Source organism: Dendropsophus ebraccatus, chromosome 6 (assembly GCF_027789765.1).
Source record: "Dendropsophus ebraccatus isolate aDenEbr1 chromosome 6, aDenEbr1.pat, whole genome shotgun sequence".
NCBI lineage: Eukaryota > Metazoa > Chordata > Amphibia > Anura > Hylidae > Dendropsophus > Dendropsophus ebraccatus.
The window spans coordinates 149,975,084-150,097,506 of record NC_091459.1 but is presented as its reverse complement, the minus strand read 5'-3'; the positions used below and the strand labels follow the sequence as shown (position 1 = coordinate 150,097,506).

Genomic DNA, 122,423 nt, shown 5'->3' with positions numbered 1-122,423 from the left:
AGGGGCAGTCTGATAGCAGGAGTGGCAGCCTGTGAGAGAGGGGCAGTCTGTGAGGGGAAGGCAGTCTGTGAGAGAGAGGGACAGTCTGACAGTAGGAGGGGCAGTCAGCAACAGAGGGGCAGCCTATGAGAGAGAAGCAGTCTGTGAGATGGGGAGCAATCTGTAAGAGGGGGAGCAGTCTGTGAGATGGGGGAGAGAAGCAGTCTGCTCCCTTACATCTATATACCAGGAGGAAATACACGGTATACAGGAGACCTGAGCGCTCTGCAGCACCAACCTCGACACCTTCTCACTTACATCAATATAACAAGAGGAAATACAATGTATACAGGAGGAGACCTGAGCGCTCTGCAACACTGACCCCGACACCTTCTCACTTACATCTATATACCAGGGGGAAATACAATGTATACAGGAGACCTGAGCGCTCTGCAGCACTGACCCCGACACCTTCTCACTTACATCTATATACCAGGAGGAAATACAATGTATACAGGAGGAGACCTGAGCGCTCTGCAACACCGACCCCGACACCTTCACACTTACATCTATATACCAGGAGGAAATACAATGTATACAGGAGGACACCAGAGCGCTCTGCAACACCGACCCCGACACCTTCACACTTACATCTATATACCAGGAGGAAATACAATGTATACAGGAGGAGACCTGAGCGCTCTGCAACACTGACCCCGACACCTTCTCACTTACATCTATATACCAGGAGGAAATACAATGTATACAGGAGGAGACCTGAGCGCTCTGCCAAACCGACCCCGAAACCTTCTCACTTACATCTATATACCAGGAGGAAATACAATGTATACAGGAGGAGACCTGAGCGCTCTGCAACACCGACCCCGACACCTTCTCACTTACATCTATATACCAGGGGGAAATACAATGTATACAGGAGACCTGAGCGCTCTGCAACACCGACCCCGACCCCTTCTCACTTACATCTATATACCAGGGGGAAATACAATGTATACAGGAGACCTGAGCGCTCTGCAGCACTGACCCCGACACCTTCTCACTTACATCTATATACCAGGGGGAAATACAATGTATACAGGAGACCTGAGCGCTCTGCAACACCGACCCTGACACCTTCTCACTTACATCTATATACCAGGAGGAAATACAATGTATACAGGAGGAGACCTGAGCGCTCTGCAGCACCGACCCCGACACCTTCTCACTTACATCTATATACCAGGAGGAAATACAATGTATACAGGAGGAGACCTGAGCGCTCTGCAACACCGACCCCGACACCTTCTCACTTACATCTATATACCAGGAGGAAATACAATGTATACAGGAGGAGACCTGAGCGCTCTGCAACACCGACCCCGACACCTTCTCACTTACATCTATATACCAGGGGGAAATACAATGTATACAGGAGGACACCAGAGCGCTCTGCAGCACCGACCCCGACCCCTTCTCACTTACATCTATATACCAGGAGGAAATACAATGTATACAGGAGGAGACCTGAGCACTCTGCAACACTGACCCCGACACCTTCTCACTTACATCTATATACCAGGAGGAAATACAATGTATACAGGAGACCAGAGCGCTCTGCAGCACCGACCCTGACACCTTCTCACTTACATCTATATACCAGGAGGAAATACAATGTATACAGGAGGAGACCTGAGCGCTCTGCAACACCGACCCCGACACCTTCTCACTTACATCTATATACCAGGGGGAAATACAATGTATACAGGAGACCTGAGCGCTCTGCAGCACTGACCCCCGACACCTTCTCACTTACATCTATATACCAGGAGGAAATACAATGTATACAGGAGACCTGAGCGCTCTGCAGCACTGACCCCGACACCTTCTCACTTACATCTATATACCAGGAGGAAATACAATGTATACAGGAGGAGACCTGAGCGCTCTGCAACACCGACCCCGACACCTTCACACTTACATCTATATACCAGGAGGAAATACAATGTATACAGGAGACCTGAGCGCTCTGCAACACCGACCCCGACACCTTCTCACTTACATCTATATACCAGGAGGAAATACAATGTATACAGGAGGAGACCTGAGCGCTCTGCAACACCGACCCCGACCCCTTCTCACTTACATCTATATACCAGGAGGAAATACAATGTATACAGGAGGAGACCAGAGCGCTCTGCAACACCGACCCCGACACCTTCACACTTACATCTATATACCAGGAGGAAATACAATGTATACAGGAGGAGACCTGAGCACTCTGCAACACTGACCCCCGACACCTTCTCACTTACATCTATATACCAGGGGGAAATACAATGTATACAGGAGACCTGAGCGCTCTGCAGCACCGACCCCGACACCTTCTCACTTACATCTATATACCAGGAGGAAATACAATGTATACAGGAGGAGACCTGAGCACTCTGCAGCACCGACCCCGACCCCTTCACACTTACATCTATATACCAGGAGGAAATACAATGTATACAGAAGGAGACCTGAGCGCTCTGCAGCACTGACCCCGACACCTTCTTACTTACATCTATATACCAGGAGGAAATACAATGTATACAGGAGGAGACCTGAGCGCTCTGCAACACCGACCCCGACACCTTCTCACTTACATCTATATACCAGGAGGAAATACAATGTATACAGGAGGAGACCTGAGCGCTCTGCAACACCGACCCCGACACCTTCTCACTTACATCTATATACCAGGAGGAAATACAATGTATACAGGAGACCTGATCGCTCTGCAACACCGACCCCGACACCTTCTCACTTACATCTATATACCAGGAGGAAATACAATGTATACAGGAGGAGACCTGAGCGCTCTGCAACACCGACCCTGACACCTTCTCACTTACATCTATATACCAGGAGGAAATACAATGTATACAGGAGGAGACCTGAGCGCTCTGCAGCACCGACCCCGACCCCTTCTCACTTACATCTATATACCAGGGGGAAATACAATGTATACAGGAGGAGACCTGAGCGCTCTGCAGCACCGACCCCGACACCTTCTCACTTACATCTATATACCAGGAGGAAATACAATGTATACAGGAGGAGACCTGAGCGCTCTGCAACATCGACCCCGACACCTTCACACTTACATCTATATACCAGGAGGAAATACAATGTATACAGGAGGAGACCTGAGCGCTCTGCAACACCGACCCCGACACCTTCTCACTTACATCTATATACCAGGAGGAAATACAATGTATACAGGAGGAGACCTGAGCGCTCTGCAACACCGACCCCGACCCCTTCTCACTTACATCTATATACCAGGGGGAAATACAATGTATACAGGAGGAGACCTGAGCGCTCTGCAGCACCGACCCCGACACCTTCTCACTTACATCTATATACCAGGAGGAAATACAATGTATACAGGAGACCTGAGCGCTCTGCAACACCGACCCCGACACCTTCTCACTTACATCTATATACCAGGGGGAAATACAATGTATACAGGAGACCTGAGCGCTCTGCAGCACCGACCCCGACACCTTCTCACTTACATCTATATACCAGGAGGAAATACAATGTATACAGGAGGAGACCTGAGCGCTCTGCAACACTGACCCCGACACCTTCTCACTTACATCTATATACCAGGAGGAAATACAATGTATACAGGAGGAGACCTGAGCTCTCTGCAACACCGACCCCGACACCTTCTCACTTACATCTATATACCAGGAGGAAATACAATGTATACAGGAGACCTGATCGCTCTGCAACACCGACCCCGACACCTTCTCACTTACATCTATATACCAGGGGGAAATACAATGTATACAGGAGGAGACCAGAGCGCTCTGCAGCACCGACCCCGACCCCTTCTCACTTACATCTATATACCAGGAGGAAATACAATGTATACAGGAGGAGACCTGAGCGCTCTGCAACACTGACCCCGACACCTTCTCACTTACATCTATATACCAGGAGGAAATACAATGTATACAGGAGGAGACCTGAGCGCTCTGCAACACCGACCCCGACACCTTCTCACTTACATCTATATACCAGAAAGAAATACAATGTATACAGGAGACCTGAGCGCTCTGCAACACCGACCCCGACCCCTTCTCACTTACATCTATATACCAGGGGGAAATACAATGTATACAGTTGGAGACCTGAGCGCTCTGCAGCACCGACCCCGACACCTTCTCACTTACATCTATATACCAGGAGGAAATACAATGTATACAGGAGGAGACCTGAGCGCTCTGCAACACCGACCCCGACACCTTCTCACTTACATCTATATACCAGGAGGAAATACAATGTATACAGGAGGAGACCTGAGCACTCTGCAGCACCGACCCCGACACCTTCTCACTTACATCTATATACCAGGAGGAAATACAATGTATACAGAAGGAGACCTGAGCGCTCTGCAGCACCGACCCCGACACCTTCTCACTTACATCTATATACCAGGAGGAAATACAATGTATACAGGAGACCTGAGCGCTCTGCAGCACCGACCCCGACACCTTCTCACTTACATCTATATACCAGGAGGAAATACAATGTATACAGAAGGAGACCTGAGCGCTCTGCAGCACCGACCCCGACACCTTCTCACTTACATCTATATACCAGGAGGAAATACAATGTATACAGGAGACCTGAGCGCTCTGCAGCACCGACCCCGACACCTTCTCACTTACATCTATATACCAGGAGGAAATACAATGTATACAGGAGACCTGAGCGCTCTGCAACACCGACCCCGACCCCTTCTCACTTATATCTATATACCAGGAGGAAATACAATGTATACAGAAGGAGACCTGAGCGCTCTGCAACACTGACCCCGACACCTTCTCACTTACATCTATATACCAGGGGGAAATACAATGTATACAGGAGGAGACCTGAGCGCTCTGCAGCACCGACCCCGACACCTTCTCACTTACATCTATATACCAGGAGGAAATACAATGTATACAGAAGGAGACCTGAGCGCTCTGCAGCACTGACCCCGACACCTTCTCACTTACATCTATATACCAGGAGGAAATACAATGTATACAGGAGACCTGAGCGCTCTGCAGCACCGACCCCGACACCTTCTCACTTACATCTATATACCAGGAGGAAATACAATGTATACAGGAGGAGACCTGAGCGCTCTGCAACACCGACCCCGACACCTTCTCACTTACATCTATATACCAGGAGGAAATACAATGTATACAGGAGGAGACCTGAGCGCTCTGCAGCACCGACCCCGACCCCTTCTCACTTACATCTATATACCAGGGGGAAATACAATGTATACAGGAGGAGACCTGAGCGCTCTGCAGCACCGACCCCGACACCTTCTCACTTACATCTATATACCAGGAGGAAATACAATGTATACAGGAGGAGACCTGAGCGCTCTGCAGCACCGACCCCGACACCTTCTCACTTACATCTATATACCAGGAGGAAATACAATGTATACAGAAGGAGACCTGAGCGCTCTGCAGCACTGACCCCGACACCTTCTCACTTACATCTATATACCAGGAGGAAATACACTGTATACAGGAGGAGACCTGAGCGCTCTGCAACACCGACACCTTCTCACTTACATCTATATACCAGGAGGAAATACAATGTATACAGGAGGAGACCTGAGCGCTCTGCAACACCGACCCCGACACCTTCTCACTTACATCTATATACCAGGAGGAAATACAATGTATACAGGAGGAGACCTGAGCGCTCTGCAACACCGACCCCGACACCTTCTCACTTACATCTATATACCAGGAGGAAATACAATGTATACAGAAGGAGACCTGAGCGCTCTGCAGCACCGACCCCGACACCTTCACACTTACATCTATATACCAGGAGGAAATACAATGTATACAGGAGACCTGAGCGCTCTGCAACACTGACCCCGACACCTTCTCACTTACATCTATATACCAGGAGGAAATACAATGTATACAGGAGACCTGAGCGCTCTGCAACACTGACCCCGACACCTTCTCACTTACATCTATATACCAGGAGGAAATACAATGTATACAGGAGACCTGAGCGCTCTGCAACACTGACCCCGACACCTTCTCACTTACATCTATATACCAGGAGGAAATACAATGTATACAGGAGACCTGAGCGCTCTGCAACACTGACCCCGACACCTTCTCACTTACATCTATATACCAGGAGGAAATACAATGTATACAGGAGGAGACCTGAGCGCTCTGCAGCACCGACCCCGACCCCTTCTCACTTACATCTATATACCAGGAGGAAATACACTGTATACAGGAGGAGACCTGAGCGCTCTGCAACACCGACCCCGACACCTTCACACTTACATCTATATACCAGGAGGAAATACAATGTATACAGGAGGAGACCTGAGCGCTCTGCACTCACCTCAGGCAGATGTAATACTGAGTATATTTTTCCGATCCCAGCTGGTTCATTAGGCTGCTGACGGACAGGACTCCTCCGATAATGACGTCACCGTCCATGAAATATTGATATTCCTCCACATACTTCACCAGGTGCAGATCACAGGCCGGTGGTGGATTCTGGGATCTGCAATGTGTCACATAGAGGATCAGGACAAGGAAGAGGGCGATGCGGGTGTGTGCGGAGAGTAGAGGTCTGTGCAGGACTCCCCCAGATAAGGCTGTGCACCCCAGTATAACACAGAGCAGGAGGCTGCAGAGCTCAGGGCCATGGAGCATGGTATAGGACAGAGGATAGTGTATTACATACCGGCATCTCCCCCCCCTTATATACACTACACTGTCATACATCTCTATCAGGTCTGGATATAGCGGCGGCTCAGCTGTTCAGGAAATAAGCGGCTTCTTTTGGTCTAAAAATACAGGACACTTCTAAGTGAGGACAATGAGCTCCTGAGGATCGGTTATAGCAACATCTTTGTAACTTTTACATTTGCACAACTTCTTACACACGTCTCCATCCTTACTTTTCTTTGACTTTGAGAGGATAGTAAGGAACGTTGTCGCCCCCCATCCCCCCTGCAAACACCAAGGGTCTATACATAGTCACACAGGCTGTTAGGAGGGGTGCCCTGATGGTGCGGATGTGCGCCACTAACAAAGCGTCCGTGTAACAAGGCAGTCTAAGCAATAACTTCTTACTGCAGTCAAGCACAATTGTTGGTCCAATAAAGCTCCAACAGGTTGGCTGGGAAAAGCTGAAGTAAAGAGACCCCTGGGGATTTCCACTTCTGTAGAATAGGGGGCCATACAAAGAGACCTAACTACTAAATGGGGGCACAAAGAGGTTTAACTACTATATGAGGCACAGAAGGTCCCAACTACTATATGGAGACAAAGGGACCTAACTACTAAATGGGGGCACAAAGAAGTGTAACTACTATATGGAGGCACAGAAGGTCCCAACTACTATATGGAGACAGAGGAACCTAACTACCATATGGGAGCACCAAGAAGCCTAACAACTATATAGAGCCACACAGGGTGCCTATAAAATATGGAGACAAAGTAGGGCTAACTACTTTGTAGAGGGACAGATTGCAGCCACCAGGAGCCTCTGTGTAACCATCATTTCACCTTTTTAAGTTATCGCCATTTCTTAAAGGGTTCAAACGTTTTAGGCAGAGTGGTAGCCTGATTAAAATGTTGTGATTCCCAAGAGAGTTGTCTAAGATGTAGATGAATCAGCATGTGACTTCTCACTAACTCCTCATTGGTGGCCCCCAGGATCAGTTCTACTGGAGGCCTTAGGTACCCAAGTCTAACACTGATGCTAGTCCTAATAGGAAGTGACTGGGTATCCACAAAGAATAATAGGCCTATAGCCTAAAAGCCACAGGGGTACGGGTGCAGCAACTGGGTGTCGGCAGAACTCTCTTTCTAATAGTGATCTCCCTCAGGATGAGCTGTATACACCTAGCCAGGGTTTGTACACTCCAGGAAACCTGGCACTCCTTTCACCTACTCACCCTAAGCTAATCTCCCCCAGTCTACTGGGCTGAACTTCCTGCCTGTAAGGGAAGAAGGGTGGAGCCAGGCAGACTCCTCCCACATTCTATATAAGTGAAAAGGGCAATATAGTGCACACTGCTACATTTACAGGTAGACGGCAATAGATTGTAACAGAAGACAAATATACAGATAACATAATAACCTATCAAAGATAAGCAATAAAGACATAGTACTTCACAGGTAACAAAGGACTCCTGGGCACTTAGAGTGGAACACGGCATATATTGCTGATAATCTCCCACCATACACCTCTGTGTGAAAAGCCCTATTTGTCCCCAAACAGTGATAATGCCCCCTCTGGTGATACATCCCTAAATAGGATTCTCCTCTGCACCCCCAGACAGTAATAGTATTCTCCTCTGTGCCCTCAGACAGTAATAGTATTCTCCTCTGTGCCCCCAGACAGTAATAGTATTCTCCTCTGTGCCCCCAGACAGTAATAGTATTCTCCTCTGTGCCCCCAGACAGTAATAGTATTCTCCTCTGTGCTCCCAGACAGTAATAGTATTCTCCTCTGTGCCCCCAGACAGTAATAGTATTCTCCTCTGTGCCCCCAGACAGTAATAGTATTCTCCTCTGTGCCCCCAGACAGTAATAGTATTCTCCTCTGTGCCCCCAGACAGTAATAGTATTCTCCTCTGTGCCCCCAGACAGTAATAGTATTCTCCTCTGTGCCCCCAGACAGTAATAGTATTCTCCTCTGTGCCCCCAGACAGTAATAGTATTCTCCTCTGTGCCCCCAGACAGTAATAGTATTCTCCTCTGTGCCCCCAGACAGTAATAGTATTCTCCTCTGTGCCCCCAGACAGTAATAGTATTCTCCTCTGTGCTCCAGACAGTAATAGTAATCTCCTCTGTGCCCCAGACAGTAATAGTATTCTCCTCTGTGCCCCCAGACAGTAATAGTATTCTCCTCTGTGCCCCCAGACAGTAATAGTATTCTCCTCTGTGCCCCCAGACAGTAATAGTAATCTCCTCTGTGCCCCAGACAGTAATAGTATTCTCCTCTGTGCTCCCAGACAGTAATAGTATTCTCCTCTGTGCTCCCAGACAGTAATAGTATTCTCCTCTGTGCCCCCAGACAGTAATAGAATTCTCTGTGCCCCCAGACAGTAATAGTATTCTCCTCTGTGCTCCCAGACAGTAATAGTATTCTCCTCTGTGCTCCCAGACAGTATTACCATTCTCCTCTGTGCCCCCAGACAGTAATAGTATTCTCCTCTGTGCCCCAGACAGTAATAGTATTCTCCTCTGTGCCCCAGACAGTATTTGTATTCTCCTCTGTGCCTTCAGACAGTAATAGTATTCTCCTCTGTGTCCCCAGACAGTAATAGTATTCTCCTCTGTGCTCCCAGACAGTATTACCATTCTCCTCTGTGCCCCCAGACAGTAATAGTATTCTCCTCTGTGCCCCCCGACAGTAATAGTATTCTCCTCTGTGCCCCCAGACAGTAATAGTATTCTCCTCTGTGCCCCCAGACAGTGATATTATTCTCCTCTGTGCTCCCAGATAGTAATAGATCCCTTATCTGTGCCCCCAGACAGTGATAGTATTCTCCTCTTTTCCCACAGACAGTAATAGTATTCTCCTCTTTGCCCCCAGACATGAATAGAGCCCTCCTTTATGTATACGAAAATTTGCTTTATTAAATAAATACTAAGTATTACATGGAGCTGTATTAATGGCGGGGATCGCTAAAACAGCTCAATGTAATACTTAAGATTTAATTAAAACAGGAAATGTTTCTTCTAATTAAGCTGTTTTTTTATCACAATAGCAATATTAGAATAAACATTTTGTTTTATATGTGTGCCCAGCTGATTGGCTGAGCGGACATATAAGTAGCCGGAGCCGATACACTAAGCTTAGTGTGCCAGGCTCCGGCGAAGGGAGAAGACCTGGAGGGTGAGTAGAAAGCTCTCCCCCCCACCCTCCCCTCCACTGCATCCATGACCAGCAAGGAAGGGGGTCGCTTAACCTCTTGCTTGCTGGTATGGGTACAGTGTGATATCAGTCTGGCCCCCAAGGGGTTAAGTGGGGACCCTTACTCTGACCCTGGGGGCCAGATTGCTGAGTATGGCAACTGAAGGGTTAAGGGGGATGCAATGCATCCTCCCTTAACCCCTTGGGTGCCACACTGTATCCTGTTTGTGTGTTTTCTGTGTGTTCCTTCCTTTTTATTTTTCAGATATTGGTATCCTGTGAATTACAGCAGATTCGGTGGACTACGTTGATGATGTTAATATTTTTTTAAATAAATGGTCAACAAGGGGTGTGGGGTGTTTTTATGTGAATAAAAAAAATTCACTTGTCTTGTCTTTATTTCTTTACTATATAGACTTACTAGTGGAAGCCGTCTTATCATCAGTCCAGGTGAAGTCATGCTACGGCGTCGCTCTCTGGTGAGAACTCGGTGGGAGCTCTACTTGTGTGGGGGGCTGTAGTTGTGTGGGGGCTGGGGGGGCTTGGGGCTATTGTTGTGCTGGAGGGGGGGCTTGGGACTCTAAGTGTGCTGGGGGGCTTAAGGCTGTAGTTGTGTGGGGGGCTTGGGGCTGAAGTTGTGTGGGGGGCTGTGGGGGCTGCGGGGGCTTGGGGCTGGAGTTATGTGGGGGCTGGGGGGGCTTGGGGCTATTGTTGTGCTGGAGGGGGGCTTAGGGCTCTAAGTGTGCTGGGGGGCTTAAGGCTGTAGTTGTGTGGGGGGCTTGGGGCTGAAGTTGTGTGGGGGGCTTGGGAGTGGAGTTGTGTGGGGGCTGCGGGGGCTTGGGGCTGGAGTTATGTGGGGGGCTGGGGGGCTTGGGGATGGAGTTGTGTGCGGGGCTGGGGGGGCCTGGGGCTGGAGTTGTGTAGGGGGCTGGGGGGGGTACTTGTTTGCATGACTGGGTGGGTACATTTTTGTATGGCTGGGGGGTAGTTGTTTGTATGGCTGGGAAAGTAGTTGTGTGTATGGCTGGGGGGGTCGGGTTCTTGTGTGTATGGCAGGGGGGTCGGGTTCTTGTGTGTATGGCTGGGGGGTAGGGTGATGGGTGGTGGATGTCGTCTGCAGGGGTGGGAGGCTGAAGGAGCTTTATGCTACCTTAAGGGGGGCGCCGAAAAAAAGGTTTCGCACAGGGTGCTATTTACCCTAAGGCTGGCCTTGGCTTGAACTGGCTGAACACAGAATGGCAAAACACAAAACCAATTCACCCCTTAAGCATCAGCCAGAGATGGAGACAGAGCCTAAATGATGCCAAAACAAAAGCAGTGGTAACATTGCATCTGGCCACATGTCGCGCAATGAGAGAAGAAACTCATACACCGATGGCACATCCAGAGTGTGGCACAGAAGTGCAGCGTTTTTTTGTCAGAGAGCTTAAAGCTCTTGCTTTGGAGGTTCCCCCTTAAAGTCTCCCTGTCGTTATAACTTTCAAAATCTAAATCAACAGTAGATGTGAAATGAAGCAAGTTTGCAATATACATTCATTATTTTGTTTGTCGTTATCCTGCTGTAAAACAAAGAAAAAATGCAGGTCCAGTCTCCTATATAACAGCTATACTTACTATATCGTGGTCCAGTCTCCTATATAACAGCTATACTGACTATATCCAGGTTCATTCTCCTGAAGGCAGCTATATAACAGCTATACTTACTGTATCCAGGTCCAGTGTCCTGAAGGCTGCTATATAACAGCTATACTTACTGTATCCAGGTCCAGTCTCCTGCTATATAACAGCTATACTTACTGTATCCAGGTCCACTGTTCTGAAGGCAGCTATATAACAGCTATACTTACTGTATCCAGGTCCAGTCTCGTGAAGGCTGCTGTATAACAGCTATACTTACTGTATCCAGGTCCAGTCTCCTGAAGGCTGCTATATAACAGCTATACTTACTGTATCCAGGTCCAGTCTCCTGCTATATAACAGCTATACTTACTGTATCCAGGTCCAGTCTCCTGAAGGCAGCTATATAACAGCTATACTGACTATATCCAGGTTCATTCTCCTGAAGGCAGCTATATAACAGCTATACTTACTGTATCCAGGTCCAGTCTCCTGAAGGCAGCTATATAACAGCTATACTTACTGTATCCAGGTCCAGTCTCCTGAAGGCAGCTATATATATAAGATATACTTACTGTATCCAGGTCCAGTCTCCTGAAGGCTGCTATATTACAGCTATACTTACTGTATCCAGGTCTAGTATCCTGAAGGCTGCTATATAACAGCTATACTTACTGTATCCAGGTCCAGTCTCCTGAAGGCAGCTATATAACAGCTATACTTACTGTATCCAGGCCGAGTCTCCTGAAGGCTGCTATATAACAGCTATACTTACTGTATCCAGGTCCAGTCTCCTGAGAGCTTCTATATACCAGCTATACTTACTGTATCCAGGTCCAGTCTCCTGCAGGCTGCTATATAACAGCTATACTTACTGTATCCAGGTCCAGTCTCCTGAAGGCAGCTATATAACAGCTATACTTACTGTATCCAGGTCCAGTCTCCTGAAGGCAGCTACTATATATAAAACAGCTATACTTACTGTATCCAGGTCCAGTCTCCTGAAGGCTGCTAAATAAAATCTATACTTATTGTATCCAGGTCCAGTCTCCTGAAGGCAGCTATGTAACAGCTATACTTACTGTATCCAGGTCCAGTCTCCTGAAGGCTGCTATATAACAGATATACTTACTGTATCCAGGTCCAGTCTCCTGAAGGCACCTATATAACAGCTATACTTACTGTATCCAGGTCCAGTGTCCTGAAGGCAGCTATATAACAGTTGTACATACTGTACAGTCCAGGTCCAGTCTCCTGAAGGCAGCTATATAAAATCTATACTTACTGTATCCAGGTCCAGTCTCCTGATGGCAGCTATGTAACAGCTATACTTACTGTATCCAGGTCCAGTCTCCTGAAGGCAGCTATATAACAGCTATACTTACTGTATCCAGGTCCAGTCTCCTGAAGGCAGCGATATAACAGCTATACTTACTGTATCCAGGTCCAGTCTCCTGAAGGCTGCTATATAACAGCTATACTTACTGTATCCAGGTCCAGTCTCCTGAAGGCTGCTATATAACAGCTATACTTACTTTATCCAGATCCAGTCTCCCGATGGCTTCTATATAACAGCTATACTTACTGTATCCAGGTCCAGTCTCCTGCTATATAACAGCTATACTTACTGTATCCAGGTCCAGTCTCCTGAAGGCAGCTATATAACAGCTATACTTACTGTATCCAGGGCCAGTCTCCTGACGGCAGCTATATAATAGCTATACTTACTGTATACAGGTCCAGTCTCCTAAAGGCTGCTATATAACAGCTGTACTTACTGTATCCAGGTCCAGTCTCCTGAAGGCGGCTATATAACAGCTATACTTACTGTATCCAGGTCCAATCTCCTGAAGGCGGCTATATAACAGCTGTACTTACTGTATCCAGGTCCAGTCTCCTGAAGGCAGCTATATAACAGCTATACTTACTGTATTCAGGTCCAGTCTCCTGAAGGCGGCTATATAACAGCTATACTTACTTTGTCCAGGTCCAGTCTCCTGCTATATAACAGTTATACTTACTGTATCTAGGTCCAGTCTCGTGAAGGCTGCTATATAACAGCTATACTTACTGTATCCAGGTCCAGTCTCCTGCTATATAACAGTTATACTTACTGTATCCAGGTCCAGTGTCCTGAAGGCAGCTATATAACAGCTATACTTACTGTATCCAGGTCCAGTCTCCTGAAGGCTGCTATATACCAGCTATACTTACTGTATCCAGGTCCAGTCTCCTGCTATATAACAGTTATACTTACTGTATCCAGGTCCAGTCTCGTGAAGGCTGCTATATAACAGCTATACTTACTGTATCCAGGTCCAGTCTCCTGCTATATAAGTTATACTTACTGTATCCAGGTCCAGTGTCCTGAAAGCTGCTATATAACAGCTATACTTACTGTATCCAGGTCCAGTCTCCTGAAGGCTGCTATATAACAGCTATACTTACTGTATCCAGGTCCAGTCTCCTGAAGGCTGCTATATAACAGCTATACTTACTTTATCCAGATCCAGTCTCCCGATGGCTTCTATATAACAGCTATACTTACTGTATCCAGGTCCAGTCTCCTGCTATATAACAGCTATACTTACTGTATCCAGGTCCAGTCTCCTGAAGGCAGCTATATAACAGCTATACTTACTGTATCCAGGGCCAGTCTCCTGACGGCAGCTATATAATAGCTATACTTACTGTATACAGGTCCAGTCTCCTGAAGGCTGCTATATAACAGCTGTACTTACTGTATCCAGGTCCAGTCTCCTGAAGGCGGCTATATAACAGCTATACTTACTGTATCCAGGTCCAATCTCCTGAAGGCGGCTATATAACAGCTGTACTTACTGTATCCAGGTCCAGTCTCCTGAAGGCGGCTATATAACAGCTATACTTACTGTATTCAGGTCCAGTCTCCTGAAGGCGGCTATATAACAGCTATACTTACTTTGTCCAGGTCCAGTCTCCTGCTATATAACAGTTATACTTACTGTATCTAGGTCCAGTCTCGTGAAGGCTGCTATATAATAGCTATACTTACTGTATCCAGGTCCAGTCTCCTGCTATATAACAGTTATACTTACTGTATCCAGGTCCAGTCTCGTGAAGGCTGCTATATAACAGCTATACTTACTGTATCCAGGTCCAGTCTCCTGCTATATAACAGTTATACTTACTGTATCCAGGTCCAGTGTCCTGAAGGCAGCTATATAACAGCTATACTTACTGTATCCAGGTCCAGTCTCCTGAAGGCTGCTATATACCAGCTATACTTACTGTATCCAGGTCCAGTCTCCTGCTATATAACAGTTATACTTACTGTATCCAGGTCCAGTCTCGTGAAGGCTGCTATATAACAGCTATACTTACTGTATCCAGGTCCAGTCTCCTGCTATATAAGTTATACTTACTGTATCCAGGTCCAGTGTCCTGAAAGCTGCTATATAACAGCTATACTTACTGTATCCAGGTCCAGTCTCCTGCTATATAACAGTTATACTTACTGTATCCAGGTCCAGAGTCCTGAAGGCAGCTATATATAAGATAAACTTACTGTATTCAAGTCCAGTCTTTTGAAGGCTGCTATATACCAGCTATACTTACTGTATCCAGGTCCAGTCTCGTGAAGGCTGCTATATAACAGCTATACTTACTGTATCCAGGTCCACTGTTCTGAAGGCAGCTATATAACAGCTATACTTACTGTATCCAGGTCCAGTCTCGTGAAGGCTGCTGTATAACAGCTATACTTACTGTATCCAGGTCCCGTCTCCTGAAGGCTGCTATATAACAGCTATACTTACTGTATCCAGGTCCAGTCTCCTGAAGGCTGCTATATAACAGCTATACTTACTGTATCCAGGTCCAGTCTCCTGCTATATAACAGCTATACTTACTGTATCCAGGTCCAGTCTCCTGAAGGCTGCTATATAACAGCTATACTTACTGTATCCAGGTCCAGTCTCCTGAAGGCTGCTATATAACAGCTATACTTACTGTATCCAGGTCCAGTCTCGTGAAGGCAGCTATATAACAGCTATACTTACTGTATCCAGGTCCAATCTCCTGAAGGCAGCTATATAACAGCTATACTTACTGTATCCAGGTCCAGTCTCCTGAAGGCTGCTATATAACAGCTATACTTACTGTATCCAGGTCCAGTCTCGTGAAGGCAGCTATATATCAGCTATACTTACTGTATCCAGGTCCAGTCTCCTGAAGGCTGCTATATAACAGCTATACTTACTGTATCCAGGTCCAGTCTCCTGAAGGCTGCTATATAACAGCTATACTTACTGTATCCAGGTCCAGTCTCCTGAAGGCAGCTATATAACAGCTATACTTACTGTATCCAGGTCCAGTCTCCTGAAGGCTGCTATATAACAGCTATACTTACTGTATCCAGGCCCAGTCTCCTGAAGGCAGCTATATAACAGCTATACTTACTGTATCCAGGTCCAGTCTCGTGAAGGCAGCTATATATCAGCTATACTTACTGTATCCAGGTCCAGTCTCGTGAAGGCAGATTTTCTGGTTGCTGGTTGAAAAAAACAGACTAAACGCAGGAATTCCGGCCAGTACAGAGAGTCACGGCTTAATGTGTCCGTCAATCACATGACTGCCTTCTCTCTGTGAGTGCTCAGATGACCTGGGATACATAGGACTTCCTGTTTTTTGAGAAGTGTGCTGTGTTCTCCATGATAACTTAAAACAAAATAATAAATATATATTACAAACTTGCTTTATATCTCATCTACTGTTGATTTAGATTTTGATAGTTGTAACGACAGGGACACTTTAAGGAACTGTTGGGAACCGTGAGTGGCCATTAAGAAAGCCTTTATTACAACTGAGGGAAACATTCTTGGAGAGCTTTGACATTTGGGCCTGGACAATGTAACATGAGGGCCTAGTAAAAGAGGGCGAGGAAGCTGCCCCCTGATGGCGATATTTAGTACAACATCAATGTCACCTAATTACAACTCAAGGACCACAACAGGATGCAGGGGATCCTAGTAAAGATTCTAAAGAAAGGGGTCAATTGGCCGGACATTATGCTTGCCTATAAAGTTCTTAAAGGGGAACTCTAGGTAGCCTTGTTAATAAAAAATGTAAAGAGTGAAAGGCTCTTCCCTATGTTCTCCTGATGCTCTTCATGTGTTTTGCAGCACTCATTGGATACGTTTTTTTTTCCCTTGCTGCTCTTCTTCCCATTCACTGATATCAGACTACATTTCCCAGCAGTCTAAGGGGCGCACTCCGACAGTATAGCTCCCTTCCACCTTCCACCCACATGACATTAGCAGCTGCTCTCTGTGTCCCTTTAATTTAGTTTGTAAGGTGATTCCTAACAAGGTTCAGGAGAAGCAGGGGCGGACACAGACTGCAGAGGGCCCCTGGGCAAAAAATGTGTTGGGCCCCCATAACCCATTCGTTTCTCCACCTTTCTACCTTAAGGCTATGTTCACACTATGTAACTGTGCGGCTGTATTTTTTATGCGGCTGTAAATGTGCAGATAAAACTCCGGCCGTGGGAAAAAATAGACATGCGGCTGAAAACATACGGTCATTTACTTGGAAATCTGGTTCAACTAAAAATAACAAATAAAATCTTTAGAAAGTGATGGAAACACCTCTGGATGCATCTGGGAAAGCAGGGAAACAGTTTACATGAATTGCTATTACCGGGGTTTGCGATCCTCTGCACTAATGCCGATGTCTCTCATGGTTAATATATTAAAATAATAAAACACATTTTCGTTGTAATAAAGTCCCTTTCGTTGTTCAATAATTTAATTCTAACGAATCCATCATTTTGCAATTAAATATACTGTTAAAATAAATATATATATAAATAAATGTATATTTATATATATATTTATTTTTTGACAGTATATTTAATTGCACAATGATAGATTCGTTTAAATTAAATTATTGAACAACGAAACTGATTTTATTACAACGAAAATGTGTTTTATTAATTAAATATTAATTAGTACAGGAAGCTCCATAAGCCGTTAATTCATATTGCCGGTAATAGAGCATTCTGTACTAATCATCACTTTACTGTAATTAAAACATCAAATGTTTCTCCTAATTATGTTATGACAATAGCGTTATTAGAAGAAACATTTAGAATTATATGTGCGCTCAGCTGATTGGCTGATCGGCTGAGCGCACATATAATTAGCGGGTCCGCAGCACAGTGACTTCATTGTGCTGCGGACCAGCGAAGAGGACACATCGGGGTGAGTATAGAGCTCTCCCCACCCCCTGCCCAGCACTGCACCCATCCCAGCAAGGAAGGGGGGTCACTTAACCCCTTCCTTGCTGGGATGGGTGCAGTCTGACATCAGTCTGGCCCCCAAGGGGTTAAGGGGGATGCAATGCATCCTCCCTTAACCCCTTGGGGGCCAGACTGTAAGCAGCGATCTGTAAAGATGCTGCATACTGTAAGGTGCACAACACCGCTCACAATGATGGGTGTTGTGCTCCTGTTTGTGTGTTTTTTGTGTGTTTCTCCCTTTTTGTTTTTCAGATATCGGTATCCTGGGGATTACGTCGGATTCCGTGGACTACGTCGATGACCAGCGGTTGTTTGTTGTTTTTTTTAAATAAAATGGTCAATGAGGGGTGTGGGGGTGTTTTTATTTGAATAAAAAAATTTTTTAACTTGTGTCTTGTCTTTATTTCTCTACTTTATAGACTTAGTAGTGGAAGCCGTCTAATAGACGGAATCCATTACTAAGTTGGGGCCTAGTGTTAGCCGGTATAAAATGGCTAACACTAACCCCCTATTATTACCCCAGTACCCAATGCCACCAGGGGTACTGGGAAGAGCCGGGTGCCAGTGGTCCCGGAGAGTCAAAATTGGCGCTCCTGGACCGGGCGGCAGCAGGCTGGTAAGATTTAGGCTGGGGAGGGCCTAAACCAATGGCTCTTCCCACCCTGGTGTTACCAGGCTGCTGTCGTTTGGTTTTTAACCCGGCTGGTTATAAAAATAGGGGGGACCCTACTCGTTTTTTTTTTAAATAAATAAATAATAAAAAAAAAAACGCATAGGGTCCCCCCTATTTTTATAACCAGCCGGGTTAAAAACCATACGACAGCAGCCTGGTAACACCAGGGTGGGAAGAGCCATTGGTTTAGGCCCTCCCCAGCCTAAATCTTACCAGCCTGCTGCCGCCCGGTCCAGGAGCGCCAATTTTGACGCTCCGGGACCACTGGCACCCGGCTCTTCCCAGTACCCCTGGTAGCATTGGGTACTGGGGTAATAATGGGGGGTTAGTGTTTGCCATTTTATACCGGCTAACACTAGGCCCCAACTTAGTAATGGATTCCGTCTATTAGACGGCTTCCACTACTAAGTCTATAAAGTAAAGAAATAAAGACAAGACACAAGTTAAAAAAAAATGTTATTCAAATAAAAACACCCCCACACCCCTCATTGACCATTTTATTAAAAAAAAACAACAAACAACCGCTGGTCATCAACGTAGTCCACGGAATCCGACGTAATCCCCAGGATACCGATATCTGAAAAACAAAAAGGGAGAAACACACGCAGCACAATGAAGTCACTGTGCTGCGGACCGGCTCATTATATGTGCGCTGAGCCGATCAGCCAATCAGCTGAGCGCACATATAATTCTAAATGTTTCTTCTAATAACGCTATTGTGATAACATAATTAGAAGAAACATTTGATGTTTTAATTACAGTAAAGTGATGATTAGTACAGAAAGCTCTATTGCCGGCAATATGAATTAACGGCTTATGGAGCTTCCTGTACTAATTAATATTTAATTAATAAAACACATTTTCGTTGTAATAAAATCAGTTTCGTTGGTCAATAATTTAATTCTAACAAATCCATCATTGTGCAATTAAATATACTGTCAAAAAATAAATATATATATAAATATACATTTATTTATATATCTATTTATTTTAACAGTATATTTAATTGCAAAATGATGGATTCGTTAGAATTAAATTATTGAACAACGAAAGGGACTTTATTACAAAAAAAATGTGTTTTATTAATTTAATATATTAACTATTAGAGGCATCGGCATTCGGCATCATTGCCGGCTATTTTTGAAGTACTCCGTACGGACCGCCTGTCAATCCTCGGCCGCGTTTCCAGCCGCAAACAATGGTCTTGTTCATTTTTTACGGGTCCGTTTACGATCGGGCCGTAGATTCATACATAGTGTGCACTGTGCAGCCGTATATCGTATATTTTCCAGCGTACGCATGAACCGGAGAAATCCGGCCGATGATTTACCACCCGCAATATAGCCGCACAGATACAGAGTGTGAACCTAGCCTAAAAGCGCACACATCTGTAGGCCCCGGTATCCATGTGTCCTGGTGTCTCGGGAGGGCCCTACAGCGCAGCACAGATGCCAGGGCCCACTATAGGACTGTACTGTAGTCTATGGAACTGGGGTACCTGTGGCCACCAATAGGACTGATCATGGGGGGCACCCAAATAAAGAACCCATCAGAAGCGACATGCTGACCTGGTCCCATCCTGTACTGATGTATCTGTGACCACAACTCCTGGAATAACAATAACTACAACTCCCAGAATGCCGTACACTTATGAAGCGCTCAGAGAATGCTGGGAGTTGTAGTTCCCGAGGGGACAATCCCTTGTTTTGTCTGCTCATTTTTACTTCAAATTTCAGCAAATCCTGAAGACTGAAGACTGCAGTAAATGCTGGGAGTTGTAGTGTTTGCAGTTGTTGTATTTGGGGGGTCCTGGGTGCATTATACACTGAATGCTGTGTGGTGGATGAGAGTATATAGCTCAGAGTGTGGAGGTGACCCCAGAACAGTACTAATAGGGGATAGAACACATGGGCCCTTAATCTGCACAGGTGGGGTACATGTACTGTATGTGGCTGCACAGGTGGGATACATGTACTGTATGTGGCTGCACAGGTGGGATACATGCGCTGTATGTGGCTGCACAGGTGGGATATATGTGCTGTATGTGGCTGCACAGGTGGGGTACATGTACTGTATGTGGCTGCACAGGTGGGAGACATGTACTGTATGTGGCTGCACAGGTGGGATACATGTACTGTATGTGGCTGCACAGGTGAGAGACATGTACTGTATGTGGCTGCACAGGTGGGATACATGTACTGTATGTGGCTGCACAGGTGGGGGACATGTACTGTATGTGGCTGCACAGGTGAGAGACATGAACTGTATGTGGCTGCACAGGTGAGAGACATGTACTGTATGTGGCTGCACAGGTGTGAGACATGTACTGTATGTGGCTGCACAGGTGGGGGACATGTACTGTATGTAGCTGCACAGGTGTGAGACATGTACTGTATGTGGCTGCACAGGCGGGAGACATGTACTGTATGTGGCTGCACAGGTGGGATACATGTACTGTATGTGGCTGCACAGGTGGGATACATGTACTGTATGTGGCTGCACAGGTGGGATACATGTACTGTATGTGGCTGCACAGGTGAGGGACATGTACTGTATGTGGCTGCACAGGTGGGATACATGTACTGTATGTGGCTGCACAGGTGAGAGACATGAACTGTATGTGGCTGCACAGGTGGGGTACATGTACTGTATGTGGCTGCACAGGTGGGGTACATGTACTGTATGTGGCTGCACAGGTGGGGGACATGTACTGTATGTGGCTGCACAGGTGGGATACATGTACTGTATGTGGCTGCACAGGTGAGAGACATGTACTGTATGTGGCTGCACAGGTGGGGTACATATACTGTATGTGGCTGCACAGGTGTATTCCTATATCTGAGTCAGTCAGTATTTTATTGCCTCTGTTCTGGAAACTGTGGTCCACTGCAAACTGTGTATCCTGTCACCCCTCTACTGTTTCACTCACTTCTCATGTATATTCAGTCCAATATGCCTAATGGTGTGATGATGCAATGGCTTGATGTCACGTGACTGCCCCTGCTGCCATGGTAACCCCAATAGCCGTCGAGCTTTGGCTGGGGATACCATGTGACTTCCTGTCCTACCTCAGTCTTCTCTCCACCTTCAGGGGAGAAGGGTGTGTGTTGTTGCTGCTGCTCCTGTGTCACAAGGCCGCAACCCTGCGGTACCTGCTGCTGCACTGACTAGAAGTGTTCCGGTCCAGTCGGGACCTGGCTGTGTTCCATTCTCAAGTTCTCAAGATTCTCATCCTAACCACAAGATCTGGGTGCTGTCTCCCGTGATTACTCTCATCATCAGTAACAGCAAGTATTCATCTCAGTTCCATTCCGCCCAGCATCTTATCCTCAGTATCACTACTACTCCCATCATTCAGCACGCTACCATCACAGCCTATTGCAGCATCACCCATTACTCTGCCTTATCCAAGTCTGCCTTATTCCCGGTTGAATCCGGAGAGACTGTTGCTACTAGTTACCACCGTTACAATAAATATACAACTACCGTTGTTTCTGAACCTTGGCATTGGTGTGATCATTGGTGCCCTGACTAAGGACAACGAGGACTTGCTCGGCCTCCGCATGGTCAGGTCCCCGCTGGTTAGCTGCTGTCCCTCGTGCCTACACCGTGACCTAACATCAGGCAAGCGGCTACCCGGGTCCTACCCAGTACTACCACCTACTACTACCCTCAGCGGAGTGGCCCAGCACACCACCTTATCACACTGCATATTATTCTAGAACAAATCAACAAATTCCAAGAATCTCTGTATTTGGTGTTTCTTGAAAAAGATTTTGTACTTTTCAACTATAATATGAATGTCCTGTGATGTAAGGATGTCCCCGAGAGGGTTGTTCATCTCAGCGGAGTATGAGAGGTTGATGTGGGAAGTTCTGGATAACAAAGCCCTAGTGCAGTGTCCCAGAACATACAGACTACTACTCCTATTATGGCCATTTCTCTTGCTGTGTCCATGCCTGTTCTGGTAAGTGTTTGCACTGCAACTGCTGCTGGTTTTCCCCTAGTATTCTCTGGTAATGTGCATTCTCATGTGTATTCTCATGTATTCCTGTGTATTATTGCATTGTACAGTGGTATGCAAGGCTGTTGATCACGTGACCTGTAACCATGGCTCCTCCAATGGCCGACTAGTTCTGGCCAGGAGCAACCATGTGACCTCCCACTTCCTCCTAACAAGTTAGTCTTCCCCCTGCTTCCAAGCAAGGAGGATGTGTGTCGTCCCTCTCCTGCCTCAGAGGAGTTGGGCTTCTTCTCTGCAGCCTCTTCACCATAAGAAGAGTGACTGATTCTGCTGCTATATTCAAGTCTTCGGCTGTATCTGCCTGCTCAAGTGACCGGATTCTTCTCTCTCATCTGGGTGTCATTCCGTTATCTCTCCTCATCGCTACAAGGATTCACAGCAAGTATTATTCTCAAGCTAATCCACCCAGCAACGCTATTTCTCTCATACTCCTACTCCCATCATCCGGCACGTATTCTCACAGCCTATGCAGCACCACTCCTGCCTTATTTGTCAGAGCCTGCTATATACCCGGTTGCATCCGGAGAGACTGTTGCTACTAGTTACCTCATCTATAATAAAACCGCTGTTACTGAACCCTGGCATTGGTGTCCACTAACTGGTGCCCTGACTAGGTGCAGCGAAGAATCTCATGCCCATCATCACCCGCAGATTCCACAGACCGGTCCTACAGCTGTGCTGCCCTCAGGCCTATACCGTGACAAGTATAACCCCTGCAGCTGCCCCGGTCATTGCCCGCTCATAACACCAGCACTGCGGAAGTGGCCCCAGGGGCCAGGGCATCGCATTTTTGGCGTCACGAACAGGATACAGACTGTGTTGTGCCAACTGTCAGTGTCCGCAGAACTGTACTGCTACCCCCCAGAGACTTTGCCGATTACTATGGGGGTGATTGAGGTGTTTCGGGCCCTAAACAGTACACAAGATGGCCGCCGTCTTCTTCAATTTCTGGCTGCGCCATACCCCGGTGAGGAGGGGGTTAACAGCCATGCTGCCAAAGCGTGGCAATCGCCCGGCGCCATAGACTTTCCATTGGCTGCTCCTGATTGGCTGCCTGGGCCGGATGAAGTCACTGTTGCTGGGCAGATTCTGGAACCTGATCCTCCAGCCTGGCACTCCTCCCCTTCCTGCTACAAGTTCCGTCCAGAGCGTGACAAGATGGCGGCCCCCGAGAAACGTTTGCCTGCAGCCGCAGCACCAGTGATGCCGGAGCTGCTGGAGAGCAATCCTGCCTGCCTGCTAGCACCGCTCCCATCCTACAGCGACACCAGCTGGGCCGCTGCCCCGTCGGACGACGGAAGTCTTCGCCGGGCCTTCATCCCGGCCTCTGCTGATCAGAATGAGGGGCCCATACCTGAGACCAGCATTTCTCCGGGACCCGGTCACTCCAGCACCGCTGACCTCGCTTCTTGTACCGGAGGGTTCACATCACCGGAGGGTGACCTGATCGTAAGTGGACCGACTCCTCTGTCCTCAGTCCCTGGCCCTAAAGGGGAGAACTCTGCTAAGGCCTTCATATCCCCGGGTCTGTGGCAACCTCCAGGGCGTGATTCGCCGCCCCTGCCGCAATGGATGCTCGGACCGGGGCCTAAGATTATGCAGCTGATCGAGGACATTCAGCAGGCCCTCGCTGCCCTGTCGCCTGCCACTACAGCTGCCACCGCTATGCCTAGCGCTACTCCTGCAGCTTCCACTACAGTGGGCCCGTCTACTACCGCGGTCCCCTCTACTGCCCCCACTGCTGTGGCTAAGGCTGCCTCTTCTACCACGACCGTCACCTATCATGTGGCCCCCATCATCTCTCCTATCACCACGGTGACGCCCAGCATTGTAGTCACTACGGCATCCAGTGATGCTTCTGCTCCAGGCCCTTCACGCTATCGCTATCCGTGGAAGAAGAAAAAGAAGAAGCCTACTCAGGGTCCTCCAGGACATTTCTGCTAAGTATCCTTACAGAGACCTGAGTCCTTAAACTGTTTTGTTGTCTAACTGTTTTGTTCCAGTTCCTGCAACGTTCAAGGTTGGTGCCTGGTCCTCCTGACCAAGTTCCCTGTACTAACCAGCCATGAGCTGATGGACACTTACACTAACAAAAGGTTCTCTAGTGCCTGTCCCAGAGCCTTTTACATGGACGATGTTCTAATTGCCTAAAAGAGACTCTACCTAACAGAGACACTTAACCCATTCCTTCCTAATGCACTTTCCTGTGATTGTGTGTTCCACACAGGGTATTATTGCACTTATTTCATTATTGCACTTTTTCTACTATTGTATTCCAGTGTTATCAAAGTCTTTGTATTTCCTCCTCTGAGTAAGCACAAGGTTACATAGATTGGCTCAGAGTAGAGCGCCTCTTTTGTAGAACAGTATATATTTTCCAGTGTCTAAGTCAGATAGCTCCTCCTCTGAGTAAGAGAAGTCAGTTTACATATACCTCAGAGAAAGTCCAGTTTATGTAGGAGTGTATTTTCTCATCCAGTCTCATTATTGTGTATTATTATCGTATCTATAGCTGGAAAGATTTAGTTGAGCCAGTTCGTATGCAGATTTTTCTCAGATTTTCATTCAGAGTCATGTGAGCCAGTTCTCCTCAAGACCTCGCAGTATTTGTTGTCTTTTGTGTTTCCCTTCCTTTTGTTTCCAGTATTTGTTTACCTCTGTCTTGTCCCAACACAGTAGTAATCACACATAGTCTTACCTAACCTTCACACTGGTCCATACATATTGCACCTTGGATACCCTTTCGTGTGTTTGGCCTATTGAGTAATTGTGTTGTATAATTGACCCGTATGTGTGGGCGCCCAGATGTATGCTTGCTTTTATTATTTTGTTCTATTCTCTTTCAGGTATCCAAGACATTTCACAAACACGCCAAGATAGTACACAGGTCTTCACAGTTCTCCTCCAGTAGGGTAACACATTTAACAGAAAAACTACTGTCTAACTGGCTGGAATATTGAGGGTCCCCCGCCAGCAGTTAAGTTGTCCTGGCTTACACGTCAGATGGTTCACGCACTAGCTACCTGGTCGCCAGAGTACGTTAGGCACCCCTAGGTGAAGTCCTGCCACTAGGGTTTCTCATCTTCTCTCTCTTCTCACCTGTGCCTTGGGCGTGGGAAACACACACCTCATCACACTCACTCTCATCATTCATACCTGTTGTTTGATTGTCCAGTCTATTCATGTTTGCTGCCTTCTAGATTCGCCGAGGTCGGCTCAAACTTGCTAGGGAGGTATGCAGTGTCCCAGAACATGCAGACTACTACTCCTATTATGCCCATTTCTCTTGCTGTGTCAATGCCTGTTCTGGTAAGTGTTTGCACTGCAACTGCTGCTGGTTTTCCCCTAGTATTCTCTGGTAATGTACATTCTCATGTGAATTCTCATGTATTCCTGTGTATTATTACAGTGTACAGTGGTATGCAAGGCTGTTGATCACGTGACCTATAACCATGGTTCCTCCAATGGCCGACTAGCTCTGGCCAGGAGCAACCATGTGACCTCCCACTTCCTCCTAACAAGTGAGTCTTCCCCCTGCTTCCAAGCAAGGAGGATGTGTGTCGTCTCTCTCCTGCCTCAGAGGAGTTGTGGATCGAGTGCTCTGCTGTATTCAAGTCTTCGGCTGTATCTGCCTGCTCAAGTGTCCGGAGTCTTCTCTCTCATCTGGGTGTCATTCCGTTATCTCTCCTCATCGCTGCAAGGATTCACAGCAAGTATTATTCTCAAGCTAATCCACCCAGGAACGCTATTCCTCTCATACTCCTACTCCCATCATCCGGCACGTATTCTCACAGCCTATGCAGCACCACTCCTGCTTTATTTGTCAAAGCCTGCTATATACCAGGTTGCATCCGGACAGAACTGTTGCTACTAGTTACCTCATCTATAATAAAACCGCTGTTACTGAACCCTGGCATTGGTGTCCACTAACTGGTGCCCTGACTAAGTGCAGCGAAGGATCGCATGCCCATCATCACCCGCAGATTCCACAGACCGTCCCTACAGCTGTGCTGCCCTCAGGCCTATACCGTGACAAGTATAACCCCTGCAGCTGCCCCGGTCATTGCCCGCTCATAACACCAGCACTGCGGAAGTGGCCCCCAGGGGCCAGGGCATCGCACTAGCAGAGCCCTTCCAGGTAGTCGCCGCTGTGAGACCTATCATATCAGCGCTACGTCTCTTCATTGGGATTTCATGAGGTTTCAGTAAGAACAATTCATCCCAAGCCCATGGGGGTCTGGTGTGGCCTTTTATTCGTATAGCTGAGGATGTGACATGTGGAATAAGCTCAGTGACCTAGCCAGGACATTAACGTGGACCACTCGTCCAGCTTCCTTGTAGAAGGTCAAATCATTGAGAACATTGAAACTTTTTAGTATCTAGGAAGCGACGTTGCTCCAGATGGTGAAGCCAAGATCGATTTACAAAATCAGAAAGGCAAGGGGGGTATTCTGGAAGTCTCCAAACTGTCTGGCATTAGAACCAGGTAATCAAAGACTGGAAAATACGAGTCTTGAACTCTAAGGCCGGGTTCACACTGAGCAAAATTAGCGGAATTCCGCGGCGGAATGCCGTTAGCCTCCCTCTGATAATGGGAGTCTATGGGAGATGCCCGCTCCTGCTCTGTCCGCGCTGAAGAATAAACATGTTCGTTCTGTAGCGCAGAGAGACGCTGTGAGTACAGCCGCACGCGCCTCCCATAGACTCCCATCATGAGAGGAAGGCTAACGGCATTCCACCACGGACAATTCCGCTAGATTTGCTCAGTGTGAACCCGGCCTAATGTAAAGTCAGGCTGTAACAGATAGTGAGTGTGGAGCCGCTGGCTTTGAGCCACACCAGGCCTGTAGCTCTTCCCTCTTATCCGCTCCAGGATGCAGAAGCTGGACCTCTGTGACTAGAGGGCACCAGGTCGCTCCACAAGCGCGGTCCTGGTGTGAACAGCAGCTGGTTCCCAAGGCACTGGGTAACAGGCTTAGTATATGTGGTCATCAAGTCGTGTTGTCAGCAGGAAAGTCAGAGTAATCCAAAGAACAGGTACGAGTCGGGATACACAGGAATACAGCCAAAACAGCCAAGAACACTCAGGCAAGAAGGGGCAGGTGGAGCTGCTTTAAATAAATGCAGGTGGCTCCGGATTGTCAGTAGCAGGTGGAGAGAAGCTGCCTTTATAAATTGCAGGCAGTTGGCCACATGCGCACCCTTGTGGCTAGAGGTGTCACTGCAGCAGAAAGAGGATGAAGAGGGCAGAAGACACGAGCAGCCCCAGGACAAGCAGAGAGCCGAGGAGCGGACAGGATGGCACCACCAGGGAGTCCAGCAGCGTTACTCCTCTCTCCATGCCCCTTTTTTTTTTGGAAGTGAGGCGGGCAAGACATTTTCCCCTAAATACCTAGATACAGTCTAGGATGTCCTTTACCTTGTATTCAGAGTCCATGTCCATAGAGACTGAGCCGGCTTATAGTATTTATTGAGAACCAGCAGCTTGAGGAGAGATAAAATGTAGAAAGGAGACGATCCAGAGGATTCCCCATAATGGTTATTACAGCAGAACTCTGCCCGGGAAGATATGGGCCCGCCATCATGATGTGCAGAGACAAAATAAGCCAGTAAGTATCCAGTGTCACACGCTCTACCTCAGAGTTGGACTGTAGGTGGCAACCAGAGGAATAGTCCAAGTCATTTCTTAGTAGTGAACATAGGGCCCTCCTGAATCTGGAAGTAAACTGTGATCAGAGACTATATGGGATGGCCGGCCGTGCAGGCAGTGAAGTGGGCCATATTGGAAAAGCAGTCCGAAATTACCCAGATAACTGTACAGCCGGAGGAGGGGAGGCCGGTCCCTTTGAATTCCATGGTGAAGGGCTGCCAGGGCGACTCTGGGATAGGAAATGGCTGCAGAAAGCCAGCAAGCTTGATTCTTTAGACCTTGTTCTGGGCACAACTGGAAAACATTGACACATAGTCCCATACATCCTGGGCAATGTTAGGCCACCAATAGTGCCAGATAACCAGGTCAGGCATCTTACGGACATTACGGAAAATTTTCCTAGGCCCATCTTTGGTTTGTGGATGGAACCAATGTCTTCCTGGTGGAATATCCTTGATCAGAACTGGAGCCATGGCAATCAGATGACCAGGATTCATAACATATTGTGGCTCCTACTCCCTATCAGCAGAGACAAAAGATTGTGAGAGCGAATCCGCTCTGACATTTTTATCTGCGGATATCAGTGTGGTGTCCCACCACAGGTGTTACTATTGGTTACACCCTTCATAAAAGCCTGTACTTATTGTGAGTCAGTGGTGATGAAAGTAGTGATAAAGTTTCACCACTAGATGTCATTGTTACAGATTGTCAGGACTGGAGGCAGTGGATCCGCGTAGCCCTCACTAGCGATGATATAGAGCCGTACCAGGGAGCGGAGTCTAAGGGGCTGCTGGTCTTCACCAGAGCCTGCCGCAAGGCAGGATGGGCTTGCTGCGGCAGGCGACCCCCAGGTTTGCTACCCCTGGCGCACCTGCTAGTGTGAGTGTCGAGAGAGGCAAGGTACAGAGACGTATGACAAAGACGTGGTCAGGGACAGGCCGAAAGGTCAGGGCAAGAGGCAGACAAGGGGTAATCGAGGAACGTGAGCAGGCGATCTGGTACACTGGAAACACAGTAAGGAATGCTTTCTCTGATAGGCAAAGGCACTATAGATCCGGCAAGGAGGAACAGGAAGGGGTCAGCTTTATTGGGGCAGGAAAATGCCCAGGACCAATAATAGGGACGCGGTCCCTTTAAGACACAGCAGAGCTGGCGCACGTGCGCCCTAGGAGGTGGGGAGGCGCGCCGGCTCAGAGATGCTGGGACGCGGCGACGTGAGGACCAGGCGCCGGGAGCCAGGGGGGACACAGCAGGTCGGGGGGACATGGACGAGCTGCTGGGGCCAGGTGAGTGACAGGCAGGCATGTGAAGGAGAGCACGGGCCAGGCGATGAGAGCGAGCGGACGTGACAGCCACACGGGGAGCTCGGGCGGCCGTGACACAGATGTATGTACACAGATGCTGTACAGCTGAAGTATGGAAGGGGTTATTGTTTATTAGTGTGTCACATGGATCTGTGAACCTATGGGAATGTCTTCTTCTTCTATCCTATCATCTCTGTCTTAACTTCTTCTAATTACATTGACTTATGGGGCCACATAATATGGTGGTTTTGGGGGTTTCCTTACAGCAGCCGCCCCTTGGCTGGGTCCTTCCCGCAGGGATATCTGGCTAGTCCTGTGTTTTGAGACTCTTCATTGAGGCTCCACAGACTCTTCTTTTGCATATTCATGTTTCCCAGGGGGCAATGCACCTAGGATGTCACTGCATTGAGCGCTTTCACTAGCAGCCGGCAGTGTTGTCGTTTGGCTGGTCTCTCTTAGATCAGTGATCTGTTTCTCTTATGGCTCTACTAGGCATTGCTCCCACCTAGCCAGAATCCTGCTCCACACTGATGAGGGGCAACACCCTGAAACAGCTGTATGTGGATGGTTACCTGGCCTTGGTTTTTCCCTTGTCATTACATTGACTTATGGGGCCACTTAGTGTGGTGGTTTTGGTGGTTTCCCTACAGGTTGGGTCCTTCCCGTAGGGATATCTGGCTAGTCCTGTGTTTCGAGACTCTTTGATGAGGCTCCATGGGCTCTTTTTTTGCATATTCATGTTTCCCAGGGGGCAATGCACCTAGGACTTCACTGCTTTGAGCGCCTTTACTAGCATCCAGCAGTTTTGTCGTTTGGCTGGTCTCCCTGAGATCAGCGATCTGTTTCTCTTATAACTTCTTGTAATGCACTCTTCACCCACTCACAGTGCACCTTAGATATGCTGGGGAAGGAAGTCACATGGGTAGAGGAAGTGTATGAGTCTTTTGTGTTGGGCGTTGTACGGGAAGGACGCAAGCTAGAAAGCTCCCTACAGCTGTCCTCTTGGGCCCTAGCCCTCTGCCAGGTCCCCCTACCTTAAAAGTGCAGTCTTAGTCAGATCCCTGTATAAGTAGGAAGCAAGACAAGGCGCAGCTAACAGTTCCCCCTCAGATTACTTTACACAACACTATGCAGTGTTAAACTCCCACAGGAGATGACAAATCAGAGATACCCTCAATCCACGCCGTGGACTAGGAGTCAAAGTGCAGGACAGTGTCCACGAAAGCCAAAGAAGCTAGTAACTTATCCGGATACAGCAAAGTTGCTAAGAACCTAGGAACTCTATCTCGCAGTGCGGTTGTCAGCAGGAAATCCTCAGCATTCCGCTCATCCCAGGTTAGAAGGTCTGGGGCCTTGTGTCACCCTTTAGGACGGGTCCCCCGACACTGGTGGGCATTAGGTGGCGCAAAGACCCAAAGGTCAAAACACAGGCACAAGTATTCTCTTCTTCTTGTTCTAAGATTTTTTCTACCTCATCCACCAACATCCCGGCAGAGCACAGTACTACTTGGGTTGGGACGCTCACGACATCCTCCTATCTGCTCCTCTGATCCTTTGTATCGCTCAACACGCAACTCAGTCAGCACAACTGTACTCGTCACTGTATCCCTATCACAGATCTGGTTGCTGTATTATCAAGTGTACTATGGAGTGTATTATCAAGTGCTTTCTCAAGAGAAACATACCCTATCAAAGGAAAAGTTGTATTATTTTACTTACTAAGTAAAACGAGATTATTTATGATAAAGAGACTCTGTGATTCTTCTCCCCACACCAACACATCTATAGCACATCCTTGGGACATTTCCCCTTTCTGTGGGTGGCAGTACCAATAGTCCGGGTGGCTCAACACTCCACTCCGTACCACCGTGATTATAACAACCCAAGGGACCCCGTAGCAACTCAGCAGGTCACTGTCCACTAAAAGCAGGTGTGCCACCATACCTGTGTGCTGGCACTGGCGTCACGACATAACATCACTGGGCCCGGCTGTATCTCGGCCAACCACCATAGAACTGGCGTCACACCTCACCACCTAGCAAGTGAGCGGTGATCCTCCCACATAACACCTCGGGGGCACACCACATAAGCATGGCCAGCTTGCTTCTGCAGATCTATCTGGATAAAGTTCAGAAAAGGCACAAGGTCTTCTCAAAGACACATTTCTCAAGCTTTGCGTACCGTCTATTCTCTCTCAAACGCTGCAAGACCTGACGAACGTGTAAAAACCAGCTTACTCATCCTTGATCTGGTTGGACAGACCCTCCCAAAATAATGCCAGTAGAGCCTCATCTTTTCAGGCCAGTTCTGCTGCCATGGAACTGGGTGGCATACTGTCCATTGGTCAGAAAACTCTGACGTAGGAGAAACAGAGGCAAAGCTGTAGAGGAGACGTGGCCTAGTGCGTTGCCCATGCAGCTCAAGGTGGATCGGCAATGGTTTAAGAAGCCTCGACAGGACTTGGGGTCCCCATCAAATCAGGGGGGCCATGGAAACTAGATATCTTCCGCACTTAGGTCTGGTCATGAGGAGCCTGGAACTGTTGAAGCTGCTGGAACATGTGGTTCCTTAGGTAGCAGAGTGAAAATGGCGCAGTGCCAGGGATCAGACAGGTATCATAGTGTCCAGGCAGGCGGATTCAGAGGCAGGTCAGGCAATCTGAGTAAGCAATGAGAGAGGCAGGCGGTGCAGACAAGGGTCAGAAAGAAAGAGTCAGGATACACGAGAATACAGCAGAAACAGCAGACAGATCGATGGGAATGCTAGAATCCAGCAATGCTCTGGAAAGAAGCAGCAGGTAAAGCAGGTTTAACTAGGTCCAGGTGGCTCTGGACTGGCACACGGCAGTAGCAGGTGGAGATAAGCAGTTGGCCGCATGTGCATCCTAGTGGCCAGAGAAGGAGTAAGAAGATGTCGGAAGACATGAGCAGCCCTAGGACAATCATGGGGGACAGCACAGAAGCGGGAAGGGTAGCCCAAGTGTTGCTGACCCGGTCCTAAAGCCAGAATCCAGTCATTCAAGTTGGCCTCATATGTCCTCATATGCAAGGACAGGACTCTAAGTTAGTAAGTAAGTATACTCAAGGCACATTCATTCCCGGTACAACAAACATTTAACATATTGTTGATTTTTTATTTTTTACTGTCAGATCCGAGAAGAGAATAGTGAATAATTTTTCAGGACTATAACTGATGTCTCACGTGACTGTAACACTTATAGTAAGAGAAAAAGAAGCTGGAATCTCAGAAGGTGAACAGCTGAGGCTCTAACTAAATCCAGATCACATAGAGATGTATGACAGTGTACTGTATATAAGGAGCCAGAGAGGCAGATATCTAATACATTGTCCTCTATCCTATCCTGTTATATTGGGGTGACCTATATCCTACACCAGGCTCCGTGTCCCTGAGCTCTAGGGCCTCCTGTCCTGTTATATTGGGGTGTCCTATACCCTACACCAGGCTCTGTGTCCCTGAGCTCTACGGCCTCCTGTCCTGTTATATTGGGGTGTCCTATATCCTACACCAGGCTCCGTGTCCCTGAGCTCTATGGCCTCCTGTCCTGTTATATTGGGGTGTCCTATATACTACATCAGGCTCCGTGTCCCTGAGCTCTACGGCCTCCTGTCCTGTTATATTGGGGTGTCCTATATCCTACATCAGGCTCCGTGTCCCTGAGCTCTAGGGCCTCCTGTCCTGTTATATTGGGGTGTCCTATATCCTACATCAGGCTCCGTGTCCCTGAGCTCTACAGTCTGGTGTGCTGAGTTATATTGGGGTGTCCTATATCCTACACCAGGCTCCGTGTCCCTGAGCTCTAGGGCCTCCTGTCCTGTTATATTGGGGTGTCCTATATCCTACACCAGGCTCTGTGTCCCTGAGCTCTACGGCCTCCTGTCCTGTTATATTGGGGTGTCCTATATCCTACACCAGGCTCCGTGTCCCTGAGCTCTATGGCCTCCTGTCCTGTTATATTGGGGTGTCCTATATACTACATCAGGCTCCGTGTCCCTGAGCTCTACGGCCTCCTGTCCTGTTATATTGGGGTGTCCTATATCCTACATCAGGCTCCGTGTCCCTGAGCTCTAGGGCCTCCTGTCCTGTTATATTGGGGTGTCCTATATCCTACATCAGGCTCCGTGTCCCTGAGCTCTACAGTCTGGTGTGCTGAGTTATATTGGGGTGTCCTATATCCTACACCAGGCTCCGTGTCCCTGAGCTCTACGGCCTCCTGTCCTGTTATATTGGGGTGTCCTATATCCTACATCAGGCTCCGTGTCCCTGAGCTCTAGGGCCTCCTGTCCTGTTATATTGGGGTGTCCTCTATCCTACATCAGGCTCTGTGTCCCTGAGCTCTACGGCCTCCTGTCCTGTTATATTGGGGTGTCCTATATCCTACATCAGGCTCCGTGTCCCTGAGCTCTACGGCCTCCTGTCCTGTTATATTGGGGTGTCCTATATCCTACACGATTCTCCATGTCCCTGAGCTCTACGGCCTCCTGTCCTGTTATATTGGGGTGTCCTATATCCTACACCAGGCTCCGTGTCCCTGAGCTCTACGGCCTCCTGTCCTGTTATATTGGGGTGTCCTATATCCTACATCAGGCTCCGTGTCCCTGAGCTCTAGGGTCTCCTGTCCTGTTATATTGGGGTGACCTATATCCTACATCAGGCTCCGTGTCCCTGAGCTCTAGGGCCTCCTGTCCTGTTATATTGGGGTGACCTATATCCTACATCAGGCTCCGTGTCCCTGAGCTCTAGGGTCTCCTGTCCTGTTATATTGGGGTGTCCTATATCCTACATCAGGCTCCATGTCCCTGAGCTCTAGGGCCTCCTGTCCTGTTATATTGGGGTGTCCTATATCCTACATCAGGCTCCGTGTCCCTGAGCTCTACAGCCTCCTATCCTGTTATATTGGGGTGTCCTATATCCTACATCAGGCTCTGTGTCCCTGAGCTCTAGGGCCTCCTGTCCTGTTATATTGGGGTGTCCTATATCCTACATCAGGCTCCGTGTCCCTGAGCTCTAGGGCCTCCTGTCCTGTTATATTGGGGTGTCCTATATCCTACATCAGGCTCCGTGTCCCTGAGCTCTAGGGCCTCCTGTCCTGTTATATTGGGGTGTCCTATATCCTACATCAGGCTCTGTGTCCCTGAGCTCTAGGGCCTCCTGTCCTGTTATATTGGGGTGTCCTATATCCTACATCAGGCTCCGTGTCCCTGAGCTCTAGGGCCTCCTGTCCTGTTATATTGGGGTGTCCTATATCCTACATTAGGCTCCGTGTCCCTGAGCTCTACAGCCTCCTGTCCTGTTATATTGGGGTGTCCTATATCCTACATCAGGCTCCGTGTCCCTGAGCTCTAGGGCCTCCTGTCCTGTTATATTGGGGTGTCCTATATCCTACATCAGGCTCCGTGTCCCTGAGCTCTACGGCCTCCTGTCCTGTTATATTGGGGTGTCCTATATCCTACATCAGGCTCCGTGTCCCTGAGCTCTACGGCCTCCTGTCCTGTTATATTGGGGTGTCCTATATCCTACACCAGGCTCCGTGTCCCTGAGCTCTACGGCCTCCTGTCCTGTTAGATTGGGGTGTCCTATATCCTACATCAGGCTCCGTGTCCCTGAGCTCTACGGCCTCCTGTCCTGTTATATTGGGGTGTCCTATATCCTACATCAGGTTCCGTGTCCCTGAGCTCTACGGTCTCGTGTGCTGAGTTATATTGGGGTGTCCTATATCCTACACCAGGCTCTGTGTCCCTGAGCTCTAGGGCCTCCTGTCCTGTTATATTGGGGTGTCCTATATCCTACATCAGGCTCCGTGTCCCTGAGCTCTACAGTCTCGTGTGCTGAGTTATATTGGGGTGTCCTATATCCTACACCAGGCTCTGTGTCCCTGAGCTCTAGGGCCTCCTGTCCTGTTATATTGGGGTGTCCTATATCCTACATCAGGCTCCGTGTCCCTGAGCTCTACAGTCTCGTGTGCTGAGTTATATTGGGGTGTCCTATATCCTACACCAGGCTCCGTGTCCCTGAGCTCTAGGGCCTCCTGTCCTGTTATATTGGGGTGTCCTATATCCTACATCAGGCTCCGTGTCCCTGAGCTCTACAGTCTCGTGTGCTGAGTTATATTGGGTTGTCCTCTATCCTACACGATGCTCCATGTCCCTGAGCTCTACGGCCTCCTCCTTCTGCTCTGTATCATATTGGGGTGCTCAGCCTTATCTGGGGGAGTCCTGCACAGACCTGTACTCTCCGCACACACCAGGATGGTCCTTTTCCTTGTCCTGATTCTGTATGTGACACATTGTAGATCCCAGAACCCACCACCGGCCTGTGATTTGCACCTGGTGAATATTATAGAGGATTATGAATATTTTCGGGATGGGGACGTCATCGTTGGAGGAGTCTTCACCGTCAATAATTTTATAAATCAGCTTTTATTCTATAAGTTTATTCCTACTGACATATGCTTGAGGTAAGGGAATGTTTCAGAGCTCCCTGGTCCACATCTTCTGGGTTCAGAACGTAGATGCTGTCATCAGATGTGAGACTGCATTTTGCTAGAGCTGTTGTAGTTGTCCAGTAGACCTCCTGTGGTGTGGTGGTACACCTCCGATATGGAGGAGGTACGGCCGGTCACTTGCTAGGTGGTGAAGTGTGACGCCAGTTCTATGGTGGTTGGCCGAGATGTTGTGACACCAGTGCCGGTTGGGCACACTGGTATGGTGGCACACCTGCTTTTATTTTAAAGGGCCGGATACACCTTGTTCACCTGTAAACAGTGTCCTGCTGGGTTGTTGTGGGGCCCCTTAGGTACTTATCATGGTGGTCCGGAGTGGAATAGTGACCTACCCGGACTATCGGCACTGCCACTCACAGAAAGGGGAGATGACCCAAGGAGTGTGTGTGTACTGTGTTGGTGCTTGACGAGGAATTACAGAGTCTCTTTATCATAAATAAAATCTGTTTTACTCCGAAGACACTTGTATACAACAGGTCATACAGCTTGGCATTGATGTAAGACTTTATACTTAATAAGACACTTTATAGTTCAGGATGCAGATCTGTAGTGAGAGTATAGAGAGTGGTACAGTCGTGCTGACTGGGTTGCGTGTTAAGAATAGAGAATCAGAAGAGTAGAGAGGAGGATGTTGTGAGAGTCCCAACCCAAGTAGTACTGTGCTCTGCCGGGAAGTCGGCAGTAGAAATAGAAAAATACTTGAGAAGAGAGAGAATACTTGTGCCTGTGTTTTGACTCTTTTGGTCTTTGCACCACCTATTGCCCTACCAGTGTCGGAGGACCCGTCCTAGTGGGTGACACAAGCCCCAGACCTTGTTACCTGGTATGAGCACAATGATAGATTGCATAGGCTTCCAGCAACTTTGCTCTACCCAGATCAGTTTACTTTTTTTTATATATATACTGTCCTGTACTGTGACTCTCCACAGCGTGGGTTGAGATGATCTCTGACTTGTCTTCTCTAGTAAAGGGTTTAACACTGCATAGTGTTGTGTGGAGTTACTTGAGAAGAAAATGTAGGTTGCATCCTGTCTCTGCAGGGTCTAGCGGTAAAAGACACTGCTCTTCCTCTACCTATGTGACTTCCTATCTACAGTCCCTGTAAGGTGTATGGGTGAAGAGTGCATATGTAAGATGTAAACAGAGAAATAATAGGTTACAAGAAGAAAGTACTCTCATTGGTCTACAGATCCATGTGACATACAAACAAACAATAGCGCCTTCAGTACTACAACTGTGCAACACTGAATACACATACTTACAATAGCGACATCTTGTGGCAAAACTTTACACTACCACATCACCACTTACACACAAAAAGTACAGGCTTTTACGAAGGGTGTAACTAATAGCAACACCCATGGTGGGACACCACACTCCAGTAGCGCTCTGACTGATCCCAGTTATCAGAGGAGACGTGCTGCACTCTGGAACATCCTGGATATTGGGGACTATATCGTGGACATGTGTTGGCCATGGGTTGGGGAGTATGTGAAGCCTGTCTTTTTTTCAAGCAGCCCAACATTTGCTGTCACTATACAGTCCATTTTTATACGTCTATGATTCTTGGATTCTTCTCTGCATGATACCATCCCAATTATCCCTTATAACTACTATCCTTATCCTCACAGACCGGTGCCTCTCTATTACAAGGATCTTCTAACTTTCCGTTTCGCCATCGAGGGAATTAACCAAGATCAGGAGATATTACCCAATGTCTCTCTGGGATATCACGTATTCGACTCCTGCTCTGACAGTAAGAAAGCCATGAAGAGCGTCCTACGGATATTATCCGGACCTAGAATGACCGTCCCCAACTATTCCTGCAGAGGACGGATGAATGTAGCCGGTTTTATCGGAGATCAGGGATCCGCTACTACACTGTCCATGGCTCAGATCTTGGGATTATACCGACACTCCCAGGCAGGTGGTGGTGTCTTACAGACCAGATGCACACTGGTCAGGATTTAGTACAATCCAAACAAATACACAGCACATAATGTTGGTGTTTTTGGTGTTGATTTTTTAAAGGGATATTCTGGTATCAAAAGGTATTTAAATACTCATCACCCCAAGGTATATAACTTACTAATATGATGTTATTGTACTGGCTTTAGCATGTTTTGTAGTTGTATAGTTCTTCCATTGTTGTGTAGTTCTTCCACTGTCAGTGTGGTGTTGACTTTCGCTCCAGCTTTACAGCTTCTCAGTTTCTGTCTCTGGCCTCAGACAATGCAGCATCCTCTTCTGCATTGTCATCATCTCTGACCACCCCCTACAGCATATATCACCTCACCATCTCCCTGTCATGTACACATATAGATATATATCTTTATTGGGACATTTAGGGAGAATGAGGTGTGAATACATGTTACCTTGTACTGAATGATGCCACAGGCCAAGGAGCAGACAGGGAATGAACACAGCAGGTGCTGCAGATTTACTGACTGCAGAGCAATAGACTGCTGTGTACTGAAATGTCCTGGTTGGGGAACTGTCAGGAGTAATGTGGGAGGGAAACCGGCAGGGTGGGAGGGTCGTGATGGATAACTGAGGGTAAGCAATGCATTCTGGGAATTTTTTGAGCAGTTTTGAGCAACTGGGCAACCAGGAAGGAGAGAGCAATAAAAACCCTGATACAGTGATACCCTCAGTCGTGGTCCAGGGTTTCCTATATCCAGCCTCATATCCCCAAAACCCTATATAAATTCTTTTCACTCTTCTATTCTATTCCAAAATATAATTTCACAGTTTTTATGAGATAATACCATTTCATCTGTCTTGTATTATTATCACAATAATTACAGCCTTGGTGCTATAAGAGAGTTAGCGTACCACTCAGACCCCAGGACGAATGCTTCGGCAGTGCCGTAACACCCGCTAGCCTGCACATTAACACCTTGCTGCTGACTCCTCGGCCATATATATTCTTCTATTGTATTTTTCAGATCAGCTACGGGGCCACAAGTTACGTCCTCAGTGACAGAAATCTCTACCCAACATTTTACCGTACAATTCAAACTATCCGGATGAGTTATTTGGTTTTATCCAGACTGATTGCTTTCTTTGGATGGACGTGGGTGGGGATTGTCTCTTCGGATGATGAGAGTGGTGATGAGGAGATTCAGATTGTGGCACAATATCTGACCATGAATGGGATCTGTGTGGCCTACACCATCAAGGTGAAGTATGTGAAGTTACGTGATCTAGATGAGATTGAGAGAAGAAACATGGAGACCATCAGGAAGTCTTCAGCCCAGGTCATACTACTCTGCGGGAGGTATTCTCCAGCCCTTGCAGATCGCTTACATGCAATACGAGACGTGCTCCGGGATAAAACGCTGGTCTTCGGTCCTGCATTTGCTTTAATCACAACTCTCATTGAGCATCATCGAGAGGCGTTTCATGGGAGTTTGGCTCTTGAGCCTTCTGTGTTGCCTCTTCCAGATATAAGAAGCTTCTATGAAAGTTTTCAGACCAGAAGTCACCCAGAAGATATGTTACTGGCTCATATATGGCTGGTGAACTTCCACTGCTTATCAAGAGATCCCAGAATGAATCAATTTCATCAATCGGTATACAAGATTTCTCTCCGTAACTGCACGGGGACAGAACGGGTCACAGATTTTCATAACTTTAAAGGCCTAGGCTTTTCTGACCGAGTGTATAAAGCTGTATATATATTGGCCCAGGCTCTACATGATCTATACATGTCTATAGACAGACTGTCAGGTGATAAGATCGCTCTTCTCCATAGATACAGACATAAGGTAATGAATTGTAAGATGATGGTTTTGAAAACTAAAGACCAGTACTGTAAAGACTAGCAGGTGTGTTACCATTGTGCTAAGTAACAGGCAGGGCTGTGGAGTCGGTAAGCCGCAGCTCCGACTCCTGAATTTTATCAGGACCGACTCCCGACTCGGCCTCCTGCTCCATGATAAATGGCCGGTCAGATACCAGGGGAGATATCTATCACACCGGCTCAGCAGCTTCTCCCTAATGTCCTACATGATCCTGGGGCGACTTCTGAGGGAGTATATACTGTATATACAGCAGCTTCTCCTGTGTGCAGTGGATGCAGCCAGTCTCCAGCCTCCATGTCCTGAACTACTCACAACTAGACTAGATGGAGCAGGTGGGCTTTTCCTGCTGACATCTTCTATGTTTCTAACTAAATATTCTCCATACTCACAGAAACACTAACACTGCCAGATACCTGTAATACAGAGGGGTCAGCCATAGTGATATAGAGGGGTCACACATAGTGATATAGAGGGGTCACACATAGTGATATAGAGGGGTCACACATAGTGATATAGAGAGAGGTCACACATAGTGATATAGAGAGGGGTCACACATAGTGATATAGAGGGGGGGTCACACATAGTGATATAGAGAGAGGTCACACATAGTGATATAGAGAGGGGTCACACATAGCGATATAGAGAGGGGTCACACATAGTGATATAGAGAGGGGTCACACATAGCGATATAGAGAGGGGTCACACATAGTGATATAGAGAGGGGTCACACATAGTGATATATAGAGGGGTCACACATAGTGATATAGAGAGGTCACACATAGTGATATAGAGGGGTCACACATAGTGATATAGAGGGGGTCACACATAGTGATATAGAGGGGGTCACACATAGTGATATAGAGGGGGTCACACATAGTGATATAGAGGGGGTCACACATAGTGATATAGAGGGGTCACACATAGTGATATAGAGAGGTCACACATAGTGATATAGAGAGGGGTCACACATAGTGATATAGAGAGGTTACACATAGTGATAGAGAGGGGGTCACACATAGTGATATAGAGAGGGGTCACACATAGTGATATAGAGAGAGGTCACACATAGTGATATAGAGAGGGGTCACACATAGTGATATAGAGAGGGGTCACACATAGTGATATAGAGAGGGGTCACACATAGTGATATAGAGAGGGGTCACACATAGTGATATAGAGAGGTCACACATAGTGATATAGAGAGGGGTCACACATAGTGATATAGAGAGGTCACACATAGTGATATAGAGGGGTCACACATAGTGATATAGAGGGGTCACACATAGTGATATAGAGAGGGGTCACACATAGTGATATAGAGAGGGGGTCACACATAGTGATATAGAGGGGTCACACATAGTGATATAGAGAGGGGTCACACATAGTGATATAGAGAGAGGTCACACACAGTGATATAGAGAGGTCACACATAGTGATATAGAGAGGGGTCACACATAGTGATATAGAGAGGGGTCACACATAGTGATATAGAGAGGGGTCACACATAGTGATATAGAGAGGGGTCACACATAGTGATATAGAGAGAGGTCACACATAGTGATATAGAGAGGGGTCACACATAGTGATATAGAGGGGTCACACATAGTGATATAGAGAGGGGTCACACATAGTGATATAGAGAGGTCACACACAGTGATATACAGGGGGTCACAGTGGTATAGAGAGGGGTCACACAGTGATATAGAGAGAGGCCACACATAGTGATATAGAGAGGTCACACATAGTGATATACAGGGGGTCACACATAGTGATATAGAGAGGGGTCATACACAGTGATATACAGGGGGTCACAGTGGTATAGAGAGGGGTCACACAGTGATATAGAGAGAGGCCACACATAGTGATATAGAGAGGTCACACATAGTGATATACAGGGGGTCACACATAGTGATATAGAGAGGGGTCATACATAGTGATATACAGGGGGTCACACATAGTGATATAGAGAGGGGTGACACATAATGATATACAGGGGGTCACACATAGTGATATAGAGAGGGGTCACACACAGTGATATAGAGAGGGGTCACACATAGTGATATAGAGGGGTCACACATAGTGATATACAGGGGGTCACACATAGTGATATAGAGGGGTCACTTATAGTGATATAGAGAGGGGTCACACATAGTGATATAGAGGGGTCACACATAGTGATATAGAGAGGGGTCACACATAGTGATATAGAGGTCACACAGTGATATAGGACACTGTGGGGCACGCAATAGCACGCACACACACACACACACACACACAGCCTGCTGCAGCCATAGCACACACACACACAGCCTGCTGCAGTTATAGCACACACACAGCTTGCTGCAGCCATAGCACACACACACACAGCCTGCTGCAGCCATAGCACACACACAGCTTGCTGCAGCCATAGCACACACACAGCCTGCTGCAGTTATAGCACACACACACAGTTTGCTGCAGCCATAGCGCACACCACACACACAGTTTGCTGCAGCCATAGCGCACACCACACACACAGCTTGCTGCAGCCATAGCACACACACACACACACCGATTGCTGCACCCATAGCACACACACACACACACACAGCCTGCTGCAGCCATACTGTGCACACACACACACACACACAGCCTGCTGCAGCCATAGCACACACACAGCCTGCTGCAGTGATAGCACACACACACACAGCTGCAGCCATAGAACACTGAAGAAAAACACACAATCTTCTCCCAGAGAGAAAACACCACACTGAGGACAGAGGTTACAGCTACACTACTTATGTCTCCTCCTCCTCCTCTATATTACACAGGATATCTCCATATTACACTGCTGCTCATATACAGTCATCAGCATCCAGGAAGAGACCAGCACAGATCTCCCCCCACACAATGGACTCTTCCAGCTCAGGAACAAACTGCCAAATAGTGACCGACAACCTCTCCCCGACCACCCAGTGTCCTATTACTGATATATTCCCCGACCACCCTTATGTAATAGAGCCAGTGTCCTATTACTGATATATTCCCCGACCACCCTTATGTAATAGGGCCAGTGTCCTATTACTGATATATTCCCCGACCACCCTTATCTAATCGGGACAGTGTCCTATTACTGATATATTCCCCGACCACCCTTATGTAATAGGGCCAGTGTCCTATTACTGATATATTCCCCGACCACCCTTCTGTAATAGGGCCAGTGCCCTATTACTGATATATTCCCCGACCACCCTTATGTAATAGGGCCAGTGTCCTATTACTGATATATTCCCCGACCACCCTTATGTAATAGGGCCAGTGTCCTTTTAGAAAGTTGCTCATAATATATATTCATGAGCAAAACTTGTAAAATTCATATAAAAATTAAATTCTACATTTTTTAAAGATTTTTTTAAAGCTGGAGTCGGTACTTTTTTCCCTACTCCAACTCCGACTCCGACTCCAGCCAAAACTAGCTCCGACTCCATGACTCCGACTCCACAGCCCTGGTAACAGGTCTGGTATTACTCTGGTATTTAACCATTAAATCAGGATAAGATCAGGACCAGTCAATACTAATGATAAGTGAACTAAACTTCCCTAACAGAGGTTCGTTACGAAACGTTCAGTTCCCGACTGATCCAAATTTTTGAAAAGTTCGTACAAACCTAGTCCAAATTGTCATTCACAATGACACTTATTCTGCTGCCAGACATGGTTTTAGAACAGGCCACCTGATGTAAACTGACAGGTGACTCACTGGGTTAGTGCTACCCAGAAGAGCAGTGGACGTTGGTGAATCACTGATGCACAATGATTAATTGTACATCAGTGATCCACCAATGTCCACAGCTCTCCTGGGTAATGTTAACCCTCTTGATAAGGAGAACGTGTGTTTAAGCAATAATCAAGTCTTGTCACATGCCAGTTCCTATAATTCTCTCCTGAGGAAATCGGCTACAGAGGTTTAAGGGGGCTGTACATAGGTGGTGTTGATATTAATGGATGTTATAGTTTCCCCTGCAGCCAACTTCCTAATACTTTTGTCTGAGGTGATCACAGAGATGCCCTTGGTTTTGGTGAGGTGCAGTAGAAATCAGCCAATGGGGAAATGAGCTTAAATGGTTCGATAGTGACTATACTCGAACATCAGGTACAACGATTTACAGTCTATGATCTGTGGAGTACCTTCAAAATGGCCACCAGACAATGATGGGTCACTTCAGATGGGTCAATAAGTACAAATTTCATTTTCAAATACAACAGTTATATACCTCATATTCAATGCAATAGCAGCATAGGTGAATATTCCTAAATATAGTGCAATAGACCAATATCACAATAAATAGAAACCTGAGTTATAAAGCAGGATGGGCTTCTGCCCAATAGGAAACACTCAAAGTGATTGATAAGTCACTTTTCACTTCTAATGGTGACTTGACATAACTACAAACACCTGTAAATAAAAGAGTCTGGTGACTACTGCAGTGGTGCCAAGATAACATAAAGCTTCTGCCACTGTAAATCTGTATAGCGTCCCTTTTTGTACATAGAGGTCCTCTAGCACATAGCAAGTAGCATCTATTAGAGTCTCTTCACGCTTCTCAGCCCCCCCCCCCCCCCCCCCCCCCCCCCCCCCCCCCGGAGAAACACTTCTTCCATTAAACTCAATAGGACATTAAAAAGCATATTTTTACGCTGTTTTCGCAGCAAAAGAGTCCCAATATTCCTACTATAATAGTTGCCATCGTTTAGCTGTTTTATTGCTGTTTGGTCCAGATGAACGCAAACTTTGTGTCAAAGTTTGGCTAACCTGACAAACTTTTGAAAAATTCTAGTCACTACTTCTAAGCGTGGTCCTGGTATAGGTAATGGTTGGCCAAGCAGGCCAAGAAATACTGCTGGGCTAAGGTAAAGGGTCTGGGACAAGGTAAGTCAAGGTATAGTCTGATGTTTAGGGTTGGCACTGGGTGGACCATTAATCCACCAGGAGCCTCCCGCCAGTTTTATAAGCACAGACCCCAACACCTGTATAATCACTGATAGTAACAAAAACCACCACAGCTGCTCAGTGACTCTATGTACTTCTTCTCACATGTTTGAAAAGTTTTCTGAATACACCCAGACATGTCCTTCTTTTCATCCCCACAGCTTCACTGCTACCTGGAAAGCCAGAAAGATGGAGCTGGGAACCGTCTCTTCTATACAGATGGAGATTTCATCACCCAATACTCCATTGTGAATTGGCTCAGTTTACAGGACAGATCGTATGTTGGTTCTACAAAAATGACGGAAAACCATCTGACATTTAATATCAAAGCAGAGAAGATCATATGGAAGAACAGCGCCAACCAGGTGAGATGGGGGTGCTCTGCGCTTACTAGAAGGTTACTCCTTCCTGGAAGATCCTATTATACTATTCCTCAGATTGTACAGAGATCGCAGCATCATCCCGGAGTTTTCATTGTCTTTTTCTAGATTCCGACATCTCAATGTTCAGATCACTGTTTACCGGGAAATCGGAAAATCTCCAAATCCAATATCTATTCCTGCTGCTATGACTGTGTCCAGTGCTCCCAGGGAGAGATCTCCAACAAGACAGGTATTAAGATGTCATACTCTGGTCATGTGACCACAATATTATTACATTCCACCCCATCAAGAAATCTGGAAACAGATGTGTCCATCCTTACCTTTACTTTCCTTAAAGGACAACTCCAGCCAAAAGTATTTTTTAATATGGTATTACTTATGGAAAGTTAGACAAATTTCTAATGTACATTAATTATGGGAAATGCACATATACTGCTATTTCCCTTAATTTAGTAGATCGTGGAGTGTTAGAATTCTGTCAAAAACCATGACGTCACAAATCAGTTGTAATTCCTATGGAGTGTCCAGCAGGGGCGCACTATATATAGAAGTCAATGAGTACCATTAACTTCTATATATATATATATATATATATAGTGCGCCCCCTGCTGGACACTTTATAGATTCAATTGATGTGTATCTAAAAATGTATTTTACAGTACATTTTTGATTGAATACATTTATGGAATGGTACAATATGGTGCACTATATAGCGCTATCCACTCTAAATTTGGTGCTGCGTAACAGTATAGAGCTACTACCTGCAGGTAGCTCGTAATGGTAACAAAATAAAGCAAAGTATCTGATCGCGCTCCTCTTAATTGCTAAGTCCTCAGGGTGTTAGCTTAAAGTAGTGACTCTTTGTTCTCAGGCTAAATATACACAGTATTTAAACTCTTTCACTACAATGGAGTGTGGAAGATCAAAGTATATTGATATACATATATAGAGACGCAAGTAGTATATGTTAGTTAGATATATTTTGTATAAATAGTAGCGTTCCCCTCATCACAGCATTATACTATCCAAGGTCAGTTAGTATACTTGAGAAATGGAGCTATAATAAACGCACTCACCCTCTCACGGTTATTGTATAGCAGAGTCCCGATGTGCTCCAGTAATAAAAAGGATTCTAGTATGTTGTTCCAATATACAAAACAATACTTGGTTTGCTGTTCTGATCCTCTGTGATTGCTAGCAATCCTCTGTCTTCAGTTCTTTGCGTCCGGAGGAGCACGTCCCGGCCGGTGATGGCTCTATTGTCCGGTACTTTTGTAGAACAGGTGAGTCTCTCAGAAACTCAAAGTCTCAGAAGTTCAGTGCGACGTCATATCTTCTACTGATTCCTGAAAGGGTCAGAATACCTTCGACATGTTTCAAAGGGTAAGCCCCTCTTTCTCAAGAAGATCTTCTTGAGAAAGAGGGGCGTACCTATCGAAACATGGTACTCATTGACTTCTATATATAGTGCGCCCCCTGCTGGACACTCCATAGGAATTACAAGTGATTCGTAACGTCACGGTTTAGGACAGAATTCTAACACTCCACGATCTACTAAATTAAGGGAAATGGCAGTATATGTGCATTTCCCATAATTAATGTACATTAGAAATTTGTCTAACTTTCCATAAAAAATATTAAAAAAGGTTTAGTTTTCTATTGTTTCCTTTTGACAATAAAGTGACAGCACTCAGAAGTCTTACATAACAATTTAGAATAGAGTGAGCACTTAATTGAGTGCTAGTTACTTCAGTCACGCATTTTTCAGTGCTCGAGTGCTCGACTCAAATAATAAGAGCCCCATTGAATATTATAGGAGGTCTCCCCCTCTTGACAGAACAGAGGGAACCTGGCTCGAATAAAAATACTAGCAAGGGACAGTCTGGCCCCCAGGGGGTTAAGTTACCTCTGGGTGGCAGACTAAGCTCTATAAGGGGGGGAAGGGGGTTATACTGACTGCCCTGGGCTGCCGGCGTGGAGTCTCTTCTCTTTCATTTTCTTTAAGGCCAATGTACCATCAGGCCAGTGCCATAATAGACCGGTGCTGTGTGCGGGAATTGGCCACAGTTCAAAAAAAGGACTGCGGCACTGGCTTCCTCGCACCGGCGCCATTCTATTCATGTGCAACACTTGAAGCGAATGTACCTGATGATACATTCGCTTTAATGAGCCAATCACTGGGTGTCCACACATAACAGATTGTCATAGAGAGAAATGAGAGAGAGAGAGAAACGTATCCAAATCACTATAGGAGGATTTGCTGTGAATTGTCCTTTGATGCAATTCAGATTCAAATAGGTCGGAATTGTCTCTTTACCTGCCGGACCAAGTGAATACATAGCACATCCCTTACTACTTAAAAAATAATCTTTGGGCATTGCCAGAAGCGTCACCACCTCCTTTTGTGTAATAAAAAAGCAATGATGCACCGAGCATCACTGCTGACTGTAGGGGAATAGTAACTATAGTATTTGAGAGAAATCCTTTAACCAATATGTAATTTTCATGGCATCCCCACACTAGGGTACTATAGAAACTAAGTACCGAGCAGCGGGGCATAAGTCACATACCTCACTGCTCAGTACAATAGACTCCATAGTGTAGTCATACTGTGCCCAAAGCCAGGGGTTTTCTCAGTCAACAGCTCCGGATAGGTATCAATGGTCTGATGACTGTAGGTCCAGTTGCTGAGGATCTTATATTGTGTGATATCCAATAAATGGTCATCATCGTGTTTTCCAGACAGTGAAACCTGTGAGAAATGCTCAGACCTCCACTGGCCCAATGAGAAGAAGGATGGCTGTGTCCCAAAGCTGCTGGAGTTTCTCTCCTACACAGATGACACAATCGTTCTGGTTATTTCTCTGGTTTCTACATCATTTGCTTTCCTTACATTTATGATTCTTATGACTTTTATTCTGCACCAAGACACGGCCATCGTGAAGGCCAATAACAGGAACCTGAGCTTCCTTCTCCTGGTCTCCATCATGCTCAGCTTCCTCTGTGTCTTCTTGTTCCTCGGACATCCAGTGGACCTCACCTGCATGCTACGTCAGGTCTCATTCGGAATCCTCTTCTCTGTAGCAGTTTCTTGTGTCTTGGCCAAAACTGTCATGGTTTGCATTGCTTTCAGGGCCACTAAGCCCGGCAGCTCCTGGAAAAGCTGGATTGGAAGCAAGTGGTCCAATTCTCTGGTGTTGTTCTGCTCGTCCATCCAAGTAAAAATCTGCATGGGTTGGTTGGCCCTAGCACCCCCCTTCCCAGAGTCGGACACCAAAACCTATCAGGGGAAAATCATTGTGCAGTGTAACAAAGGCTCCACCATTGGGTTCTACTCTGTGCTGGGTTATTTGGGGGTCTTGGCTGCTGTTAGTTTTATTACAGCTTTTTCAGCTCGGACATTACCGGACAGCTTTAATGAGGCCAAGTACATCACCTTCAGCATGCTGGTGTTCTGCAGTGTCTGGACTGCCATGATCCCGGCTTATCTAAGCACCAAAGGGAAATACATGGTGGCCGTGGAGATATTCGCCATATTGGCTTCATGTGCTGGACTTTTAGGATGTATTTTCTTCCCAAAATGCTACATTATCCTATGGAGACCGGAACGCAACTCAAGGACGCATTTACTAGAGAGAAGGAACAGGTGATCGGGATATGTGCAATTGAGAAAGGTATATTCCTCTGACTTGGGTTAAGTCTAAAACCCAGAACTTGTCCTGGTTGTTAGAATTGTAAGAGAGAAGTGTGGGCTCCAATGCAAGTCTGGGGATGACACAGATGTGCCAAGGCCTGTAGTAGCCAAGAGCAAAGTTCTGGTATGAGTAATGTGCGTTTAAGGAGCTGGGTAGAGATGAGCAAACTTTTCAAAAGTTCAGTTCGGCAACTTCGGGTTTGTGCCGAACCAAACTTTAACAAACCTGCAGGCGTTTGTTTGTTTTGCTGCGGCTTATAAAAGCTGCTAATTTTACTTACCTATCCTCACTTTCCCAAAGTCCTTCTTCTCCGGTCTCTTTTTTGGTGACAGTCTGCTCAGCCAATCACTGGCGGCAGGTGCTGTCCGTCCCAGTCAGCCAGTCATTGGCTGAGCGGAGTTCAACAAAAAAAAGAGACCGGAGACTCTTGTCTGAGTGACAGCTACCTCAGCCAATCACTGCCTGACTTGGACTGGACCAGCTGAGCGGGCTGTCACTCTAGAGACAAGAGTCACAGCGCACTTAGCCAATCACTGGCTGCAGTGCTGTTCTGCCTTAGAAAGTGATTGACTGAACGGGCTGAAGACTCAAAAGACCGGAGGAGGACACCAGGGGAGCGCAGATAGGTGAGAAAACCCATGTTTTTTTTTTCTTTGATGTGCAACCGCCATCTTGCCGAACTTTTGCAAAAAGTTTTGTTTAGTGGAGAATTGAACTTTTTGCAATTCAAAACGAACCTGGGTTTGGCAGGCTCTGTTTGCTCATCTCTAATGCTGGCCTGAGAGTGAGGGACCACCCTTTGCTGACAACACCCTGTTCCACATAAAATCATTTCATAGATAAGGAATTAAAACTATTTTTGAAGTTCTTCGGGTGCTCATGAATCACTATCACTTCAGCACTTTTAGGTACTTGGATTTTTATCCATAGATTAGATGCATACTTTAAAAATATTATAACAATTTAATAGAACGGATACACAGTAGGCAGAATAACACTTTAAAGATTTCAAATTTTCTTAAAATTGATGTTTTGTCTAATGTAAATTCCAGAAATAATTTATAAGACGATAGATGGTTTTCTTGGAGAATAAAACAGTCCAGAATTAAACATGATGCAATGTTTAACCCCATCCCTGCCAAGCACGTATCTTATACCTTAAATTGGTGCGGTAACTCAGCCTGCAAGATGGTACGTGCAAGAGCTAAGATGTTAAAAATCAGTTTACTGGCGAGTTTTCTTTAAGGCGCTTAAAAAAACTGCAATAGAAGATAGACTTGGGTAAACAATACTTAAGGTTTGGAAAATCTCTTAGGAGTTACTTGAGGAAGACTTGGACTTGTAGTGGGGACTACCTGAAGGACACCTGCCCAATACGCCGCGAGGGCTTACAATCTATAAGGTAATGGGAGAGAAACAGGAGGCAAAGTGCAGCCAGTCAAGTGTGATGTAGAATTGGTATAGGTTGTAGACTACTTTGAAGAGATGAGTTTTCAGGTCACTTTTAAAGGACTTGATGGTGGATGAGAGCCGGATGTGTCGGGGCAGTGAGAGCTGGATGTGTCGGGGTAGCGAGTTATAGAGTATGGGGGAGACTCAGGCAAAGTCTTGGAGGCGGTTGTGCGAGGTAAAAACAAGGGGGGAGCACAGACAGAGGTCACTGGAGAATTAAAGGTTGTGTGAGGGACGGTAGCGGGATATCAGATCAGAGACGTACGGAGGGGACAGGTTGTGGATGGCCGTGTACGTCATGGTCAACAATTTAAAGTGAATATGTTGGGCAATGGGGAGCCAGTGGAGGGATTGGCAGAGGAGATAGGTAGAGGCAAAGCGAGAGGAAAAGTGGATTAGTCGGGAAGCAGAGTTAAGGATAGACTGGAGGGAAGCAAAGGAGTTAGCTGGAAGGCCAGAGAGGAGGATGTTACAGTAGTGCAAGCGAGAGATGATGAGAGCATGGACCAGCAGTTTTGTGGAGCCAGGTGTGAGAAAATAGCGGATTCTGGAAATGTTTTTGAGGTGAAGGCGGCAGGAGGTGGTCAGGGCCTGAATATGTGGTTTAAAAGACAGGGCAGAGTCAAAGGTGACCCCAAGGCAGCAGACTTGGAGGACTGATAAGGCTAGGTGATGTGATTTTACCTGCTTACACCGTACCTGTGGGACTACACCTATATATACAGGTCTCTGAATCAGAAGATGATCACAGCGTGACAGGAAGATGGTCTGGAAGGAAGAAAGGATGTGAACTCTCACTCACAATGATCATTTTCAGGAAATCTGATGAATATGTTACATTTGCAATAATAATATAATAATAATAATATTTATTTGTATAGCGCCAACAGATTCCGCAGCACTTGTTTAAATATATAAATACAATACAGGTTATACTTAAATTATACAATGAATAAATTAAGATAAAATTAAAAATACACAATTAAAGACCTGCTCTCGAGAGCGTACAGACTAGGATAACTGGCGATGACACGAGAGGCAACAAGGGCTTTACTTGTCAATGTTTCAGTCATTGTACATAGAATCTTAAAGTGCCAATAGGTGACTGGGCGAGCCGGTCACACGCCATTTTCTGGGCTAAGGTAGCAAGTACAAAGTAGATGGCACCAAAGAGGTTATAGGGAGGAAGCAGAAGGGATAGCAGACGAGAGGGAGACGAGATTAGGAAATGGTATAAGCGCACCTAAAGAGAGAAGTCTTCAGAGCACGCTTGAAACTGGGGGTGTGGGGGGGACTGAGGTCTTTGGGTAGGGAATTCCAGGGAACTGGTGCAGCACAAGAGAAGTCTTGGAGGTGGGAGTGAGAGGCTCTGATTATGGAGGATGTTAGTGTAAGGTCATTAGCAGAACACAGAGCACGGGAAGGATGATAGGTGGAGATGAGGGAGGAGATGTATGGAGGCAGAGTTGTGGAGATGAGGGAGGAGATGTATGGAGAGCAGAGTTGTGGAGATGAGGGAGGAGATGTATGGAGGGGCAGAGTTGTGGAGATGAGGGAGGAGATGTATGGGGGGCAGAGTTGTGGAGATGAGGGAGGAGATGTATGGAGGGGCAGAGTTGTGGAGATGAGGAGATGTATGGAGAGCAGAGTTGTGGAGATGAGGGAGGAGATGTATGGAGGGGCAGAGTTGTGGAGATGAGGGAGGAGATGTATGGGGGGGCAGAGTTGTGGAGATGAGGGAGGAGATGTATGGAGGCAGAGTTGTGGAGATGAGGGAGGAGATGTATGGAGGCAGAGTTGTGGAGATGAGGGAGGAGATGGATGGAGGGCAGAGTTGTGGAGATGAGGGAGGAGATGTATGGAGGCAGAGTTGTGGAGATGAGGGAGGAGATGGATGGAGGGCAGAGTTGTGGAGATGAGGGAGGAGATGTATGGGGGGCAGAGTTGTGGAGATGAGGGAGGAGATGTATGGAGGGGCAGAGTTGTGGAGATGAGGAGATGTATGGAGGGCAGAGTTGTGGAGATGAGGGAGGAGATGTAGGGAGGGCAGAGTTGTGGAGATGAGGGAGGAGATGTATGGGGGGCAGAGTTGTGGAGATGAGGGAGGAGATGTATGGAGGGCAGAGTTGTGGAGATGAGGGAGGAGATGTATGGAGGGCAGAGTTGTGGAGATGAGGGAGGAGATGTATGGAGGGCAGAGTTGTGGAGATGAGGGAGGAGATGTATGGAGGGCAGAGTTGTGGAGATGAGGGAGGAGATGTATGGAGGGCAGAGTTGTGGAGATGAGGGAGGAGATGTATGGAGGGCAGAGTTGTGGAGATGAGGGAGGAGATGTATGGAGGGCAGAGTTGTGGAGATGAGGAGGAGATGTATGGAGGGGCAGAGTTGTGGAGATGAGGGAGGAGATGTATGGAGGGCAGGAGTTGTGGAGATGAGGGAGGAGATGTATGGAGGGGCAGAGTTGTGGAGATGAGGAGATTTATGGAGGACAGAGTTGTGGAGATGAGGAGATGGATGGAGGGGCAGAGCTGTGGAGATGAGGGAGGAGATGTATGGAGGGCAGAGTTGTGGAGATGAGGGAGGAGATGTATGGAGGGCAGAGTTGTGGAGATGAGGGAGGAGATGTATGGAGGGCAGAGTTGTGGAGATGAGGAGATTTATGGAGGACAGAGTTGTGGAGATGAGGAGATGGATGGAGGGGCAGAGCTGTGGAGATGAGGGAGGAGATGTATGGAGGGCAGAGTTGTAAAGAGCTTTATGGGTGAGGGTGAGGAGTTTGAACTGTATTCTGTATTTAATATGTAACCAGAGCAGTGACTGGCACAGGGGGAGACGTCAGTATTATGGTTGGAGAGGAAGGTGAGTCTGGCTGCTGCGTTCAGGATATGCTGGAAAGGGGAGAGCTTAGAGAAAGAAAGACCAAATAGTAGGGAGTTACAATAGTCAAGACGGGAGTTGATCAGGGCGACAGGGCAATACTTGAATACACTGCGCATGAGTAGTACTGCCCCATATTTTGTCTATAAAAAGTGAAAACAAATCAATAAAGGGGGCGCTTCCCCAGTGTATGTTACTGATACGTACATCAGCTGTCTGTGTCTGTGATTTTAAGTTGTAAGCAGAACTGCAGCTGCTAACTCTCAATCAGGAACCATCCTATACCTGGGGAGTGTCTGGCTTCATAAAGTCAGACAAAACATAAGTTAAACTTATCAGGGACAGGATCGCACCACACACCCCGCACCGCACACCCCGCACCGCCGTCCCCGCACCGCCATCCCCGCACACCCCGCACCGCACCGCCGTCCCCGCACCGCACACCCCGCACCGCCGTCCCCGCACCGCCATCCCCGCACACCCCGCACCGCACACCCCGCACCGCCATCCCCGCACCGCACACCCCGCACCGCCATCCCCGCACCGCCATCCCCGCACCGCCGTCCCCGCACCGCCGTCCCCGCACCGCACACCCAGCACCGCCATCCCCGCACCGCCGTCCCCGCACCGCCGTCCCCGCACCGCCATCCCCGCACACCCCGCACCGCACCGCCGTCCCCGCACCGCACACCCCGCACCGCCGTCCCCGCACCGCCATCCCCGCACACCCCGCACCGCACACCCCGCACCGCCATCCCCGCACCGCACACCCCGCACCGCCATCCCCGCACCGCCATCCCCGCACCGCCATCCCCGCACCGCCGTCCCCGCACCGCCGTCCCCGCACCGCACACCCAGCACCGCCATCCCCGCACCGCCGTCCCCGCACCGCCGTCCCCGCACCGCCGTCCCCGCACCGCCGTCCCCGCACCGCACACCCAGCACCGCCATCCCCGCACCGCCGTCCCCGCACCGCCGTCCCCGCACCGCCGTCCCCGCACCGCCGTCCCCGCACCGCCGTCCCCGCACCGCCGTCCCCGCACCGCCGTCCCCGCACCGCACACCCCGCACCGCCATCCCCGCACCGCCATCCCCGCACCGCCGTCCCCGCACCGCCGTCCCCGCACCGCACACCCAGCACCGCCATCCCCGCACCGCCGTCCCCGCACCGCCGTCCCCGCACCGCCGTCCCCGCACCGCCGTCCCCGCACCGCACACCCAGCACCGCCATCCCCGCACCGCCATCCCCGCACACCCCGCACCGCACACCCCGCACCGCCATCCCCGCACCGCACACCCCGCCATCCCCGCACCGCCATCCCCGCACACCCCGCACCGCCGTCCGCGCACCGCACACCCAGCACCGCCGTCCCCGCACCGCACACCCCGCACCGCCATCCCCGCACACCCCGCACCGCACACCCCGCACCGCCATCCCCGCACCGCACACCCCGCACCGCCATCCCCGCACACCCCGCACCGCACACCCCGCACCGCCATCCCCGCACCGCACACCCCGCCATCCCCGCACCGCCATCCCCCCGCACCGCCATCCCCGCACCGCCATCCCCGCACCGCACACCCCGCACCGCCATCCCCGCACCGCCATCCCAGCACCGCCATCCCAGCACCGCCATCCCCAGTTTGGCAGCACGTTGTCTTGGCCTACTTCATCTCACTATATATCTCAAACATAACACAAAACTTGTGAGGAAACTAAAAAAAAAATCAAGAGCATGATCCCCATTTACCGCAGAGCGGCGTCCTCCTATCTCCATAGCAACTGCTGTCAATGCTACGAGTCATGTGACCGGCCACAGGCTCCTCCCCTTCTATCATCTCCCGGCCGACGTAATCCTAAAGAGCAAGGACGTGGCGGAGGCTGACGTAACGCTCCGCACTCGGCTGCCTTACAGGAGCTGGGCCAATCAGAGAAAGCTACGTCACCAGTCCTGGGCGGAAGGGGCGGGCTGCATGGTTACAGCTTGCCGGAAGTGACGCCGGGCTGTGAGCACAGACATCAGACAGACATGGCTTCCGGATCTACCGGCGATGGAAAATGGAAAGTGGTCGGGAAGAGCAAGAAGAACGGAGACCGGAGGAGGGCGCTGGGGGAGAGCAACCTGCCCCCCACCCTGGCAGCCATCACCTCGGGGGGTACGTGCTCACCACAGGGCTCCTCTAAGGACTACAAGTCCCAGCATGCTCGGCGAGCCTGAGTGACGGCTGCAGATGGCGAGGCTGCTGGGAGTTGTAGTTCTGTGACAGCTGGGAGTTGTGGTTCCTGCTCCTACCCACATGTCAGACAGGGAGTAAGTAGCAGGAGGCTGCTGGGAGATGTAGTGCTGCTGGAGGCTGGGAGGACACTGACTATTGTGTGAGATTCGTGTCCTCTGTGGGCTACATCTCCCAGCATGCACTAGGCGCTGGGATCTGTCTGTCTCTGTAGAACAGGGGTGGGGAACCTTTTCCATGTCGAGGGCCGGTCGGGCATTAATAAAATCATTCGAGGGCCGCAGACCGTGTGCGGCAGTTAGTAGCGGGGGTTTGCAGCACCCGGGGCAAGGTATTGTTCCCCTAGTGCCCCTGCTATTGTAGTTAACCCCCAGTGATGCCCCTTGTAGCCTAAATAACCCCCATCAGGCATGTCCCTGGTGGCCTATTTAACCCCCAAATAAAAAAAATAAACATCCCACTCACCTTACCTCCGCTCCCACGCTGTCCAGGTCCTCTTCTCTCCCAGGTCCTCTTCTGTCCCAGGTCCTCTGTGCCGGTCTTCTGCAGGCGGCGCGCGATGAAATGACGTCATCGCGCGCCGCCCGCAGGAGACTGAAGACACGCGCTGCTCTGGTGGAGAAGAAGCCGGCATAGACACAGGAGGATGCTGTGTGCGCCGACTTCTTCCTCCTCCAGAGCAGCGCGCATTACAGGGGAGCTGCGGGCCGCATCGGGAGGTCTCAGGGACCGGATGCGGGCCGAGGGTTCCCCACCCCTGCTGTAGAAGATGTCTGAAGTGATGACACCTGGCACATTGCCCCCTCACCCATTGCCCAACCCCCAACCCCCAACCCCCAACCCCTCGGCTGCCGCCTCCTCCTCCTTCTCACCCCCTCGGCCGCCGCCTCCTCCTCCTTCTCACCCCCTCGGCCTCCTCCTCCTCACCACCCCCTCGGCCTCCTCCTCCTCCTCACCCCCTCGGCCTCCTCCTCCTCCTCACCCCCTCGGCCTCCTCCTCCTCCTCACCCCCTCGGCCTCCTCCTCCTCCTCCTCCTCACCCCCCTCGGCCTCCTCCTCCTCCTCACCCCCCTCGGCCTCCTCCTCCTCCTCACCCCCTCGGCCTCCTCCTCCTCCTCACCCCCTCGGCCTCCTCCTCCTCCTCACCCCCTCGGCCTCCTCCTCCTCCTCACCACCCTCGGCCTCCTCCTCCTCCTCACCCCCTCGGCCTCCTCCTCCTCCTCACCCCCTCGGCCTCCTCCTCCTCCTCACCCCCTCGGCCTCCTCCTCCTCCTCACCCCCTCGGCCTCCTCCTCCTCCTCACCCCCTCGGCCTCCTCCTCCTCCTCACCCCCCTCGGCCTCCTCCTCCTCCTCACCCCCTCGGCCTCCTCCTCCTCCTCACCCCCTCGGCCTCCTCCTCCTCCTCACCCCCTCGGCCTCCTCCTCCTCCTCCTCCTCACCCCCCCCCGCCTCCGCCTCCTCCTCCTCCTCACCCCCTCGGCCTCCGCCTCCTCCTCCTCCTCACCCCCTCGGCCATCCTCCTCCTCCTCCCTCCTCACCCCCTCGGCCTCCTCCTCCTCCTCCTCCTCACCCCCTCGGCCTCCTCCTCCTCCTCCTCCTCACCCCCTCGGCCTCCTCCTCCTCCTCCTCCTCACCCCCTCGGCCTCCATCCTCCTCCTCCTGACTCCTCACCCCCTCGGCCTCCTCCTCCTCCTCCTCCTCACCCCCTCGGCCTCCTCCTCCTCCTCCTCCTCCTCACCCCCTCGGCCTCCTCCTCCTCCTCCTCCTCACCCCCTCGGCCTCCTCCTCCTCCTCCTCCTCACCCCCTCGGCCTCCTCCTCCTCCTCACCCCCTCGGCCTCCTCCTCCTCCTCCTCCTCACCCCCTCGGCCTCCTCCTCCTCCTCCTCCTCACCCCCTCGGCCTCCTCCTCCTCCTCCTCCTCACCCCCTCGGCCTCCTCCTCCTCCTCCTCCTCCTCACCCCCTCGGCCTCCTCCTCCTCCTCCTCCTCACCCCCTCGGCCTCCTCCTCCTCCTCCTCACCCCCCTCGGCCTCCTCCTCCTCCTCCTCCTCACCCCCTCGGCCTCCTCCTCCTCCTCCTCCTCACCCCCTCGGCCTCCTCCTCCTCCTCCTCCTCACCCCCTCGGCCTCCTCCTCCTCCTCCTCCTCACCCCCTCGGCCTCCTCCTCCTCCTCCTCCTCACCCCCTCGGCCTCCTCCTCCTCCTCCTCCTCACCCCCTCGGCCTCCTCCTCCTCCTCCTCCTCACCCCCTCGGCCTCCTCCTCCTCCTCCTCCTCACCCCCTCGGCCTCCTCCTCCTCCTCCTCCTCACCCCCTCGGCCTCCTCCTCCTCCTCCTCCTCACCCCCTCGGCCTCCTCCTCCTCCTCCTCCTCACCCCCTCGGCCTCCTCCTCCTCCTTACCCCCTCGGCCTCCTCCTCCTTACCCCCTCGGCCTCCTCCTCCTCCTCCTCCTCCTCGGCCTCCTCCTCCTTACCCCCTCGGCCTCCTCCTCCTCCTCCTCCTCCTCACCCCCTCGGCCTCCTCCTCCTCCTCCTCACCCCCTCGGCCTCCTCCTCCTCCTCCTCACCCCCTCGGCCTCCTCCTCCTCCTCCTCACCCCCTCGGCCTCCTCCTCCTCCTCCTCCCCCCTCGGCCTCCTCCTCCTCCTCCTCACCCCCTCGGCCTCCTCCTCCTCCTCCTCACCCCCTCGGCCTCCTCCTCCTCCTCCTCACCCCCTCGGCCTCCTCCTCCTCCTCCTCACCCCCTCGGCCTCCTCCTCCTCCTCCTCACCCCCTCGGCCTCCTCCTCCTCCTCCTCACCCCCTCGGCCTCCTCCTCCTCCTCCTCACCCCCTCGGCCTCCTCCTCCTCCTCCTCACCCCCTCGGCCTCCTCCTCCTCCTCCTCACCCCCTCGGCCGCCTCCTCCTCCTTCTCACCCCCTCGGCCTCCTCTCTCTTACAGTCCCCATAAAGCCGTCGGTCTATGAGCAGGGCTTTGAGAAGATGATGAAGAAGCAGAACAAGGAGCAGGTTCCTCCCCGCCCCCCCGAGCCCCAGAACCACAAGAAGTCACCGCAGCCCAACACCAGCAAGAGCTCCAAGAAGATGTCAGGAGGGGGCGCCACATCCTCACCGGGGAAACATGCCACCCTGGAGGAGGCGCTGCGGGCGGTGAGTTATACTTCCAGAGCTGCACTCACTATTCTGCTGTTACACCATGTCTCATCCTCCAGAGCTGCACTCACTATTCTGCTGTTACACCATGTCTCATCCTCCAGAGCTGCACTCACTATTCTGCTGTTACACCATGTCTCATCCTCCAGAGCTGCACTCACTATTCTGCTGTTGCATCATGTCTCATCCTCCCGAGCTGCACTCACTATTCTGCTGTTACATCCTGTCTCATCCTCCGAAGCTGCACTCACTATTCTGCTGTTACATCATGTCTCATCCTCCAGAGCTGCACTCACTATTCTGCTGTTACACCATGTCTCATCCTCCAGAGCTGCACTCACTATTCTGCTGTTGCATCATGTCTCATCCTCCAGAGCTGCACTCACTATTCTGCTGTTACACCATGTCTCATCCTCCCGAGCTGCACTCACTATTCTGCTGTTACATCCTGTCTCATCCTCCGGAGCTGCACTCACTATTCTGCTGTTACATCCTGTCTCATCCCCCGGAGCTGCACTCACTATTCTGCTGGTACACCATGTCTCCTCCTCCGGAGCTGCACTCACTATTCTGCTGTTACATCATGTCTCATCCTCCGGAGCTGCACTCACTATTCTGCTGTTACATCCTGTCTCATCCTCCGGAGCTGCACTCACTATTCTGCTGTTACATCATGTCTTATCCCCCGGAGCTGCACTCACTATTCTGCTGTTACATCCTGTCTTATCCCCCGGAGCTGCACTCACTATTCTGCTGTTACATCCTGTCCCATCCTCCAGAGCTGCACTCACATTGATCTCTTTCCAGCTGGACCTGGTGGAGCTGCAGAGGGAGATGCAGAACAGTCAGAACATGTTTCCTGAGAATCCTCAGATCTGGGTGAAGGATCTGGCCGGGTACCTGAACTCCAAGCTGCAGACCCCCAAGAACGAGGCGGTGCCGAGCCACCAGTCCCACGGTCAGTCCTGTGACTATCTCCACCTGTCAGAGGTCAATGGGGGGGGGGGGGGGGGACTGGTTGTCGGTGCGCTGCTTAGGCATTGTTGTTCTTACTCCATGGTTTATTGTGTAGTGTAACTCCGCCTTCTCCCCCTCAGATTACCCCTACTGCCTGGTGGGTAAGGAGCTGCGGGGCATCGTGCGGGGGCTGCTGGTCCGGGCCTCCTCCGTGCTCGACATGTTTGTGGATCACTGTATATTCTCCATGATGCAGGAGCTGGATAAACCTTCAGGTAACGTCACCCGACTGTCCACACCATCCCCCCCGCCCCGCCTCACCTGACTGGTCGCCTACTCTCTCCCTACCCCCCTCACCTGACTGTTCAACCCCTCCCCCCCACGCCTTACACGACTGGTCGCCTACCCTCTACACACTCCCCTACCCCTCTCACCCGACTGGTCGCCTGCCCTCTCCCCACCCTCCTCACCCGACTGGTCGCCTGCCCTCTCCCCACCCTCCTCACCCGACTGGTCGCCTGCCCTCTCCCCACCCTCCTCACCCGACTGGTCGCCTGCCCGAGCCCCCACGTCTTACCTGACTGGTCGCCTGCTGCTGGGCTTGGGGTGTCACCTCTTATAGCCTCCTCTTTCGTACACAGCGGAGTCCGTCCACGGCTACCGGATCTGTCTCCAGGCTGTTCTGCTGGACAAGCCCAAAACTGTCACTGTCAATTTAAAGAAGGTAACAGTGGGCGGGGCTAATTATTACTATACACTGTGGGTGTGGTCTTGTCTGTACACACCTGCAGCTGCCCTCTCTATATAGCCTCACACCTGCAGCTGCCCTCTCTATATAGCCTCACACCTGCAGCTGCCCTCTCTATATAGCCTCACACCTGCAGCTGCCCTCCGGCCTCTCTGTAGCCTCACACCTGCAGCTGCCCTCTCTATATAGCCTCACACCTGCAGCTGCCCTCTCTGTAGCCTCACACCTGCAGCTGCCCTCTCTGTAGCCTCACACCTGCAGCTGCCCTCCGGCCTCTCTGTAGCCTCACACCTGCAGCTGCCCTCCGGCCTCTCTGTAGCCTCACACCTGCAGCTGCCCTCTCTATATAGCCTCACACCTGCAGCTGCCCTCCGGCCTCTCTGTAGCCTCACACCTGCAGCTGCCCTCCGGCCTCTCTGTAGCCTCACACCTGCAGCTGCCCTCCGGCCTCTCTGTAGCCTCACACCTGCAGCTGCCCTCCGGCCTCTCTGTAGCCTCACACCTGCAGCTGCCCTCTCTATATAGCCTCACACCTGCAGCTGCCCTCCGGCCTCTCTGTAGCCTCACACCTGCAGCTGCCCTCTCTGTAGCCTCACACCTGCAGCTGCCCTCCGGCCTCTCTGTAGCCTCACACCTGCAGCTGCCCTCCGGCCTCTCTGTAGCCTCACACCTGCAGCTGCCCTCTCTATATAGCCTCACACCTGCTGCTGCCCTCCGGCCTCTCTGTAGCCTCACACCTGCAGCTGCCCTCCGGCCTCTCACACCTGCAGCTTGGATGATGCCATGGTACCAGGGACCCCTTACACTGACCCCCCCCCCCCCCCCTCTCTCCTCAGTACCTGGAGATGCTGCGAGCTCAGCAGAATCGGCCGCTGCGTTGTCTTGTCATGATGTGGGCTGTGGGACAGGCGGGATACACCGATCTAACAGAGGGACTGAAAGGTTGGTGTCTGGGAGGGCGGGGGGGTATGGTGTTTATGGGGGGAGGTATGGTGTTTGTGGGGGGGGGTATGGTGTTTATAGGGGGGGGTATGGTGTTTGTGGGGGGGGGGTATGGTGTTTATAGGGGGGGGGGGTGCTGTGTCCCCTCACCCCCCATACCCCGGGCTCACGCTCTCCTCTTCCTTACAGTCTGGCTCGGCCTGATGCTTCCAGTCTTGGGGATGAAGGCTCTGTCACCTTACGCCATCTCTTACCTGGACCGTCTCCTGCTGTGAGTACCCCTGGGGGGGGGGGGCATGCTGGGAGTTGTAGTATAGTCCTGTGAGGGTTGGTCCGGGTAATGGCGCAGTCCTGACCGCTCTCTCTCTTCGTCTTCTGCAGGATGCACTCTAATCTCACCAAAGGATTCGGCATGATCGGCCCCAAGGATTTCTTTCCGCTCCTGGACTTTGCTTTTATGCCAAACAACTCGCTGTCTGCCAGGTAAGACCGCCCCCCATTACTGAGACCTGGGGGTAGTGGGCGGGGCCAGAGTGGCCGGTCACATGGCTCTCTGTGTGTCTCGCTGTTGTATGACACAGGACACTCTCTCTTCCTCTGTGACACGTCTCTCTCTCTCTCTTCCTCTCTCTCTCGCTCTTATATCACACAGGACACTCTCTCTCTTCCTCTCTCTCTCGCTCTTATGACACAGGACACTCTCTCTCTTCCTCTCTCTCTCTCGCTCTTATATGACACAGGACACTCTCTCTCTCTCTCTCTCTCTCTCTTGCTCTTATGACACAGGACACTCTCTCTCTTCCTCTCTCTCTCTCGCTCTTATGACACAGGACACTCTCTCTTCCTCTCTCTCTCTCGCTCTTATATGACACAGGACACTCTCTTCCTCGCTCTCTCGCTCTTATATGACACAGGACACTCTCTCTCTTCCTCTCTCTCTCTCGCTCTTGCTCTTATGACACAGGACACTCTCTCTTCCTCTGTGACACGTCTCTCTCTCTCTCTCTCCATGTTGCAGTCAGCAGGAGCAGCTCAGACACCTGTATCCCCGGCTGAAGGTTCTGGCGTTTGGGGCGACCCCGGAGAGCACGCTGCACACCTACTTCCCCTCCTTCCTGTCCAGGGCCACCCCCAACTGCCCCGCCATCATGAAGAAAGAGGTAGGCAGCTGAGCGAGCGGACTTAGTGTGAGCGCAGCTCCGGCCCCCGCCGTACTCACCGCTGCTCCCTCTGCTTATTCCACAGCTTCTTCACAGTCTCTGCGAGTGTCTGAACCTCGACCCCCTGAGCTTCAGCGTCTGGAGGCAGCTCTACACCAAGCACCTGGCCCAGTCCAGGTCAGTGCCCACCTCTACATAGAGCCCACCTGGGTCATTGGCCCCTCCCCCACCGTCCCATAGTGCCCATCATATATCAGTGTTGGTGACGGTTTCTCCGGTCTTGTCTTGCAGTCTGCTCCTGCAGCATCTGGTCAGATCCTGGGACACGACCTCCAAAGCGGTGAGTCAGCTCTGACATCATGTCCTAATCCAGCACATGTCACATTGTACCGAACCCTCCGCTGTGTCAGCTCCTCCCGTCCTGATTGGGTTAATCTTTCAGATGAGGAAGTCTGTTCGGGAGACGGTGCAGTCCTTCCGTGTGACCAATGAGGAATTTGCCGCAAAGACGCCAAATTCTAAGGAGGTGGAGCTGTGCGAGTCTGCGTGTCAGGTACAAGAGGTGTTACACGCTATACTCCAGAGCTGCACTCACTGTTCTGTGTGTGTGTGATAGGGAGGATGTGGAGCTGTGAGTCCGTGTGTGAGGTGTTACACTTTATACTCCAGAGCTGCACTCACTGTTCTGCTGTATGTGTGATGGGGAGGATGTGGCCTTCGGGTCCTGATGCTTACCCCTTTTCCTCCAGGCCCTCTTGAAGAAGATGAAGGGACGAGGAATTCCCTGGTTCCGGATTTTCCTGGTCGCCCTTGTGTTCACGTCGGGGTTTGTGATCCACGACATCCGGACGCACGGCTCCTTCCACGGTCAGTGATGTGATATAACCTGTGACAGTGTGACGGCACTGCAGCTGTGGAGGCGCAGGATGCAGCGGCTGATGACGTCTCTTTGTGGTTTCAGCTTCATCCACGGCCAGCGCGCTGCAGCAGACGGGGCTCATCCCCCTCGCCCAGCAGGCCTGGAGCAAAGGGTCCAGTATTGCTCAGCATTGTCACAGGTGGGTCCCTCCCCGACCACTGTGACATCACCACCCCCCAAGTGATGTCACACCCCGACAGAGGGGATAAGGGATAGTGCTCCCCAACAACCTCTCCCCTAGAGACTGGGCTGTGCAACAGCTGTTCCCCCCCCAGCCACACACACACACACACACACACACACACACACACACACACACACACACACACACACCACCAGGATCACCAATATGGTTACATACTGCCCACTGGCCCTGTTAACGTCCATTTATGTGACATTACTCTGCAGTTGGTTGGAGCGCAATGTTCCGGTCTATTATGCTCAGGCGGTGGAGGTGCTGGGACCAGTCCTGGAGCAGGTGTGGGAAAAGACTCGGGACGGATTTATACTGGTGACACAGAAATGTTCCATACAGCTGGCGTACATGAGTGACAATCTGCCCTGGTTCATTGAATGGGTAAGGACTCTGTGTAGTCTGATCCTGTAGTCGTACTCTCCTCCATCTGTCCTGCATTGTCTGATCCTGTAGTCGTACTCTCCTCCATCTGTCCTGCATTGTCTGATCCTGTAGTCGTACTCTCCTCCGTCTGTCCCGTATGGTCTGATCCTGTAGTCGTACTCTCCTCTGTCTGTCCTGCATTGTCTGATCCTGTAGTCGTACCCTCCTCCGTCTGTCCTGTATGGTCTGATCCTGTGGTCGTAGTCTCCTCCATCTGTCCTGTATGGTCTGATCCTGTAGTCGTACTCTCCTCCGTCTGTCCCGTATGGTCTGATCCTGTAGTCGTACTCTCCTCCATCTGTCCTGCATTGTCTGATCCTGTAGTCGTACTCTCCTCCGTCTGTCCTGCATTGTCTGATCCTGTAGTCGTACTCTCCTCTGTCTGTCCTGCATTGTCTGATCCTGTAGTCGTACTCTCCTCTGTCTGTCCTGCATTGTCTGATCCTGTAGTCGTACTCTCCTCCGTCTGTCCCGTATGGTCTGATCCTGTAGTCGTACTCTCCTCCGTCTGTCCCGTATGGTCTGATCCTGTAGTCGTACTCTCCTCCGTCTGTCCCGTATGGTCTGATCCTGTGGTCGTACTCTCCTCCGTCTGTCCCGTATGGTCTGATCCTGTGGTCGTACTATCTTCCATCTGTCCTGTATGGTCTGATCCTGTGGTCGTAGTCTGATCCTGTAGTCGTACTCTCCTCCGTCTGTCCCGTATGGTCTGATCCTGTAGTCGTACTCTCCTCCGTCTGTCCCGTATGGTCTGATCCTGTAGTCGTACTCTCCTCCGTCTGTCCTGTATGGTCTGATCCTGTAGTCGTACTCTCCTCCGTCTGTCCTGTATGGTCTGATCCTGTAGTCGTACTCTCCTCCGTCTGTCCCGCGTTGTCTGATCCTGTGGTCGTAGTCTGATTATGTCCTCTTTTGTCCGGGCAGATCCAGTCCCAGATCCCGGACTCCGTCTTCCATTTTCTCGAGTACCTGAGAGACCTGCTCATCCTCCTGTATCAGGATTACCTCCTGCCCGCGGTGCAGCATTGTGAGGCTGCCCTCCAGCGCACGTGGCAGCGATATGTGGACTCCTGCAGGTGCGTACACGTTCCCCTTCATCACATTACTGCACCCACCTGTCGTATCGTGTCTCTGTATATGATGACGTTTTTGTTTGTTTGTACAGTGGCAAGGTGACGTGGGACTGCACGAGAGGTCATCTGACCAACATAACCCAGTCTTCCTGGACCTTCCTGCAGAACACTACTTTGGCCATCAGGGACTGGGCTTTTGCCCTGATCTCCAATCACTAGACGGGGAAGCAATACATACAATGACTTTATCATCAGCTTCTCTCCCACCCTCCCCTCCCCCGGTCTGAGTCAGCGGGTAACCACACACCCGTAATGGGGACCAGTACCAGGATGATGACTGGTACAGACGATCTGGGATCAGACACACTACCCTCCTCCCCCCGCCTTCTGTTATTGTGTCCCTGGCGCAGTATCTGCTGGGAATCTGTGGCTTTCCTCGGGTATTTGCTCCAGACTTCTTACGAGACTGCGACGACTGTGGATCTTCTCAGTTTTTTTTCTGGTGAATGTGACATTGGCGGTTTTTATCCTCCTCCTGTGGACACTTAATACTTCATCCTATTGTCCGAGGATCATGTGGTTGGGTCTCGTTCCGATCACTTCATCCTGGTGGCCCGTGATCACCTGATCTGGTCAGGTTAGGTCTCGTTCCGATCACTTCCTTCTGGTGGCCGGTAATCACCTGATCTGATCTGGATGGGTTAGGTCTCTTTCCGATCACTTCCCTCTGGTGGTCGGTGATGACCTGATCTGGCAAGGTCTTAATCTCTCATCCCGATGCCGACCAGCCTGAACCTGAGTCTTTGTAGACTTTCTTTTTGGTAATTCTTGTCATTAAATACGTACGTCTGGTCTTGTCGGACTCCACTACAGCCGTGTGTGATATCATGACTGTTTCTTCTGTATCGTCCTATGCATTTTAATAAACTCGTCAGTATTCCAGTAGACACTGAAGAAGGTGATGATGTTGATGATTTAAAGCTTTGTACAATTTCTATATGGTAAGATGTAAAATATTTACTTACCAAATTTTCAATTTCCTGGAGTCTGTAGGCAGCACAACACATGGGGCTAAAGCCCTCCAGTTCCAATCAGATAGAGACGGCCGTATTACATGCTCCGATCACTATAGTAAACGGACATGGATCTGCTAGATGAGCCTACTAAACAGTCTCTATTATTGTGCAGAAAGGGGGGAGGTGTGTGTATGTATGTATGTATATGTATGTATATATATATATATATATATATATATATATATATATATATATAATAATCTCTATATCATGTATTTATTTTCATATTCTTGTTAGTGATGTCTGTGCAGCCCTTGCTTTAACAGTGTAAAAGGTTTATACATTAGCTCTCCAGGCATGCTGGTGTTCTCTTTTGCTTCTCCTGGCAGCTGCTGCTGAAGCTTCTACACTGGTTTCTGAATGTGACAGGCCGCTCAACCAATCACTGGCTGTGGTGGTCCCATCCTAGCCAGTGATTGGCTGAGCAGCCTGTCACTTCAGAGACTGGCTCTGAAGTTGCACCAGCGGTTGCGGGGAGAAGCGAAGAGAACACTGGGGAGCGTGGTTAGGTGTGTACAAACGTTATTTATTTTTTTACATATTTATCAGCTGTCGGCCGTGCATCACTATTACACGTAGCCGCGCAGGGTCAGGAGCTAAAGACACAATCAGCCGATCGTTTTTTTTCTATTACATGGAGCGATAATCTGTGGGATCGGCCTTATCACCTGCAGATCATTGCTGTGTGTAATAGGGTGCTTAGGGAACGTTCACACATGTTGGAGTGTCGCTGTGTTACCGCAGTGCAGGACGGTAATTACTAATATTTGTATAGCGCCAAGAGATTCTGCAGCGCCTACTGCAATGAAATGATGCAGCAACACAATGAAAGGTTTGTGTGACCACAGCCTCAGTATCCACCTTATAACTCCGATCACCAGGCCAGGAACCAGTGTGTAAGCGGGTGGGAAGCTTGTACTGCCTACAGACTCCTGGAAACTAATGGTGGGTTTACACAGAGATTAATCTGACAGATTTTGGAAGCCAGTCGACCAGCACAACACGAGACTCTATAGCAGTCCTCTAAATGGGAGGGAACAATGAAGCCGACTAGAGCCCAGTATTGATATAACGTGAGCCCTCTGGCGCTAGCTTGTAATGACGGCCACATGGAGATGTCACTGACTTCTGATTTATCCAATGGAACGCAAACCAATGTAGCACAGGTACAGACTTTAAACAGGGAACAGGTCTAAGATTTCTCCTCTTTTTACATCTATTCCTGGCTTTGGCTTCAATAATCTGTCAGAATTCCCTGCTGATACAACAATACTTCCCTGTCGTCCCATTGGCATCACGGTGTATGGAGTCTCAGGGAAAACACCTTACCATTATAATGTATGACTATCGGTGATGATGGGGCCCATTGAAGTGTGATTAGATTTATTGCTCATTATTCTCTGATTGCACCCAGCGGGCTTTAACCTGTGCGTTGTGCTGCCATAGAACAATCAGGAACGATAGCTTTTATTATGACAATGGTGTCATAATATGTTGAAAGGTAATGGTGAGCACAATTCCATCTGAAACCTAACGCAACCCCCCTTTAAAGGGGTACTGTGTCTCATCTTACTTCCTGGGCAGCTCTGCCGACAGAAGTGTGACGGTGTGGCTGCCATTCTTTGCCATGATGCCAGCTGCGGTGGGGGTCTGTTCCTCTATGTGCCGCTCTCATCTTCAGGAGCTTGCGTGCTGTACTCTTGCAATGTACTCTCACGATAAGCAGGAGAACAAGAACATGGAGGAAGAGATGCCCGACGCAGCTGACGTCATGGCACAGAACGGCGGCAGAGCTGCTCAGGAAATAAGAAGGAGTGGAGTATCCCTTTAAGTCTTGTGGCCACTGTCTTTATACTATAGGGGGCAGTATAACACTGAAGCCAACTTTACACTTGATTCACAAAACGAATGCTGCAGCGTTTAATACAGAAATCTTTATTAATATCTCTATCTGTACATGAGTTCTGTACAGGCCGCCGGCTTTTATATTCTACACACAGTATACAAGAAGTCGAACAGTAAATGAATATACAGACCGGTCCCTAAACAATAAACCTCTGTCACGCCTCGTTCCTGTGATGCCCAGTTGTACAGCCTGATCCCTATAGGGGAAGCCATAATGTAGAACACGTAGATGTGAGAGGAACAGCTGTCAAAATCTTAGAAGATACAAACAATGTAGTAGGTTCCTGGGGCAACACTTGTCCTCTTAGGATGGGTACCGGGACTGTCTATGGAATCCATATTCTACGGCATCCATTCTCTATGGTATCCGCAATTTATGGTATCCATATTCTACGGTGTCTATTCTCTATCGTATCCGTACTTTATGGTATCCATATTCTATGGCATCCATTCTCTATGGCAGTGCTTCTCAATTCCAGTCCTCAGGCCTCACCAACAGGTCATGTTTTAAGGATTTCCCATACAAAGAACACCTGTGATAATACCTGATGCATATACCTGAGTATAATTATATCACCTGTGAAATACTAAGGAAATCCTCAAAACATGACCTGTTGGTGAGGCCTGAAGATTGGAATTGCGAAGCACTGCTCTATGGTATCCATATTCTATGGCATCCACTCTCTATTGTATATATATATATATATATATTCTCAACATCCATTCTCTATCGTATCCATAATTTATGGTATCCGTATTCTACGGTATCCACTCTATCGTATCCATACTTTATGGTATCCCTATTCTATGGCATCCACTCTCTATTGTATACATATTTTACAGCATTCATTCTCTATGGTATCCATATTCTATGGCATCCATTCTCTATCGTTTCCATATTCTACGACATCCACTCTCTATTGTATACATATTCTACGGCATCCATTCTCTATGGTATCCATATTCTACGACATCCATTCTCTATGGTATCCATATTCTACGGCATCCATTCTCTATGGTATCCATATTCTACGGCACCCATTCTCTATCGTTTCCATATTCTACGACATCCATTCTCTAGCGTATCCATATTCTACGGCATCCATTCTCTATGGTATCTATATTCTAAGGCATCCATTCTCTATGGTATCCATATTCTACGACATCCATTCTCTAGCGTATCCATATTCTAAGGCATCCATTCTCTATGGTATCTATATTCTAAGGCATCCATTCTCTATGGTATCCATATTCTACGGCATCCATTCTCTATGGTATCCATACTCTAAGGCATCCATTCTCTATGGTATCTATATTCTAAGGCATCCATTCTTCATCGTATCCATACTCTATGGCAGTGCTTCTCAATTCCAGTCCTAAGGCCTCACCAAAAAGGTCATGTTTTGAGGATTTTACAGGTGATACAATTATACTCAGTGCATCAGGTATTATCACAGGTGTTCTTTGTATGGGATATCCTCAAAACATGACCTGTTGGTGAGGCCTGAGGACTGGAATTGAGAAGCACTGCTGTGTGGCATCCATTCTCTACCCTATCATGTTTGTACACTATACTCTCTATCGTATCTCTACTGTACTGTATTGCTTCCACTCTCTATCGGATCCATACTGGAAACCTCCAGCTGTTGCACAACTACAATTCCCATCATGCCTCGACAACCAAAGTGAAGGTTCCCCATCCCTGCTATACACCCTATAGCGCATCCATTCTCTATTGCCTCCACTCTATCATATCCATACTCTACACATCCTTACTCCCTCTTGTATCTATACTCCTATTGGGTAATGCTGATGTAGGAATTGACACCTGAACTTTAGCACCATTATTTTTTTTCTCCATAGTGTATTTCTTACCTTACCTCTTGGAGCTGCAGTTTATACTCTAGAGCTGCTCTTCCTACTTTGCAATGGTTCTCGGGGCCATAGAGGGCTGAGTCTTGTCACCCAGCCACCCTTGGTGTATTAAAGTATGCAACGTCCATATACCGCCCATCGTTACATATCACACTCTCTTGGGTCTCTAACCTTGGTAAGGGGAGTTAAAGGGGTTATCTGGAAGTACAAAACATGGATGCTTTCTTCCAGAAACAAATCAACTATTATCTCCAGGTCAGGTGTGGTTTAAACTTAAGCTCCATTCACTTCAATGTTGCAAAACCTGCACCCAAACTGGAGACAAGAGTCCTGCAGTTTCCAGAAGAAAGCGGACATGTTTTTTTAAGGGTCCTATTACACAGAAAGATTATTGTGCAAAAAATTGTTATAGTTTGAATCTAAGCGATGATCTTTCCATGTGTATGCGGGCAATGATCAAAGGCTAACGAGAATTCCTTCATATTGTATGTCCTTCATAGTATCCCTTTAGCCGACCATAAAATCCTCGTTAATTGTTCGCACATCTTTCAGTGTATGTACACACCGTTCGTTCACTGGCATCAGAAGAAGAATGGAGTATACGAACAATCGCATGGAGTTCTGATTATGGTGAACTTTCTCAGGTCGTTTGTGATCAGTTATCATTAACCAGGAAAAAAACTAAAAATTGCTTTGTCTAATAGGACCCTAAGCCTGAAGAACTCTACTCTAAGTTACTGTCTGTGATGCCTAGCCCACCATGCACATTACACAAGTGTCAGCCCAACACCTGTTTTCAGCAGGACCACGTGGTCATCTAACGTGTAGGAGGCCTCATGACTTTGCAGATCTTGAGAAGCGACTGGGTATGTTAGATTTCAACCTCGTCCATTCAGTCTCCCCAATGAAAAGACATGCTTGGGCACACTGTGCATGTGTGTGTATGGGTGGATCAGAAGAGATAGGGCTGCTAAATGAGTGTTGGCTGCACCATATGGGAAATTTCCAGTTAACTTTTGTTGGTTTCTATAGTCATAGCTAAAACCAGTGGTGACCATAGAATAGACCGCTCCTTATCGGTTATTACAGTAACATGGTAGATACAATGAATGATAGCCTACCCAATGGACTCTACATAGACCTCAAGCCTCATGCACAGGGAGAAGCCTGATAATATGGCCACCCCCTGACGTCTATGAGTCAAAGTGGTATGTTCCCGCATGCGTTTCCGGACATCAGACCCGTTCCCTAACTTCCAACTAGATGCAACATTCGGATCCAGAAATAGATTTTTTCTCTTCATACCTAAACGTTATCTGCAACTTCTGTATGTGGAACCATCTAAAGGCAGAATTCTCAGCAGTGAAGGCACAAAAGCAGATGGGGCCTGGGGTAGAAGAGGCAGAAATCAGAGGCTGGGCTTACTGTTTTATGTTTGGGGTAAACCATACTTTACCATAATGAGCACCGGATTGTGCAAAAATGCGTTCCTGTCTCGCAAGACGTCTAACATTAGTGCTCATGGATCTGGAAATGTGAAAAAACGTAGCTTTTTTTAATGTTATCATCCCCCTCCCCCCAATTTTTCTTACTTTGGAAGCAGGATGGGGTAAACATTACCTGCGTGTTTGCCGATGCTGGTGTATCTGTGCTTGGTTCGGCAACAGACCGCTACGCCATCGGCTTGTAATTATACTACTGATTACATTCTGATCATTTGCTGAGCGCAATGTCTTTTGCTGCTCGGTCAGAGCCGAATCTTGCATAAGCTTGAAATATTGGCCAAATTTTTGGCATCGAGAAATCCTTTTAATCATCAATTATCCACACAGCCGAGGATTATTGTTAGAAATAACTCAACTACTGTTAAATCTAAAGTCACCACATCAGTCGTGTAATTGTATATCTGGAGGCAATGCTACGTTTGAGTCGGAGACAATGAAGAAGTTCACTGTCTAGAGGACTGGACATGTAATACTTATTATCGTGCCTGGTTGGTCTCCAAGTTCTAAGCCTGGAAGTGGCTATAGGTAGTGTTGTCCTTGTGTCTGTGTGTGGGCAAATGGTCCTTCCTGCTCAGTCCTTAAGGAATAAAGCTGACCATACCTATATCATCTGTCAGGGGACACTTGAGACGTCCCCGCATATATACCATTGTTGGTTCAGTCAACTTTCATTTTATTAGGCCAAGTTAGAGATGCCCATATATGTTGGAGGCAAAGCCATCAATTTCATCTGGATGGGCTGGTTAATGCCTGTACAGTATATGAGGGTGTCCTGACTATTCACCAACATCAGATATCATGGGAAAGGAGGATCGGATTCGACTTACACACAGGATGAAGGGGTGGCTTATTCCTCTCTCCACACTGAAAACATGTGCACAGTTAGCCAAGAGTATGGTAAAAGGGTGGCAAGGGGGTCGAGAAGAATAATAACACAGTAAGGGCACCTTTCATCACAACACACCCGTTGTAGGGATCGAGCAGTGATTTATGCACCATGACGGAAGTACAGGAGGTAGATCAGTGTCAATAGCTTATCTCCAGGATAGTCCTATATACACTCACCGGCCACTTTATTAGGTACACCATGCTAGTAACGGGTGGTCTTCTGCTGCTGTAGCCCATCTGCCTCAGAGTTGGCCGTACTGTGCGTTCAGAGATGCTCTTCTGCCTACCTTGGGTGTAACGGTTGGCTATTTGAGTCACTGTTGCCTTTCTATCAGCTGGAACCAGTCTGCCCATTCTCCTCTGACCTCTGGCATCAACAAGGCATTTCCGCCCACAGAACTGCCGCTCACTGGTTGGTTTTTCTTTTTCGGACCATTCTCTGTAAACCCTAGAGATGGTTGTGCGTGAAAATCCCAGTAGATCAGCAGTTTCTGAAATACTCAGACCAGCCCTTCTGGCACCAACAACCATGCCACATTCAAAGGCACCAAATCACCTTTCTTCCCCATACTGATGCTCGGTTTGAACTGCAGGAGATTGTCTTGACCATGTCTACATGCCTAAATGCACTGAGTTGCCGCCATGTGATTGGCTGATTAGAAATTAAGTGGTAACGTGCAGTTGGACAGGTGTACCTAATAAAGTGGCCGGTGAGTGTACAATAGCTTTGTCTTTGTAGTGCCGATTCTAGGCTGTAGGGGAAGCAGTGGGGGTCCAGGGACCTTAACCCTCCAATAGGGGTATTGCAGATTTAGCTACAATCCATATGGACTTAAACCAGCTGCATGCGGGGTCATAACTAATCAACCATCAGACGTTCTGTCTATGGAGGGTAAGTACAGATCTGTCTATAGTGGATGAAGAACACTACTCTTCAGCACACTTGTTCCAAGCCTATATGGCTCCATGCACTATTGTATGCCCTCCACGGGTCAGAAAGGTTTGTAGGGACATGGTTTCCTCTAGGAGGAATGGTTTTGTCAGAATCAGACAGGGACAGTAGTAGGCTTGATATATAAGGAGTGTATGACACTGAAGCTGGCCATGCTCACTCTATTGGACAACAGTGGTATCTTCCCTTTGTCTCCCACATAGACTTATAAAAGTTCTATGGAGGTGACTTATGTCCCCAAGAACAAAATGACCAGGCAGTTAAAATCCAACATGTCCGATCTATCTCTGCCCCGACATTTGCTGTTGGGAAGAATCAGGAGACCTCCAGATGGTTGGATGATCCCAACGAGATTGTCAGGTTGGCTGACACGTTGTCAACTTTTTCTTCTTTTTTTTATCACCAATGACACCTTAGGCCTCAACTGTGAAGTCTGACCTCCTAACCCATCTACGTACCCATATTTAGCTTATTTTAGACTTACTTCCAGGACAGACTGAATTAAGGAAACCTTCAGCCTGAGTGTCCTGATGCTACAGAGTGGTTGCTATACGGTAACAGCTCATGGCTGTCATTTCAGAGATACACATTGTCAATGTCAGTGACTCTCTGGTAATACTTCTGGTAGTTTAGGCTTTAGTTTCCAGGCACCCGCCATTACACGATACCTAAACTGCACCGCCCAGTGCTAGAGTGATAAAATGGTGATGGGAAAAGACGCATCATGGTACATGGTACAAAAGGCATAAAAATAAGGGATTTACAGGTTTCCATTCTACTACTCTAATCATCTTTGGTCTTCTACAGGAGGTCACCGTGTAAAAATAGGTGGTGGCTGGAGATTTTCTTCCAATGTATTTGCTGTTGTTTCTGTGACCCAATTTTCAGAATTGCCTTCCAAAAATCAAGGATTTTTTTTAATGGTAACCCCCAGCATGCGTATTAGTGTTTAGTTTTTTTTCTTAATTCAGTATCAAACTTTTATGGGACTAAGCTTATAAAAAATAAAGTCAGAAGACAAGCAGAACCGAGTAAACCCAAACGTTGTGGATCTGTTCTCTCCTCGGAGCTGCATCTTTTCGACTCTTTGATCCCACAAACCCCCAACCTACTTGACAACTTCTTCCTATGTTAGTGAGTTTATACAGTGTCAGAGGAAATGACTCCTCACTTTTCTGGCCATAAAGTCTTCCACGTGAGCTTTCTACGCTCTACCAGCCTCTGATGGGACTTCTGGTGGCCAAGGAGACTGGTCTTCTGACGAAAGCTCTTTCCACATTCAAAGCAAACAAAAGGTTTCTCCCCAGTGTGAGTTCTCTGGTGGACTGTAAGGTGTGAGTTGACACTGAAGGTTTTGTGGCACTCTGGACACTGATAAGGTCTCTCTCCAGTGTGTGTCCTCAGGTGGACCTTAAGGTGGTAGGATTTAGTAAACCTCTTACCACAAACCTGACACCCGTAGGGGCGCTCTCCTGTGTGCGTCCTCTGATGAACTTTCAGGTGTGCGCTCTTGTGAAAGCGTTTCTCACAAACAAGGCACTTGTATGGCCTCTCCCCTGTGTGGATTCTCTGGTGGATCTTCAGTTTGTACGAGTTAGAGAAGCCCTTCCCGCAGTCTCCGCAAATATACGGTGCTGGCAAGCTTCTGATAACAGGTTTTGTGAGTGGTGGGATGATGTAGTCTTCTCCTTCGTCCTCCACTGGCTCACAAGTCCAGGTGGTGTGGACCGTCTGGTGTAAGAGAAGAGTCTCACTTTCAGTGAAGCTCTGTTGACACTCTGAGCACTGGAATGGACGTGTCTGTGTAGGACTCGATGGGTCTGTGAAGTCATAGGCACACTCGGATATGGGCTGGCCAATCCTAAATATGGACTGGCACTTTCTGGGGCGTGGGAGTCGGATTGGCGATGGGTTGTCCCATTCTTCGGGAGACCCATTTTCTAGTGTTAGTTCATTAGGCTGAAATTCCATCAGACATTCCTCTTCCGGGCTTCTGATGAAACCATTATCTGCGGAGGCAAAACAAGATTGGTATCCGAGGACAAAAACATTGGGTGAAATACCATAAGACAATAAGATCCTGGACTGACCTTGATGCTGCTCGGTCACCGGGATATCACTGTGATCTGTTTCCTGCACATTCAGCCAGAAGGGCTCGGCACTTGCATCTATGGTGACGGATATTCCTGTTCCTATGACTTCATCATCTGGAGGAGACAGAAGAACTGTCTCAATGGTCCAGGAACCAAGCACTGATAAAGCTTGCCATGAGGCTTTGCGACAAATTGGCAATTGTAAAGAGATTATCTCACAATTATAACTTACCACCTATCTATACCTTGACCTCCGAGTGAATAAAGTGTGTATGCTTAACCACAGCTCACTTGAACCACTATGGGACTGCTAAAGATAGCCTTATGTCACAAAGGGTCAGAGGACAATACAAGGGGTGGTCACTGTTCCCCCAACCAGAACAGAGGATAAGGATGCTCAGATGAATGCTTTGTAGCTTTGACGTAGGTCATGGCTCATGTGCCCTCCACCAGTACCAACTTATGACACGGCAGGAGACAAATAAAGATGGATCTCCCCTACTAGTAACTAGAAGCTTTGATAAGAATCATCGCTCACCCGAAAGTTTCTCTCCATCTACAGGTTCGGGGTCAGGACATGCTTCAAACACCAACTCATCAGGCTTTATCCGCAGGAAGATGTCCGGCTTTACGATGGGAACCTCTGAATGAACACAGAACAGTGAACACTGTCCATGGAAAAGGAATGGTTACCAAGAGGCCAGAGACCCTGACCATGCACTGTATCCTCTGCACTCTGATGTCTACGGGGTCATATAGTGTCACATAAATCAGGTGAACTCACCTCTGTATAGTGTCTCACGGATCTAAAAATTGTATATGATATTCTGCAAGCAAGAGTCCCCAATGTTACCTGCACTCAAGGGTCTCAAGGGTCATGTACTGTCTCCTTCACTCAGCATCTTCATTGTTGTAGGGTCTCCTTCCACTATGAGAGTCCATGTTTGTACATTGTTACCTGCAATCAAGTGCCTCAAGCGTCGTGTACTGTCTCCTGCACTCAGCTTCTCCATCGTTGTAGGGTCTCCTACTAACATGACTGTCCATGTTTGGATCTTACCCTCAAGTGTGTTCAAAGATTTCTAATGACTCCTAACGCCATGTATGTTCATAGTTGTATACAGTTTCCACTTACAAGTCTATCCATGGCTGTATATTGTTTCCAGACCCCAAATCTTTCCAAAATGTCCACCCTCCTAGTGTCTGCAGTTCTCTGTTGTCTCGGCAGTTGTCATGTCTTGTCTCTTCTGTCATATGGAGTCTCACTGACACTACAACATATCCTACCCTGAATGCTGCTTTATGGACCTCCAGATGATTCTCCACCCTCTCCTGTCCTCTCTCGCCATACTAATCCTTATATCTTGGTGTCATCATTTGTATAGGAGTTTGGTTGTGGAGGGTAAAGGTCATATAGGCTCCAATCACAGCTTCCTTTATGGCAATTACCTCACCTGAGGCGGACTGAGGAGGACTTTCTGATGCTAAAGGAGGCCCCGGCTTCGCAGGAGCAGCGATATCTTCCTCCACTACTTCCCGGATCCACAGCGAGATGTCAGGGTTGAAAACGGGAGCGCCTAAGGAAGATGTGCAGTCAGTACCATGTAAGTCTGTATTATGGTCGGTCATGTTTACCATCTTTGTAATTTCCTGCACGTGTCGTGAACACTTTACCTGCTGTCAGTGTATTTTTTTGCTCCTTTGTCTTCTCCCTGGCCTGCGGCGCCCCCTTTATTTCATCTACTCGCAAAAGCTGTTCTGGGTTTAGGATGGTGTAGCCTATCGGAAAACATAGTATGTACAAAGTATATATATATATGTGTGTGTATGCAAATGCTACACGCATGGTGAGAGTGTGGTTAGGAGAAGTCTATGGAAGGACACGGGTCGTGAGGGTGGTGGTTAGAAGAAGTCTATGGAAGGACACGGGTCGTGAGGGTGGTGGTTAGAAGAAGTCTATGGAAGGACACCGATCGTGAGGATGGTGGTTAGGAGAAGTCTATGGAAGGACACGGGTCGTGAGGGTGGTGGTTAGAAGAAGTCTATGGAAGGACAAGGGTCGTGAGGGTGGTGGTTAGAAGATGTCTATGGAAGGACACTGGTCGTGAGGGTGGTGGTTAGAAGATGTCTATGGAAGGACACCGATCGTGAGGATGGTGGTTAGAAGAAGTCTATGGAAGGACACTGGTCGTGAGGGTGGTGGTTAGAAGAAGTCTATGGAAGGACAAGGGTCGTGAGGGTGGTGGTTAGAAGATATCTATGGAAGGACACTGGTCGTGAGGGTGGTGGTTAGAAGAAGTCTATGGAAGGACAAGGGTCGTGAGGGTGGTGGTTAGAAGATGTCTATGGAAGGACAAGGTTCATGAAGATTGTGGTTAGAAGATGTCTATGGAAGGACACGGGTCGTGAGGGTGGTGGTTAGAAGAAGTCTATGGAAGGACAAGGGTCGTGAGGATGGAGATTAGGAGGAGTCTAAAGAAGGACACAGGTTGTTAGGATGGTCGTTAGGAGGAGTCTGTGGAAGGTATATACACTCACCGGCCACTTTATTAGGTACACCTGTCCAACTGCACGTTACCACTTAATTTCTAATCCGCCAATCACATGGCGGCAACTCAGTGCATTTAGGCATGTAGACATGGTCAAGACAATCTCCTGCAGTTCAAACCGAGCATCAGTATGGGGAAGAAAGGTGATTTGAGGCCTTTGAACGTGGCATGGTTGTTGGTGCCAGAAGGGCTGGTCTGAGTATTTCAGAAACTGCTGATCTACTGGGATTTTCACGCACAACCATCTCTAGGGTTTACAGAGAATGGTCCGAAAAAGAAAAACCATCCAGTGAGCGGCAGTTCTGTGGGCGGAAATGCCTTGTTGATGCCAGAGGTCAGAGGAGAATGGGCAGACTGGTTCCAGCTGATAGAAAGGCAACAGTGACTCAAATAGCCAACCGTTACAGCCAAGGTAGGCAGAAGAGCATCTCGGAACGCACAGTACGGCCAACTCTGAGGCAGATGGGCTACAGCAGCAGAAGACCACCCGTTACCAGCATGGTGTACCTAATAAAGTGGCCGGTGAGTGTATATGCATATACAAGTAGTATAGATATATATATATATATGTGTGTGTGCAAACATGCACGCATGGTGAGAGATGTAGTGTTTTCTGCATCAGACAACTGTATATATGTGTGGTGCTGCCTCTTTTTACAATGTGCTGGGGAAGGGAAGGCTCTGACAAGGGCAGATAGCATCAGAAACGAGAAGGACACGGGTTGGGTCCATATGTGAGTAGCTCCTCACCCATGGACAGCAGAGCGGTGTGGATCTCCCGCATCACGTTCTTATACAGCTCCTTCTGCCAGTCCTCCAGGACCCCCCACTCCTCAGCCGAGAAACAGGCTGACACATCATGAAATGTTACCAGGGCCTGTGAGGCAAGGAGAGGAAGAAAAGACACCAAGAGGCTGACCCCACATGAGGCTGACAGTAATAGAGGCTGACCCCACATGAGGCTGACAGTAATAGAGGCTGACCCCACATAAGGCTGAAACTGATAGAGACTGACCCCACATGAGGCTGACACTGATAGAGACTGACTTCACATGAGGCTGACACTGATAGAGACTGACTTCACATGAGGCTGACACTGATAGAGACTGACCCCAGATGAGGCTGACACTGATAGAGACTGACTTCACATGAGGCTGACACTGATAGAGACTAGAGATGAGCGAACTGGGAGTCGATCCGAACCTGAACGTTCGGTATTTGATTAGCGGTGGCTGCTGAAGTTGGATAAAGCTCTAAGGATGTCTGGAAAACATGGATACAGCCAATGACTATATCCATGATTTCCACATAGCCTTAGGGCTTTATCCAACTTCAGCAGCCACCGCTAATCACATGCCGAAACTTCCGGTTCGGATGGACTCCAGCTGCTCCAGGTTCACTCATCTCTAATAGAGACTGACCCCTCATAAGGCTGACGCTAACAGAGGCTGACCCCACATGAGGCCGACACTGATAGAGGCTGACCCCACATGAGGCCGACACTGATAGAGGCTGACCCCACATGAGGCTGACACTGATAGAGGCTGACCCTACATGAGGCTGACAGTAATAGAGGCTGACCCCACATGAGGCTGAAACTAATAGAGGCTGACCTCACATGAGGCTGACACTGATAGAGGCTGACCCCACATGAGGCTGACACTGATAGAGGCTGACCCTACATGAGGCTGACAGTAATAGAGGCTGACCCCACATGAGGCTGACACTAATAGAGGCTTACCCACCATGAGGCTGAAACTAATAGAGGTTGACCCTACATGAGGCTGAAACTAATAGAGGCTGACCTCACATGAGGCTGACAGTAATAGAGGCTGACCCCACATGAGGCTGACACTAATAGAGGCTTACCCACCATGAGGCTGAAACTAATAGAGGCTGACCTCACATGAGGCTGAAACTGATAGAGGCTGACCTCACATGAGGCTGACAGTAATAGAGGCTGACCTCACATGAGGCTGACAGTAATAGAGGCTGACCCCACATGAGGCTGAAACTAATAGAGGCTGACCTCACATGAGGCTGACAGTAATAGAGGCTGACCCCACATGAGGCTGACACTGATAGAGGCTGACCCCAGATGAGGCTGACACTGATAGAGGCTGACCTCACATGAGGCTGACAGTAATAGAGGCTGACCTCACATGAGGCTGACAGTAATAGAGGCTGACCCCACATGAGGCTGACACTGATAGAGGCTGACCCCAGATGAGGCTGACACTGATAGAGGCTGACCTCACATGAGGCTGACAGTAACAGAGGCTGACCTCACATGAGGCTGACAGTAATAGAGGCTGACCCCACACGGATTACTCTCATCCTCCACAAAGCATCCTATGAATTAAATGACATATAATAGATCTGCCTGGTGGAGTCATTGAGAATGTGTTGTGTTTTCTTACCCGCACTGAGACCTGATGGGGGAGGATGGCGGCCTCCATGGCACAGAAACCGGGATCAGCTGAGTCCGTCATGTGCACTGCGGCTTTAAGGCTTCAAACCATAAAGTAAACCTCCGAGGAGCAGAATGGAGCCAGCGACCACAGATGGGGCGACCTGTAGATGAAAGGTGAATTTATTTACAGCGTGATGGAGGCCAAGCAGGTGATGATTGACAGCAGCCCCGATCCGGTGCTGTATACTGCCTGTATATCCTGTACATGTGATCAGGGATATGCAGCAAGTAGGACGTTACGACCCACCTGGGGTCTTTCTCAATGTCACTGTAGAAGGTAGAATGTGATCGGTCACCGAGAATCAGAGAGGAAATTATGGAAGGATATACAGTCCTACACAGCGTACGGAACATGTGGATATAGCGGGGGGTGAGAGAAGAAAGGGCAGAGCATAGCCCAGGGAGGCTCACGTCCTATCAGTATGAGGCAGTATGGGGGAGGGGGTGTGGACAAGCTGGCGGGAGATGAGGTTCTCAGCGTTCCTGGTGGGCTGGATACGTGTCATAACAACACAACGCACGGGACAACAACACAAGGCACGGGACACCAACACACGGCACGGGACACCAACATAAGGCACGGGACACCAACACACGGCACGGGACACCAACATAAGGCACGGGACACCAACACAAGGCAGGGGACACCAACACAATGCACGGGATAACAACACAACGCACGGGACAACAACATAATGCACGGGACAACAACACAACGCACGGGACACCAACACAACGCACGGGACACCAACACAACGCACGGGACACCAACACAAGGCACGGGACACCAACACAAGGCACGGGACACCAACACAAGGCACGGGACACCAACACAACGCACGGGACAACAACATAAGGCACGGGACACCAACACAACGCACGGGATACTAACACAACGCACGGGACACCAACATAACGCACGGGACACCAACACAAAGCACGGGACACCAACACAACGCACGGGACACCAACACAACGCACGGGACACCAACACAAGGCACGGAACACCAACACAAAGCACGGGACACCAACACAACGCACGGGACACCAACACAACGAACGGGACACCAACACAAGGCACGGGACACCAACACAAGGCACGGGACACCAACACAACGCACGGGACAACAACATAAGGCACGGGACACCAACACAACGCACGGGATACTAACACAACGCACGGGACACCAACATAACGCACGGGACACCAACACAAAGCACGGGACACCAACACAACGCACGGGACACCAACACAACGCACGGGACACCAACACAAGGCATGGGACACCAACACAAGGCACGGAACACCAACACAAGGCACGGGACACCAACAAAAGGCACGGGACACCAACACAAGGCACGGGACACCAACACAAGGCACGGGACACCAACACACGGCACGGGACATCAACACAAGGCACGGGACACCAACACAAGGCACGGGACACCAACACAAGGCACGGGACACCAACACAAGGCACGGGACATCAACACAACGCACGGGACACCAACACAACGCACGGGACACCAACACAAGGCACGGGACACCAACACAAGGCACGGGACACCAACACACGGCACGGGACACCAATACAAGGCACGGGACACCAATACAAGGCACGGGACACCAACACAAGGCACGGGACATCAACACAACGCACGGGACACCAACACAAGGCACGGGACACCAACACAAGGCACGGGACATCTACACAAGGCACGGGACACCAACACACGGCACGGGACACCAACACAACACACGGGACACCAACACAAGGAACGGGACACCAACACAACGCACGGGACACCAACACAATGCACGGGACATCAACACAACGCACGGGACACCAACACAAGGCACGGGTCACCAACACAACGCACGGGACAACAACATAAGGCACGGGACACCAATACAACGCACGGGATACTAACACAACGCACGGGATACTAACACAACGCACGGGACACCAACATAATGCACGGGACACCAACACAAGGCACGGGACACCAACACAACGCACAGGACACCAACACAAGGCACGGAACACCAACACAACGCACGGGATACTAACACACAGCACGGGACTCCAACACAAGGAACGGGACACCAACACAAGGCACAGGACATCAACACAATGCACGGGACATCAACACAAGGCATGGGACACCAACACAAAGCACGGGACACCAACACAAGGCACGAGACACCAACACAACGCACGGGACAAAAACATAAGACACGGGACACCAACACAACGCACGGGATACTAACACAATGCACAGGACACCAACACAAGGCACGGGACAACAACATAAGGCACGGGATACTAACACAAGGCACGGGACAACAACACAAGGCACGGGACAACAACATAAGGCACTGGACACCAACACAAGGCACAGGAAACCAACAAAAGGCACGGGACACTAACACAAAGCACAGGACAGCAACACAACGCACAGGACACCAACACAACGCTTGGGACACCGACTCAAGGCATTGGACACCAACACAACGCACAGGACACCAAAATGATGCACAGGACACTAACAAAAGGCACGGGACAACAACACAAGGCACGGGACACCAACACAACGCAAGGGACACCAACACAACGTACAGGACACCAACACAAGGCATGGGACATCAAAATAACACAAGACACCAACATAATGCAGGAGAAATCATCACAATGCAAGGGACACCAACACAATGCATGGGACATCAACATAACACAAGAGTCATCAACAAAACGCACAAGACACCAACATAATGCAGGAGAATTCAACACAAAGCACAGGACACCAACACAACACACGGAACACCAACACAACACACGGAACACCAACACAAGGCATGGAACACCAACACAAGGCACAGGACACTAACATAAAGCATGGGACACCAACACAAGGCACAGGACACCAACATAAAGCATGGGACACCAACACAACGCACAAGACAACAACACAACACAAGGGACACCAACACAACGCACAGGACACCAACACAAGGCACGGAACACCAACACAACGCACGGGATACTAACACACAGCACGGGACTCCAACACAAGGAACGGGACACCAACACAAGGCACAGGACATCAACACAATGCACGGGACACCAACACAAGGCACGGGACACCAACACAAGGCACGAGACACCAACACAACGCACGGGACAAAAACATAAGACACGGGACACCAACACAACGCACGGGATACTAACACAACGCACGGAACACCAACATAATGCACGGGACACCAACACAACGCACGGGATACTAACACAATGCACAGGACACCAACACAAGGCACGGGACAACAACATAAGGCACGGGATACTAACACAAGGCACGGGACAACAACATAAGGCACAGGCACCAACACAAGGCACGGGACAACAACATAAGGCACAGGAAACCAACAAAAGGCACGGGACACTAACACAAAGCACAGGACAGCAACACAACGCACAGGACACCAACACAACGCTTGGGACACCAACATAATGCACGAGACATCAACACAGCGCACGGAACACCAACACAACGCACAGAACACCGACTCAAGGCATTGGACACCAACACAACGCACAGGACACCAAAATGATGCACAGGACACTAACAAAAGGCACGGGACAACAACACAAGGCACGGGACACCAACACAACGTACAGGACACCAACACAAGGCATGGGACATCAAAATAACACAAGACACCAACATAATGCAGGAGAAATCATCACAATGCAAGGGACACCAACACAATGCATGGGACATCAACATAACACAAGAGTCATCAACAAAACGCACAAGACACCAACATAATGCAGGAGAATTCAACACAAAGCACAGGACACCAACACAACACACGGAACACCAACACAACACACGGAACACCAACACAAGGCATGGAACACCAACACAAGGCACAGGACACCAACATAAAGCATGGGACACCAACACAAGGCACAGGACACCAACATAAAGCATGGGACACCAACACAACGCACAAGACAACAACACAACACAAGGGACACCAACACAACGCAAGGGACACCAACACAACACACGGAACACCAACACAAGGCATGGAACACCAACACAAGGCACAGGACACCAACATAAAGCATGGGACACCAACACAATGCACAAGACAACAACAAAAGGGACACCAACACAACGCAAGGGACACCAACACATCACACGGAACACCAACACAAGGCATGGAACACCAACACAAGGCATGGAACACCAACACAAGGCACAGGACACCAACACAACGCACAAGACAACAACATAAAGCATAAGAACACCAACCCAAGGCATGGGACAATAACAAAAGGCATGGGACACCAACACAACGCACAAGACAACAACACAAGGTAATGGACAACAACACAACGCACGCTACATCAACATAACACAAGAGACATCAACAAAATGCACCAGACAACAACAAAATGCATGAGACACCAACACAATACACAAGACAACAACACAACGCAAGAGACATCAAGATAACACCAACACAACTCAAGGGACACTAACACAACGCAAGGGACACCAACACAACGCAAAGGGCACCAACATAAGGCATGGAACAACAACACAACGCACAAGACATCAAGACAACAAAACAACACACAAGACATCAACAGAACCCAAGAGACATAACACAACGCACGGGACATCAACACGGTTCAACAGTTCAGCAATGTCGTTCCGTGGACCACCGTGGCCCCGCCTTTATCCGCTGGTTTGAGCATGAGTTGAGTGTTAGATTGGAGTGGCACCCACTTCCAGTTAGTCCCCCACCTCCCCAGACCCCCAAACTACCTCATATTGGAAGAACGTGGCCCTCCCCAGGCTATGCTCTGCCCATTCTGCTATGACTCCCCCCCCCCTTCTCCTATATCCACATGTTCCGTACGCTGTGTAGGATTGTATATCCTCAGTAATTCATACGTTTTTCTTCTATGATTTCCTCTCTGATTCTCAGTGACCGATCACGTTCTACCATCTATACACTGTTCTGTCCTCTTATGTATACTTCTGTAGGTTCTGGTGAGTACATCTTATATGTCTTGTTTCTGCACATCCACATTGAGCAAGACCCCAGGCGGGTCGCAACGTTCTACTTGTCGCATATCACTGAGGCTCACACAGGCTGTATAAAGGGAGGAGAGCATACATGGAGGGCAGCTCACAGCCTGTATATAGGGAGGAGAGCATACATGGAGCGCAGCTCACAGCCTGTATATAGGGAGGAGAGCATACATGGAGCGCAGCTCACAGCCTGTATATAGGGAGAAGAGTGTACATGGAGGGCAGCTCACACAGGCTGTATAAAGGGGGGAGAGGACACATGGAGGGCAGCTCACACAGACTGTATATAGGGAGGAGAGGACACATTGGGGCAGCTCACACAGGCTGTATATAGGGAGGAGAGCATACATGGAGGGCAGCTCACACAGGCTGTATATAGGGAGGAGAGGACACATGGAGGGCAGCTCACACAGACTGTATATAGGGAGGAGATCATACATGGAGCGCAGCTCACAGCCTGTATATAGGGAGGAGAGCATACATGGAGCGCAGCTCACAGCCTGTATATAGGGAGGAGAGCATACATGGAGGGCAGCTCACAGCCTGTATATAGGGAGGAGAGCATACATGGAGGGCAGCTCACAGCCTGTATATAGGGAGGAGAGCATACATGGAGGGCAGCTCACAGGCTGTATATAGGGAGGAGAGCATACATGGAGGGCAGCTCACAGCCTGTATATAGGGAGGAGAGCATACATGGAGGGCAGCTCACAGCCTGTATATAGGGAGGAGAGCATACATGGAGGGCAGCTCACAGCCTGTATATAGGGAGAAGAGTGTACATGGAGGGCAGCTCACACAGGCTGTATAAAGGGGGGAGAGGACACATGGAGGGCAGCTCACACAGGCTGTATATAGGGAGGAGAGGACACATGGAGGGCAGCTCACACAGACTGTATATAGGGAGGAGAGGACACATGGAGGGCAGCTCACACAGACTGTATATAGGGAGGAGAGCATACATGGAGGGCAGCTCACAGCCTGTATATAGGGAGGAGAGCATACATGGAGCGCAGCTCACAGCCTGTATATAGGGAGAAGAGTGTACATGGAGGGCAGCTCACACAGGCTGTATAAAGGGGGGAGAGGACACATGGAGGGCAGCTCACACAGACTGTATATAGGGAGGAGAGGACACATTGGGGCAGCTCACACAGGCTGTATATAGGGAGGAGAGCATACATGGAGGGCAGCTCACACAGGCTGTATATAGGGAGGAGAGCATACATGGTGGGCAGCTTACACAGGCTGTATATAGGGAGGAGAGCATACATGGAGGGCAGCTCACACAGGCTGTATATAGGGAGGAGAGGACACATGGAGGGCAGCTCACACAGACTGTATATAGGGAGGAGAGCATACATGGAGCGCAGCTCACAGCCTGTATATAGGGAGGAGAGCATACATGGAGCGCAGCTCACAGCCTGTATATAGGGAGGAGAGCATACATGGAGGGCAGCTCACAGCCTGTATATAGGGAGGAGAGCATACATGGAGGGCAGCTCACAGCCTGTATATAGGGAGGAGAGCATACATGGAGGGCAGCTCACAGCCTGTATATAGGGAGGAGAGCATACATGGAGGGCAGCTCACAGCCTGTATATAGGGAGAAGAGTGTACATGGAGGGCAGCTCACACAGGCTGTATAAAGGGGGGAGAGGACACATGGAGGGCAGCTCACACAGGCTGTATATAGGGAGGAGAGGACACATGGAGGGCAGCTCACACAGACTGTATATAGGGAGGAGAGGACACATGGAGGGCAGCTCACACAGACTGTATATAGGGAGGAGAGCATACATGGAGCGCAGCTCACAGCCTGTATATAGGGAGGAGAGCATACATGGAGGGCAGCTCACAGCCTGTATATAGGGAGGAGAGCATACATGGAGCGCAGCTCACACAGACTGTATATAGGGAGGAGAGCATACATGGAGGGCAGCTCACAGCCTGTATATAGGGAGGAGAGCACACATGGAGCGCAGCTCACAGCCTGTATATAGGGAGGAGAGCATACATGGAGCGCAGCTCACACAGACTGTATATAGGGAGGAGAGCATACATGGAGGGCAGCTCACAGCCTGTATATAGGGAGGAGAGCACACATGGAGCGCAGCTCACAGCCTGTATATAGGGAGAAGAGTGTACATGGAGGGCAGCTCACACAGGCTGTATATAGGGAGGAGAGGACACATGGAGGGCAGCTCACACAGGCTGTATATAGGGAGGAGAGGACACATGGAGGGCAGCTCACACAGACTGTATATAGGGAGGAGAGCATACATGGAGGGCAGCTCACACAGGCTGTATATAGGGATGAGAGCATACATGGTGGGCAGCTTACACAGGCTGTATATAGGGAGGAGAGCATACATGGAGGGCAGCTCACACAGGCTGTATATAGGGAGGAGAGGACACATGGAGGGCATCTCACACAGGCTGTATATAGGGAGGAGAGGACACATTGGGGCATCTCACACAGGCTGTATATAGGGAGGAGAGGACACATTGGGGCATCTCACAGAGGCTGTATATAGGGAGGAGAGCATACATGGTGGGCAGCTCACACAGCCTGTATATAGGGAGGAGAGCATACATGGAGGGCAGCTCACACAGGCTGTATATACAGAGGAGAGCATACATGGAAGGCAGATCACACAGGCTGTATATAGGGAGGAGAGCATACATGGAGGGCAGCTCACACAGGCTGTATATACAGAGGAGAGCATACATGGAAGGCAGCTCACATCCTGCATATAGGGGGAGAGTGTACATGGAGGGCAGCTCACAGCCTTATATAGGGGGAGAGTGTAAATGGAGGGCAGCTCACACAGGCTGCATATAGGAAGGAGAGGATACATGGAGGGCAGCTCACACAGGCTGTATATTGGGAGGAGAGCAAACATGGAGGGCAGCTCACAGCCTGTATATAGGGGGGGGTGTACATGGAGGGCAGCTCACACAGGCTGCATATAGGAAGGAGAGGATACATGGAGGGCAGCTCACAGCCTGTATATAGGGGAAAGAGTGTACATGGAGGGCAGCTCACACAGGCTGTATATAGGGAGGAGAGCATACATGGAGGACAGCTCACACAGGCTGTATAAAGGGAGGAGAGTGTACATGGAGGGCAGCTCACACAGGCTGTATATACGGAGGAGAGCATACATGGAAGGCAGCTCACATCCTGTATATAGGGAGGAGAGCAAGTATGAAGGGCAGCACAGGCAGCTCACACAGCTCACACATGTTATACATGGAGGGCAGCTCACATAGGCTGTATATAGGGAGGAGAGCATACAAGGAGGGCAGCTCACACAAGCTGTATATAGGGAGGAGAGCACATATAGAGGGCAGCTCACACAGGCTGTATAAAGGGAGGTGGGTATACATGAAGGACAGGTCACACATGCTGCATATAGAGAGGAGAGCATACATGGAGGGCAGCTAACACAGCCTGTTTATAGAAAGGAGGGTATACACCACTAATGAGTGTGACCATTAGTGATGTCACTGCTGTGTGGTGATTAGTGATGTCACTGCTGTGTGGTGATTAGTGATGTCACTGCTGTGTGGTAATTAGTGATGTCACTGCTGTGTGATTAGTGATGTCACTGCTGTGTGGTGATTAGTGATGTCACTGCTGTGTGGTGATTAGTGATGTCACTGCTGTGTGGTGATTAGTGATGTCACTGCTGTGTGGTAATTAGTGATGTCACTGCTGTGTGATTAGTGATGTCACTGCTGTGTGGAGATTAGTGATGTCACTGCTGTGTGGAGATTAGTGATGTCACTGCTGTGTGGAGATTAGTGATGTCACTGCTGTGTGGTGATTAGTGATGTCACTGCTGTGTGGTAATTAGTGATGTCACTGCTGTGTGGAGATTAGTGATGTCACTGCTGTGTGATTAGTGATGTCACTGCTGTGTGGAGATTAGTTACATCACTGCTGTGTGGTAATAGGTGATGTCACTGCTGTGTGGTGATTAATGATGTCACTGCTGTGTGGAGATTAGTGATGTCACTGCTGTGTGGTAATTAGTGATGTCACTGCTGTGTGGTAATTAGTGATGTCACTGCTGTGTGGAGATTAGTGATGTCACTGCTGTGTGGAGATTAGTGATGTCACTGCTGTGTGGTAATTAGTCATGTCACTGCTGTGTGGAGATTAGTGATGTCACTGCTGTGTGGAGATTAGTGATGTCACTGCTGTGTGGTAATTAGTGATGTCACTGCTGTGTGGTAATTAGTGATGTCACTGCTGTGTGGAGATTAGTGATGTCACTGCTGTGTGGTAATTAGTCATGTCACTGCTGTGTGGTAATTAGTGATGTCACTGCTGTGTGGAGATTAGTGATGTCACTGCTGTGTGGAGATTAGTGATGTCACTGCTGTGTGGTAATTAGTCATGTCACTGCTGTGTGGAGATTAGTGATGTCACTGCTGTGTGATTAGTTACGTCACTACTGTGTGGTGATTAGTGACGTCACTGCTGTGTGGCGAGTGTGATCATTAATGAGTTGAGTAATTAGTGTGTGCAGTGGGGGGCGGGGCCTGGCTCGGGGATCTCACCAGTGGGGGCGCTGTTCGGGTCTCGCCTCTTACCTTTATTGCTCAGAAGATTCTTCTCTCCTCGGTTTTATCTTCTAAAGCAGAAAACATTAGGAAAAGCTCATTTCTATTGCGCATGCGCACGGCAAAGTGACTGAAGGCTGTGAGAATGCGCAGCGGACGGGAGCTTTACCTAACGCGCAGGCGCAGTAGCGGGAGCTTGCTTCTTATCTGACATGCGCGTATTGCCAGCAGTCTGCGCATGTCTACTAGTAGAGGCATCGCTGTGCGCGTGCGCGTTAGATTCGTCGCTACTGCTCCGCCATATTTGTTGTGGCAGTTATGGCTTACAAAATGTATGTATTAGGAGTGCGGTACCTGATTGCGGACTGTGACGTCATCATTGCGTCATATCAAGTGTAATCATTACTTACAGCGAATGGGATCATTCAGTGCTGAATACTGCAATGTTATTATAGTAATGTACTGTATGATACGGATAATAGGAGAGGGTGATGCTATACAGAATTGTGGAGAATGGTGATGATAATTTATGTCTGATCACCTACGCCTCCCATCATCATCACCCATCATCACCCACCTGTCACTCATACCTCCAATCATTACCACCCATACCTATCTCCATCCACCTGTCATATCTCCCATCATCACCTATCATACCTACCATCATCACCTATCATACCTACCATCATCCACCGGTCATACCTACCATTATCCACCGGTCATACCTACCATCATCATCCATATCTCCCATCATGACCCATACCTCCCACCATCACCCATACCTCCCATCACCCATATCTCCCATCATCACCTATACCTCCCACCATCACCCATATCTCCCATCATCACCCATACCTCCCACCATCATCCATATCTCCCATCATCACCCATACCTCCCACCATCATCCATATCTCCCATCATCACCCATACCTCCCATCACCCATATCTCCCATCATCACCCATACCTCCCACCATCATCCATATCTCCCATCATCACCCATACCTCCCATCACCCATATCTCCCATCATCACCTATCACCCATACCTCCCACCATCACCCATATCTCCCATCATCACCCATACCTCCCACCATCACCCATATCTCCCATCATCACCCATACCTCCCACCATCATCCATATCTCCCATCATCACCCATACCTCCCATCACCCATACCTCCCACCATCACCCATATCTCCCATCATCACCCATACCTCCCATCACCCATATCTCCCATCATCACCTATCACCCATACCTCCCACCATCACCCATACCTCCCACCATCACCCGTACCTCCCACCATCACCCATATCTCCCATCACCCATATCTCCCATCATCACCTATCACCCATACCTCCCACCATCACCCATATCTCCCACCATCACCCATATCTCCCATCACCTATTATCACCCATACCTCCCAACATCACCCATACCTCCCACCATCACCCATACATCCCATCATCACCCATATCTCCCATCATCACCCATACCTATCATCACCTCCCATCATCCACCTGTCACTCATACCTCCCATCATCACCCATATCTCCCATCATCACCCATACCTCCCACCATCACCTATCATCACCCCCTCCTATCATCCACCTGTCACTCATACTTCCTTTCATCCTCATCTCTTCCTATCACCCATATGTGCTATATATGACATTGCTGCAGTATTATGATTGATGAGCCTATATGCAGTATGATGTCATGTATGATGAGATTAGGCTCCGGCTTCCGGTGGGTCAGTGTTGTCCTTTCCTTGTAGGACGGATGTAGTGCAGGGGTCCGGGGACCTCTGAGCGGGGGCTAACCACTGATCCAGAGTGTCCACCGCCCCAGGACCGCTCACCATCACCGACAAATCATCCTCCATTACTGCCAACCACAGGAAGAGGGGACTCCACCAGCAGCACAGAGGATTTCAGGAGAGAAGACCATTGATCCTGTGACACATTATATACTGAGTGATGTGCAGGGTTCCCAGCAGCACAGAGGATTTCAGCCTTGTAGGAGGTATATTCTCCCTTCAGAAGGTGATCAGATGGTGCTGGCTGCACGTCCCGGCACCGCGGCACCGACACCACAACATAGGAGCTGAATCTATTTATTAAAAATAAATAAAGAACGTTCTGACAAATATTATAAACATGCAGTATAGAAACCAAGAAACTGGAAGGTGGCCGCCATCTGCACTACCTGTCCACAGAGGGGCGGCTACTCTGCCAATATTGTCCTCAGGGGGGCGGCTACTCTGCCAGTATTGTCCTCAGGGGGGCGGCTACTCTGCCAGCATTGTCCTCAGGGGGGCGGCTACTCTGCCAATATTGTCCTCAGGGGGGCGGCTACTCTGCCACTATTGTCCTCAGGGGGGCGGCTACTCTGCCACTATTGTCCTCAGGGGGGCGGCTACTCTGCCACTATTGTCCTCAGGGGGGCGGCTACTCTGCTAGTATTGTCCTCAGGGGGGCGGCTACTCTGCCAGTATTCTCCTCAGGGTGGCGGCTACTCAGCCAGTATTGTGTCCTCAGGGTGGCAGAAACTCGGCCAGTATTGTCCTGGGGGGGGGGGGGGGGGGCGGCTACTCTGCCAGTATTGTCCTCAGGGGGGCGGCTACTGTCCCAGTATTGTCCTCAGGGGGGCGGCTACTCTGCCAGTATTGTCCTCAGGGGGCGACTAATCTGCTAGTATTGTCCTCAGGGGGCGGCTACACTGCCAGTATTGTCCTCAGGGGGGCGACTAATCTGCTAGTATTGTCCTCAGGGGGCGGCTACTCTGCTAGTATTGTCCTCAGGGGGCGGCTACTCTGCCAGTATTGTCCTCAGGGGGGGCGGCTACTCTGCCAGTATTGTCCTCAGGGGGGCGGCTACTCTGCTAGTATTGTCCTCAGGGGGTGGCTACTCTGCCAGTATTATCCTCAGGGGGGCGGCTACTCTGCCAGTATTGTCCTCAGGGGGGCGACTAATCTGCTAGTATTGTCCTCAGGGGGGCGGCTACTCTGCTAGTATTGTCCTCAGGGGGGCAGCTACTCGGCCAGCATTGTCCTCAGGGGGGAGGCGTCCACTCTGCCAATATTGTCCTCAGGGGGCGGCTACTCTTCCAGTATTGTCCTCAGGGGGGCGGCTACTCTGCCAGTATTGTCCTCAGGGGGCATTGTCCTCAGGGGGAAGGCTACTCTGCTAGTATTATCCTTAGGGAGGCGTCCACTCCGCCAGTATTGTCTTCAGAGGGGCGGCTACTCTGCCAATATTGTCCTCAGGGGGGCGGCTACTCTGCCACTATTGTCCTCAGGGTGGCGGCTACTCTGCCAGTATTGTCCTCGGGGGGGGGGGGGGGGGGGGGGGGGGTGGGGGGGCGGCTACTCTGCCAGTATTGTCCTCGGTGGGGCGGCTACTCTGCCAGCATTGTCCTCGGGGGGGCGGCTACTCTGCCAGTATTGTCCTCGGGGACGGCTACCCTGCCAGTATTGTCCTCAGGGGGGCAGGTACTCGGCCAGCATTGTCCTCAGAGGGGCGGCTACTCTGCCAGTATTGTCCTTAGGGGGGCGGCTACTCTGCCAGTATTGTCCTCGGGGGGGGCTACTCTGCCAGTATTGTCCTCAGGGTGGCGGCTACTCAGCCAGTATTGTGTCCTCAGGGTGGCGGCTACTCGGCCAGTATTGTCCTCAGGGGGTGGCTAGTCTGCCAGTATTGTCCTCAGGGGGAGGCTACTCTGCCACTATTGTCCTCAGGGTGGCGGCTACTCGGCCAGCATTGTCCTCAGAGGGGCGGCTACTCTGCCATTATTGTCCTTAGGGGGGAGGCGTCCACTCTGCCAATATTGTCCTCAGGGGGCGGCTACTCTTCCAGTATTGTCCTCAGGGGGGCGGCTACTCTTCCAGTATTGTCCTCAGGGGGGCGGCTACTCTTCCAGTATTGTCTTCAGGGGGGCGGCTACTCTGCCAGTACTGTCCTCAGGGGGGCGGCTACTCTGCCAGTATTATCCTTAGGGAGGCGTCCACTCCACCAGTATTGTCCTCAGAGGGGCGGCTACTCTGCCAGTATTGTCCTCAGGGGGGAGGCTACTCTGCCAGTATTGTCCTCAGGGGGGAGGCTACTCTGCCAGTAATGTCCTCAGGGGGCAGCACTCACATGTGTGTTCTATGGGCAGCTACTCCCCCAGTATTGTCCTCAGGGGTTAGCTACTCCACCAGTATTGTCCTCAGAGGGGTGGCACTAACGTGTGCCCCCATCTGGTGGGTCTTCTCGTGCACCTTCAGGTGATACTTGATGCTGTAGCTGCGGGGGCAGCGGTTGCACTTGTAGGGCCGCTCCCCAGTGTGGACACGGTTGTGGATCTTCAGGGTGTAGGCCTTGGTGAAGCTCTTGTCGCAGACCTCGCATTTGTAGGGTCTGGCGCCTGTGTGGTTTCGGCGGTGCTCTACGAAGGAGGAGCAGTCACTGAAGGCCCGCTCACACTCACTGCACTTGTAGGGCCGCTCCCCCGTGTGAGTGCGCTTGTGGACTGTCAGGTGGGACTTTTCCCGGAAACTCTTGTTGCAGATGGTGCAGAGGTAGGGCTTGGCCCCGGAGTGGACCCTTAGGTGGCGCACCATGGAGGAGTAGTCGCTGAAGCTCTTGGTGCACTCGGTACACTGGTATGGACGCTCTCCGGTGTGAGTCCTCCGGTGGACGCGGAGGTGGGAGATGACGCTAAAGCTCTTGGGACACTCCAGGCACTGGTAGGGTCTCTCCCCGCTGTGGATCCTCTTGTGCACGGTCAGGAGGTTGTTCTTGGAGAAGCTCTTCTGGCATTCCTGGCACTGGTATGGTTTCTCCCCCGTATGGATTCTCAGATGGACCTTCAGGGTGTAGGACTTGCCGAAGCTCTTCTCGCAGACGTGGCACTTGTGGATCCTCTCAGGGGGAGCGGTCGGCTTGGCTCTCCTGAAGCGCCCGGCCTCGTGCGCCCACTCCTCATGCGTGGTCTTGTGGATCTTCAGTCGGATATTCTGGGAGAAGCGTTTGTCGCACTTGGGGCACTGATAAGGCTTCTCCCCTGTGTGGATTCTTCGGTGAACCTTTAGGTTGTAAGATTTGGTGAAGCCTTTCTTGCAGATGTCACATATGTGCAGCTTCTTTGGAGGAGGGTTGGGGAGGCGGTCGGCGGAGTCTTGCTGGAGGAGTCGCCGCACCTCCTTCAGCCTTCGGTCCAGCCGATTGTGCTGGACCCTCAGGTGCTTCCTCAGGGTGACTTTATCGGAGAAGCCTTTGTCACATTCGGGGCACTTGTATGGGTTCTCCTCGGTGTGGAGTCGGCGGTGAGACTTCAGGTAGTCGGAGCGCGAGAAGCCCTTACCACAGTCCCGGCATATGTATGGCTTCTCCCCAGTGTGAACCCGAGAGTGTATCCGAAGACGATAGCGGCTGGGGAAGGTTTTCTTGCAGATGTTGCAGGGGAAGGCAGCATCGGATTGGCGCTGCTTCCGGTAAGCGTCCAGCAGCACCGATGCAGACTTTCTCTTCATGAAGATCTTTTTCTGGGAGGAGGCGTCCAGGCCGCGACTCATTAGTGGGAAGCCCAACCAGTCCAGGCCACATTCCTCCTTCTTGACCGACTGCTCGCTCACCCCAATTGCGCAGGCTGCCCCTCGTCTCCGCCTTCTCCTCCTGTGGCAGGGAGCTTCATGGAGGACGGGGGGAGGGGAAGCAGATTCCTCCTTTATGATCACTGTCCTGATGGACGACATGTCCAAGTTTTCAGGGGGGGAAGGAGCATCTGTAAGAGGGAGGAGCAGTCACGAGTGTGTATATACAGTGAGAAATATAAGTATCTGATCCGCTGCCGATCACCAAACAGGATGGAGAAGGGGGTACCTATAGAATCTATAGAACTTTCCGGATAAACACATCGCAGGATACAAAATTATTCACCATTTTATTCCATAATATAAGGATTTGTACAATAGAAGAAGAGAGGTTCCTATTTGGTGCAGAAACCATTGTTTGCAGTTAGAGAGGTCGGACATTTCCTGGAGGCTTTGGCTATGTGTTTCCTGCTGTCTGTTTCCTCCATAGTTGTCCCGGCTCTGGGTTTCCTCCTCGGTTGTCCCGGCTGTGTGTCTCCTCCTCGGTTGTCCCGGCTGTGTGTCTCCTCCTCGGTTGTCCCGGCTGTGTGTCTCCTCCTCGGTTGTCCCGGCTCTGGGTTTCCTCCTCGGTTGTCCCGGCTCTGGGTTTCCTCCTCGGTTGTCCCGGCTCTGGGTTTCCTCCTCGGTTGTCCCGGCTCTGGGTTTCCTCCTCGGTTGTCCCGGCTCTGGGTTTCCTCCTCGGTTGTCCCGGCTCTGGGTTTCCTCCTCGGTTGTCCCGGCTCTGGGTTTCCTCCTCGGTTGTCCCGGCTGTGTGTTCCCTCCTTAGTTGTCCCGGCTGTGTGTTTTCTCCTCAGTTGTCCCGGCTGTGTGTTTCCTCCTTAGTTGTCCCGGCTGTGCTGTGTGTTCCCTCCTTAGTTGTCCCGGCTGTGTGTTCCCTCCTTAGTTGTCCCGGCTGGGGGTTTCCTCCTTAGTTGTCCCGGCTGGGGGTTTCCTCCTTAGTTGTCCCGGCTGGGGGTTTCCTCCTTAGTTGTCCCGGCTGGGGGTTTCCTCCTTAGTTGTCCCGGCTGGGGGTTTCCTCCTTAGTTGTCCCGGCTGGGGGTTTCCTCCTTAGTTGTCCCGGCTGGGGGTTTCCTCCTTAGTTGTCCCGGCTGGGGGTTTCCTCCTTAGTTGTCCCGGCTGGGGGTTTCCTCCTTAGTTGTCCCGGCTGTGTGTCTCCTCCTTAGTTGTTCCGGCTGTGTGTTTCCTCCTTAGTTGTCCCGGCTGTGTGTTTCCTCCTTAGTTGTCCCGGCTGTGTGTTCCCTCCTTAGTTGTCCCGGCTGTGTGTCTCCTCCTTAGTTGTCTCGGCTGTGGGTTTCCTCCTTAGTTGTCCCGGCTGTGGGTTTCCTCCTTAGTTGTCCCGGCTGTGTGTTTCCTCCTTAGTTGTCCCGGCTGTGTGTTTCCTCCTTAGTTGTCCCGGCTGTGTGTTTCCTCCTTAGTTGTCCCGGCTGTGTGTTTCCTCCTTAGTTGTCCCGGCTGTGTGTCTCCTCCTTAGTTGTCCCGGCTGTGGGTTTCCTCCTTAGTTGTCCCGGCTGTGGGTCTCCTCCTTAGTTGTCCCGGCTGTGTGTCTCCTCCTTAGTTGTCCCGGCTGTGTGTTTCCTCCTTAGTTGTCCCGGCTGTGTGTTCCAGGTCATTGTCAGCTGGAGGACCCGGCCACCACCCATCCTCACTGCTGTTAATAAGGCAAGGAGGTTGTTGTATCTGGTGATACATGGCTCCATCCATCCCTCCATTCTATATGGTGCAGTTATCCTGTACCCTCTGCAGAAAAGCCCCCAAACTATGTTGCCCCCATCCCATGTTTCATGGTTGGGACTGAGTTCTTGGGGTTGTACTCATCTTGTGTTTCTTCCATTCTCTAATAATTGCACTAACAGTTGTTTCCTTCTCACCAAGCCGCTGCCTAGTGTCCTGTAGCCCATCCCAGCCTTATGCAGATCTACGGTGTTTTCCCTGGTGTCCTTAGACAGCTCTGTGGTCTTAGCCATGGTGGAGAGGTTGGAGTGTGATGACTGTGAGGACAGGTGATTATTATACAGATGGAACAGGTGCAGGTAATCCAGGTAATGAGGGCGGAGGGGGAGGAGCTTCTTATAGAGACACTGACAGCTCTGTGAGCAACAGAATTCCTGCTGGTCGGTCGGCGACCAAATCCTTATTCCATGTAATAAAATGGTGAATAATTATGTATAAATCCTACAATGTGATAATCCGGAATGTTCTATAGATTCTGTCTCTCACAGGTGACGTTATTACCCCCCCCCCCCCCCTCCATCCTGTGTAAGTGATCGGCTGTGTATAACATGCTTGTTTTACCCCCTGTAGTACTCCTGCACACAGCTGAGGGTTTGTTACAATGTATCAGCACAATGTATCAGAACTAGACAGAAGCACAAGTCTCCCTCCCGTCCCGGAGTCCCAGCTGCTTGGCTACACTGGGTAGTCTTTCCTTCCCTGACAGCAATGAGAGGATTGGATTACACACAGAGCCGCAGGACGCCCCCACTTACCCCGCTCCTCCTTCATCCATATTGGGGGGTTCCCTGCGCTTGGAACCAACAGGACGTCGCATCTCTTTGCTGGTAAACCTGAAAGGACAACCAGTAAGGTCAGTCACCAGTATGATGAGTCACCAGTAAGGTCACCAGTATGATGAGTCACCAGTAAGGTCAGTCACCGGTATGATGACTCACCAGTAAGGTCAGTCACCAGTAAGATGAGGCACCAGTAAGATGAGGCACCAGTAAGGTCAGTCACCAGTAAGGTCAGTCACCAGTATGATGAGTCACCAGTAAGGTCAGTCACCAGTATGATGAGTCACCAGTAAGGTCACCAGTATGATGAGTCACCAGTAAGGTCAGTCACCGGTATGATGACTCACCAGTAAGGTCAGTCACCAGTAAGGTCAGTCACCGGTATGATGACTCACCAGTAAGGTCAGTCATCAGTAAGGTCAGTCACCAGTATGATGTGTCACCAGTAAGATGAGGCACCAGTAAGGTCAGTCACCAGTAAGGTCGGTCCCCAGTATGATGACTCACCAGTAAGGTCAGTCATCAGTAAGGTCATTCACTGGTATGAGGTGCCACCAGTAAGGTCAGTCACCAGTATGATGAGTCACCAGTAAGGTCAGTCACCAGTAAGGTCAGTCACCAGTATGATGTGTCACCAGTAAGATGAGTCACCAGTAAGATGAGTCACCAGTATGATGAGGCACCAGTAAGGTCAGTCACCAGTATGATGAGTCACCAGTAAGGTCGGTCACCAGTATGATGAGTCACCAGTATGGTCAGTCACCAGTATGATGAGTCCCCAGTAAGGTCAGTCACCAGTAAGGTCGGTCACCAGTATGATGAGTCACCAGTAAGGTCAGTCACCAGTAAGGTCATTCACTGGTATGAGGTGCCACCAGTAAGGTCAGTCACCAGTATGATGAGTCACCAGTAAGGTCAGTCACCAGTAAGGTCATTCACTGGTATGAGGTGCCACCAGTAAGGTTAGTCACCGGTATGATGAGTCACCAGTAATGTCAGTCACCAGTATGATGAGTCACCCAGTATGATGAGTCACCAGTAAGGTCAGTCACCAGTATGATGAGTCACCAGTAATGTCAGTCACCAGTATGATGAGTCACCAGTAATGTCACCAGTATGATGAGTCACCAGTAATGTCACCAGTATGATGAGTCACCAGTAAGGTCAGTCACCAGTATGATGAGTCACCAGTATGATAAGTCACCAGTATGTGTCACCAGTAAGGTCAGTCACCAGTATGATGAGTCACCAGTAAGGTTACTCACCAGTATGATGAGTCACCAGCAATGTCAGTCACCAGTATGATGAGTCACCAGTAAGGTCAGTCACCAGTATGATGAGTCACCAGTATGAGTCACCAGTAAGGTCAGTCATCAGTAAGGTCATTCACTGGTATGAGGTGCCACCAGTAAGGTCAGTCACCAGTATGATGAGTCACCAGTAAGGTCATTCACTGGTATGAGGTGCCACCAGTAAGGTCAGTCACCAGTATGATGAGTCACCAGTAAGGTCAGTCACCAGTAAGGTCATTCACTGGTATGAGGTGCCACCAGTAAGGTCAGTCACCAGTATGATGAGTCACCAGTAAGGTCAGTCACCAGTATGTGTCACCAGTAAGATGAGTCACCAGTAAGGTCAGTCACCAGTATGATGAGGCACCAGTAAGGTCAGTCACCAGTATGATGAGTCACCAGTAAGGTCAGTCACCAGTATGATGAGGCACCAGTAAGGTCAGTCACCAGTATGATGAGTCACCAGTAAGGTCGGTCACCAGTATGATGAGTCACCAGTATGGTCAGTCACCAGTAAGGTCAGTCACCAGTATGATGAGTCCCCAGTAAGGTCGGTCACCAGTATGATGAGTCACCAGTAAGGTCAGTCACCAGTAAGGTCATTCACTGGTATGAGGTGCCACCAGTAAGGTCAGTCACCAGTATGATGAGTCACCAGTAAGGTCAGTCACCAGTAAGGTCATTCACTGGTATGAGGTGCCACCAGTAAGGTCAGTCACCAGTATGATGAGCCACCAGTAAGGTCAGTCACCAGTATGATGAGTCACCAGTAATGTCACCAGTATGATGAGTCACCAGTATGAGTCACCAGTAAGGTCAGTCACCAGTATGATGAGTCACCAGTATGATGAGTCACCAGTAAGGTCGGTCACCAGTATGATGAGTCACCGGTAAGGTCAGTCACCAGTATGATGAGTCACCAGTAAGGTCAGTCACCAGTATGATGAGTCACCAGTAATGTCAGTCACCAGTATGATGAGTCACCAGTAAGGTCAGTCACCAGTATGATGAGTCACCAGTAAGGTCAGTCACCAGTATGATGAGTCACCAGTATGAGTCACCAGTAAGGTCAGTCATCAGTAAGGTCAGTCACTGGTATGAGGTGCCACCAGTAAGGTCAGTCACCAGTATGATGAGTCACCAGTAAGGTAATTCACCAGTATGATGTGTCACCAGTAAGATGAGTCACCAGTAAGGTCAGTCACCAGTATGATGAGGCACCAGTAAGGTCAGTCACCAGTATGATGAGTCACCAGTAAGGTCGGTCACCAGTATGATGAGTCACCAGTATGGTCAGTCACCAGTAAGGTCAGTCACCAGTATGATGAGTCACCAGTAAGGTCAGTCACCAGTATGGTCAGTCACCAGTAAGGTCAGTCACCAGTATGATGAGTCACCAGTATGGTCAGTCACCAGTAAGGTCAGTCACCAGTATGATGAGTCACCAGTAAGGTCGGTCACCAGTATGATGAGTCACCGGTAAGGTCAGTCACCAGTATGATGAGTCACCAGTAAGGTCAGTCACCAGTATGATGAGTCACCAGTAATGTCAGTCACCAGTATGATGAGTCACCAGTAAGGTCAGTCACCAGTATGATGAGTCACCAGTAAGGTCAGTCACCAGTATGATGAGTCACCAGTATGAGTCACCAGTAAGGTCAGTCATCAGTAAGGTCAGTCACTGGTATGAGGTGCCACCAGTAAGGTCAGTCACCAGTATGATGAGTCACCAGTAAGGTAATTCACTGGTATGAGGCGCCACCAGTAATGTCACCAGTATGATGAGTCACCAGTAAGGTCAGTCACCAGTATGATGAGTCACCAGTAAGGTCAGTCACCAGTATGATGTGTCACCAGTAAGATGAGTCACCAGTAAGGTCAGTCACCAGTATGATGAGGCACCAGTAAGGTCAGTCACCAGTATGATGAGTCACCAGTAAGGTCGGTCACCAGTATGATGAGTCACCAGTATGGTCAGTCACCAGTAAGGTCAGTCACCAGTATGATGAGTCCCCAGTAAGGTCAGTCACCAGTAAGGTCGGTTACCAGTATTATGAGTCACCAGTAAGGTCAGTCACCAGTATGATGAGTCACCAGTAAGGTCATTCACTGGTATGAGGTGCCACCAGTAAGGTCAGTCACCAGTAAGGTCATTCACTGGTATGAGGTGCCACCAGTAAGGTCAGTCACCAGTATGATGAGTCACCAGTAAGGTCAGTCACCAGTAAGGTCATTCACTGGTATGAGGTGCCACCAGTAAGGTCAGTCACCAGTATGATGAGTCACCAGTAAGGTCAGTCACCAGTAAGGTCATTCACTGGTATGAGGTGCCACCAGTAAGGTCAGTCACCAGTATGATGAGTCACCAGTAAGGTCAGTCACCAGTAAGGTCAGTCACCAGTATGATGTGTCACCAGTATGATGAGTTACCAGTAAGGTCGGTCACCAGTATGATGAGTCACCAGTAAGGTTGGTCACCAGTATGATAAGTCAGCAGTAACGTCACCAGTATGATGAGTCACCAGTAAGGTCAGTCACCAGTATGATGTGTCACCAGTATGATGAGTCACCAGTAAGGTCGGTCACCAGTATGATGAGTCACCAGTAATGTCACCAGTATGATGAGTCATCAGTATGAGTCAATCACCAGTAAGGTCAGTCACCAGTAAGGTCAGTCACCAGTATGATGTGTCACCAGTATGATGAGTCACCAGTAAGGTCGGTCACCAGTATGATGAGTCACCAGTAATGTCACCAGTATGATGAGTCATCAGTATGAGTCAATCACCAGTAAGGTCAGTCACCAGTATGATGAGTCCCAGTATGATGAGTCACCAGTAAGGTCCCCAGTAGGTTTATAAAGCAGTCATGTATCATTTCAGTGTCCGGTGAAGTAACCAGACGGTTCATGAGCCGGTAATGGCGGTGGTTGTGTATATGTAGAGATGAGTAACGCGGCTCCTTACAGGGAATGGATCCCCGCCGGCCCAGTGTGATGGAACCCCCTCCCCTCTGTGACCCGGCTCCATTCATTCTGATGGGGCACAACAAAGCGGGGAGATCATCAAACCACGGGCCCATCCCCGCTGCTTCATGCTGGGCCGGTGCTCGGGAACAGACCGGCACCGCACACGGGAACTGGGCGGAAGTTCAAATAAAGGACCACGGCATCGGCCTCCCCGCACCCGTCTATTCACTTTAAGGGTCATACGAGGTGGAGCCCTCAGCTTTATAGTCCGGCCGTGTGGAGAAGGTGGACACAGAAGCGCCCAGAGACCATAAATATAGCCTGCAGTGGACGTTCTCCGGGCGCTCCTCGGCTACATCCACGCGGCCGGATTATAAAGCTGATCACTTGGCTTCGTATGAACCCTGATGAAGCCGCTTCACTCATCTCTGCTTGTATGACGAAGTAAGGAACGTACAATCAGATATATATATATATACACAGTAACTGCTCTTCTCCACCATAGATCTGGTCACCTCCTGGTTTCCCCTCTGACCTGTGACCCCGCAGCTGCCGGCCAGACACTTTCCCACAATCCCCCTCACTTGCAGGTAAAGTGAAAACCAGATCATGTGACTGCTACTAAACTGAGCATGTGCGACCCAACCTGGTGGATGCCCGGCGGACCGTAACCAAGGGCAACAAGGGGTACTCTGGTGTCCGGCCTCAATCGCTGATTGGCTGAACTTGCTGGTGGAAGGCCGCACGGTGGAAGGGATCAGTAGGATAGCGGCACAGGAGCCGGGGAGGTAAGTGTTATTACCCTATCCCCCAGCATATCACAATAAGGACCCCTGCCCGGAGGACCTCTTTACAGTGAACTTCAATCAAACTTCTGACATGTACTGGCATAATTTGTATCAGTGGGGGTCCGGGTGGTGAGACCCCGACAATCTCCGCTATAACTGCTCTGAGTATAAGACAGAATGAAACTGGAAGCCTATGGAACGTCCGTCAACCAGACGGCTCATACACTTCCATTATAACGGTAGCACGTTCCCACTAGCAGCAATGAAGGGGAGAGCGCGTCTGCCCCTGCCTTATAGCGATCAGTGGGGATCTCAGCACCCAGACCCTATAAGCTGCTCACCTGTAAAGGTGGGGGGCGGGGGGGAAGGCTCTTTCTGAAAATATGGAGAAGGGAGGCCGTCTGCACAGCTGTTATCTGTACTCGGGGGGGTTGCATATCCTCCCACTAGAGGGCGCCTCCCCAGGGCGGCTGTTATCTATATTCAGGTGTGGGTGTGGATATCCTCTCACTAGAGGGCGCCTCTCCAGGACAGCTGTTATCTATATTCAGGTGTTATATATCCTCCCACTAGAGGGCGCCTCCCCAGGACGGCTGTTATCTATATTCAGGTGTGGGTGTGGATATCCTCCCACTAGAGGGCGCCTCCCCAGGACTGCTGTTATCTATATTCAGGTGTGGGTGTGGATATCCTCCCACTAGAGGGCGTCTCCCCAGGACGGCTGTTATCTATATTCAGGTGTTATATATCCTCCCACTAGAGGGCGCCTCCCCAGGACGGCTGTTATCTATATTCAGGTGTGGGTGTGGATATCCTCCCACTAGAGGGCGCCTCCCCAGGACAGCTGTTATCTATATTCAGGTGTGGGTGTGGATATCCTCCCACTAGAGGGCGTCTCCCCAGGACGGCTGTTATCTATATTCAGGTGTTATATATCCTCCCACTAGAGGGCGCCTCCCCAGGACGGCTGTTATCTATATTCAGGTGTGGGTGTGGATATCCTCCCACTAGAGGGCGCCTCCCCAGGACAGCTGTTATCTATATTCAGGTGTTATATATCCTCTCACTAGAGGGCGGCTCCCCAGGACGGCTGTTATCTATATTCAGGTGTGGGTGTGGATATCCTCCCACTAGAGGGCGCCTCCCCAGGACGGCTGTTATCTATATTCAGGTGTGAATATCCTCCCACTAGAGGTCGCCTCCCCATGACAGCTGTTATCTATATTCAGGTGTGGGTGTGGATATCCTCCCACTAGGGGGCGCCTCCCCAGGACAGCTGTTATCTATATTCAGGTGTGGGTGTGGATATCCTCCCACTAGAGGGCGCCTCTCCAGGACAGCTCTTATCTATATTCAGGTGTGGGTGTGGATATCCTCCCACTAGAGGGCGCCTCCCCAGGACGGCTGTTATCTATATTCAGGTGTTATATATCCTCCCACTATGGGGCGCCTTTCCAGGACGGCTGTTATCTATATTCAGGTGTTATATATCCTCCCACTAGGGGGCACCTCCCCAGGACGGCTGTTATCTATATTCAGGTGTGAATATCCTCCCACTAGAGGGCGCCTCCCCATGACAGCTGTTATCTATATTCAGGTGTGGGTGTGGATATCCTCCCACTAGAGGGCGCCTCCCCAGGACGGCTGTTATCTATATTCAGGTGTGGATATCCTCCCACTAGAGGGCACCTCCCCAGGACGGCTGTTATCTATATTCAGGTGTGAATATCCTCCCACTAGGGGGCGTCTCCCCAGGATGGCTGTTATCTATATTCAGGTGTGGGTGTGGATATCCTCCCACTAGAGGGCGCCTCCCCAGGACAGCTGTTATCTATATTCAGGTGTTATATATCCTCCCACTAGAGGGCGGCTCCCCAGGACGGCTGTTATCTATATTCAGGTGTGGGTGTGGATATCCTCCCACTAGAGGGCGCCTCCCCAGGACAGCTGTTATCTATATTCAGGTGTGGGTGTGGATATCCTCCCACTAGAGGTCGCCTCCCCAGGACGGCTGTTATCTATATTCAGGTGTGGGTGTTATATATCCCCCCACTAGAGGGCGCCTCCCCAGGACGGCTGTTATCTATATTCAGGTGTGGGTGTGGATATCCTCCCACTAGAGGGCGCCTCCCCAGGACAGCTGTTATCTATATTCAGGTGTGGGTGTGGATATCCTCCCACTAGAGGGCGCCTCCCCAGGACAGCTGTTATCTATATTCAGGTGTGGGTGTGGATATCCTCCCACTAGAGGGCGCCTCCCCAGGACAGCTGTTATCTATATTCAGGTGTGGGTGTGGATATCCTCCCACTAGGGGGCGCCTCCCCAGGACAGCTGTTATCTATATTCAGGTGTGGGTGTGGATATCCTCCCACTAGAGGGCGCCTCCCCAGGACAGCTGTTATCTATATTCAGGTGTGGGTGTGGATATCCTCCCACTAGAGGGCGCCTCCCCAGGACAGCTGTTATCTATATTCAGGTGTGGGTGTGGATATCCTCCCACTAGAGGGCGCCTCCCCAGGACAGCTGTTATCTATATTCAGGTGTGGGTGTGGATATCCTCCCACTAGAGGGCGCCTCCCCAGGACAGCTGTTATCTATATTCAGGTGTGGGTGTGGATATCCTCCCACTAGGGGGCGCCTCCCCAGGACAGCTGTTATCTATATTCAGGTGTGGGTGTGGATATCCTCCCACTAGAGGGCGTCTCCCCAGGACGGCTGTTATCTATATTCAGGTGTGGATATCCTCCCACTAGGGGGCACCTCCCCAGGACAGCTGTTATCTATATTCAGGTGTGGGTGTGGATATCCTCTCACTAGAGGGCGCCTCCCCAGGACGGCTGTTATCTATATTCAGGTGTGGGTGTGGATATCCTCTCACTAGAGGGCGCCTCTCCAGGACAGCTGTTATCTATATTCAGGTGTGGGTGTGGATATCCTCCCACTAGAGGGCGCCTCCCCAGGACAGCTGTTATCTATATTCAGGTGTGGGTGTTATATATCACCCCACTAGAGGGCGCCTCCCCAGGACAGCTGTTATCTATATTCAGGTGTGGGTGTGGATATCCTCCCACTAGAGGGCGCCTCCCCAGGACGGCTGTTATCTATATTCAGGTGTGGATATCCTCCCACTAGAGGTCGCCTCCCCAGGACGGCTGTTATCTATATTCAGGTGTGGATATCCTCCCACTAGAGGGCACCTCCCCAGGACAGCTGTTATCTATATTCAGGTGTGGATATCCTCCCACTAGAGGGCACCTCTCCAGGACAGCTGTTATCTATATTCAGGTGTGGGTGTGGATATCCTCCCACTAGAGGGCGCCTCCCCAGGACGGCTGTTATCTATATTCAGGTGTTATATATCCTCCCACTAGAGGTCGCCTCCCCAGGACAGCTGTTATCTATATTCAGGTGTGGGTGTGGATATCCTCCCACTAGAGGGCGTCTCCCCAGGACAGCTGTTATCTATATTCAGGTGTTATATATCCTCCCACTAGAGGGCGCCTCCCCAGGACGGCTGTTATCTATATTCAGGTGTGGGTGTGGATATCCTCCCACTAGAGGGCGCCTCCCCAGGACGGCTGTTATCTATATTCAGGTGTGGGTGTGGATATCCTCCCACTAGAGGGCGTCTCCCCAGGACAGCTGTTATCTATATTCAGGTGTTATATATCCTCCCAATAGAGGGCGCCTCCCCAGGACAGCTGTTATCTATATTCAGGTGTGGATATCCTCCCACTAGAGGGCGCCTCCCCAGGACGGCTGTTATCTATATTCAGGTGTGGATATCCTCCCACTAGAGGTCGCCTCCCCAGGACAGCTGTTATCTATATTCAGGTGTGGGTGTGGATATCCTCCCACTAGAGGTCGCCTCCCCAGGACGGCTGTTATCTATATTCAGGTGTTATATATCCTCCCACTAGAGAGCGCCTCCCCAGGACAGCTGTTATCTATATTCAGGTGTTATATATCCTCCCACTAGAGGGGGCGCCTCCCCAGGACGGCTGTTATCTATATTCAGGTGTGGGTGTGGATATCCTCCCACTAGAGGGCGCCTCCCCAGGACGGCTGTTATCTATATTCAGGTGTGGATATCCTCCCACTAGAGGGCGCCTCCCCAGGACGGCTGTTATCTATATTCAGGTGTTATATATCCTCCCACTAGAGGGGGCGCCTCCCCAGGACGGCTGTTATCTATATTCAGGTGTGGGTGTGGATATCCTCCCACTAGAGGGCGCCTCCCCAGGACGGCTGTTATCTATATTCAGGTGTGGATATCCTCCCACTAGAGGGCGCCTCCCCAGGACAGCTGTTATCTATATTCAGGTGTTATATATCCTCCCACTAGAGGGCGCCTCCCCAGGACGGCTGTTATCTATATTCAGGTGTTATATATCCTCCCACTAGAGGGCGCCTCTCCAGGACGGCTGTTATCTATATTCAGGTGTTATATATCCTCCCACTAGAGGGCGCCTCCCCAGGACGGCTGTTATCTATATTCAGGTGTGGGTGTGGATATCCTCCCACTAGAGGGCGCCTCCCCAGGACAGCTGTTATCTATATTCAGGTGTTATATATCCTCCCACTAGAGGGCGCCTCCCCAGGACGGCTGTTATCTATATTCAGGTGTTATATATCCTCCCACTAGAGGGCGCCTCCCCAGGACAGCTGTTATCTATATTCAGGTGTGGGTGTGGATATCCTCCCACTAGAGGGCGCCTCCCCAGGACGGCTGTTATCTATATTCAGGTGTGGATATCCTCCCACTAGAGGGCGCCTCCCCAGGACAGCTGTTATCTATATTCAGGTGTGGGTGTGGATATCCTCCCACTAGAGGGCGCCTCCCCAGGACGGCTGTTATCTATATTCAGGTGTTATATATCCTCCCACTAGAGGGCGCCTCCCCAGGACGGCTGTTATCTATATTCGGGTGTGGATATCCTCCCACTAGAGGGCGCCTCCCCAGCACGGCTGTTATCTATATTCGGTATCTTTATATCTTGTTCTTCTTTACATCTTTGTATAACCATCAGTTTTTACACTATTGGGGAGATTCATCTATATTTATATGGTGTAAAGTGAGACTGGCTCAGTCGCCCCCGGCAACCAATCAGAATCCACCTTTCATCCCTCACAGACTCTTGGGAAAATGAAAGGTGGAATCTGATTGGTTGCCGGGGGCGACTGAGCCAGTCTCACTTTACACCATGTTTTTTAATCAGCTATTGTGTCTGTAACTATTTATCCCCGTTTTAGCAGGTGAGGAGGAGGGGCTTCAGTAGCTCCTCCCCCTCCTGATGTGATGTCAGGTTACCTGTAGTACTGCTGTGGCCGGCCTCCCCCAGTGATGTCACCGCCTCGTAGTTCTCCTTCATCACGGTGCGGTACAGCTCCTTCTGCCAGTCCTGCAGCCACAGCCACTCCCCCTCCGAGAAGTACACCGCCACGTCCTCAAATGTGATTGGGCCCTGAGGGTGGGGGAGGGGCAGTTAGTGACCGGGGCCCGGACGGGGCCCAATGCCGCTCAGATCCTCTCTACCTTCTGGTCACATCCAGAGTGCAGGTCTCACTGCCGCTCCCTGCTGGTTCAAGCTCTGCTGCACTGCATTGTGGGAGATGTAGTGACACTTACCGTGTTACAGACGTCCTCCAGCTCCATCTGTCTCTCCGAGCCTACAGGATAGCAAGACATCATGAGGAGGAGAGTAGTGATGTATACAGGAGGATGATGGGAGGAGTAGTGATGTGTACAGGAGGAGGATGGGAGGAGTAGTGATGTATACAGGATGATGATGGGAGGAGTAGTGATGTGTACAGGAGGATGATGGGAGGAGTAGTGATGTGTATAGGATGATGGGAGGAGTAGTGATGTGTATAGGAGGATGACGGGAGGAGTAGTGATGTGTATAGGAGGATGATGGGAGGAGTAGTGATGTGTATAGGAGGATGATGGGAGGAGTAGTGATGTGTATAGGAGGATGATGGGAGGAGTAGTGATGTATAGAGGATGATGGGAGGAGTAGCGATGTGTACAGGAGGATGATGGGAGGAGTAGTGATGTGTATAGGAGGATGATGGGAGTAGTGATGTGTACAGGATGATGGGAGGAGTAGTGATGTGTATAGGAGGATGATGGGAGGAGTAGTGATGTGTACAGGAAGATGATGGGAGGAGTAGTGATGTATACAGGAGGATGATGGGAGGAGTAGTGATGTGTACAGGATGATGGGAGGAGTAGTGATGTGTACAGGATGATGGGAGGAGTAGTGATGTGTACAGGAGGATGATAGGAGGAGTAGTGATGTGTACAGGATGATGATGGGAGGAGTAGTGATGTGTACAGGATGATGATGGGAGGAGTAGTGATGTATACAGGAGGATGATGGGAGGAGGAGTGATGTGTATATGAGGATGATGGGAGGAGTAGTGATGTGTACAGGAGGATGATGGGAGGAGTAGTGATGTATACAGGATGATGGGAGGAGTAGTGATGTGTATAAGAGGAGGATGGGAGGAGTAGTGATGTATACAGGAGGATGATGGGAGGAGTAGTGATGTGTACAGGATGATGGGAGGAGTAGTGATGTGTACAGGATGATGGGAGGAGTAGTGATGTGTACAGGAGGATGGGAGGAGTAGTGATGTGTACAGGAGGATGATGGGAGGAGTAGTGATGTGTACAGGAGGATGATGGGAGGAGTAGTGATGTATATAGGAGGATGATGGTAGGAGTAGTGATGTATACAGGAGGATGATGGGAGGAGTAGTGATGTATACAGGAGGATGATGGGAGGAGTAGTGATGTATACAGGAGGATGATGGGAGGAGGAGTGATGTATACAGGAGGATGATGGGAGGAGTAGTGATGTATACAGGAGGATGATGGGAGGAGTAGTGATGTATACAGGAGGATGGGAGGAGTAGTGATGTGTATAGGAGGATGATGGGAGGAGTAGTGATGTGTATAGGAGGATGATGGTAGGAGTAGTGATGTATACAGGATGATGGGAGGAGTAGTGATGTGTACAGGAGGATGATGGGAGGAGTAGTGATGTGTACAGGAGGATGATGGGAGGAGTAGTGATGTATACAGGAGGATGATGGGAGGAGTAGTGATGTATACAGGATGATGATGGGAGGAGTAGTGATGTATACAGGATGATGGGAGGAGTAGTGATGTGTACAGGAGGATGATGGGAGGAGTAGTGATGTATATAGGAGGATGATGGTAGGAGTAGTGATGTATACAGGAGGATGATGGGAGGAGTAGTGATGTATACAGGAGGATGATGGGAGGAGTAGTGATGTATACAGAATGATGGGAGGAGTAGTGATGTGTACAGGAGGATGATGGGAGGAGTAGTGATGTGTACAGGAGGATGGGAGGAGTAGTGATGTGTATAGGAGGATGATGGGAGGAGTAGTGATGTATACAGGATGATGGGAGGAGTAGTGATGTGTACAGGATGATGGGAGGAGTAGTGATGTGTATAGGAGGATGATGGGAGGAGTAGTGATGTGTACAGGATGATGGGAGGAGTAGTGATGTGTACAGGATGATGGGAGGAGTAGTGATGTATACAGGAGGATGATGGTAGGAGTAGTGATGTGTACAGGATGATGGGAGTAGTGATGTGTACAGGAGGATGATGGGAGGAGTACTGATGTATACAGGAGGATGATGGGAGGAGTAGTGATGTGTATAGGAGGATGATGGGAGGAGTAGTGATGTGTACAGGATGATGGGAGGAGTAGTGATGTATACAGGATGATGGGAGGAGTAGTGATGTGTACAGGAGGATGATGGGAGGAGTAGTGATGTATACAGGATGATGGGAGGAGTAGTGATGTGTACAGGAGGATGATGGGAGGAGTAGTGATGTGTATAGGAGGATGGGAGGAGTAGTGATGTATACAGGATGATGGGAGTAGTAGTGATGTATACAGGAGGATGATGGGAGGAGTAGTGATGTGTACAGGAGGATGGGAGGGGTAGTGATGTATACAGGATGATGGGAGTAGTAGTGATGTATACAGGAGGATGATGGGAGGAGTAGTGATGTGTACAGGAGGATGATGGGAGGAGTAGTGATGTGTACAGGAGGATGATGGGAGGAGTAGTGATGTGTACAGGATGATGGGAGGAGTAGTGATGTGTATAGGAGGATTGGAGGAGTAGTGATGTGTACAGGATGATGGGAGGAGTAGTAATGTATACAGGAGGATGATGGTAGGAGTAGTGATGTGTACAGGATGATGGGAGGAGTAGTGATGTGTACAGGAGGATGATGGGAGGAGTAGTGATGTGTATAGGAGGATGATGGGAGGAGTAGTGATGTGTACAGGAGGATGATGGGAGGAGTAGTGATGTATACAGGAGGATGATGGGAGGAGTAGTGATGTGTATAGGAGGATGATGGGAGGAGTAGTGATGTGTACAGGAGGATGATGGGAGGAGTAGTGATGTGTACAGGATGATGGGAGGAGTAGTGATGTGTACAGGATGATGGGAGGAGTAGTGATGTGTACAGGAGGATGATGGGAGGAGTAGTGATGTGTACAGGAGGATGATGGGAGGAGTAGTGATGTATACAGGAGGATGATGGGAGGAGTAGTGATGTATACAGGAGGATGATGGGAGGAGTAGTGATGTGTACAGGAGGATGATGGGAGGAGTAGTGATGTGTACAGGATGATGATGGGAGGAGTAGTGATGTGTACAGGATGATGGGAGGAGTAGTGATGTGTACAGGATGATGGGAGGAGTAGTGATGTGTACAGGATGATGGGAGGAGTAGTGATGTATACAGGAGGATGATGGGAGGAGTAGTGATGTGTATAGGAGGATGATGGGAGGAGAAGTGATGTGTACAGGATGATGGGAGGAGTAGTGATGTATAGAGGATGATGGGGGGAGTAGTGATGTATACAGGAGGATGATGGGAGGAGTAGTGATGTGTACAGGATGATGGGAGGAGTAGTGATGTGTATAGGAGGATGGGAGGAGTAGTGATGTGTACAGGAGGATGATGGGAGGAGTAGTGATGTATACAGGATGATGGGAGTAGTAGTGATGTATACAGGAGGATGATGGGAGGAGTAGTGATGTGTATAGGAGGATGATGGGAGGAGTAGTGATGTGTACAGGAGGATGATGGGAGGAGTAGTGATGTGTACAGGAGGATGATGGGAGGAGTAGTGATGTGTATAGGATGATGGGAGGAGTAGTGATGTGTACAGGAGGATGATGGGAGGAGTAGTGATGTGTACAGGATGATGGGAGGAGTAGTGATGTGTACAGGATGATGGGAGGAGTAGTGATGTGTACAGGATGATGGGAGGAGTAGTGATGTGTACAGGAGGATGATGGGAGGAGTAGTGATGTATACAGGAGGATGATGGGAGGAGTAGTGATGTGTACAGGAGGATTATGGGAGGAGTAGTGATGTGTACAGGAGGATGATGGGAGGAGTAGTGATGTGTACAGGATGATTGGGAGGAGTAGTGATGTGTACAGGAGGATGATGGTAGGAGTAGTGATGTGTACAGGAGATGATGGGAGGAGTAGTGATGTATACAGGAGGATGATGGGAGGAGTAGTGATGTGTACAGGGATGATGGGAGGAGTAGTGATGTGTACCAGGAGGATGATGGGAGGAGTAGTGATGTATACAGGAGGATAGGTGAGGAGTAGTGATGTGGATAGGAGGATGATGGGAGGAGAAGTGATGTGTACAGGGATGATTGGGAGGAGTAGTGATGTATAGAGTGATTATGGGGGAGTAGTGATGTATACAGAGGATGATGGGAGGAGTAGTGATGTGTACAGGATGATGAGTGAGGAGTAGTGATGGTAAATAGGAGGATGGGAGGAGTAGTGATGTGTACAGGAGGATGATGGAGGAGTAGTGATGTATACAGGATGATGATGGTAGTAGTAGTGATGTATACAGGAGGATGATGGGAGGAGTAGTGATGTGTATAGGAGGATGATGGGAGGAGTAGTGATGTGTACAGGAGGATGATGGGAGGAGTAGTGATGTGTATAGGAGGATGATGGGAGGAGTAGTGATGTGTACAGGAGGATGATGGGAGGAGTAGTGATGTGTACAGGAGGATGATGGGAGGAGTAGTGATGTGTACAGGAGGATGATGGGAGGAGTAGTGATGTGTATAGGAGGATGATGGGAGGAGTAGTGATGTGTATAGGAGGATGATGGGAGGAGTAGTGATGTATACAGGATGATGGGAGGAGTAGTGATGTGTATAAGAGGAGGATGGGAGGAGTAGTGATGTATACAGGAGGATGATGGGAGGAGTAGTGATGTGTACAGGATGATGGGAGGAGTAGTGATGTGTACAGGATGATGGGAGGAGTAGTGATGTGTACAGGAGGATGGGAGGAGTAGTGATGTGTACAGGAGGATGATGGGAGGAGTAGTGATGTGTACAGGAGGATGATGGGAGGAGTAGTGATGTATATAGGAGGATGATGGTAGGAGTAGTGATGTATACAGGAGGATGATGGGAGGAGTAGTGATGTATACAGGAGGATGATGGGAGGAGTAGTGATGTATACAGGAGGATGATGGGAGGAGGAGTGATGTATACAGGAGGATGATGGGAGGAGTAGTGATGTATACAGGAGGATGATGGGAGGAGTAGTGATGTATACAGGAGGATGGGAGGAGTAGTGATGTGTATAGGAGGATGATGGGAGGAGTAGTGATGTGTATAGGAGGATGATGGTAGGAGTAGTGATGTATACAGGATGATGGGAGGAGTAGTGATGTGTACAGGAGGATGATGGGAGGAGTAGTGATGTGCACAGGAGGATGATGGGAGGAGTAGTGATGTATACAGGAGGATGATGGGAGGAGTAGTGATGTATACAGGATGATGATGGGAGGAGTAGTGATGTATACAGGATGATGGGAGGAGTAGTGATGTGTACAGGAGGATGATGGGAGGAGTAGTGATGTATATAGGAGGATGATGGTAGGAGTAGTGATGTATACAGGAGGATGATGGGAGGAGTAGTGATGTATACAGGAGGATGATGGGAGGAGTAGTGATGTATACAGAATGATGGGAGGAGTAGTGATGTGTACAGGAGGATGATGGGAGGAGTAGTGATGTGTACAGGAGGATGGGAGGAGTAGTGATGTGTATAGGAGGATGATGGGAGGAGTAGTGATGTGTACAGGATGATGGGAGGAGTAGTGATGTGTACAGGATGATGGGAGGAGTAGTGATGTATACAGGAGGATGATGGTAGGAGTAGTGATGTGTACAGGATGATGGGAGTAGTGATGTGTACAGGAGGATGATGGGAGGAGTACTGATGTATACAGGAGGATGATGGGAGGAGTAGTGATGTGTATAGGAGGATGATGGGAGGAGTAGTGATGTGTACAGGATGATGGGAGGAGTAGTGATGTATACAGGATGATGGGAGGAGTAGTGATGTGTACAGGAGGATGATGGGAGGAGTAGTGATGTATACAGGATGATGGGAGGAGTAGTGATGTGTACAGGAGGATGATGGGAGGAGTAGTGATGTGTATAGGAGGATGGGAGGAGTAGTGATGTATACAGGATGATGGGAGTAGTAGTGATGTATACAGGAGGATGATGGGAGGAGTAGTGATGTGTACAGGAGGATGGGAGGGGTAGTGATGTATACAGGATGATGGGAGTAGTAGTGATGTATACAGGAGGATGATGGGAGGAGTAGTGATGTGTACAGGAGGATGATGGGAGGAGTAGTGATGTGTACAGGAGGATGATGGGAGGAGTAGTGATGTGTACAGGATGATGGGAGGAGTAGTGATGTGTATAGGAGGATTGGAGGAGTAGTGATGTGTACAGGATGATGGGAGGAGTAGTAATGTATACAGGAGGATGATGGTAGGAGTAGTGATGTGTACAGGATGATGGGAGGAGTAGTGATGTGTACAGGAGGATGATGGGAGGAGTAGTGATGTGTATAGGAGGATGATGGGAGGAGTAGTGATGTGTACAGGCGCGATGATTGGGAGAAGTAGTGATGTATACAGGAGGATCGATGGGAGGAGTAGTGATGTGTATATGGAGGATTGCTTGGGAGGAAGTCAGTGATGTGTACAGGAGGATGATGGGAGGAGTAAGTGATGTGTACAGGATGATGGGAGGAGTTAGTGATGTGTACAGGATGATGGGAGGAGTCAGTGATGTTGATACAGGATGATGGGAGAGATTAAGGTGATGTGTACAGGAGGATGGATGGGAGGATTAGTGATGTATACAGGCAGGATGATGGGAGGAGTAGTGATGTATACAGGAGGATGATGGGAGGAGTAGTGATGCTGTACAGGAGGATGATGGGAGGGAGTAGTTGATGTGTACGAGGATGATGGGAGGACGTAGTTGATGTTGTACCAGGATGATGGGACGAGTAGTGATTGTGTACAGGATGATGGGAGGAGTAGTGATGTGTACAGGATGATGGGAGGAGTAGTGATGTATACAGGAGGATGATGGGAGGAGTAGTGATGTGTATAGGAGGATGATGGGAGGAGAAGTGATGTGTACAGGATGATGGGAGGAGTAGTGATGTATAGAGGATGATGGGGGGAGTAGTGATGTATACAGGAGGATGATGGGAGGAGTAGTGATGTGTACAGGATGATGGGAGGAGTAGTGATGTGTACAGGAGGATGATGGGAGGAGTAGTGATGTATACAGGATGATGGGAGTAGTAGTGATGTATACAGGAGGATGATGGGAGGAGTAGTGATGTGTATAGGAGGATGATGGGAGGAGTAGTGATGTGTACAGGAGGATGATGGGAGGAGTAGTGATGTGTACAGGAGGATGATGGGAGGAGTAGTGATGTGTATAGGATGATGGGAGGAGTAGTGATGTGTACAGGAGGATGATGGGAGGAGTAGTGATGTGTACAGGATGATGGGAGGAGTAGTGATGTGTACAGGATGATGGGAGGAGTAGTGATGTGTACAGGATGATGGGAGGAGTAGTGATGTGTACAGGAGGATGATGGGAGGAGTAGTGATGTATACAGGAGGATGATGGGAGGAGTAGTGATGTGTACAGGAGGATTATGGGAGGAGTAGTGATGTGTACAGGATGATGGGAGGAGTAGTGATGTGTACAGGATGATGGGAGGAGTAGTGATGTGTACAGGAGGATGGGAGGAGTAGTGATGTGTACAGGAGGATGATGGGAGGAGTAGTGATGTATACAGGAGGATGATGGGAGGAGTAGTGATGTGTACAGGATGATGGGAGGAGTAGTGATGTGTACAGGAGGATGATGGGAGGAGTAGTGATGTATACAGGAGGATGATGGGAGGAGTAGTGATGTGTATAGGAGGATGATGGGAGGAGAAGTGATGTGTACAGGATGATGGGAGGAGTAGTGATGTATAGAGGATGATGGGGGGAGTAGTGATGTATACAGGAGGATGATGGGAGGAGTAGTGATGTGTACAGGATGATGGGAGGAGTAGTGATGTGTATAGGAGGATGGGAGGAGTAGTGATGTGTACAGGAGGATGATGGGAGGAGTAGTGATGTATACAGGATGATGGGAGTAGTAGTGATGTATACAGGAGGATGATGGGAGGAGTAGTGATGTGTATAGGAGGATGATGGGAGGAGTAGTGATGTGTACAGGAGGATGATGGGAGGAGTAGTGATGTGTATAGGAGGATGATGGGAGGAGTAGTGATGTGTACAGGAGGATGATGGGAGGAGTAGTGATGTGTACAGGAGGATGATGGGAGGAGTAGTGATGTGTACAGGAGGATGATGGGAGGAGTAGTGATGTGTACAGGAGGATGATGGGAGGAGTAGTGATGTGTATAGGAGGAGGATGGGAGGAGTAGTGATGTGTACAGGAGGATGATGGGAGGAGTAGTGATGTGTATAGGAGGATGATGGGAGGAGTAGTGATGTGTACAGGAGGATTATGGGAGGAGTAGTGATGTGTACAGGATGATGGGAGGAGTAGTGATGTGTATAGGAGGATGATGGGAGGAGTAGTGATGTGTACAGGAGGATGATGGGAGGAGTAGTGATGTGTATAGGAGGATGATGGGAGGAGTAGTGATGTGTATAGGAGGATGATGGGAGGAGTAGTGATGTGTACAGGATGATGGGAGGAGTAGTGATGTGTACAGGAGGATGATGGGAGGAGTAGTGATGTGTATAGGAGGAGGATGGGAGGAGTAGTGATGTATATAGGAGGAGGATGGGAGGAGTAGTGATGTATACAGGATGATGATGGGAGGAGTAGTGATGTGTATAGGAGGATGATGGGAGGAGTAGTGATGTGTACAGGAGGATGGGAGGAGTAGTGATGTGTACAGGATGGGAGGAGTAGTGATGTGTACAGGATGATGGGAGGAGTAGTGATGTGTACAGGATGATGGGAGGAGTAGTGATGTGTACAGGAGGATGATGGGAGGAGTAGTGATGTGTACATGATGGGAGGAGTAGTGATGTGTACAGGAGGATGATGGGAGTAGTGATGTATACAGGATGATGGGAGGAGTAATGATGTATACAGGAGGATGATGGGAGGAGTAGTGATGTGTACAGGAGGAGGATGGGAGGAATAGTGATGTGTACAGGAGGATGATGGGAGGAGTAGTGATGTGTATAGGAGGATGATGGGAGGAGTAGTGATGTGTACAGGATGATGGGAGGAGTAGTGATGTGTATAGGAGGATGATGGGAGGAGTAGTGATGTGTACAGGAGGATTATGGGAGGAGTAGTGATGTGTACAGGATGATGGGAGGAGTAGTGATGTGTATAGGAGGATGATGGGAGGAGTAGTGATGTATAGATGATGGGAGGAGTAGTGATGTATAGAGGATGATGGGAGGAGTAGTGATGTGTACAGGAGGATGATGGGAGTAGTGATGTATACAGGAGGATGATGGGAGGAGTAGTGATGTGTATAGGAGGATGATGGGAGGAGTAGTGATGTGTACAGGATGATGGGAGGAGTAGTGATGTGTATAGGAGGATGATGGGAGGAGTAGTGATGTGTACAGGAGGATTATGGGAGGAGTAGTGATGTGTACAGGATGATGGGAGGAGTAGTGATGTGTATAGGAGGATGATGGGAGGAGTAGTGATGTATAGATGATGGGAGGAGTAGTGATGTATAGAGGATGATGGGAGGAGTAGTGATGTGTAGAGGATGATGGGAGGAGTAGTGATGTATAGATGATGGGAGGAGTAGTGATGTATACAGGAGGATGATGGGAGGAGTAGTGATGTGTACAGGATGATGGGAGGAGTAGTGATGTGTATAGGAGGATGATGGGAGGAGTAGTGATGTGTATAGGAGGATGGGAGGAGTAGTGATGTATAGAGGATGATGGGAGGAGTAGTGATGTATAGAGGATGATGGGAGGAGAAGTGATGTATAGAGGATTATGGGAGGAGTAGTGATGTGTACAGGATGATGGGAGGAGTAGTGATGTGTATAGGAGGATGATGGGAGGAGTAGTGATGTGTACAGGATGATGGGAGGAGTAGTGATGTGTATAGGAGGATGATGGGAGGAGTAGTGATGTGTACAGGATGATGGGAGGAGTAGTGATGTGTATAGGAGGATGATGGGAGGAGTAGTGATGTGTACAGGAGGATTATGGGAGGAGTAGTGATGTGTACAGGATGATGGGAGGAGTAGTGATGTGTATAGGAGGATGATGGGAGGAGTAGTGATGTATAGATGATGGGAGGAGTAGTGATGTATAGAGGATGATGGGAGGAGTAGTGATGTGTACAGGAGGATGATGGGAGTAGTGATGTATACAGGAGGATGATGGGAGGAGTAGTGATGTGTATAGGAGGATGATGGGAGGAGTAGTGATGTGTACAGGATGATGGGAGGAGTAGTGATGTGTATAGGAGGATGATGGGAGGAGTAGTGATGTGTACAGGAGGATTATGGGAGGAGTAGTGATGTGTATAGGAGGATGATGGGAGGAGTAGTGATGTATAGATGATGGGAGGAGTAGTGATGTATAGAGGATGATGGGAGGAGTAGTGATGTGTACAGGATGATGGGAGGAGTAGTGATGTGTACAGGATGATGGGAGGAGTAGTGATGTATACAGGAGGATGATGGGAGGAGTAGTGATGTGTACAGGATGATGGGAGGAGTAGTGATGTGTATAGGAGGATGATGGGAGGAGTAGTGATGTGTACAGGAGGATGATGGGAGGAGTAGTGATGTGTATAGGAGGATGGGAGGAGTAGTGATGTATAGAGGATGATGGGAGGAGTAGTGATGTATAGAGGATGATGGGAGGAGAAGTGATGTATAGAGGATTATGGGAGGAGTAGTGATGTATAGATAATGGGAGATTGTACTTGAGGGATCATGGCGGCTAAACACATATGTGACGTCATCATCGCTCACCTCCCGGTGTTAGCAGCTGTTTGATTACGTCATGGCTCACTAATGACACCTGGTGACGTCACCGTCGGAGTTCTCAGAGAGGATGAGCTAGCCAGCTGTCTACAGCACGGAGCTCCTGCCGGAAGTGACATCACGGGGAGCAGATGAGGCCACACAGTGTATTAGACTTCGGCAACATGGCCGCACCTCACCGCAGAGTTAGAACACGTAGAGAGAAACCTGGACTACAGCAATATGGCGGCCGCCAGAGCTGCAGACACTAGTGCACCACATGACAATATGGCTTATTGCACCTGCGCAGTGGCCTGAAGATGAAGCGGAAGTGACCGGAGATCGGTGAGAGATGTGGACAGGACGGCCAGCACCGAGATGGGGACGAGTCGGGACCGGGCTCCGTGCACTCGTGCTGTCCGGTCACTGAGAGCCGCGGGGAATTATGGGGGAGGTTTAACGTATCCCACTGTACGCCGAGGTGTCAGGGTCACATGGCGCCGGGCTCTGATCATGTGACCGGGACGATGGGACTGCATGGCGGCGATACCGGGCGGGAGACTGCGGCTTCTGTCTGTGCTGAGCGGCCTGCTGTGAGAGGGGAGGAGGAGCTGCCTTATGTACAGAGAGGGGAGGAGCTATCATACTGTGGGCTGTACCATCATATACAGAGAGGGGGAGGAGCTATCATACTGTGGGCTGTACCATTACATACAGAGAGGGGGAGGAGCTATCATACTGTGGGCTGTACCATCATATACAGAGAGGGGAAGGAGCTATCCTGCTGTGGGCTGTACCATTATATACAGAGAGGGGAAGGAGCTATCATACTGTGGGCTGTACCATCATATACAGAGAGGGGGAGGAGCTATCCTGCTGTGGGCTGTACCATCATATACAGAGAGGGGAAGGAGCTATCCTGCTGTGGGCTGTACCATTATATACAGAGAGGGGAGGAGCTATCATACTGTGGGCTGTACCATTGTATAGAGAGAGGGGAGGAGCTATCATACTGTGGGCTGTACCATATACAGAGAGGGGAGGAGCTATCCTACTGTGGGCTTTACCATCATATACAGAGAGGGTGAGGAGCTATCCTATTGTGGGCTGTACCATTATATACAGAGAGGGGAGGAGCTATCATACTGTGGGCTGTACCATCATATACAGAGAGGGGGAGGAGCTATCATACTGTGGGCTGTACCATCATATACAGAGAGGGGAGGAGCTATCCTACTGTGGGCTGTACCATCATATACAGAGAGGGGAAGGAGCTATCCTACTGTGGGCTGTACCATTATATACAGAGAGGGGAGGAGCTATCATACTGTGGGCTGTACCATTATATAGAGAGAGGGGAGGAGCTATCATACTGTGGGCTGTACCATATACAGAGAGGGGAGGAGCTATCCTACTGTGGGCTCTACCATCATATACAGAGAGGGTGAGGAGCTATCCTATTGTGGGCTGTACCATTATATACAGAGAGGGGAGGAGCTATCATACTGTGGGCTGTACCATCATATACAGAGAGGGGAGGAGCTATCATACTGTGGGCTGTACCATCATATAGAGAGAGGGGAGGAGCTATCATACTGTGGGCTGTACCATCATATACAGAGAGGGGAGGAGCTATCCTACTGTGGGCTCTACCATCATATACAGAGAGGGGAGGAGCTATCTTACTGTGGGCTGTACCATTATATATAGAGAGAGGGGAGGAGCTATCACTGTGGGCTGTACCATCATATACATAGAGGGGAGGAGCTATCCTACTGTGGGCTGTACCATTATATACAGAGAGGGGAGGAGCTATCCTGTGGGCTGTACCATTATATACAGAGAGGGGGAGGAGCTATCATACTGTGGGCTGTACCATCATATACATAAGCGGGAGGAGCTATCATACTGTGGGCTGTACCATTATTATACAGAGAGGGGAGGAGCTATCCTACTGTGGGCTGTACCATATACAGAGAGGGGGAGGAGCTATCCTACTGTGGGCTGTACCATCATATACAGAGAGTGGGAGGAGCTATCATACTGTGGGCTGTACCATCATATAGAGAGAGGGGAGGAGCTATCATACTGTGGGCTGTACCATATACAGAGGGGGAGGAGCTATCCTACTGTGGGCTGTACCATCATATACAGAGAGTGGGAGGAGCTATCATACTGTGGGCTGTACCATCATATAGAGAGAGGGGAGGAGCTATCATACTGTGGGCTGTACCATGATATACAGAGAGGGGAGGAGCTATCATACTGTGGGCTGTACCATCATATACAGAGCGGGGGAGGAGCTATCCTACTGTGGGCTGTACCATTATATACAGAGAGGGGGAGGAGCTATCCTACTGTGGGCTGTACCATTATATACAGAGAGGGGAGGAGCTATCATACTGTGGGCTGTACCATCATATACAGAGAGGGTGAGGAGCTATCCTATTGTGGGCTGTACCATTATATACAGAGAGGGGAGGAGCTATCCTACTGTGGGCTGTACCATTATATACAGAGAGGGGGAGGAGCTATCCTACTGTGGGCTGTACCATCATATACAGAGAGGGGGAGGAGCTATCCTACTGTGGGCTGTACCATCATATACAGAGAGGGGGAGGAGCTATCCTACTGTGGGCTGTACCATCATATACAGAGAGGGAGAGGAGCTATCCCACTGTGGGCTGTACCATTATTATACAGAGAGGGGGAGGAGCTATCCTACTGTGGGCTGTACCATCATATACAGAGAGGGGGAGGAGCTATCCTACTGTGGGCTGTACCATCAAAT

At 49.6% G+C, this 122,423-nt stretch overlaps 4 protein-coding genes across 6 annotated transcripts; 2 read left to right on the top strand and 2 right to left on the bottom strand.

Annotated features, from left to right (window-relative positions):
* The first annotated feature begins 32,088 nt into the window (after window positions 1-32,088).
* On the top strand, window positions 32,089-48,830 carry LOC138795362 (vomeronasal type-2 receptor 26-like). The gene is made up of 7 exons (XM_069974349.1): window positions 32,089-32,114; window positions 32,684-32,752; window positions 37,654-37,945; window positions 38,971-39,792; window positions 44,959-45,162; window positions 45,286-45,409; window positions 47,923-48,830. The coding sequence occupies exons 1-7, from the start codon at window positions 32,089-32,091 to the stop codon at window positions 48,828-48,830; spliced, it is 2,445 nt and encodes an 814-aa protein (XP_069830450.1).
* A 6,356-nt stretch (window positions 48,831-55,186) lies between these two features.
* Window positions 55,187-65,964, top strand: TMEM214 (transmembrane protein 214). Its single transcript, XM_069973255.1, has 17 exons — window positions 55,187-55,361; window positions 58,378-58,586; window positions 59,397-59,547; window positions 59,687-59,821; window positions 60,188-60,270; window positions 61,131-61,236; window positions 61,426-61,507; window positions 61,618-61,719; window positions 62,255-62,396; window positions 62,482-62,573; window positions 62,688-62,736; window positions 62,839-62,949; window positions 63,146-63,263; window positions 63,358-63,454; window positions 63,724-63,892; window positions 64,859-65,010; window positions 65,100-65,964. The coding sequence occupies exons 1-17, from the start codon at window positions 55,235-55,237 to the stop codon at window positions 65,224-65,226; spliced, it is 2,052 nt and encodes a 683-aa protein (XP_069829356.1). The 5' UTR covers window positions 55,187-55,234; the 3' UTR covers window positions 65,227-65,964.
* Window positions 65,965-68,033: 2,069 nt separating this feature from the next.
* Window positions 68,034-90,159, bottom strand: LOC138794542 (zinc finger protein 3-like). 2 transcript variants are annotated; one of them, XM_069973265.1, is made up of 8 exons: window positions 90,041-90,159; window positions 80,271-80,424; window positions 78,601-78,727; window positions 76,976-77,080; window positions 76,756-76,878; window positions 75,840-75,944; window positions 75,299-75,415; window positions 68,034-75,217 (listed from the first exon to the last, which is right to left on the bottom strand). In XM_069973265.1, exons 2-8 carry the CDS (start codon window positions 80,340-80,342, stop codon window positions 74,376-74,378), a joined length of 1,491 nt encoding a protein of 496 aa, XP_069829366.1. In that variant the 5' UTR covers window positions 80,343-80,424; window positions 90,041-90,159; the 3' UTR covers window positions 68,034-74,375. The 2 variants fall into 2 exon arrangements, with proteins under 2 accessions (XP_069829366.1, XP_069829365.1); XM_069973264.1 differs by lacking the exons at window positions 80,271-80,424; window positions 90,041-90,159 and having other exon boundaries at window positions 78,601-79,059.
* A 3,216-nt stretch (window positions 90,160-93,375) lies between these two features.
* Window positions 93,376-119,905, bottom strand: LOC138794540 (zinc finger protein ZFP2-like). 2 transcript variants are annotated; one of them, XM_069973256.1, is made up of 5 exons: window positions 119,642-119,905; window positions 108,833-108,873; window positions 108,515-108,668; window positions 98,131-98,208; window positions 93,376-95,775 (listed from the first exon to the last, which is right to left on the bottom strand). In XM_069973256.1, exons 2-5 carry the CDS (start codon window positions 108,857-108,859, stop codon window positions 94,199-94,201), a joined length of 1,836 nt encoding a protein of 611 aa, XP_069829357.1. In that variant the 5' UTR covers window positions 108,860-108,873; window positions 119,642-119,905; the 3' UTR covers window positions 93,376-94,198. The 2 variants fall into 2 exon arrangements, with proteins under 2 accessions (XP_069829357.1, XP_069829359.1); XM_069973258.1 differs by lacking the exon at window positions 108,515-108,668.
* Between the last annotated feature and the right edge of the window lie 2,518 nt (window positions 119,906-122,423).

Coding starts and splice junctions, on each gene's coding strand:
- TMEM214 (XM_069973255.1), top strand. CDS start 55,235: ATGGCTTCCGGATCTACCGGCGATGGAAAATGGAAAGTGGTCGGGAAG. Junction 59,822..60,187: donor GGAGCTGGATAAACCTTCAG/GTAACGTCACCC, acceptor TTTCGTACACAG/CGGAGTCCGTCCACGGCTAC. Junction 63,455..63,723: donor ATTGCTCAGCATTGTCACAG/GTGGGTCCCTCC, acceptor ATTACTCTGCAG/TTGGTTGGAGCGCAATGTTC.
- LOC138795362 (XM_069974349.1), top strand. CDS start 32,089: ATGGCGCAGTGCCAGGGATCAGACAG. Junction 32,753..37,653: donor AGAAGCTGGAATCTCAGAAG/GTGAACAGCTGA, acceptor TTATCCTCACAG/ACCGGTGCCTCTCTATTACA. Junction 45,163..45,285: donor GGAAGAACAGCGCCAACCAG/GTGAGATGGGGG, acceptor GTCTTTTTCTAG/ATTCCGACATCTCAATGTTC.
- LOC138794542 (XM_069973264.1), bottom strand. CDS start 78,808: ATGTGGGGTCAGCCTCTATTACTGTCAGCCTCATGTGGGGTCAGCCTC. Junction 76,879..76,975: donor AAAAAATACACTGACAGCAG/GTAAAGTGTTCA, acceptor CATCTTCCTTAG/GCGCTCCCGTTTTCAACCCT. Junction 75,945..76,755: donor TCCTCCTCAGTCCGCCTCAG/GTGAGGTAATTG, acceptor GTGTTCATTCAG/AGGTTCCCATCGTAAAGCCG.
- LOC138794540 (XM_069973256.1), bottom strand. CDS start 108,859: ATGGAGCTGGAGGACGTCTGTAACACG. Junction 98,209..108,514: donor CGGCCACAGCAGTACTACAG/GTAACCTGACAT, acceptor TTGTCCTTTCAG/GTTTACCAGCAAAGAGATGC. Junction 95,776..98,130: donor ATGGATGAAGGAGGAGCGGG/GTAAGTGGGGGC, acceptor TCCCTCTTACAG/ATGCTCCTTCCCCCCCTGAA.